General features: G+C 39.5%; 2 protein-coding genes across 7 annotated transcripts; both read left to right on the top strand.

The window, feature by feature from the left end:
* The first annotated feature begins 3123 nt into the window (after nt 1-3123).
* On the top strand, nt 3124-33414 carry GK5 (glycerol kinase 5). 4 transcript variants are annotated; one of them, XM_074912205.1, is made up of 16 exons: nt 3124-3284; nt 4306-4399; nt 7416-7491; nt 7902-7995; nt 8970-9101; nt 10650-10725; nt 11372-11433; nt 11522-11595; nt 11916-11976; nt 13123-13249; nt 16403-16507; nt 21244-21326; nt 24208-24323; nt 25622-25681; nt 28504-28637; nt 29885-33414. In XM_074912205.1, exons 1-16 carry the CDS (start codon nt 3150-3152, stop codon nt 30019-30021), a joined length of 1566 nt encoding a protein of 521 aa, XP_074768306.1. In that variant the 5' UTR covers nt 3124-3149; the 3' UTR covers nt 30022-33414. The 4 variants fall into 4 exon arrangements, with proteins under 4 accessions (XP_074768306.1, XP_074768305.1, XP_074768307.1 ...); XM_074912204.1 differs by having other exon boundaries at nt 21244-21329; nt 24220-24323; XM_074912206.1 differs by lacking the exon at nt 25622-25681 and having other exon boundaries at nt 21244-21329; nt 24220-24323.
* A 2912-nt stretch (nt 33415-36326) lies between these two features.
* On the top strand, nt 36327-98995 carry TFDP2 (transcription factor Dp-2). 3 transcript variants are annotated; one of them, XM_074911932.1, is made up of 13 exons: nt 36327-36450; nt 48373-48466; nt 55487-55553; nt 68062-68165; nt 71865-71986; nt 74441-74488; nt 75780-75942; nt 76494-76637; nt 78776-78844; nt 80301-80452; nt 84292-84458; nt 90893-90998; nt 91908-98995. In XM_074911932.1, the coding sequence occupies exons 2-13, from the start codon at nt 48452-48454 to the stop codon at nt 92089-92091; spliced, it is 1341 nt and encodes a 446-aa protein (XP_074768033.1). In that variant the 5' UTR covers nt 36327-36450; nt 48373-48451; the 3' UTR covers nt 92092-98995. The 3 variants fall into 3 exon arrangements, with proteins under 3 accessions (XP_074768033.1, XP_074768032.1, XP_074768034.1); XM_074911931.1 differs by having other exon boundaries at nt 76491-76637; XM_074911933.1 differs by lacking the exons at nt 36327-36450; nt 48373-48466; nt 68062-68165 and having other exon boundaries at nt 55490-55553; nt 76491-76637.
* The last annotated feature ends 11940 nt before the right edge of the window (nt 98996-110935 follow it).

Here is a 110935-nt window from a genome sequence, read left to right as displayed (position 1 = left end):
ACCCATGGAACAACAGAAATTAGTGGGCTCTTTCTTACTTAAATGCGAACTGACTAAGGACCCTAACATCAGTGCTTTCATAATGTTAAAACTTTTTTAAATGGTAGAGCTGAGGAAGTGGGTAAAATGGTAAACAAGAGTTTGAGGCAGTAGAACGGTAGATGCATCTTGACAAAATACAGCTAAAGAAGGGATGTGAAAGAAAAAAAACATGCCTTACAAGGTTGGGGTCTTGCTCTCCTAGATTCGAGAAGCTGGAATCCTATTAGCATGGCCAGTGGCAAGTTTGATTCATACTGGAAGCCTGGGGTGAGTGAAGAGTCTTCTGTGTATCAGTCACGCAACAGAAATGTACCTGAGAATACCTTTATTTACAAGAAAAAATAAGTTAGTGTTCCAAATACAGTTTACTTAATAATTTGGAAATTTTAATTAATAATCTTGATGTAGAAAATGTCAAGATGATGTTTTCTTTCGAGTAATTAGGTCTGCTGGATCTATAGCACTCTCATCTCCCAAGGCCTATTTTAACCTGGATAGCTGGGTCAAACCCCGCTTGCTTGGCATCCTCTAAAGTCTACTTGTTGCTGACTGAAGCATGCTGAGCGTTATGACATTGCTTACAAATATTCAATATCAGTTACTCATGGTGGGGTTTTGCCATCGCTGCGAGTGATGGAGGATCCTCTTGTCCCTGATGTTCTGCCATTTGGTTGGTTTTCCTTAATAACTCTTTCCTTTGCTACAGCATTGGACAGGTCCCTGGAGTGCCTCCACTCCTTCATTTGGTTTGATATTCCAGTGAAAGATAAGACCAGTCACGCTTTCCAGAGACCAAAGAAACTGAGGATTTCAGCAGAGAAGTTGCAGAAGTATGGGACATAGCTGCTGCGGTAATTGGTATGTGACCCCAGGTGTGTGAGTTCTCTGCCTTCTGAACAGGGAAAGTGTCACCTGCATGCTCTCACTCAAACGGGAGGACTAGGGAGGTACACAGGCTTGTTATCAGCGTTGCAGTGCAGTATAAGAGGAGGGTGTCCATACATCTTCATATTGAATGTTTGTTGTCTGTGCTAAGATGAACTTGGTGCTTTTACCCATGTTGGCGATAAGATTTTTCTCTGAGGGTGACAGAGGTTTTGGATAGACAAAAGAGTGCCTTTGTGGGAGTGATATTATTTGTGACCAAATAACATAAGCTAATGCCAGATAAGTCATGTATGAACAAGTTATGCATGTCTGAAAACCCGTTACCTCCTTTATTGCATTGCTTTTATCACAATGCAAGCAGAATAATAATATAAAATTAGTATTTCATCAGCTTCATAAATTGAGCAATTCTAATACATGATATGCGAGATTATGTAGGGACTGCAAGTGTACAAGTTGGTTCACGTTATCATTTTCTAACATACATATGGTGTTCCTTTTCCAGATACATCTAACTTCTTATTAACGTATTAAACAGGTTAAGATTTGCATAAAGAAATCGGCTTATGGTCATGTCTGTGCAATACAGTGAATCAGAGGAGTATGTATTTGTTACAGGTTGTAAAAGAAGAAAGTAACCTGCACCTCAGTTTTCTTTTTGAAACTTGCTTCATCTTGCAGTGAGACAGGCCCCACTTGTATTGATAATGTAAAAATATGAAGGATGTCTAGATGCTTTTTCCCAATTTTACTTAAGGCGTTTTAGCTTTTGAATGTTTGGAGCGGATTTAGGCTTTTATACCGGTTACACACACTGAATCTTATTTAGGAAACTTTCTTCAGGAGTTCTAAATAATTATTATTTACCAAAACTAATAAAATAATTAAATTAGTTTGAAGAAGTCTTAATCAGATATGAAGTACTTGATACTTTTCTCAGACATACATCTGTTAGCTGCATGTCAGGAGATTATAACTTGTCAAGTTAAAGAGAATATAAAGTGACTCTTTATTAAAAGAGCCGTTCCTTATGGAGGAGAGGTAAAGCAGCCATTCCTTGGCTTTCTCTTTCATGTGCCTTCCGTTCCCTGTGATCTGAACCTTTGTCCCAGTGACCTCTGTGGCTGCCCAGATGAGGTGGGGAGCCTCTCCTTATGTGGCTTTCAGTGTCGTTAGTATTCCTGGTTTAAAGATCCAATAACACCAGACTATTACCCCACCTGTAATATCTTTTTGTTGTTCATAGTGCCACTTTTTGTAGGAGGGGCCAAACAGAAGTGCAAGGGGAAAATATTTCCTATGTGTTTTTTGCATTTGCTTTTCCTGCTCTAATTAAATGAGGAGTTAAAACTAATTGACTAATTCTTCTAGTTAAATTTGGGTTAAAACTAAATTCTGCTGATAGTAGTTTGGGGTTGAGCATCCTGAATGTTACTGCTTAACTGACAGTATTTCTGGTTGTTGCTGTTTAAAAACCACCACCCCATTTCAGGGCAATAGGGGAACGTTTCTATCACTCTCTCTGTTCCAACAAACAGTAATTTCCAGTGTGGTTCCCTCTCTGGAGGAAGGTGACGGCACAAGGGAATTGCTGCAGACGAAGAGTGTATAATTAGATATGATTTGTTCAGTGATGCTCAGTACCTTCAGTGGCCAGTCCCCGGAGTGCCCACACCTCGTTGTTTACCAAACCCTGCTCCTAGCTGACGGCTCTCCATGTGGTGCAGCTGTAGGGGTTCGCTTAATCCGCGGCAATATTCCAGTGGTGCTCACTGAATTCTGGCTTTTAGAAACCCTTTGCTCTTGGGTGCTTCATTAGAAGCATTTACGTGCATTTGGTTAGTTTATATAGACACCGCACCGCCTCAGTCTGGGGTTTTGTTTTGGTGCTCCTGCGCTGTACGGGGGACCCCGGTGCCGCGGGCCTGGCCACGCTGAGAAGGCGCCGGGAAACCCGCCCCGCGCCGTGAGGCAGGGGGTGCCGCCGTCCCCGCCAGAGCGGCGGCAGGGCCCGGCCCGGCCCTCCCCGCCGCGGCCTGCGCAGGCCGCCCCCGGGCCCGCCCCGCCGGCGGGCGCCACCTGCCAGCCCGGCGGCACCGCCGCGGCCCGCCCCGCCCCGCCGCGCTCCCCGCGCCCATAGGCCGGCCGGGCGGCCGCCCCGCGGCGGGAGGGCGGTTGCCTGGCGGCGGCGGCGGCCGCAGTCCGCGCTGCCCCGCGCCATGCCGTGCGGGCAGCAGGAGAGCGGCGGCGCGGCCCCCGCGCGGTACGTGTTGGGGGTGGACGTGGGCAGCACGGTGGTGAAGTGCCACGTCTATGACCGGGCGGCCGCGGTCAGAGGCTCCAGCTGCAGGAAGGTGAATCGGGGGCGGGGGGGGAAGCGGCGGGGCGGCGCCCTCACCTCGCCCGCGGGCCGAGCGCGGCCCGAGGCGGCAGTTGCCTCCGGAGCCGCGGCCGCAGGGGCGCGCTGTGGCCCGGGCGGGTCTGGGCCGGGAGGCGGCCGGGCGGGGCGCGGGCAGCGCTACCGGGCGCGCAGCCGGCTTGAGCCGGGCCGGGCGGGGCCGGCTGCCCCAGCGCCCTCAGGCCACCTGCCTGGGGGGAAGGAGACCCCTGTCCCGGCGGGACTACCCGGGGACACCGTCGTTGCACTCGCCCCGTTACCACGCAGTTTGCTCCCACCTACCTTCCCCTGTTACTTTTGGTCTGGGCGCTTATCGCCTAATCCCTCCTCGAACAAAACGACTTTTGTTAGTAGGGCGTAGCTGGGACCTGTGCGTTTACACACGTCGCGTTGCGTAACACCGCTGTGTAAAAAAGTGTTAACTTCGGAACATAAATTTCAGGTTTCTTCTGGTTTGTATGGCCCGTGATTTTGGGACCAAGACGATCTCAAGATCTAGCTTTTTTTATTGATAGCTATTGCAACGGAAAGATTGAAGCGAGGAGAAGTATAAGAAATCTGATGGGTTTTCAGAGGTGGAAGGGGATGTTCCCGGCGGAGCTGACGCTCCCTCTCGCTGGAAGCCCACCGCGGGGCGATCCCTGGCCGCCTGTGCCGCGCTGCTGGTGAGCTGCTCACAGGCATTCACGTTTCTAGTTCAGCAGCGGAGCCAAAAGGCTCTCCGAGAAACCTGTTTCCAGTTTGGAGCCCCAAAAGGGGTTTACAGGCTTCTTTATTTGCTCTCAATGGGGGAGGGCTTCTAGAGATCACACACTCACGTTCAACCACGTTTTAAAAGTGACGAACACTGTTTTCCCCTCTTGCAGTAGGTTCAGAAAATTAAGAACAAAACCAAACATATTTGCACCAACTTTCACAAGAATGCTGGTTTCTGTGAACTAGGGATCAGAACAATCCTGTGTGTCTTTTGTGAACAGGTGGAATCGCTTTATCCTCATCCTGGCTGGGTTGAATTAGATCCTGAAGTGCTGTGGAGTCAGTTTGTTGGTGTGATAAAAGAAGCTGTACAAGGTAATGATTTACAATAAAGTTTGAGAAGTTCATTATTCATCAAAATTAGTAAAGTTAGTTATTTAGTAAGATTATTTATTTTTAAAAAGTACCGGAAATTACAGGTCAACAGGTCAACAACATGGTTTAAGACTTATTCAATCAGTATGTAAAATAGGACAATTCAGCTATATTCTTCTTTCAGTGAGGCCATATTAGGGTTGAAGTAGAACCAGAAGCAGTGTGCATACTCGATTTACATGTCAGTGATGGCACCTTGTTGCTCCAGCACTTTGTATCCTTCCCCAGCGTCTGTCTTTCTTTCCTTCAGATGCCTCTGTGTAGGAACAGAGAGTAGGCTTGTTTCCCTGTCCGATTCCCTATTATTCTGCTGCTGCTTTGTGTTTGTGAATGTCAGTGAGAGAATCAAAGCAGAATGCTGCATAGTTGTGCTTGCTCGATTACAGCCTGATATTCCTGTTTTTCCCATGAAAACTACAGACAGTTCTTACCATCTGATTTCTGTATTATTGTTCTTTTCTATTTGTACTTTAGCCTAAAATTTCCTAGTACTCAATGCACTAAGCACACACAACTCTCTTTTCTGCCAAACTTATGATATTTTTTTTCCCACTTTTCTGGATGCTGCTCTAACAGTGCACTTACTCTCTACTACTCCCACAGCTTTCCCATTATACCAGCTCTGGCATTCTATGATCCAGCATGGATCACCTCCTGCTGTGCCACGCTGATGCTGTGGGCCTGTCAGCTGCACCCCAGCTTGTTTTCTTGCAGTGCCCCAGCATCCTTGTCATGTGTGTGTTCATCATACTCTTTTATTCCGTGCCTAAAGTTCTTCTTGTTCAGCCCCTCTTGCAGTTTGGACTCCAAGTGTTGCTCTGCCTACAAGCCTGGCTAAAGGCAAAACTGTCTCTTCCTTTGGAAGGCAGCCTAGGGAACAGGGAAAGGAACCATTACCAGGTGTAAGCTGCAGCTGATTATTTGGGGCTCTTGGTTTGTTTTCTCAGCAGCCACAACTGTTCTGTCACAAGAATAGCAATGCCACCTCAGACCCTTAAGACCTTACTAGCTTCCTCCACTCCTATTCTGTGGGGCAAATCAGGAAGCAAGATTTTTCAGCTAGTGTTAAAATTGGAAGCTTTCCTTGTGGCCACACTGCATGCACTGTCATCAAGTCATTTTTAAGTGGTTGTGTAATGTACGTGAGCGTAAGCCCACGCTGCTGTCAAAAGAAGCAGTCCAGCCCTCCTTTTTACAGGGTGGTTACAAGTCCAGAGCAGTTTCCTGAGTCAGACCACTGTGACTGTTTATGCCAGCAGAGCTTCACCACTGGTGGTGCAGGCACAAGAGAGGGTGTGGTACCAGCAGCCTGTCTGGAAGCAGAAAGAAGGCGTAGGAGCACTTCAGTTTACAGGTCTTGAGAAGCTAAAAGCATGTGACTCCATGCACCAGTGGATGAGCTGATATAGTTCAGTACTACCTAAAGGTGGAAAGTACTTCTGGCTGCATGGTCTCACCTCTCTCTTTCACTCTGGCGCTGGAGGCAGCTTAGCTGAAAAATATCTGTGTTTGTCTTCCGTTTTGTTTTTCTTTTTAATGGAAGTTAGCTCTACTCACATAGGGGTCTAGAGAGCATGATAGTTGACATGGGAAGTGGTGGGAGCATGCAGGTTGTGGAGACAGGGAGGAGTAACACATGCCACTAATCAGTAGTGAGCTGCAGTAGTACTGGTATGGCTTTGCCTTCAGTTTAGACCCAGCTGCTACTGAAAAAGATATACTGCTGTTCTCAAGCCACCCTGTCCCAGGTCCTCCTCCCATACACTGCTGCTGGCAGCAGCACTCGTGCAGGTGGTTGGAGCAGGTGGCCTTGTGCAAGCCCTGGTACAGCCTTCAGCTGATGGAGGGTTTTGATACTACTGCCTGCATGAGTGCAAGGACTAGTGTAAGGGAGGGTGCAGAAACATGTAGAGGTTGGCAGACCAAGACATGCTCCTTCTCTGTGAAACACCTTCTCTGTAGTTGTCACTCAGAGGCTGTTGGTGTAGAGTCTGCAGTATATGCATTACTCAAATGGGTGACTTTGCATGTGAAAGTTAAGAACATGTATGAGCAGGATGTACTTAACCTTTGTTCAGGTAGCAGGATTGAGAGCCCTTCAGTGAACGATACTTTGGACAGAATAGGTAGTATCACTGAAATGGAATTTCTTAATGTATATTTTTTTCGCATAATTTTGCTTCTGGAAGTATGCATGGAGGCACTTGGGAAGCTGACCAGAGCTGCTTTGAAAATAGTTGTGGACATATTTAATTATTTACCATTACATATATTAGAAAAAAATGTTCTGTAACAGTTATTTGAAGGTAAGATTTAATAACAAAATTTGTGTATACTCAAATGTACGTCTTTATATTTCTGATTTTGAAGTATATTTTGTTGCATTTGGTGCATGGTTTAAGCAAATTTCTTCTTACAAATTTTGAAAGATTGCTTAAGGAGATGTGTCATCAAAGTGATGTAAAAATCATGGTGTGTTGACATTAATCTCTGCTGCCTACAGAATCAATCTAGTTTTGTTTATTTATGGAATTTATTTCTGTAGGTTTGGAAGGGTATGTCTTTTGTTTGTGCTTTCTGTCATGTTCATCCATGTGAAATGCACGTTTTAATTGATTATATAGACATGTGTAACCTGCTTGCCTGTCTGTGGGGTTGTTCAAGTAAAGTATCAGTGGGCCTTTTCAGAAGCCGGAAAGGGGCAGTGTGTCACAACTGCTTTTGTATAATACAAAGGTTTATTTACCTGCTTTGCAATCAGTTGTATGATTTAGGATTTTTCTAATATTTCACTGTTCTAGCCACTTAGTTGGGTAGTCTGTAGAGATTTATATTCTCTGAAATTATTAACTACTTAAGTTTTCCATAGACTGTATAGTTATATTAGAAAAGTTGTATTTTTGCTTGTTTCTTCAAATAAATGTTTTTTTGTGTGTGATTTGGTTTTGGTTTTTAGCTGCAGGACTTCACATGAGGCAAATTGCTGGTCTTGGTATCTCAACGCAGAGAGCAACTTTTATTACATGGCACAAGTATGTATATTGTGTATTGTTTAAAGTGAATTTGTATTCATTTGTATTCATAGACGAGATGGAAGTGGACTGTTGAAATGTTGAACTTAGTCATCACAGCCTGAAAGCCACAAATGTCAGTCACTCATGTTGTGTTTGCACAGCCACACCTTACAGCAGTTCAGAATGGTTTATAGTTTATGTCCTTTTTGTTTTTAATTGGTACTTTGAAAGAGATTAATATATACGTATTTTTTAGTTTTGATGAAAAGTCTCACACTCAGAATGTCCAGGTGCCTATTACTGATTTCTCAAATCAACCAGGAGGATATGAACTTATTTTAGGAATTGACCTGGTGAATGATATTGACTGTTTTGGGCAGTGTATGTTCTGCAGTTTTAAATGGGAATGTTCAAATACTGTTTTTCAGGAGGACAGGGAAACCTTTCCATAATTTCATAAGTTGGCAAGACTTAAGAAGTGCTGAACTTGTGAATTCCTGGAATAAATCCCTTCTGCTGAAGGTAAAACTGTGATAACTTACATACTGCTTGAACATATTAGAGCTGTTATTTTTATGAAGAATAAGGGCAATATATGAAATACTTGAAGGCATCTTGTTAACATGTTAATATAATGTGCTGTGGCCTAAAAAAATTTAACAGAGCAAGATTAGCATGGAAAATGCAGTACTGGTAGCCTGCAGGTAATTAATTATGGGAAAAAAAGTATCTGTAGGTCTAATGTACATTTTGTTACTTTTGAGTCTCTTTGTTGTATTAAAATGTTGCATGTTAATGCTGCTACATAATTGGGTGTAGGTGGTTCTTGGTCAGCACTGTTTTGGGGGTTTTGGGTGTTGCTGTGGTTTTTTTTAATGTACTCTTTGATCAGATTATCTATAGAAGGTACATTTTATTCTGCTCATGGCTTGCGGTTCATACCTTCAGAAGAGAAAGATTTGAAGTTACTTTCCCTGTAAGTGGAAACTAACTAGGACACTCACTGAGAAGTTAAATTCTTGGGTTTGACACTGATTTCTTTTGTGAATGAAAACTTGATTAATGATTAAATTTTGGTTAATCTATTAAAACATGATTAGCCTGTCTACTGTAGGATAACTTTCACTGGAATAACAGTACATAATGCTGCGAACCACGTCATGCATTGTGCTGGCGTAGGTGGCTTGTGTCCATAATGCAGAGCAGTTTCTATCAGTGTGCCAGCAGAAGTCAGTCAAATAGATGTGCTTAGTGCAGCTGCTCTTTCCTGTGGTGTGTGTTTGTGGGAAGGCTATCTGTTGAAACCCTATGGTAAGGATTCTCTAAAAGAATTGTAGCTTTCTGAATCTAATCTCATGTCAGCAGCTTTCATCTGTGTTGTCATCCTTTAAAGGTAATTGATCAGAAATCTTAAAGGGAGAGATTAAAAATTAAGTAATTGATCAGAAATCTTAAAGGGAGAGATTAAAAATTAAGTAACTTTTCTTTTGAAACAGGTAATCCATGTTATTTTTACAGTGCTTCATTTCTTGACTGGGAATGATCGATATTTGGCACCAAGTTTTCTTACTTTTTCAACACAACAGACTTCTATGAAGTTGTCATGGGTTTTTAAAAACATACATGAGGTAAGCTGGAAAGGGAAAAATAATAGCTTTCTTAAATCATAATAATGGCTGGTGTCTTTAGTCTGGTTCTAACCTCTGCGATTTTGTCTTGCTTGTTCTTTTCCTTAGAAGAACCAGAATGAAAGACTTTTATCTGCATTAATGTTCAGAGCTTGTCTACTTAAATATCTACTCATGTTTATACAACTTCTTTCTCTGATTATGGAAATGTGTAGTAGTAAAAAGTTTTCTTCATGCATAAGAAACAGAAATCATCTTATTTTACTTGATGTAATTATACAGTTAGTGATTGTACCTTGCTTGTACTCTAGTTTAGCATGACAATTGTATTTTTTTTCAGGCTTGCACTCTTTTCTTTCCACTCTGTGGAAAACTATTTCAGTGTTCACAGTTTCACAAATAATATCATACCGGACAACCAAACACTGCAATGTATTTTGTATTTTGTTGTAGTGTGAATTGGAAAATACACATCAAATAAGTTTTGCTGGAATAATATAACGGACTAGTGATCACTGAGATATCTGTTGCTGTATTCTTTGCTCTAATCCTTATCATTTTCCTTGTTTCTTCCTATTGTATTTATAACTTCAGTCATCTTATTTTCTATGTTAATTTTCAAGTTATTTTTGACGAAAATGCTTATCATCAGTCTTCTATCCTGTGTAAAGAAACCCCAAAATCTTTTGAGTTTTGTCTGGTGTTTTCTGTTACAAAACTAACTACTGAAAAGGTTAAATATAACTTTCTACTGGCATGTTTTGGATGGACCTGTTGAAAATGTAAGCTGTGAATTTGGAGGATTATAGAATTGAAGGTTATGCAGCTGCTGAGTTTTCAATGTGAGATGAACGTTCTCCCACATTTTGTCAAGTATCAGTGGATGCTTAAAATATGTGACTATCAAATCAAGAAGCTCAAAAATTCATGGCTCTTAATTACAGAGAATAATGTATTCAGTCATGTTTTGAGCAGATTAGTTTGTATGTTTTTATTACTTCTGTAGTTGTACATATTATCAGTTAGTAGAAATTAGATGAAACATGAATTTTCCATTTAAAAGGGGAAAAAGATCCCAAGATAAATAACATTTCGAACCCTTCACAGACACCATAAACCAGAAAACAATGGCTCTGTATTGTTGTCAAGCACATATTTGGAAATACACTTATTTCTTATGTTTCTATTTATTTTTTTAAGTGTTGTATGCAGGACCTTACTTTATTCACCACTCCATCACCACTGTTAAAATTGTGACTATAAAGTTTCCCTTCTTAAGGCTCTGATGCCACTGCAATAGAAGATAAATTGATTTTCTTAAGAGCAACTATAAGAAACTCTGCTTATTCTCTGTCAGGAACATGAACTGTAGGATAATACTACTTACATAACCAGCTTTCTAGAAAAAAAATTGGCAATCAGAGACTTATTTTCTGAGGACAGTATCATTATCCACAAAGAAAAAGAGAAAAGGAGTGAGGAAATCTGTTCCTCTGTTATACCCAGTTGTAAATACCTTTTTTTTTTTCTATGTATATTTGTTCCCAGGCTGAAGAAGCTGCCAAAAAAAATAACTGCTGCTTTGGAACAGTTGACACATGGTTACTGTATAGATTGACTAAAGGTGAATGTTACAGTTCCTCTTAGAATCCAATATGCTTTATTAATATTTAAGTAATAATGTTCATGACTGTCATTGATACATCCTAGAATTCAAATGGGTTTTTATAATTGAAAGATTTTGTAATATATTTAGTTTTTTAAAAAAATAACTTCTGAATCAATTATTCTTTGGGCCTGCCTGGAAGGGTAGTCAGAAAGAGAAATAATTATTCAGTGTAATCAACCTTTTTAAGTTATAAATAGGACTACCAGAACTAATGGCCTTGATTGAAGAAAACTACCTGTGAAAGCAAAAGAACAAAGAATTGTTACAAATGTGGGAGAATTAAAACTTTGCATCCTGAGGGCTAATGCCTGAGCGATTGGCTAGATTATGATAGACAGTGATGCAGTCAGTGTTGTACATGTCAAAAGTACTGGCTCTCTTCTAGCCAGTTTTATGAGTAAAATAAGGCAGTTGTTACATTCACATTATGGTGAGCAGCAGGTGACATTTGTGTGCTCATTGTGTCGCTATGGCTTTGCCTATAGACACTCAGTTTATGGGAGCCATTGAGATGTTTAAAGAAAAATTATGTTTAAAACAACTCTCAAATACTTAGATATCTAAAATCTTACTTCATTCTTTTTTTTTTTTTTTATGGTAGGCTCTGTGTATGCTACGGATTACTCAAATGCCAGTGCTACAGGCATTTTTGAACCCTTTACGGTATGTGCTTTTCTGAAAAAATGTTGTTGCTGTTTATTGTGCTTCTGAGAGAGTTGCTGATGTTTTTACTTTCTCTGTATTATTTCAGAAATGTTGGAATCCCACTTTGTGTAGTTTACTTTCTATTCCAATGTCTATTTATCCTTCGGTGAAAGACACAAGGTAACTATGAAGGCATATTCAGAAGAATATGATAACTGTTAAATTAATTGCTTTACAAAAATACTGTATTATCTGTGCAAGAAAAAAAAAAAGCTACACCAACAAAATTATTTTTATATGCATATGTACTTTTTCAATACTATATCCGAAACTTTCACTATCTGTATTTCTTGATGTGATAGTTTTAATGCTTTCATTAAAATAAATAGGTAGCATTACCTTTCACATATGTTGCAGACCCAGGATGCAATATCTAGATTTCATTTTAACAGAAAGGTCAATTTATTGTAGTGATGTTTCTCCGTAACATTTGTTTTAAGCTTCAACTTCGGATCAGCTGACTCTGAAATATTTGGAGCACCTATTCCAATAATGGCAATAGTGAGTGAAAATGTTTTCTTACTTAAATCTGTATATTTGTACCTATGTTCTTTTTATCTAGCTTTGATTTCACACTTGCTTAATAAGTATTCTTTATTCCTTCTCTATGACTTAAACTACAGTAGAATCGGTTGTTTAATTTTTCTTCAAAACAGTTTACAACATTAGGGGGAAAGGAGGAGAGAGGAATGGGAAGGGATTTCTAGAGGTTGGGGTTCATCAGGGTTAGATAACCAAATGATTAAGCACTGAATGTAGATCTTAATAGAACTGGGTTCTGCTCCAAGCTCTGGTAATGTGTGTCTCTGTGGCTTAAAATCAGTATGTGGAGTTGTGCAGTGGGGGTTCATTCTGGCTTGACTTCAATAAACTCCACAAACGTAAGAGTATTTCTTAATAGATCCACTTGTGGTACCTTTTATTGCTTTTTTTCACTAAAAATAGATGGTGAGTAACATGTTCCTGCTTCAATAGTTAGGATTTGGATAAGAAAAATCCATGATTTTTTGTAAAGTGATGACTTGTAGAAAAACATGCTCGAATTGAGCTAAACCGAAAAAATGTCACTGAGCTAACGTGAATTTCTCCTGCTATTTTTTAAGAATGGTAGACTCACTTTATCTGTAAATTTACTGTTTCACCAAAGCACGAACATAAGTCAATACATTTAATAACCACCACTGTTGAAAAATGGAGCATGGAAGAATTTGGTACAGGAGGGATAGCAGGGAAAAAGGAAGGTGAGACTTCAAAACTTCAACTTTCTATGTGGGAGGAAAGGAATTCAAGGCAAGCTACTCTGTTCTGTTCCATGCGATTGCAAATGCCCTATCTATCCTTGTCAAACTAAACCATAAAATATTTCTTTTGTTTCTGTAACACATTTTTCAGTGTAGTAATCAGTACTACAGACATTCATGTTGTGTCCAAACCTGGTGTAATCTGATTCTAGTGATAAATCTGACTGTTGGAATGTCCTGCAAATACTTAAGAAATTGTATATGAGTCCTCTCTTAATGCTGAATTCCTTTCTGAATGGTTATTTATATTCAAAACCATTGAAGTGTTTGCAGTGATGTTTTAAAATCCAGCAGCTTTGTAGATTGGTAGTTGGTAGCTAACATATTGTTTTTGTTGGTACTGCAGGTAGCTGATCAGCAGTCAGCGATGTTTGGAGAATGCTGCTTTCACCCAGGAGATGTTAAACTGACAATGGGAACAGGTGGTTTCTGGAATGTGAATACAGGAGGACATCTCTTTGCATCACAGAGTGGTAAGATCACGTAATTTTGGTTTTACAGTATTTAATGTGACTTGACAGTTGTAATGATGAGGGTACAAAAAGGGATAGAACCGGGCTACGCTTTTCGTTCTGTCTTTAGCTGTAGAAAAGCAGCTTGAAAGTGTTTTTAGAACAGAAGACTGGGGAAATTTTTAACTGAAATATAGATCTTGGTTATCCTGAAATATGCTTCTCAAGAAGAGATTTTAAGTAACATCACTAGTAATTATGTCTACTACCTGCATCCCTCCTTTTTTTTTTTTTTCCACCTGTTCTTTGTGATAGCAGTATTATACAGTAGAGGAATAGAGGAAAAGGAGATTGGTCCTCTGGCTTCTCATATCAAAATGTTCCAGTGGATCACTGTAAGTTCCTCCTCTTGAGCCCTTGCAATTTATGAAGTACATGCAGTGAGATAATGCAGGATTAACAATTACTGATTTTCTTTTAAAATACTAGAAACAGCTCCCCAGCGTGTTTCTAATGTTTAAAACTTTCTCATTCTGAATATCTGTGGTCCATCAAGCTTGTTAATTTGTCATAGATGGATTCTATTTGTCAAGAGATCAACAGAGAATACTGAAGTAAACTTGCCTGTGCAATCTCTGTATGTCATATTTTTAACAAGTTACTAATTTTGGGAAGCCTACAATTTGAAACAGGAGGGGTGTGGCTGGGGAGGAGGACAGCAGTGTGTTGAGGAGATTTGTACCAGCTGGTGTCTGGAAGGCCCCTGGCAAACACATGAGATGTGTCAGAACTGAATAGCACAGACACTGAATTCCCTATGAATGCAGGTGCTTTTTAGGCTGCTAAAATGATGTTATGATGATACTTTTATTTTGAAACTCATATATATGTAGTATGTGGAAATCTAATAGCAAAAACATGCTGTAAGTTTTTTTCTGTTCTGTTTTATTTCCAGAAAATATTTAGCTGTTGTGATCTGATAGAAGTTGAAATCTTTAAGGCAGTGGTGTGAAACTTCTGCTTTAGGATGTTATTTATGTTAAAATTATTTTTTCTGTGTTCTTTGGCTGCCATGTGGTATGGTTAGTAGTATAAGTTAAGTACCCAGATTTCTCAGTGCCCTGGGCATGAAATGTAATGTGTTCAATCTTTAAAGTTGACATATGTATTTAAGACTGCAAGATAAATCCCTGCAGCATCCTTGTGTGAGCTGTTCATTAGCTGCTGTTCTAGTTTCTGGTCTACATTTAGTTGCTATATGTAACAGTTTTAAAACAAACAAACAAAAAAGTTCCTTCAAGAACAGCAGTTCTCACATTTCAGTGATGGAAGCCAGTTTTATGGATTTAAAATCTCTCTGGCAGTCTGATAGTTCTTAGTGGCTCTGGTCATGCCAAGTGTCGTGTTGATCCATTCCCTAGAGGTAGATTGTCTTACACTACTAGAGACCCTGATGTGATCATCCTTAGGAAGGCCACCTGGTGGGCTTCTCTATCCCTAATTAGCTGTCCTTCCCTAGGACTTTTGGCTCAATTAATTGTTTGGTCTTGCTTCTTTGCAGCTTTACCTTTGGCAGAAAATAAAGATTGTAAGGGAGACCTGCACCAGTGATCTGGAGATATGTGTATAACTTTTGTCTTTCAAGAGCCAAATACAAACTTTAAATAGCTGCTGCAGATTGTTTTCCATTGTAAGCACCAGAGTGCCTCCAGCACTAACTAAGTTTCTGTAATTGCATCAGTACTACCATGCCACTCTTCTGGACACAGGCAAGCAAATTGGAGATGATTCTGTGAGGCACACTTGTATATCAGGAAACTCACCTTAGGAGAGCAGAGAGAATCCCTATATCCTTCTGAGGCTTTTCTGGTCCTTTAGTTATTGGGACTCACCTACCTTTGTTGCATGACCTGCATGCATCTCTGAGTCCTGAACAGCATCCCATAAAGTCTGGGTGGTTTCTTCACTCCAGTGGTTACCATACTTGGGTTGGGTGGAGTTTTTGTAGTGGCCCCTGAATGCTTAAGTTCTTACAAAGTGACCTGAAAAATCATTTGTCCAGCTGCAGTGCTGGAAAATCTCTGCTGTTCAGCTAGATAACGCAGTCATTTTGCACTGACAAAAACTCTGCAGGACTTTTGTGCTATATTTTTACTAATACAGTTATGAAACAAGAAAGTCTTTGTGTTTGTACTGACTGTTTTAAGTAGTGTGTCTTTGTTAAGGTTTCAACATACCCATGGGGGAGCAAAGGGGAGATAACTAGGTTTATCCTCATTATTGGCTGTTTATTTCTAATGTAATAATACCTTCAAGTAGTCAGCTCTTTGAAAGATGCTGTACTGTTTTCAAATAAACTGTGTTTGCCCTATGAATTTCTGCCTTTCTTCTGAGAGAAAAGGAAGAAAAAAAAATAATTTAATTTTGAGTCACTACAAAGCCAAAACTATTTGGTGAAAATCACAACATCCTGAAAATCCTGTCCTGTAAACCACAGAAGTGCTAATCTTTTGTAGTTATAGACAAAGCGTGTCACCAAATATTTGTAGTGAGTTTGAGTGTTTCTTTTGTTGTTTGTATTAGGCAAACATACAGGTAAAATACTGTAGTTAACTGGCAGTTGCTTTTGGTGGGGACAAGGATGAAACTTATTTTCTTTTTTGCTTTCTATGTGAGGAAGCATTGCATATTGAACAAGGAATAAAAGTATCAATTTCATCCTCTTCTATGAATAAGATCTATGTTCTAAGTTTGTATCGCTTTTTTTCGTGTATATGTCTGTGCTTCCCATCTGAAATTTGGGGAAGTAAATTCTGACTTTTTAGAAACCATTGGAGAAAATTAGGTGGATTTAAAACAAATAAGAAAACATTGATAAATTAAGTACATACATTCTTTTATATAAGAAAAGGTAAGTGCTGATAGCTCTTCTCTTTAGCTTAAAGAGGGTTTTTTTTTAATCTGATTTTTTAAAAATTCTTTGGTTTAAGAAACTGTTGTTCGAGTTTCTCAGTCCTATCACTATATTTTTTAAACAATATATTTAATCTCTGTCAGTGACATTGTTATTAGCCTTAATTCTGCAAAAAGATTGGGTTTATTGTGAGGGGTGCTTGTATATGGTTTTCTGGAAACAATTTAACTAGATGTTTTGTTTTATGGAAAATCATTAAGGTCTGTACCCACTGATTGGTTGGAAGATTGGGGAAGAAGTTGTTTACTTAACTGAAGGGTGTATGTCAGACATTGGCACTACCATAAAATGGGCTCAGGATATAAGTAAGTAGTCCTTTAATTTTATAGAGGGTAAAATATTACTACTTAAGAAACTGTTTTATGGGGTTATGGTTATGTTACTGGGCTTGGTTTTATTATCCGTAATTGAAGAAACTAGACTACGTGTTTTGGACCATGGAAAATGCAGAGTCTCGGTAGTAGGTTCTCTGCTGAGTGTGTTTACTGCAGGGAGTTTGGTTTGCACACTTATCTCCTTTTCAGACTCTGCCTTTCAGACCCGCCAACCTATGCAGACTTATTTTCCTGAAACGTTTTACTCCTCACTTGTTTTTGCTTGAGCATGACAAACCTCCTGATGCCTTCTTTTGTTTTTTTTAACCTGGTATCCAAACTTGAATAGCAGTGGTGTAAAGGACACTTGTCAAATTGACGTGTACTGGTTTAGGGTATTTGCAGTTGAATTTTTAGTTGGGGAGCAGCACAGAAATTGACTGCTGATTACACCTAGGTAGCATGATTGTAAATGCAGTGTTCCACAAACACTTGCTGTAATGTACAGCAAGAGAGATCTCAAAAACATCTCAGAAAATTAATAACAGGTTTGAGTTCTATGAAAACAGCATGAAGAACTTCATTTTTAAAAGTAACAGTGTTGTGTATGTTGCTTCACATAGAAGTGATGTGCCTTTTGGCTGTGACTATTATGTATCAAAAAGACTTGCATTCAAGTTTAATGAAAGACTAATAAAAATACTAGCTCAATAGTAGTTGATATTCAAAACCACTGTTTATAGACAACCATTCTGAGTGTTCTAATAAACAGAGCCTGGTTTTATGGGTGACTTCAGCTATCCAAACATTTGTTGGAAGAAACAATACAGCAGCTCACACATCACTAAGTTTCTGGAATGTGTAGAGGACTGCTTCCTCATACAAATGTTAGATGTGCCAACTAGGAATGAGGCACTGCTGGACTTGCTACTCTTAAACCAAGAAAACCTGCTTCATAGTGTCTTGGTTAGTGATAGCCTTGGCTGCAGTGGTCACAATATTGTGGAGTCTGGGATCCCGCTGAGCATGCTGACAGTACTAAAACAAAGGGGTTTTAGATTGTAGAAGAGCAAACTTCAGCTCACTCAGAGCTCAGCTGGGAGGGATCCTGTGGGAAGCTTCCATGGAGGATACAGGAGCTGGCAAGTGCTGGGAGTTTTTCCAAGAACACTCACCTGGAAGCACAGGAATGATTCATTCCATTTAAAGGTAAGGGAAGCAGGCAGAGCAAGAGACCTCCTTGGCTTAACTGCAGGCTTCTGAGTCTGCTCAAAACTGAGAAGCGTACTAGAGATGGAAAAGCAAATACCAGTTCAGAACTATAAGGGCATTGCCAGGGCATGCAGAGATTCAGTTAGAAGAGCAAAAGCTCGGCTTGAACTGAAATTGCCCAGAGATGTCAAAAACTATGAGAGGGGCTTCTTCAGGTATGTAAACAACAAGCAGAAACAGAAAGAAGATACTGGCCTGCTGTTAAACAGGAGCAGTAAATTAGTCACCAACAGTGCTGAAAAGGGAGAGGCTCTCGACACTTTCTTGACCTCTGTCCTTACCAGCACTGTTGGTCCACAGGCATTAGGAATAAAATCCAGGTCAACACAAACACAGACCCGCTGTCAGTGAAGGAGGATGTGAGGAAGGCCCTGATCTTATCCACCGGAGGGTGCTAAGAGAGCTGGCCAGTGTTGTGAGACTGCTCTCCATAATGTCTGAGAAGTTGTGGAGATTGGGGACATCACAGAAGACTGGAAGAAGGCTAATGTCACCTCCATCTACAAGGACTTAAAGGAGGATCCAGGAAATTAGAGGCCCATCAGTCTTACTTCAATCCCTGGGAAAGTTGTGGAATGAATCCTCATGGGGCTGTCACAAGTGACATGAAGCATGTGATTGGGAAAAGCCAGCACAGATCCACCAAGGGCAGATTGTGCCTGACAAACCTGATCTTGCTTGGTTGATGTGAGGCAAATGGTGCACATTGTCCACCTGGATTTTTCCAAGGCTTTCAATATGGCTCCCCACCGCCACCTCCTAGAGAAACTGATGCGTTAAGGTCTAGACAAGGAGTCTGTGTGGTGGGTGAGGAACTGGCTGACAGACTGCACCCAGAGGGTGGTGGTAAATAGCTCTTCAGGCAACCTGTCACAAGTTCCCCAGGGATTGAGATTGGACCCAACACTGTTTGATATCTTGATAAGTGAGCTGGATGGTGGGTTCAGGTGCACCCTGATGAAGTTTGCTGATGATACCAAACTGAGTGGGGAAGTGGACACTTTGGAAGGGAGAGCCAACCTGCAGGAAGACCTGAATAGGCTGGAAGCGTGGGCTAACAAGAACTGTGTGAAGTTCAACAAGGCCAAGTGTAAGGTCTTGCCCCTGGGAAAACATAATCCAGAGTGCAGCACAGGCTGGAATCTACTCAGCTGGGGAGCAGCTCTGTAGAAAGGGACCTGGGGGTCCTCATGGATAAGCAGCTCTATAGGAGTGATCAGTGTGCTGCAGTGGCAAAGCCAGCCAGCAGGATTCTGTGTTGTATTAACAAGGGCATCACCAGCAGAGAGAAGGAAGTCATTATCCCACTCAGTGTTTGTCAGGCCACAGCTGCAATACTGTATTCAGTTTTGGTCCTGGCTATACAAAAAAAGGTGTGGACAGGCTGGAGAGGGTCCAGAGAAGGGCTCCAAAGATGATCAAGGGACTGGGAAGCCTGCCATATGGGGAAAAGCGGAGAAAATTGGGTTTGTTCAGCCCTGAGAAGAGAAGGCTTAGGGGAGACCTTATGACCATGTTCCAGTATTTAAAGGGTGGCTACAAAGAAGATGGAGACTCCCTTTTTACAGGGAGTCACATCAAAAAGATGAGGTGTAATGGGTACAAGTTACTCCTGGGTAGATTCTGTTTGGACACAAGAGGAAAACTTTTCACAATGAGAACAATTAAGCTTTGGAATAATTCCCAGGGAAGTGATGGATTCCCCACCATTGGACACTTCTCAGATTCAGCTGGACAGGGTGGTGAGCTGTCCTGTGCTTTTGCCAAGAAAGGTTGGAGCTGATAATCCTTGAGGTCATTTCCAACCTGGTATTCTGTGATTCTGTGATAAACTATTTACTTGGTTTACTTAGAAATTTAGTACACCTTTACTAGGATGCAAAAAAGGAATGAGTTTCTCAAACTTTGGGTTATCTGGGAAAGTTTTTCCTGAAGTGTAGTTTACCACAAATTACCACATTTCTTCAAGTTGTCAACTTTTGGTGCATATGTGCATATACATGCTTAGATACGTGCTCTTGAGGGTTAAGTGTGACTGAAGATTGGTCCTCACATCTTCATCATTCAACATTTGATGAAGCCTAGAGAATAACAGCCACTAGTTTTTTGAGGAAATTACTTTATTCGATATGCAGTTCAGTGCTGCAGATACAGATATCAGTAGTACATGTATAAGCTTGCTACTTCAGATTCCATACTTAAAATGCATACTTAACCCATATGAAACTTCTCTGTACTTAAAATGGATATTACTGGTATTTGTAAAGCAAGAGTATAAAGGATTTTTTTGTTTGCCAGTAGTGAAATGGACATGACCTATAGGTGTTATCAACAGGGATGAAAATGAGACATATAATAGTGGTAAAAGTTTGGAAATAGGAATTTATGCAGCAAGATAAACTTAGTTTAATGGACTTCTTGTAGTGGAATCAGATCACTTCTAAGAATTTTGAAAAAGTAGTATGTGGAATTTCAAGATTAAGTCAATCTTGTTTTTTCTGGTTTCTGTCCTGGCATATAGAGGTAGTTTTATATAGTTTGGTAAGGGCAAATACAGCAAGAAGGAAAAGATGTGTTTTAGGCTTATTAGTCTGGGTACAGTAGAATTGAAAGCTTTCAAACAAATTTATGAAGGTTATAAAGGTAAAATTACAAGATGGGTTTTTCAAAGATAAATTGAGCTAGATTAACCTAATTTATTTATCTTTAATAGAATTTACTTTTTTAGACCTGTAGACTTCTGTGAAAATATGTTATGTGGCCACATAAAGACATTATATCAGGAACTAGATGATCTTTAAGGTCCCTTCCAACCCAAACCATTCTGTGATTAGTTAAAACTACAGAAGATGGGTGTTTGGTACAAGAATTGCATGTGGGTGAAGAACAAGCTAAAGAGGCGTGTCTATCGAGTTGTGAAATGAGGCATCTGGCTAGACAGAGAATAAAAGTAGTGTCTATCAGAGGAGGTGGTATTAGGACCTACCTTACATTTATGTGAGTCACTTGTAAAAGTATTAAGGCTGATAAAATATGGGTATTAAGACTTTCTCTGTAGTCATCTGGTGCTTGGGCTGACAATAGCAACATCTCTGGGGGTAAAAAACAAGGTTTATGTTTTGCAAATCTGGGATTTTAGCATAGTTAGGGTCCCAGTGTTAGCATTCTCAATTTCCGTTTATGTCTGTTGGGGAAGCTAATGACCTCTTATGGGATGTGAAGATTAAAATGTTATAACAAATACGAGATGATCCTTTTGAGTTTAGTCTTCATCTGAGTAGGTTGGGGGTTTTTTAATGTGACTGATGAACATAAAGTACAGGAGAAGTGATTGTTTCCATTACAACGTGTAGTTCAAGAATATTACAAAAGAAAATAGTCTAACTTTAGATTTTTGTTTCTTAGAAATATACTGAAGTAAATAATAAAAGCGTATGACTTATGGATCTTTACAGATCTTTTCACCAATGTAGATGAAACAGCAAAAATGGCACGGAGTATTGTTGATTCTCAAGGCGTTTGTTTTGTTCCAGGTTTTAAGGTAAAATTATTATTATTAACATAATTGGGAATATATTTTTAATAACCCAGTTAAAATTTAAACTTTTACATGTTTAAATGTAGTAATTTACATCTTATCATAGTATTTATTCTGTACTACTCAGGTTCTTATTGTCTGTCCCTCACCACAACGTATGAAGATCATTGTCAAATCAGAATGCTCAAACACCACCACCATCCCCCCCACCATGAGAAAATCCCTGCAAAATAGGAAAATTACTTCCATTTTGCAGATGAAGACATGGGGGACAGATAAGCGAAATGACTTGCCCACAGTAACTCAGCAGTGCCTGCACAGACGGAAACCAATCCCATAGATTTTCTGCCCATGCAGAGCTTTCATTGAGACAATACTTCTAAGCACTGTTTTAAAATAATTAATTTTATTCTGATTCTTTTCAGGATGTAGACTGCAATTCAACAGATTATTTAAATGTACTTTTATGAGTACATTTACATATGAGCAAGACTGTAAATCCTGGTGTTACAGAAAGCAAACGTAATAATATTTAGACACTTTTCCTTGGAATGATTAAACCAAGTACGGTAGACTTTTAAGTCTCAGTAATTCATTGGTTTGAAAGTATACCAGCATGTCTCTCTGGGCATTTCTAAAAGTTCTTTCCTTTTTTTTAATCTTCATTCATCTACCATACTCAGTTTGATCATTCCTGGGACTAGTGTGGGGTTTTTTTTCTAAAGAAGCTTAACATCTTTAACCTTACCTTTGTGTAAGTCCTGTATGTTAGCAGAACAAGGCAAAGAAAAATTTAATTTCTTCTATGGGTAGCCCAACTACCTTCTCTCAAACAGCCACCCTAATAATTAGATTTATTTTTAGGGATATAAAGCTTGATTATTCTAAGATGGTTCCATTTAGCATTTACTGTGAGTAATTGTGCTATGAATAAGCAAATGTTGAGCCATGCCAATTTCCAGTATTTGCGGACGAGAATCCTGAGGCAGACAAATGTTAGTCTGTATCTTTTTTTGAACTTTTAATTGTATTAATATTCAAGTTCTAGAGATGTTGGTAAAACTCTTTTTGTTTATTTGGCTTCTGATTTGCTTTGCTAGTTTTTCTCCCCCTTGCTTTCTTGACACTGTCTCCAGAATGAACCCCAGCTAGCTTCTTGGTAAACACTGATTCAGTCTCTTCTCCCCTAATTCTAATATTCCCAGTCCAAATTTAGAAGCTGAATTTAGAAACTGAATGGATTTCTCTTTGTGACACCTAGTACCCACTAATAGTGTCCACCAATGTGAATTTCTTTGCTTTTTAAAAGCCCTGCTATTCCAGTGGACCGTACTTAGCTAGTAGATGCACAGTTAGAGGATCCGTACCAATCTAGAAACTGACCGGGTTAAATAGTATGAAAAGGGACATGAACAGTTGAATGCTTCTGGGACTGTGATGTGTCTGTTTAGCTTCACTGGCTAGATGCTAACAAAATTGATTCTATTATAATGTTTCTTAGAATGATAGTGGTTAGGGACGGTTCTTATGAAGCTCATATGTTCATTTCCTACACAGAGTAAAAAGCTTCTCTACTTATCCCTAGTAAAGCAGTGAGTTTGTTTCTTACTGGATTCTGCTGCGCTGCAGTGCACTGAGGAGAGCATCACTGTGAAAGTGTATTTGAAATTGAGGGGATATATGCATTAATCATCCTTCCTTTTACTCATTCTGCTAGAAACAGGGGTTTCTAGGCTTAATTTGCTGCTAAGAAAAAACTTGGGACTCTTCGTTGGAGTGTATGCATATATATGCACTGCTACTTTTTTCTTTTTTTTAATGATTGAGTTTTTCAAGATAGTGACACTTATGTAGAATATGAGTATATGCTTTTTAGTTTATTATCTTGTATATGAACATCTATAGTCTTGGAAGCCATGAATCCTTATTATGCTACTGGGCTGGACAAGTGGTTCCATTTTTAGAATGGGAAGGGTACTAATATATGGGAAAAAATTAAATTTTTTTACTTTAATGCAGAAGTTTCTTCTATTTAGGAATTTTTGCAAAAATGCCAGTTTTATTTTTAGCTGTGTATATATCTGTATGGGGTTTGGGTTTTGTTTTTTTAATGTATGATAGCATTTTCTTTATAGATATGTGTGTGTGTATTTTATAAGCATGAAATTCAAACTTCTGGTAAGTGTTGTCATAACTGACATTTAACACAACTGGAAAGGATTCTTTCAATTTGAGAATTCCTGTCTACAGTGAAAATAAGATTCAACATTGTCTCACACCAGGTATGGACCAGCAAACTAATATTTTGTGATAAAATTCATCAGAGTATTGAAGGGGTGGAGAGGAAATTCATCAATCGATCCTCTAGTTCTCCTGCAAAAAAAAGCAACTTTAGTGGCCATTAGGATTTTAGTTGGACTGTGTTTATTGGTGTCGCTGAAAACAGACTGTAGTAAACTAATAAAAACTATTACCGTTCTTTTCAGTCTTGCTTTTAAAAATCAGTTCATCTTTCTTTTAGCAGTTCAGGAGTGTTAAAAAAAAAAAAAAAAAAGTGTGTGAAATCTTTCTATGCACAGCAATATCAGCGTGCCCTGTCCTAGACAGTGTATGCTCTATGTATTTTAAAGAGAAGTCATACAGATCAGTGTTACTTAATATGCCAAATTTGGAAGAAGCCACTTAACTGTCTTCCTGTTGAAAGAAGCTGTTTAAACTGTTCACTGAGTTAGCTAAAATAACACTATGTACCTCTTACATATTGTTTTCAATTTTCTTCTTTTGCTATGCTGCCTGTAATTGTCGTAAGTTATTTTTTTTCTTACTATTTGACTTCTTTCTCAAAAGCTTACAAATAAAATTCACTGAACTCATTGTGAAATCTTTTCTGCAGGTTTCTGTGAATGATCCATATTTATGTGCCTCTTTCATGGGGCTGAAACCTTCCACTACCAGAAACCATCTTGTACGAGCTATATTGGAATCTATAGCTTTCAGGTACTGTTTCCTTAATTATCTTGTTTATGTTTGCTTTTATTTTGATCAGCAGTGTTAAATAGATGCATGGACTTCTGCAGTTTGTAAAATATAAATCTTAGTAATCTGTTACTGTTACACTGAAAAGGAGTTTTAGCAGCTTCCCTTTTTTTCATTGACACTTTACAAATAAACTCATGTATATTTAGTAGTATGGAGCTTTTGTTATTAAGCAAACATACAGCAATTCTTAAATGATACTGTTTTCTGCATATTCTAGAAGTGTTTCCTGTTTAAAGTTTGTCCTTACTCTCCTGACAGTGTTTTGTCAAAAGCTGTAGCCCACTCCAGCTGTGTTTAAAGTACCCCTGAAGGTGAAAGTTTCGTATTAGCTCCTTGGCTAAAGTACGAAATGTTTGTGTTTTATAAAACATCGTAATAGGCATCTTAAACAATTTCTAGATCTAACTGTCAAGGTTAAAGATATTACTGCTAGTCACTGATGATAACACATCAGTAGCTCACAGGTGGGCTCTGCCTTGCAAACCCATCCTTCATGCCTCAAACTGAAGCTGAATATGGTTTGAGTGTGGTTCACGCTGTGCTGTGGCCAGTTAGGGAGCACTGACATGATTTCTTCCACCTCTGTTTGGGGATAATACCCTCCTGCAAAGAGGCAAAAAGGGTGTCTGGAGGAAGGTAACATTCTGAATAGCTGCAACTGTTTCTAATGCATTTTTTTCCTGTGTTGTAAGAGGAATGCAGGATGCAGTAATTCCTGAACTGAAGTATGGGTCTCTTAAAAAGAGGGATGTTGAAGAACCTGATCTCATTCAAATGCCTAACTAGAAAAGGGTAAAGACCCTTTGTGTTTAGATTTTCTACTATTAAATGAAATGCTTTCAGAACAAGTCACACAGTGTTCAGATGTCCCCTTTAAAGAACAGCTGGATAAACTCCGATTAACACTCAGCCTGCTTTCCTCACTCCAAACCACTTGTTACATCAACAATTGCATCTTGTCTGTAGAAACCCATCAGCAATTTCAGGTGGAAAAAATTTGTACCTTCTACAGTGACTTGCTATAGAATGGGCTGTGATTTAGCCATACTTGTGCCTTCACAATAATGTATAAGAAAGATCAGTTTCAGTCTCTTTTTTCCTTTTTTTTTTTTTTTTCCGGAAACTTGTTAGCTATTGCAGCAGTTCTGACACAACTGAGGCATTTTTTGCCTTGTATTTTATTTTCTGACTATGTAGATACTGGAAACACTTTATGGAATATATAATACTTAATTCAACTAAATATTTTTTTAAAGAAACAAACAGCTTTATGATATGATTGTGAAGAAGGTACGCATTCCTCTGCAAACTATTCGGTAAGTTCCATGTAACTTTTAGATTTGATATATGGGAGTTTGATTTTTAAATAGGTATGAACTTCATTACGCATTTTATCTTACTGTAAAAACTCGACTGCTGAGAAATATGTGATTACCAAGTTAAATGTTAATGTAACTTAAGTGACAGCAGAGTACACACAAGAGTTGGTTCAATTAAACTATTGGCATTGGTGGTTGTCAGTAAGTGAACATTGAATTGCTCTAATTTTTTTTTTTAAAAAGGCAAAATCACGTTTTCAGGTATCACTGGAGCGCATATAGCAATGCCTACCACGGAAGTCATTCTACCCTTTATTATTCTTTCATAGTGAAATGTTTCGTGCTGGTTCGCTCACAGACGGAATGTTTTTTTGAAGATGTCAGTTAAAACTGGATCTATTTGTGAAGGAAAGAGGGAAAATATTTTTACAATTCAATTAAGACATAGGTTTTGTTACAATCTTCGAAGAAGCAAATCACATTTAGTGAGGTAACAATCCCTGAAATATGCTTTTCACAACGTCTTGGAAAAATCTAGCTGAATTATGCATTGCTGGAAAAGGACATTGCACATTTGGGTAGGGACTTCATTTGAACACACCAGCTGTCAGATCTTCAAGCCCTCTCAAGCTGGGAAAGCTCTAAAATTTCTCATTCTGGCAGCCAGGGGTCATCATGATACCACAGTCAAGAACAGAAGGGTGAGTGTTCCCTGGCCCTCTTGCGGCTTTTTTCCCGATACCCATGCAAGGGAAGAAATAGAATGGCAGGCATGTAGACAGTTGAGAAATCGGACTTCTGAGTAGTGGAAGAAAAGTGGAAGTACGGAGCAGCGGAGGTAAAAGTTTGTCACCCATCACATACTGTGACAGAGTAGGCAAAGATGAAGGAACCACCAGGCCTGGGGTTTTAATGAAGAGGAAAAGATGAAAATTATTGTAATTTTTTATTCCTTGGGAAGCTTTTTTTACATAGAAAATTGCATTCGAAATTTGAGAAGTCGTATTAAGACTGCAAACTGAAAAATGGAAACTCTGCAAGTACTACTTAGAGAACATTAGAATTCTGATCCCATTTACACTGTAATATAAACTTGTATGATCATGTTCTGTTTTAGTAATATAAAATTCCAGTTCCATACAGTGACTGTAATAGTTAGCTACGATCAGTAGTAATTCACCTTGTGGATTAAGCATTAGAAGATAATGAGATACACTTCATGGATTTTTCAGTAGGGCTGTAAACTGCTCTCCCATCCTTTTGTCCACATACCTTTAGTATCTATCTATTACCTTTTGAATTTTAGTTGTAGTTTTTATTTCATAAATATGTTCAGTCCCTTTTCAGCTGTTGTCCTGTATTCCTTGTTTCTTCCCAGTCTCTGGCTCCTATAAGCTTATACATAATCATAGTTTTCATTAGTCCTCTACATTCATATTACTTCTTTTTTGTTTGTCTCGACACTGTCAAGGAAAGCATAGAGGGGGAACCCTCAGCTGTAGTCCTTACGTGTCATGTTTCAGCAGTCTGCGGCAGCCTTTACAAGGATGATCCTGGTGTTCCCTCCCGGAGTCCGGGAATCTCACCTATTTACTGTTCTGTGAAATAGCACATCCCCAGTCAAATGGCATGTGGGAACTTTGAGCTAGAAGATGTACTGTACAGACTGATTCTTCAAAGTATCTAGCAGCAAAATTTTGCTAAATGTAAAACTGAGTATTTGCAAATTTTGTTCCTCTTTTCCCCTTGTAATTTGTATCAAATGGTTATCTTATTGTTGCAGAAGGAAAATGCATGTCACTGGCATTAAGAAAGTGACTGCCAGTTAAAGTTTTTTATGCTGTAGTGTAGAGGTGGTAATCCTGCTTAACTGTTTGTACAAACAAACAAAACCCTGTAACATCACCAGTCAGGCAGTGGCTCCTGATTTTACTTTCAGAAACAACCAAAACATTTCTGAAAAAGTTTTGTTAGTCCTCACACAGTATAGATGATTTCAGCTGGCATGTTTGAATTGAAGATTTCTAAGCAACTGTTAAGTTTATTACCCAACACTTTCTATAGAAATAAATAGTAGATGTCTTTACTGTACCACATTTGATAGAACAACACCTCCATACCTGGCTGGTATTGGAGTCCCACACCATAAGGAACCATCTATCACAATTCAAAGATTGCTTTTTGTTATAGTTAATTTTTATTTGCAAGAGTGATTACTTTGCACTACTAGTAATTACTCAGGTAATTAAAGATCAGCATTTATAAGTTCTAGTTTTCTTCATTAAAAGGGTCTCCGACATGATGCAATTAGGAAATTATTAATAGATAGATGGAAGCTTCAATCTCATCTTCCTCATAAAAAGAAGTAACTGTGAAGGTATTTTAGTTAACTAGTACAAAGATCTGGTAGTAATGAAAAAGGTACTCTTCCAGATCTGCAAACAGTTTGCTTAATGTAATGATGTTGACTGTTGTCACGTGATGATAACTATGTGAATGTTATGCTATAAACCCTAACATTTCAACCAGGATGATGTATAGTTCCAGAAGACAGAGTTTTCAAAGCTTTTGATAACGTGTCTGTCCTGTGTCCCTGTCTACCATTCCTCCCCCATTTCACAAGCACTTTTATTTTTCTAGGCACCTTGTGCTGGCCTCTAAATTTGCCCATAAAATGGAAATGCATTTGTGCATGAGTGACAGGAACATTTACACATGGGTGTGAAACCCCAGAAGTTGTTTTTTGAAATGTTGGCAATAAGCATTTGAACTAAATGCATTCTTTTTGTTTTTCACTTCTTCTTCCCCTCTCCCTATAGAGCTGATGGAGGTGTCAGTAATAATAGTTTTGTCATGCAGATGACTTCAGATTTAATTAATAAGAAAATAGAAAAACCTGCAAATGCAGACATGTCTAGTCTTGGTGCAGCTTTTCTAGCAGGCCTTGCTTCAGGTATGTTTCAGGTTTTGTTTTTCCCTTCAAAATGCTTATTTGTAAATATGGATAAAAAAAAAAAAAGGAAAAAATCCCGGCATCCAAGGTAAGTAGTGTTTATGTTTCTCTGTACAGTGCTTTGTACCCATGTACTTGTATTTGATGGACCAAGGAAATGGATGACAATGTCATTTGGTCATAAAACAAATCATGGACGTTGTATTTCTAACACAGTGTCCCAGTTTGCTGAGCAGGTGTCTGCTTGTTTAGTTTTACATAAATGGTGACAGCGAGTGTAATGTGAAAGGTATCTGCATATATGTCTGTAAGATTCATTTACATTCAGAAGGATATACTACTGGGGAAGAAAGAGGTGAACCCTGTCTTTGCCGCCTCCCTTTCTTGGCCCAGCCTTTCTGCATCCTTTCCCATATTTGCACCGTCTGGAGCGGTGCTCGGTGGGGATGGGTCACGTGACAAGGAAGCTGCCACGCTTACGCACAGCCGAGTCATTCCTGCTGAAGCTGTGTCCTGTCATCTCTGAACCGAGTCTTTATTCTTTAAGGTTTTTAAAGAAATAAACACAGTGGAAGTACAAAATAAATTAACAAGAAAAAAAAAGTCCAATTCTACTCACACGGAGTTGCTTTATATAATTAACCAAACTTAAGACTACAAACTGTCAATGGTTTTGCTTAATACCCACCTACAAAATATATTTCCATTAACTTCATTAAATTGCTTTGATATATAACACAATTGGAATATAAAAACTATATGCTCAGGTAAGACTTATTCAGCAATTAAAACTAAGAAAGCTGCAACCCTTGACAGACGAGAATGTCTCAATAACATAAATCTGAATATGTAATACTGGCTGTTTTCTGCCATTTATGCGATATTTAAGACAGTAGGAAAGCAACTAGTGCTAGGTCTCAGTTTCTGTGACCCTTCTTCATTGAGAGGGGCCTGCAGCTGAAAGCACAGTGTGGATGAAACCTAAAGGAACTTCAGTGTACCAGAGCTGTTCCTTGGAAACCATCCCAGTTAAGCAGATGTGCTGTTGTCAGGATTCCAAACAAGTGGATGCTATTGGAAAGGAGTTTCACAATCTTAAAAATATGCTTCCCTCTGAGAAAGTTGTTGGTTGAGTAAAGAAAAGCTGGCATGATTTCTTACTGTGTTTCTGCTTTGGATCTCTTGGAAATAAATTAAAAACTCAGAAATAACATATTTACAGTTGAGAATGAACTTTCTGTTTATAGGATTTTGGACTGACAAAGAACAACTGAAGAAGCTAAGGCAAATTGAAGCAGTTTTTGAGCCTGAGAAGGACTTAGAAGAATACAGACCTGCTATGGATACCTGGCTACAAGCAACAAAACACTCCCTGCACTGGTAGAAATTGGAATTTTAATGAAGGAAGAACTAAAATATTTTCATTTGTGTTTATAAAATCTTGACATTAACAGGACAGTAAAAACCATAACTGAAATTTGTGATGGTATATATATAAAGTATACAGTTGTTCAGTTACCCCCATGCTGCTAGATTACTTACCATGCCAGAATGAACCTTCATGTCATCCCTGTGGCAGCTGTAGTCCAGCTGCAGCATTTGTGTCCCTTCAGTGACCTCCTTTGGGTGGCCCAGCTGCTTGAATCCTACTGTGTACTAGAGATGGGGAGGTTTTTTTCTATGATAGGTTTTCTACTGACGAACTCTCCTCCCTTCGTATCTTTAAAATCTTTGGTATGTTAATCATCAAGGAAGGGTAAAAAGCACATATACTTCTCTAGGCATTTCTGAGAAATGTAAAATGATTGTTGGGAGGGGAGTCATGATGAACTTGATTGTGTACAAAGATACTTTCTTATGAGTAGCCTGTTACCACCTTTTGGTCAACTTTCTATGGAAGCTTCGACCCAGCTATCTGATGACATTTTTATGCACTAAATTGAAATGAAATACAAAAGTAAATAGGCTTTTAGTACTCCATTAAAAAAAGAAAACCCCAGGATTTTTGTAGCTGATGGCTTCTATCTAGCCTGTAGCTCAGTTTTTAAAAAAATTTATAAAGACCAAAAGCTGTATTATCTGGCATGGCTAGTACAAATACATTAGAAGTAGTTACAGGTATGCTATCTAACTTGTAAAAATCTGTAACATTAGTATTTTCAACCCTGTTGTTAAATCCTATCATTACTAGTTAAAAGAGGGTCAAAAATCTATTTTTGAAGCTATGAATTACTTCTATATTTTTTAAAGAAATAAATTACAATTAATGCGCAGTTAATTATTATTATTATTATTATGTATTTGTTTATCATTAATCTGAAGTAATAATTTTCTCAGGAGTATGTGTAAATCAGTTTCAAAGATGCAAAATTATTAAACATCTTCATTTCAGAATAATAGCAAATTCAAGCTGTGGGTGATAGTGTTCCACAGACACTGGAGACAGGAAATATCTATAGGTTTAACATTATTGAAGAGGATCAAAGGACTGTCATTCACTTTTTCTCTTGCTGAAACATGGAAGATCAAGTCATACACCATTACCTCAGTTTCTTTCAGTCATCTACCATGAGCTGGAGCATTGACTCTAGCTGTGGTGTTCTTCAAACTAGATCTTATTTGCCTGTCACCCTTAGCTTAACATAGTGTTTTTCTTACTCTTCTGTTACTTTCTGTCCTTCAACCTGTGCTACATCTTGGCATATTTTTTTCCTCTGGCTATTCTTCAAATTGCAGATACCATTCTCTCCTGAACCTGCTTTAATAGGAATCCTGAAGTCCACAACAGTTCTGTTTCCTGATTTCTAGTAATATAGCAGACTATACAATCTATATGGTTGATAGCTGTGTAGATACTTCTTCTTTTTTGGACTATAAAATATGGCTGTGCAGATGCCAAGACACTAATATAAAGTCCATTGATGAGGTTTCCTACATGGCAGCTCTTGCTGTAAGGTAAGAACACGTAGTTACAGGATATGTGGAACATTTTCTTTGCTTCAGCACCCATGTTCAGCTTGTGATTTTTCTCTGTCATCTCAATCTCACTGCTAAAGAAAATGCTAATTGGCAAGAAGGTTCTACTAGGCCAAACAGAAGAGCTTTCAGTCTGGCATTTTGAGCAGAAGTTTGTGCCTTAGTCGCTGGTATTCTACACTCTGTTCTCACTGACGGAGTTTAGTTTCATCAAGTCTGCCTAGGGGTAATGTCCACCTATTTCCCTCTTGATGAAGGCTCCTTAACTTAAGTTCACTTAATAGTTTTGTGGGTTTTCTGGGCTTGATTAGGGTTCCTGCAGTGTTCCCAGATGGAACTCTTAATGGGAGCTGAGTCTGACTGTTCAAATCGCTTCACTGAAGGTAAGTCAGCTAGCCACGTGCCTTATACAGCACCTTTACACAGTGCTGGTTTTCATCCTGGCCGTAGCACAGCTAGAAAGGTAGAAGATACCCAAGACATTATATAATCCTCTTGTTCTAGGTAGTGCCCTACAGGATCTGTTCTGGGTAACTACTACTGTCACTGTTCAATCTGAAGGAGGAAATTTAACCTGTTTTCCTTTCACTAGCCTCAAATCTACAGGAGAGAAACTTCACTGCAAATTAAGGATGCAGAAAGGCCTTACTGTATTCACCACTTGAGCCCTTTAAATGATCTATGAAGTTGAGCGTTCTCTTGTGGAGAGGTTGAAAGTAGTGAGTAAGTCTCTGAAACAAACAGCGTGTCTTGTAAGTCTACCAGGATGGAGCAGCCTTTGGAGGTTAGAGCTTCTGCCACAGCTTGTGACACAGAGTTGTCCAAAGGCTAAACAGACTAGTAGACATCTTCAAGAAATTTGGTTATTGATCCCTAAGCCTCTTTTGCTTACAGGAAAAATTGATTGTATCTTTCCAGGAAATTTTTAATGTGCTGAAGTGGTACCTGTTCATTGATAATGCATTTGAAATGAGCTTTAAGCAATTAGACACACTTTTACAGGCACTTTGCTGTCTCAATTTCTGCTACACAGAAGTGTGTTAAGACTGTTGTAGAACCTCACTCATACTAACATTTATTTAAAATAACAGCTTTTACTGCTGCTCTTTTTACTTGTATTTAGATTTTTGACTCGGGGGTGGTTTTCATCAGTTTGAAAAGTATATGCAATTTTACATTTGCTGTCAGCTGGGTTTCACAGTAAAGGTATTACAGAAATTATAAATAGTAACTAGTTTGTAATTTTATCATTTTAAGGGATACATCATGTTGAAACTGAATGTTTTATTTGGGATTGGGTAGTAATGCGCCTCATCAGGCATGTGAAGATTGGAAATTCAGTTGAGATGTGTTAATGATCTCTGGGCATCCTGCCTTCACAGATATACATGGTGCTGATGGTAGATAGTTTCATTGCAGTTTGGCAGTGTTTTATCATTCATAATGCCATATAGTCCTGTTACATGCGTGAGGACTACATGGCATGAAAAATCCCTCTCATGTTGGGGAGGGATCTCACTACTATTGGATTAATTATTGCATGTCAAGAAAAAGGGCAGATAAAGTAGTCTTCAGATAGTTGAAAATATGGAGCAGATGTTGTATGAGTGTTCTTACATAACTAAGAAAAAAATCATCAGCTATGTTTAAAACCTCACTGTAACGAACCTTGCCAAGATTTTTGAGTACTGTTTTCTTTTAAGCAGTGTTTTCTTCTGTCCTGTAACAGCTAATTTTATGTAAAATTAATTCAGTCGCTCTCATCTATTTTTGACAAGAGCATTTATACTTGCTTTCCTGTCAGAAGAAATTAAAAAAGGAAAATACTGAGTTGCTGTTTCAGCCTGCTAGTGTCTTGGTATAATCTCCTTGGTATAAAATCCTTCAAGTAGTCCCACTACTGCCAGGATTAGGGCACGCACAGAGGCTCACCAGTTGAACAGCAGCCTTGTGGAAAAAGGTAACAACCGTTTGCCAGTCAGTGGGCCATGGAATGGGCCGAAGGTGGTGGTGTGCTCTTAATGGTCTAAGCCAAAAAGTACAGACAAAGTTGTAATCCCTTCTCCAAACAAACAGGTATGTCAGTACTGCAGGTTGCGTCAGGGAATACAGTAGTGCTCTGACCCAGAAGTGGGGCAGCATTTTAGGGAGTGGGGGCAAGTCCAGCAGGAGAGAAGGGAGGCGGGGATATAGGTTATCACAGCAAGGGTTGTGGGCTGGCAAGAAAGCAATGAAACTAGCAAATGTTGAGAAGTACTGCATTGTGAAAGGGGTAAGGTGGGGGATCTGAAAGGGATCTGACTAGCCAGAGGGAGCAAGATGCCGTTGTAAGGCTGGGAGACCACTGACCCATTCTGCAGGGAGACATGAGAACTTACTGCCAGGCAGGTTTTACTATAAATAGCCACTAAACCCATGCCTTATCATGGTTAAAAAACCACTTCCAGGACTTTTTTCAGTGTAGACCTCATTCTGGGATTTCTGTAAATTCTGAAAGACTACATACTGATTTAGAATGTTACAGCTGTAGCATACTTCTCATACAAACTGATTGTTGTTTCACCAGCTTCAAACTCAGTAGTCATCTCATTCTGCAGTTTGCTGTTGAAAGCAAATGCAGACTACAGCAGTGTCTTGTCTTCAGTTTCTTTACTTTCCTTAATGGTTAAAATGCCTATTTTTCATGTTCATAACCAGTTATAGTATCTGACTTCATCGGTTTTCTTGCAGAAAAGTAAATAAGACAATGAACTAAAAAGAGGTATTTGAAGCATAAGTGTCTTAATTGAAGCTGGTTTGAGTTCAAGTGTTTGTTTAGCTCAGGTAACTGACTCAACAGTGCAGTGAACCAGCCAGCCTGGTTTGCTTCTGTTTTGCTTCCTTTTCCAAGGCAGTATGTGCCCCGTGTGCTTCCGTCAGGGCACGCTTCAGTTGCCTTTATGTTAGCTGTTGTGATTGTTGTACCTGTTAGAGGGGTCTCCAAGAGAATGCACAATAGTTTGTGGGGTTTTTAAATGCTTTTGTGAAAGTATCTTGCACAACCCTGCAAATATTGATAAAGGTGTTGTTGCATGTAATGGAAGTATTTTTATAGAGCATGAAAAGAAACTAAAACCACAAAGTCAGCAAATTCCTGAGCACATGCTAGATTTTCGGTTGTGAACTATCCCACTGAAGAGAATATACAGTTCTTGCAAATGTTTTCCTTAGTCCTTTCTTTAAGAACTCTATGTTAAAGGCTGAACACCTGGTTTTTGATGCTTCTTCCCTTTTTGGTAAAGGAGATAGGATCAGATATGTCTTTGTAGAGTGTTTAATGTCTGTAAAGCAAGAAAAACGTTTGGTATACTCTGCATATGGTCTAGAGGTTTTTAAAACAAAGTGTTTCTGCATGCATGTAAACCTTGTTTGGCTCAGCTTGCTCAGTGGCATTAAGGTGAATTTGTGTTATAGAAATTTGAAAAATGGGTTACTGCATGCCTTGGATGTGTGCCTAGCCATACAGGAGAAAGACTTTAAAATGTTGCTTCGTTGCTTTAAATGGAACTAGTGCCGATTTTGGTTTTTTATTCTCTGCAGTGTCTTCTATTCATGTTCTCTGTAAGAATACTTCAGCTCGCTTTGTTGAAACCAGTTTTTAAGAAAAGGTAAGGAAATGTTGAAAGCAAGTTAAAGGGTTAAGGGAAGGCCCTACACCTCCGGCTAGGCAGCAGTTTCCCGGGGCTGGACCCCGTGCCACCTGCTCTGCCGGCCCGGGCGGCGGGCAGAGGGGCGAGGCGGAGGCGCCCCAACTGCTCCCCCGTAACAGCAGCTCTTTGTTTGCCCGGAGCGCCTTTGTTTCACAGGAAGGAAGTTACGGAGCTGTTGCAGGGCACGTTAAAAGAGGAAACCGTGACCGAGGCGTGCCCAGCCCCGTCCTGGCCGCCGCCGCTGCCCCTCGGCTCGTCCCTGCGGCCGGGCGCCCCGGTGTTCGGTCACCTGGAGCGGCGGAACCCGCGGCGGGGCTGAACGTTGCATCCCCGGGACACAACCGCGGCAGTTCCTCTCCGATAAGCGGAACGGAGCCCGGCACGGCTCGTGTCGGAGACACTGCGGCGCCCTTCACTGCGTATAAACACAAACGCGTCTCCCTCCTCCCGCCCCGCAGCGCCCTGCCCCCGGCGGGCAGCGCCTGCCCCCGGGCGCCGGGGAGGGCGGGCGCGGTCGGCTCGACCTGTCAGCGCCGGCCAACCCGCGCTGGCGGGCCGGCCCCGGCTCCCAGCCCGCGCCGGGCGGGGGCCCTGCCGCGAGGTGGCGGCGGCGGATCGCGGCGGCCACGCCCTTCCGCCCCGCCCCCCCGCGCCGTCGGCCCGCGGATTGGCGGGTGGCGTGTGTACACACACGGGATCGAGCCAATAGCGCGGGGGGGACGCCTGACTTCACGCGGCGCGGCGGCCAATGGGCGCACCCGGTTGCCAGACGCCGCCAAGCTTGTGCGGGGGAGAAGGACCCGGGCAGAGCGCGGCGCGGCGGCGCGAGGCGGCGAGTGGGGCCGGGCGCCGGGGGGGTGGGCACGGGCGGCGGCGGCTGAGCTGGGGGCGCTGCGAGCGCTCGCGCCGCCACGCACCGGGGCTCGCGGCCTGGCCCTGGTGGGCTCCCGTCCGCGGGGCCGCCTCGCGAGCGGCGGGTGCGCGGCGCCGGCCCGGCCGAGAGGCGTCGTCGGCGCGCGGGGCCGGGCGGAGCGGCTGGCGGCCTGCCGCGGCGCCTGCCAGCGGACCGGCGCCCTCTCGTCGCCTCAGCGCCGCTGCCTAGGCCCGTCCCGCGCTGCCGCCTTCCCTCGCCGCTGCCGGGCCTGCGGGTGAGCGGGGAGCCGGGGGCGGGCGGGGGACGCGAGGTGGGGGTGCCGTGAGGGAGGGGCAGCGCCTTTCTTCCTGGCGGGCCGGGGCGCCGCTTCCCGCGGCGTTTAACGGCGGCCGCCCCCCCCCCCTTCCCCCACCCCGCGCCGTCTGGCGGCTCGGTCCCGTCGCCTTCCCCCCCCCCCACCCCCGCCGCGGGGCGGGCGGGGCGGCGTTGGGCGCCTCCCGCACCCCCGGAGGGAGGCGAGCCGGTGTCTGACACCTGCGGGCGGCCGCGGGGCGGCGGCGTGCCCGGCTGGCGGGTGACAGCCGCCCTGCGCGCCGCCGGGTCACCCTCTCCTCCATTGTGGGGAGCGCGCAGAGCGCGGCGGGCCTGGCCCGGCGCCGCGGCGAGTGTGCGCGGCCGCGGGGCGGCCCTGGCGGGCGGCCGCGGTGGGCAGGGGGCTGGCGGCGTCACCGGCCCCCGCCTTGAGGAGTTACAGTTCGGAAAGGGACCAGTGAAGCCTGTGGCCCTGCAAAGTATAGCCTGAACTTGATAGCGTGGTGGTTCTGACTCACGGAGAGGGTTAGTCCGACAGCAACAACAACAAAACTTAACTGAATGCCTCTTCCTGCACCCTTTGAGCTGCAGGCCTTCCCTGACTTTGAGCCGTAAAGCGTTTAACGGCAGAGGTGAATCCAGATATAAATACCGACTTTCGGTATTGAGAATACAAACAATAGCAGGAAAACACAGAGTAAGCAAACTGCCTTGAAATATGGAAGAAAACCGCATCCGAGAGCGTGCTCCCTTATTGAGTAAAGGGATGATGCTGAGCTAGGTATCGGAGCTTGTTCCATTTTCCTCTGTAGAAGGACTCTGGTTTTCACTTCCTCTGTAAATTTTTGAATTGACAAAGTGAATAGTTTAAATTGATATGATTTAGCATACAGTAAACATTTTTAGAAACTATTACTTGGTCAGTTTTAATAATTCGGAAATTAGTTCAATTATATTCATTACTTCATTAATACTTTTAACAGCTGATAGATTTTTTTATTTTCCCTACTATTACTGATGTAGCTTAATTATGCTGACATAGCAGCAAAATGTCACAGGTTGTGTGATGTAGCAAATTGCAACTTGATCTATCTTTGATTAAAAAATAATTTTATGCTAGTATACGTTGATGCTATTAGAAGAGAAATGAATAAATTTCTCTCAGTTTCTTTACCCTTCCCAAATTAACTTTAGATCATTTGATTATATAATATCTTATACAGAAAATGTACAATTTGTATACAGGGGGCAAAGACTCATGACAGATGACCCATGTTGCAGAACAAATGCAGAACTGTATTTCACAGCCCATCTTTGTGCCAATTCTGTGTGCATGCAAAGATGTTTTGTCCATAGTAAAGTACTGAAATTCAGGAACTTGTGTTCAAAATACCATATAGGGTGCTAACTGCAGCACTTTGAAGAAACATGAAAGAGTAAGAAGTTTGCATTATAGAAAAGTCTAGGCAGGAGAGGTGGTCATAAGAGGAAGAAAAGGATATGGTCTTTGAAAACTTGCTGGTTGTGAAGTGAGTCTAGTGCCTTCAGAAGAGGAAGGAGTAATGGGTCAAACGATTTAGTTCTATACTAAGGAAAAAATCTGAAAATTATTATTAGCAAGATTTGTCTCATGGGTGAGTTTCAGTGATCTTATTTGACCGTCAAATTATTGGGCTTTTTTTTAACCACTTCCTGTTTGTACAGAAATCGCTATTGTAACACACAAAAAAAGAAACTGTTTGAGTTGTACTGATATAATTAACTTTACAGAAAACATCCACCACTGGTAGGAATGCCCTTTATTGCTGCAGAGGGTTCTGGCTGGCAACCTCACTTTACACAGTGATGAGGTACTGTTTTCAATACAGCATCTTGACAGCAGCCATACAGTGTAAAGGGGACAGGCCAAACCATTCAGCTGGACAAAAGACACGGTGCTGTTTTGCAAGGAATGTCAATATTACAGGACAATTCTTTGTCTTCATCTGCTGTTGTATATGTTGGATGCTACTGTAGGGGCCTCTTTTGCATCTGGACATCCTTCCTGGACAGTTGTAAGCACCCTCACAGTGAAGATCTTTCAGTGGGTTTGTCTAAAAGTGTTGTTACAAGTTTAGCAAAATAATAGGAACTAAAATTCTAACTTTCCACCCCCTTCAAGAAGTTATGTTATTTGGATTAAGTGTGCAGAACACTCTGCCTACAGGAAAGCTTAGTACAAATCTCTAAAAGCAATAGAACAGCGGTCTGATATGGTTAGAGGAAGGGAAGCTGCAGCCCATACTGTGTAGATAGTGATATTTAAACTTCTGTGTTCTAATGTGGAGCAGAATGACTTATTTAGTTACAACTAGTCTAATTCACTTCTTGGATTTGCAGTTATTCTGATGTGCTACCTTAAAATAGTGTTCTTGGGATTGTCTTTAATAAGCAACAAATTCTTAAATTGTTTGCTTTTTCTATGTGCTTTTTGGTGTAATTATTAAGAATTTCTCCTCTACCTTTCCAATTACTTTCACAGGACATGGCTACTAATGAATCAACAGTGAATCTTAAAATAGGGAAAAGAAACTGTCCCGTCTGGTGCAGGGAAATACACTTGTGGAGTTCTTGTGTGCAAAGCCAAGAAGCCACTGGAATCAGACAGGTTTATAATAAAACTTAAAGTATTCAGTGGAAAACAATCTAAATGTCTTGGTGTGGTAATAGTACATATACTGTGTTAAAGCCAATACTATAAATGCCCGTTATGGGATCTGAAAAATTAGGTGTATGCTAGGAAATACTGTAAAAAAATGCAGGTGTGGTAGCGAGTGACAGTTTTATGACTGCTTCCTGGTTTGATTCTTCATGTGGGTTTTGTAACATCCGGTACTAGAGTGAAATTAATTCCTTTTTTTTTCCCCCTGTTACTTGATTCATAGACCACAGCTCTTCTGCAAGAAGGTGAGGCAGTAGTAAGTAATCTTATAGTTTCATTAAAGGAATATTCGTGCTACTTTGTCAGGTTTCCTATGTGCAGTGATAGTTTCCAGTAAAGGTCTTCACAGACTTTTAAGTTTGGTATTATACTTTGGAATGTTACTAGCATAAAAATCAGTCTAAGCAAATCAGACTGTATGCCCGTGCTAGGTCAGTTAGCAAGAATACTCTGTTACATGCTCATAATGTGTATACTGATAAATCCTAATACCTGCATTAGTAGAATCTGTAACAAAAGCATAGCTTTCTAGAATATCATATTTTTAGTGAAATATAGAATAGTAATTAAATGAATGTGAAAGATATTTGGAAATAACTTCTCCTAGGTCTAGCTAGTCAAATAGTACTGTTGAAGAAACTCTTTGCCTTTCAGAACAGTTTGCAAAATCTGCAGCCTACTGAAGCCACTTCTGAGAATATTTGTCTTTACTGAAACCTACAGAATTTTTCAGATATTTGTAGCACTAACTTGATAAAATAATACTTTAGCGAGCTCACATTTAGTATTGGCTGTCACAGTAGAGGCTGAAACTAAGCTGGAAAATGATTAGCGATTGCTTTTGTTAGCATGCTTGCTTGTGAACTGCAGCAATTTAGGTGCTGGCACAATTTCATCCTTTTTGACTTGGTGATAACGTTTAAAAGAGAGGTAGAAGACAACTCGATATTGTTAACTTCCCAGGTCACTTAAGCATGAATTGCAGAGAGGGGTCCTTCAGAAGTATCTCTGAATCTTTGTCATGGCACTGTGATCTTTCTGGTGTACAGCCGTTAAGATATTTGATAGACATGAACAGCCAAGTTTTTCACAAAGCTTCTAAACATGCTGTGGGTTAACATAGCTTCTAGAAAAAAATCATTCTATAAAGGTGATGTTCCTTTTCTTTTGATTGGTTTCACATTATTTCAAACAGTGAGACATGCCCTGTCACATTTTACACAGTGGTAAGAGGAAGCAGTGATGGTAGTTCAGATCATGTTTATATTCCTATAGACAGCTGATTCTTTCCTAAGAGTGAATGGAGTGCTTGTGTCTTGAACATTAAATTTTTGTTAACTTTTATAGATTGAAGTCCATTTGTGAATGTAATTTTGATTATACAGCTTGCTTTATTTTTTTTTCCTGTGGAAGTTAGGGCATACTCCTCTGTTTGGCAAGTCAGGTTTCTCCTGTTTCACCAGGTTCCTGTTGCTGCCAGGTTTGTCTCAGTTTGGGTGAGAATAGCAAATGGTTCAGTTCCGTCTTACAACCTCTTTAGTTCTTTTGATCAACAGAGTCCCTTACTAACCTCTGTCAGGTGACTGTATCATCTGCCAGGGTACATGAAAAGGTTACTCTGATAGGAACTCATAATCCATTTCCCCATGGTAGGTACTAGCAGGTGTGTTCTGCATGAATAAGTGACCATTTTCATTCACTGTTTTGTTACTGGGAATTTCAGCCCAGGATGTAATTGGAAGAAATCAAGAAAAATAAGGTCGTGTGTTCAGAATGAAATTGCCAGGTTGCTACAGGTCCACACTGTCTTTAAGGCTATGAACTTTCAGTAAAGTCATATAGATGAAGTCTTCAACTTGGTAGCAGCTATTATATTTGTGGCAATTAAAGTTTTAAAGCAAATATATCAGTATTTGCTTATTAAGGCTTGTGAACGCCACTGCATTAACATATTAAACGTTACTTGTGGACTGCAGTGGTCATCCAAGTATCAAACCTTTTTCATATGAGCAGTAGTTGTAATTAGCAGAATAACTACAGCTGAACTGTAATAGAAATTACAGTGATAATACAACTGATAATTATGAATGAGATTAGGAACCACAAGTGAAAGCGTGGTTATGTCCCCAGAGTGAAATCAAAAACCTTTGTGTGCATGGGCTTTCCATTTATTGTAAGGAAGGAGTTAGTTAGGTAACATTTCCCTTCATTATAAACCTGACCTGAGACTTGAAAATCTTGAAAAGCATATTTCCGTTCTCTTAAATGTGCAATCCAATTGTCATAAGGTTCAGTTTATTTAAAATTCAACTTAAAATTGAAAATACATTTACACAGTTTTTTAAAATCAATAACTTTGTACATACAACTGATAAAATTTTAAGCTTTGTATTGATTCTGTATAACAGCAGGCTTCTGCTGGCTGTCAAAAGCAAATTATTCATCCTGCTTCTTGCTGTATAAAAAATTGGGAAAGCTATGATCTGAAGACAAAACATCCTGCTTCTTCCTAATGGATTTTTGAAGGATGCACACACTCCAGTGAACTGTACAGAAGTGTGGAGTAGTCTTCATACAAACAAACCATATCCAGCCTTTTGTCACATTTTAACCCATAAGTAAATTTTCAGGAGATCATAAATGCCCTTCCCCCCCCAAAACAGTCATGATGATATTCTGCAAACCAGACTGAACTGATTAGACAGTTTGCTAAATTTGAAGGGTTAGTCTGGTCCTGTGCACAGGCTGGGATGTTCATCTGAGCTGTCAATGAGTTGCAGCATATGAAGAATTTTCTTCTTCCCCATTTCAGCCCCATTGTTACTATTCTGACAGTATTAGAACTAAATTGGCTCACTGAGCCAGGTAGAAATGGGAGTTGTTGAGAGCACGTAGCATAGGGAAGGAATGGAAAGTGGAAGTAGGGAAAAGTGGCAGATCCCTTTTAGCAATGATAGCAGAGGTAGCATCTTACATAAGTGCAACTTGTTTCATGGAATTGAACCCTTCAGGTAATTTTGTGTGCTGTAATCAGTATTTGAGAGGTCATGCATCACCAGAAACATCCCTTTTTAGCTTTGTACTGAATTATAACTAAAAAAGTATGAAATTTTTTTAACCTTTACCCTTCAGAGAATACTGTCATAATTTTCAATCTATGCAAGAGTAGAGTTAATAATGGCTTTAAACTAGAACAAAGCTTCTAGCAAATTATAAGGAAAATGTAGGAAATAGTGACTAAGTCTCTTTTCATCATCAAGTTCTTTATCCCTATATAACTTGGGTGATCTTTAATTAAATGCAAATGTAAAATTATCTTCAGTTCACTGGATGTTAAGATCCTTCCAGCTGCAGGGTGTAAACAAAAGTGTATCTCAACAGGATGGTTAAACTTCCATGTATTTGTCAATGTACCAATAACTCTGGAGATTTTTAAATCTCAAAATTCATTACAAGACCAGATTAATATCTAGAGCATTCTCTAATTTATCATATAGTACGTGAGCTGGTGGTATCAAGAAGCTTGTTTGAAGTCTCAGTAGTCAAAAAGATGCTCTTTTCAGCTGAGCTTAGTTGAAAGAGGAGCTATCTCTTATCAGCAATCCACAAATACTTTACAGTCATTCATATAGATACTAATTTTTTTTCAAATGTCAATCCGTTGCTAAAATGAAATTTCTTAAGGCAAAAGTACATTTGTGAAAAGGCAGTGTGTTCTTTACTCTGAAATGTAGTTGTACCTGCCTCTTTTCACTGAAGCAGTAGGCTCTCAAAGTTTTGCTCTGTATGGTAGTCAACTATGGAAAAAACCCTGGGCTAGAAACCTAATTAGAGAACAAAAGATGAGCTTAAAGAATAGATTATCTATTTGAAAGAGCTGCAGCTAAATTTCTGTTAATTCCACGTGTATCTGTGCACATCTCTGCTGATAAAAGTTGTTCATAAAACTCAAACAGAAATTTTAGATTGCATTACTTTTTTAAGTGCTGCGTGAATGTTATCCAGTGTTCTGATGTCAAGCCCTACGTACTTTATCTGGAATGACAGTAAGCTGGTTTGGGGAATTAAAAGAGCCTTCAAAGGTTCAAGTACTCAGGAATTATTCTATATGTTTAATGTAACGTCCTACTTATTTGAACAATAACAGACATCCTTCACTTCATTGATTTTGAAATAAGCAGTGAGTGCTGCTACTGTTCTTAGACATACAGTTTACTGCTGGTACTGCCATGACTTTGGGCATGCCTAAGAAACTGAGTCCCTTGAGGGAAGCAGTATCTAGTTGCAGGTCAATGGGATTTGGGTCTCAGCACTGTCAGAACTGGACATGCAGCAGAACTTGAGGCTCAGAAGTGCAGTTAAGTGAATGGAGACTTTGGGCACTTCATCTAGGGAAGAGTTTGATTACAGCTTTGGATTTTACTCCTGTGTTGTGTGTTCTTGTCACTTGTACATCCACTCAGACCTGTTTTTATCCCTGGGATTCAAGATATTCCATAGCCTCCATCAACGGTCCTTTTGCTACTTGGGTTATAATACATAAAACAGCGAGAGTAAATATAACAAGTAGTGGGACTAACAGGGATGTAGCATTTGATATCAAACTCAAGAGTATTGAAAGGGAGCCACTTCATTTGTTCCTCGATAGATGCTGAATGAGGTTCTTAAAGGGACATTTCCCCGATACCCTTTCAGCAGACCACACTAAATATTGGTTGATGGTTACATAGCTTGACTACTACAGTTTATACTAATTGAACTTGCACGTAGGCCTTGCCTGTTTTTCCAGGTTCGTTGTACTGTGCAAACTTGAGTCATGACTACTGCTGTTGTCAGGAGGTGTCAGTTAATTTGTTCTGATGATACATTGGCATTTTGCTCAATCACTGCAACCTAGGGGAACCTGGTCAATTGTTCCTTCTGTTTTCTTGAGTGTCAGCTGGTTCCGCCAAAACTACAAGATGAAATCTTCACTTTCAGATTATGTTCAAGTGGTTATATCTTCTGTTTGCATCTTGGTTTAAAGCAGTCATGCTCATTTCAGTTTTGTGTGATGTAGTAGTGAAAACTTCTGTACTTTAGATTCATAAGTTGCAGTCTTTACATCACGAAAAAACAATTTGATTAAGTGATGAAACTTTTAAACTCACTACTCTTGTCAAGTTGTTTTGTTAAAAACTGTTCATATCATTTAGCAGTCAAGTCACAGATTTCCTTTGTTCAGTCTCAAATCACCTTGCCTGTTATCTAGTAGGGCCTTTTTTGAAGGCATACAGTTGTTCACCATAAAAGCTGGAAAAATTTAATACCTGCAAAACCATCATGCCCATCCTGGTGGGAGTTCTTTTCAAATATCTCCTAAGAGCTACTTTCTAATTTATTTAAAAAATAAAAATTACTGGGTGATAACTGAAGATGGTGAATTATTTCCCAGTCTGTGTGTTCGACTTGTTGAATACACCCCTTGGTTGGCTTTTTGAAGTTCTTCATTAAGTGACAAGCTGTATGTTATATGGACACGGATATTCCTGTCTTTTGCAGTTTGTAGGCCAAGTTTCTTTCTTGTACATGTAAATAAAGGATAAAACTAGACTAAGTCATCTGAAGAGGACTTAGGGTGGGAGGAAGTTGACAAATCAATGGAATCTTTTTAAATTTGATAACAAAGTTTTATTTCTCTTTCTTGCGGTATGAAGAAATTAATCTGACTAGTACATACAAGTATTTTTGCTAAAAGTGGTCCATTTTTATATCAATGGCTTCAAAAAGGAGCTAGGTATTGAAAGGTGGTTTTTAGGAACAAAATGGGGAAACACTTCCTGGGAGCAGGTGGATTTCTGATAAGTACTTTGTAACTTTGAAATTTTACTGGTCTGAAAACTGAGACACAGTGAAGCAACATATGTGTAACAGGTGGTCTAATCCATGTAGATGCTGTGCATAAATTAGTGGTTTAAAACTGAGCTTGTACTGATTAATAAGGAATCTTTTTGTTACTGCTGTCTTCTGAAATCAGCCTTGTAGGACTGCAGCTTGAAAGCTAGTACTATGGAGACGGCTGTGAAGAATAGAAACTAATTTCTAGTGGAAAGGCTGACATTATACAGGTTTCTTTTTCTTGAAACTGATGACACTTTCTTTCCTCTTGGCTGACCCAGTTACTTGGCATAATTTTCACTTTGCAATACTCTTGATGAAATAAATGGAAAAAACACTCTTTGGTGATGCTTTAAATCATTCTAGTATACTAAAATATCTCTACAGTTTTTTCTGTGTTCCATGAAGACTTTTTATTGTAACAATTTAGGTAACTGTCCAATAGTTGTCTTAATTCGTAGATGTTTAATACTGATGTAATACTTACATAAATGACGCTTCCTGTTGTGAAGTGGAAGTGCCTGCTGGGACTGGGGAGAATCTTTGTGTGGTGCTGGTCTATGTGAAGGTGTGAAACGTGAAGTACTGATAAGAATTTGAGAAAAGAAAACCAGGATAAGTTTGGTAAAGCTTAATTTTCAGAGGTAGAAAACAGACTGTTATGGTAATGGGCTTTATTCTTTTCTGCTATTAGGTTTTAGCCAGTATGTGTATCCTAAAGGGAAAATTTAAAAATTAGACTTTGGACCATAGAAAATAAACCGATGAAGGAATATAATATTTTCTGCAGATAACTCTGTTTTGTATTGTTTCTTGTACTAGGATACAGCTTCAGTATCACTGAAACTTCAGAATAGATCTGGCTTTTAACTTGTAACGAGAATAGGCACAGATAAACTCTTGTACTGTTTTGTTGTAACTAGAGCTTGATTATCTGGGCTTTTGTAAATCTAATGCCCAAACTGGCTTTCTAATGTCATTGGCATAACTGATTAGGCAACATATGTTCTAGGAGAAACAACTCAAAGTTGAGAAAAAGTCAGACTGTCAAAAGTCAGACAGTTCGTTTGGCTCACTGTACTGTATGATACTTGACCAAAAGGCAAAACTGTGGGAGTGGATTATGAAGCAAGGTTTAAATTATGAAGGAACAACCTTAGTTCAAATAAAGCAATCTTTGTGTCTCATGTGCTTTGGGCTCTAAACCTGCCTTTATGCAGCTTCATTTCAGTAGAAACCAGCTAAAGAACAAAAAGGTTGAGTTTTATGTTTCTGTGTGGTGCAAGCTGTCAAACAGCAATTGGGAATGAAGAGAATCTCCATTTTGAGGCCATCTGTGTGGGTTCTTTTGTCTGAACCTGACAAGAGGTCATAGCAGATGGTGGGGTCACAAAGTCTGGCTTCTCGAGCTTGACAAAATGTGTTCATAAACCTGGAAGAACACCAACTGTTCGTACTGGCTGAAGAGCATTGTGGCGAAGGACTGTAATAGTTTATGGACAATACCTTCTGGATCACTAAGCTTGACAGCAAATAACTTGTCAAAGATGAAACTAGTTTGCTTATGTGTAAATGGATTAAAGCTGCTTAGCAAATGTCTCCTTAACTATGTTTTATTTGAGTAAATTACTTGTAAATCCTCTTAAAGCAAGAGAGGGAGGTCAGACTGCATCATGAATTTTGGCCAGAGCTCTGGATGATGTATTCAGAGAGTTTGTGTGGAAGGAGGAGGAAGGTAAAAAAAAAAAAAATGCACGTAGATTATAATTTTCAGACACAATGCAAGGATTCGGTATTTGCTCTTTGCCATGAGCACTTCATGGCTTTTCTGTGGCTCTTTGGGTTTCAGGATTGCTACACAGATCCAGTAGCCCCTTTCCCCAGGGTGTGAATAGATTATCTATAGTGTTCTTTCTGAAGACAGAGAAAAACTTATTACTTTCTTGGATGTTTTATTGTGAAACTAAAACAAGTTTTCATGGGAGAATGTCTTAGTAGACAGAATTGTGTGGTGATCACATGCTGAAGTAACTGCTTAATTATGGCTGCCATAAATTGAGGCACTAAGGAAAATAAATACAACTCATTCAACAGGAAATGGAGAGCACCTCTAAGTTGAATAAAATGTTTTTCCATTAACTCTAATAACAGTTTAATTGATACGATGTCTGAATAAACCAGAAAAGAAATCTATAGAAACATCTGGAATTTAAAATTCTTCTGATTTGTTCAAAACCACTAATGCAGTGGTGGTTACCAGAGTTCCCCATTAGCTGCAGACACTACTGAAACAATTTTTGGCACTTTTCTAGAAGGGAGGTGAAGACGCTGGCCATTCTCAAAATTTGCATAGGTTAAAATACAGAGGAAATAGCATGGATTGCACCTTGCTTTTGTAGCTGGTGAGTTCTGCTGTAAATAGTTGTGACTCATATTTGTAACTAGTTCAGGAATCTTCCAGAAGATTTTGCTAAATTGATTCCACACTTGAAAGTGTGAACAGTTCACCCTCTCTTATACATCAAAGGAAATTCAGATGTCTTTTGTAGTCCATTTTTTAACAGCAAGTAATATTTATAAAGTACTTCTGAAGTACTTAAAGGCTTTGTCAAGTTAATTCTGTCTTTAAAATCGTTTGTGCTGCCAGCATTGATTTGTAACTGTTCTGTTTTCTGTAAGACTTCTGAAAACTTTGGTTTTAAAAAAGAAGTCATTTTATTTTGGGGTATACCAAAATGTTTGTCTTCTCCTGGAATTCTAATACTATCATTCTAGTTGAATAGGGTTAATAAAAAGACTGAAAATATTAAAAAGATTGTTTTGAATCAGAATTATTTTTCCTAAAAATGCTTAATGTTTGCTATGTATGTATGTTTCATAGTATTTCCTACTTTTTATCAAGATCTTTGGATGTCTGTAGCAATGGAATTAGAAACTTTCTCTGCTGTTGGATGCTAAAGACACAGTGGAGAGAATTAATTAACTTTCAGGTTTTAGTCAATCTGAATTAGATGCAAATGATTACATGGTTTTAGTTACAGGACTTTAGTAATGGTATGACATGCTTTGTTAGCACATTAACATAGTTAGTCCTCTATGTAAGTTGAGCCTTTATATATAAGATTACATCTCTGTCTATTCCCAGCAATGTACATTTCTAGTATCTGTGCAAAACCTGACTATTGTGGTGACTGATTTTATCAAAAAGTAAAGAAAAAAGTCTGTCCTCTGGAGATGCAGAGTTTCAGCTAAAGGGGTAAATGAAAATATATATTAACTAAGATATTTTATTAACTTTTTTTACAGGATGTTTGTTTTAAAGATTCTGTGAAGATGAAAAGGGATATCTTATGGTTTTACGGAATATAAAGCAACATTGTCTGACATGACGGCAAAAAATGTAAGTATAATTCTACAATGTGTATTACTTTTTATATTGGCGGGCTACCAGTCATTTCTGGCTTTCAGAATTTGAAGGTCTTTGTGATTGATTTCCGATATCAAACACTAAGACCTTCAAATTCAAAAGATCTTGTTCAATTTTTGTATGCCACAAATGTGTGCCCCATCATTTTCTGCAGTATTCTGATAAATTTAAACTGTTTAGAGCCTCTTTAAAGATGTGGCGTTTACTCAGCTATAGGTCAGGTTGATAACTGGGGCAATGCTTTATGCTGTTTTCTTATTGATCCTTAGGGGTCCCTCTCATCTTTAGATACTCTCTGATTATATGATGTCCTCTAACATTGCTTGAAGCTTAAGCACTTTGTTGAAGCATCTCACCCTTGCATCGGACTAAAATCCTACTTAATTCAAATCTCAAAACTCAAAAAAGAACAGACAGACGGCATATTTCTTTACTAATGTTGGTACACTCTTGGTTTCTAGAAGACTGAGGGCCTTCCTATTTCTTCATCTGCCCTGCTAACAAGCCTGTAGCATGGTGTCTAGGGGCTCCATATTTGACTCCCCTATCCTGAGTTCTGAGGAAGCTTATTAAATGTCTAACATCCAGCCCTTAAGTTTCTGCCTGATGAGCTGTGCTTCCTGAGGTACACAAATTGTATAGAGAACAGTTTGGATTAAGCTTGTGTCAGTGAGTTCAGTATGACTTTGGGCCCTGGGCAGTTTACCTGTTGACTGTCTTTGATAGGGCATCCTGCCATCTAATTAAGTCTGAACAGCTTTAGGAACCAATATGACTAAGATAGTACAATACAAGTGCAGGTAACCCTAGGATGGCTCTCTGCTCAGTAACTGCAAAAGCCTTTGTGTATATTTGATTAGATTGATGCCAAGGACATAGTTTGGTTACATGAATTCTCAAGCCTTGGAAATTTCTTTTTTTGTTGGCTTTATTAATAGTTTAATTTGTTGTGTAATTCCAGGTAAGGCTTTCAGATGTCTTATGTCTGACTGATTCAAGCTGACCAAGCCAGAAAATAAATTGATGTGTATATGCAAAGGCCTTTGACTTACTTATTTCATAGGCCATATTCAACTATAGTATAAATAGGTAATTCTACTGATGTATGTGGAACAGCTGCACAAATCCACATCATTTGTGGTTTTGACCTTTTGTTCAATGCAGTCAAAGGATAAATACCAATGCAAATAAAATCCATGGAGTGTTGTATGATAGCATCATAGAGTGACGTAGGTTGGAAGGGATCTCAGGTCGCCACCTACTTTGCGTAAAGCTCTTTGACACCTGAATTCAGAACCCAGTTGCTTTGTGCTTTGTTCAGGGCTGCTCAGGGCTTGGGTTTTGAAAACCTCTGAGGACAGACACACCATCCAGTCTGGGCAACCTACTCTTGTGCTGAATATAGAAATATGTTGTTTTTGTTTAACACAAGGCTATAGTTATTTTATAGAACAAATATTTTATTGGTATGTGTATGTTTTGGAATTTTGTATGTTAAGCTATGCAAACCTAGTTATTTAGCTAATGCTTATCGGTTTATTTTAAAAAAGACAGTTACTGTGGCACAGATGAAAGTAGAACTCAGTTTTCATGTTTAAGTATACACGTTCAATGGATTTGCAAAAAGTAAGAGTGTAAAAACAGGGGTGTCATATGCTTTCTGTCCTTATTTGTAGCACTTCTTCAGGATTTCTCAACCTTAGTTACTCAGAACTGCACACTCAGACTGACAGTGTCAGCTCTAGTGTTTTCTATTGATGTCAGAAGGCCCAAGAATGCTTCTGAATTTGCAGAGTTCCAGGGTTAAGCATATGTCTATGGCTTTTTGCAGTTTGAAATCTATTTCAAATGTAAGGTTAGTGTTTGTTACACTGTCCGAAATATTTTCATGATTTGCAGAGTGAGTTGAAGGAGAGAGCTGCTCTGCAGAAGTCTTTCCATCTTTTTTTTTCTTTCTATTGAAACATCAAGGAAAAGGTACTTTAAAGTACTAGAATTTGGACATCTTCTGGGAGGCTCTTAAAGGGCACGTATCTTTCATCAGGCATGTATTCATCAGGAAGCTCTCACCTCTGTGTTCTGAAATCACTACCCCTCAACTGGGACGCAGTAGTCTCAGGATGTTTGTGCTCCTAATGTATTGCAAGAACAAAGTGCAGTGAGCTTAGGCTAAAATGTCTTTGCATCTCACATGAATAAGCTGTGTTGAGTGAGCACCCTTGTCTCCATGGAAGCTTACTTGTCAAGCATACGGAAAAAAGTTTCCATAGGTTGAATGTGTATGTAAGATGAATATCATTCCCCATCACTGTTTTTGCTTGCTAACTTTCTGAGTACATGATGGGAGAATTTTCAAGACTGGGCTCACTGCTCACTCTCTAAATGCAGGACACTTTCTAGTATCTGCTTCTGGAACATTGCTTATGCGTAATTTGACCTTCCTTAGAAAACAAATCTGAGCAAAACAGCTATGAATAATAAAATGTTAAATAAAAGTTATGGATTCTCTCAGAGATTAGATGTTTACATGCATACATACGTACATATTGTACCCTGATGTAATTTAAATGGCTGTTTCGTTAATTGTTTATAGCAGGGATTCTCAAGCTTTCCTTCACCACATACCCCCTTTAAATACCTTTTGTGGCCACAGCCCACTAAGACTTAATTCAAGATTTAAAGCACTAGACTGCAATAATTATTTATTTCGATTTTCTCATGAAGGATCTTCAAATTGGGAGAGAAGAGGAAAGAAATTAATCTGTTAATCCACACACTCCTATTATAATATCTTTATTGCAATGATTCCATATGAATTTAAAATAATAGCATCAACATTCTTCTTGCCCAAATGGCCCATGTAAAGGTATTTTAATGTGCTAATTCCAAATTTGATGCCAATTTTTACATTAAAATTTGATAAATTTTTTACAATTATTCTCACATCCCCTCTTGTTTGTCTGTGTTCAGTCACTGTATATTTTTGTTTACGGGTCCAGGGCCACCACTTGGAGGAACAGACTTCAGCCCCATTGTGGCCCTAAAGAGGACAGTTGGGTTAAGAAAATGTCTTTTAAGATAAAAACCGCCAAGTTAAAGTGGGTCCCACCAGCCATACTAACACTGAATATCCTAGCGTGTCAGGGCAGGTTGAGAACCACTGGCTTATATCATAAAATGAATTTTTCTTTCCTGTTTTGTACTTTCATTCCCACCTGTCCTTCAGGTAAGAAGTCACCAAAACTTTATTGAGAAATGGGGAAAAAATGAGCACATACTCATGGTAAACTTATTTTTAGGACAGCGGATTATTTGAATAAGACTGTTAGTTTTGATTGTCTGATCTGAATTTATATCCATGTGCTTGTAAAGTTATTTGTCACTGCTTCTCAGGGGGTGGTTGTCTTGTCATAACTGAGGTTAGTTAAATGGCTGTAATAGTTCTCCTTTCACATGTCAATATGGAAAAAGACTAGTTAGTTTACCTGCTGAAGTTGGTCAGGAGGGCCTTAAACAAGCCTTAACACCTGTCTTACACAGGAAACTTCAAAAACAATATAAAGGACACTAGCTGTTCGGCACTGATAGTCCATGCAGGTTTCTTTCAGTTTACGGTGAGAGTGCCCTTTTTAGGTCCTGCCTGAGTTGTTTCTGTCAGTGATACTACTACAGTTTGTCTGCAGATGAGTCTGGTGGGGCTTATGGCCAGTTAATGGATTTACAACTTCTACATGCTGTAGTCTGGATTAATTCTAGGAGAGAGAGAACAAAAGCTTTTCAGGTTAATGGGAAAGTTAATTTCTGTAAGGAAAGGGAAGGATTGCAGGCAGAGACTTGCTACCTGAACTGCATGTCAAGCAGTGGAAAAGGCCGATAAGCTACAAGAGCAGCTTGTGACAGTTTGCCCCATCCAAGACTCTGATTGTGATCTTTTTTTTTTCCCCCTTGCCCCATTTGGAGACTTTTTAGTCACCTACTATGAAAGGTGGGAAAAAAAAAAAAACCTTGATGAAAATATTCAGTAGGATGCAAAGGCCTGCCAAGTCCTTGCTTCATCTTACTTAATGGCTGAATTCATCTTGCTGCAGATGGACAGAAATAGGAGTACAGGTCCTGCCGTACTCAGTAATCCAGACGCTCTGGGGCAGCGTTACAAAGCAGAAATTTGCAAGCCATACAGAAAGTAATAAATGATACCTATGTAAGCACTGCTGATTTCAGTTTAGGAGTGGTTAAATGACAAGACTCCCAGAAGCAGTGGGTGGTACGGTGTCCAGATAACAACATGGTCTGGAACCTCTCTGACATTGAAATGGAATACTATAAAGTTCTTGTTCTGCTGCAGTATTGTAATACTGCATCATTCTTTGCTTTTTTCTGAGGACTTAGGTATGATAATTCTTCTGTAAGAGAAACAAATTCCTTTAGATCTGCCACACTTCTCATTTAAGTTCTCATGAAATTCAAGTTTGTTTTCAAGCTCTTCTAAACTTAGATGCAAAGATTATAAAATTGAGAAGGGCTCCTGTTGATTGGATGCTCTTTATAAACATGTTACTAGGACCATCATCATGAAAATACATATTTCTATGCAAACTAAAATTCTGCTGTAGTTTTGTATCATCTGGATCACTGAAGTACAAGATAACACCGAAAAAAGAACTCAAGTAATCTGTTGCATCTCCTTAAATATTGAATTAGTTAAATAATCAAAATGTTTCAGAGACTTAAATGTAAATCTTTGAATATTCATAGCAGGTGAAGAGTCATCCTGGGCTGACAGTGCATATGTATATCTTCTTTAGTGTTTAATTGAAGCACCAATATGAATCAACAGGGAAATGTACAGTTGTAAATCTGGAGAGGAAGGTTCAATTGTGAACAAAGTGCAGTGCTGTCTTTGAAGATTGATATTCTTTTTTTTTTCTTGGAACGAGTTATGGCCCTTATATCTAACACTTGATACTTATCCCTGTGGCTCCCCTGTTCTCTGAATTTAAGTTTTCTCCTATTTGTATTGTATTTCTTGCAGAGGAAAAGTCCTAGGGAGAAGCTGATACTATCATTTTTGGTGCAAAGGCAGCAGTAGTATGATGGAAGATTGCTGGCTCTTCATTTCAGCTTTGCAGTTGTAATGCCCTTTCAGTGCTGTATGCTATGCAATTTACTAACCCCTCCAACTTCTATTTTAAACATCTCGAGAAGACATTTTCAGTGTGAGGAATCATGGTGACCTCTTACCACATGGGCTTTCCTTGCTGCCCAAGCACCCAGAGGGAAGAATACTAGAATGCTGCTGTTTTCCCTATGGACCTGCTACCAAAACGTGACAGGAGATGTTTTGCGTTTGTTTTCATGTCTTGCTACTCTTTCCCCTGCTCAAATCCAGGCATTCCTGATTTCATCCTCTCCGGCCCTGCTGCATTGCCTCTGCACCGCTGCCACCTGGTGGGAGACAAAAGGGAAACGGAGAGGAAAAAATGAGACAGACTTGCTGTTTCAAAAGCCACTTTGGGTGATATCATAGTCTGCAACAACCAAAGCACTTGGTTGCCCACTGGAAGTAGTATATGACTGTTCAGTTGGGTGTGACAGAAAAGAGCAAATCTGATACAGACAACGTTTGAGATAAAGGGATGAACTATACTGAGCATCTCAAGAGCTTGTTTACAGAAGCATGTAACTTAGGTCATTTAGGAAGTATTTTACAATCAGGGTAGTGCAGTAACAGTTAATGTTCAGATGCTGCTCCTGATGGTGAAAAAATCTTAAAGGAAGGAGTTTCAAAAGAGTCTGTCACAGTGCTTTGTGCAGATTTTCCCCTTCAAAACTTACTTGCGAATAGACGTTCTCTAGAGGAACTGAATGATCAAATGCTTGTAGTAAGTATTTTTTGTTCTTGTGTAGTTTATTTTGGTGATATGTTACTACTGTTTAATCTGCCTGCAATTAAACAATTCTCTTATTTGGTATTAAAATTCTACAAGCGGCCCTAGCGTATGTTCTATTACTACTACATACATCTGTAAAATAAAGGAAAAATTTGATCCTTGATTGTATGATTTGTGTTTCTTAACTTGGATACCTGAACCCTTTGTCCCAATTATTTACAGAAGTACTCACATTTTATATTTTAAAAAGAGAGTTTGTAGTATTTAGTTGAATTGTCTACTGTTCCAACAGAGTGCAATCCCTCAGCACTTATCACAGTTCTATCTTGGAGGCAAAACAAAATGCTTTGTTGAACAGAGGTTACTAAGGTGATGCAGACATAATGCTCTGAAACTGCAGAATGCCTTACCATTACCTGCTGTTGCTGGGCCTGTCCCTTGTTAGCTGAGGGACTTTCCATCTCTTCCCTCTGTCGTCCAGGAACAGTGATCTTGCGTTTTTCTATACAAACTCCACCTTTCTATGGTTTGTGTACGTGCCAAAATCTGAGATGCAGCATTCTGTATATGATTTAATTTCTCTATGTCTCTGGTAATTTACCCTCAAAGTACATCAGTTTATATCTGAAGACTAAGGAATGTATTTAAAATGCCTCCATAGTCACATCTGCTCAGGCCTGCACACTGTGCATCTTAGTAATGAGAATACTGGACAGCAGGCAGATCTCTGCTGTTATTGGTGACAGCTGCTATGTTTAACATGGAGAGCACAGTGACTTACACCATAATAGCCAGAATGTGCTGCTTGGGTCATGTGTAGTACAGTATCAGAACATTTAGGGGTTTTTTAGGTAGGAACTTAGTTAAAATTAGAGTTTGTCTTCATATATACACAGTAAATGTCTTGGATCCTTTGCCTTTAATTTCATGCTCTTGTTAGACTCTACTATCCATAGGATTATGTGTTTCAGAAATGCAGAACAGATGACTTTAATAATACTGTATTTTATACACACAGTACATTTTAACATGTAAATTAGTTGCATACTAGAAAACATAGAAAGATTTATCATATTTAAAGACTTCAAAATGTTTTGTTCAGGTTGGTGTGACTTCCACAAATGGAGACCTGAAAGGATTTATAGATCAGAACCAGAGTCCAACAAAAGGTAAGAGAGTTCTATTTGTATACATAGAAAAGAAGCATACATTAAGACTTATTTCTCTCTTATATTTACAAAATTAGTATTATTGCTGATTTCACTGCATATAGTTGGTTCAGTTCTGGGAGACTCGGAATTTATATGTTCAAAATGTATTTCATACATCCACACTGGTAGATGTTTTATTACTGGCATGCAAGTGTCAATAGCAAAGATTTGTAAGATCTTCAGGTTTTCAGAGGGGAAAAGAGAGTGTAGTAAAAATAATTAGAGAATAAAATAAGCCCTTTTTTTTTCTTTCCTTGATGGTGAATCATGTGCTGAATCTCCTCATTTCCACACCATCCTTAAAGTTCCCACACTGTTGTAGTCCAAATGGGAGAGAAAGTTAAGCATAACTTCATGGTCAGTGATATATTAGGGTACTTTTATAAGCATTCTGGGTGATTTACAATAATAATTATATTTTGTCCTATCCTGTTTCATCTTAGCATTTTTAGATTTATCAGTTCTGACTCTAAGGCAGGGTGTTGGCAGTCAGAACTGCTATAGGATTCCAGGAAAAGAAAACTGCAACCCCACTTACCAGTATTAGAAAACTTCAGGATTTACAGTTCAGGAAACTACTTTGATCAACCTTTCTAAGTAAATACTGTTTTGCTATTATCCACTGCAGTAAACAAATGCATGTACTAGCTGGAAGAATGATTTTTTGGTTCATCACAACAGTTTAGGTGTATCAGACTTCAGAGTCTGGAAACATGAGAAGGTCTAAACAGAAAATGGCTAGAGATACAGTATCTTCCTAGTTTTCTAAACTGTGCAGAACATGACAGACTGATTTTAGGCCTTTGATAATTTATTGTACACTGGTGAGATAATTGCCCTTCATGTTTCATTATTTTTTGATTATTGTGTCATGATACTAGGGAAAAAGACATAAGTCTTTTCAGCATTTTCAAATAATTTCTGTGAGACAAGCAGTTGATTTGTTCAGAGAATAACCAAATTGGTATATAGGACAGTACTGTTAGTAGTAATAACTCAGTCATCCTTATCCCGGTCTTTATTGTGGTTTTCTTTTCTGGGATGATAAATGCATTATTTACCTCCATTCTTGTGCACTTTCTAAAATGTTATGCTGTAATGACTTTTTTTTAACCTTGAGGTATAATTAAAAATCACCGACATCTCTGTTGAGATATAATATCTTGTTCACACTGGCTTATTCTTCTTGGAGAATCAAATATTCCATAAAAGCTGGAAAAACTTGCATACCGGTATCTAAGCTGTCTCGTACTTTCAGTCTGAAGTATCCTTTACTTACTTCTGGCATGTCCACTGTTGAACTCTGGAAATCGAGGAGAAAGGAAGAAACTCCAAACAGGCATTCAGATCTACTGTCTCTTAACAGGGCTTTGTGAACTTCCTAATGAATACAGTTTTTATTTGTTTATCCATTATTTAAGTTAATTTATTTGCTATAGTAAAAATAAAGGCAATTTATTGCTCCATATCTGGGCCTGTTCATAATGTGACTTCACAGTGTTCTTAGACTGAAGCATGGTGGATTTTATAATATGTTAAAGAGCAAAAGAGAGAGGCCAGTTGCTCAAATAAGGATCTTCTTGAAAGCATCAGATTTCAAGTGCTATAAGTTTTTATTTAGAAAAGTTGCATTTAATTTTTTTCTTTCCAAAAAGATAATTATTTGTGGTTTGTGTTTGTTGTCTGTATCTAGCACAAACATACTAATTTAGTACCAGTCTTGCATTAAAGGAACACTTCAGATTCCAGTCCTGAGCCATGAGCACATAGAAAAATCTTGCAAGTTTTATTTATCTTCTTGGGTTTTTTAATGAACTCTTGATCTTTTATTATACTATGAAATCTATTGTGTAATCCTCGTTTTACTTGGTTTAATTTTGAAGAATGCTAGACTGTTGTAAGTAAACCCACTGCTCTGCCACTTTGCTTAATAACAATAGACTGAAGCCTGGCTCTGAGGATGCTGTTTCAAACTGCAGGAGAATGTCTTGAAAGATTTCCCAAAATCAGCTGTTGCTCTTTCTGTACTCACATAGCTGCAGTCTCATTCTGTAACACAGCACCACTAGATATAATTATGTAGGGGAAATTTTTTGTCTTTTTCACACTAAAAATATGTAATCAAAACAGGTAATCACTTGACCCCTGTGCTCTAAAATTACTTTCTCTGCTTTTTTTCCATTCACAGGCTTGAATTTCAAAATCTCTTTTCTCCCCGAGTCTTTCCCTTGAACCATCTGAAGCAGTAGTAACTGTTGCTGCTGTTCCAGTGTGTTTGATCAGGCTTCATTTATCTTTCCCACCATGACCTGTAGTGTCCATGCACAACCTCTGCATATTTTCCAGGTTTATTTTGCTGCAGGAAAAGTTAATGGTCACAGACTGCTTAGGTATTGCAATCTAATCTGTAAGTCTTAAAGTACTGCCGTGTCACTTTTGCCAATTTTTAGATCTGAATTACTATTTCTAAATAGGTGGACAGGTTGTCTGGTTTATTTGGGGGTTCAGTTTTCTTATTACTTGCTTGTTTCCTGTGTTTGATAGTAAAAACTGTGGTCTTCTTGCTGTAGCTTTTTTGATTTAGGGTTTTTAGAATACTTTCACTATTTTTTTTGTTCCTTGTATAGATGATGTGTGGGGAAAAAAAAGCATTTCTAGGACCTGGTGTATCTAAATGCAATACGGATTTACTAAGGAATTGATGCTTTCAATGTGATAAATGCAAAATCAAGGCACATACATCCAAATTTGTAATCCTCATAAAAAAACTTACTGCTTAATTCTGAAGGGAACTAGATTTTTCTTTCTAGGTGTGCCTAGTAGAAATACCACAATGCTCAGCAGACCATTAACTCAGAATGCTGTTTGCTTTGTTTAGTGAACAATTCCCGTTCAGCAGACAATTTACTTTCCTATATTTATTACCTTTAACTCATGGGCAACAGGCTCTTTTGGCTAAAGGATTTCCACTTGGAGCTTGTTTCCTTTGCTTGAAATGAACACTCATTGTATCTGAGAGGGAATGCCACATGCAGATGGCTAACTAGTGGCCAGGTTACTTGCCTAATGCCAGGGACTGCTTGTTGCAAGGACGGTCATTGGGTAAAATATTTTAAGTAGTCCACACAGCACTGTCTGGGTATCTCCTTTCCGAAAGTCATTCTCAGTCTTTGACATAGTATATTCTTACTGTTACAGTTTGAATTGTTCAGCTATGGCAAGCTGGGCTGACTATGCTTCATTTCCTTATCAGAAACTACCTGGCGGGCTAGTGATTAAAACTATTTCTGTAGGAGACCAGCTTTTTAAATTCTCTCAGACAGGAAAAATTGGCCCTGGTTCTTATTCTTCAGTGAATGCTCTTGGGTTACTGAATGCAAAAGGTTGCTTCCTCACATGTTCTGGATAACAGATGTTTGTTGCTTTTCTTAGCCTTGGGGACAGATCTGTATGTGTGTATTAGGTGTTCTAGTGCTTTTGTCATGAATCGTGCCTGTTGGGAGAAACTCCTGGTGTGCTCCATGCTAACAAGACTTGACACACTCCTGAGGGTAGGCAGAACTTTGGTGCCTAACAAGTTTTTGACAACTAAGATACTCCATTACTTAGGCAAAATCCTGGTGTAAGTGGCAATTTGTCTTTGTGGAGTTGGGCTGTTCTGTTAAAATTAAGTATAACAGTTCAAACTATTTCTTAAACAGGTATAATTAGGTTTGTGAGTTGGATAATGATGGTTCAGTTATGGTTTTGGGGTGATTGTTTCAAGCTGTGGGTGAATTAAATCAGACATAGTGTAGAGTTCATGTTGAAAAGTTGCATGTGTAAGCAGGAGAATTTAAAATTTAATCTGGGAAACATTCGCAGTCAGGAAGTTAAACAGTTCCAGTTTTGTAATTCTGTTCATATATATTATAAGAATGGAAAATCAAATCCTTTCCCACTGATTCCAAGCAGAGGACATGTCTGTATTACCACTTGGCCACTTGCCCTGTAAAGCTGCCTCTCCTGCCCCCTGTGCATCCACAGAGATGCCCACGGCTTTGAGGGCTCCATTCTAGTTCAAGGAGTAGTGCCAAGGCTGCCTGGTCTGCTGAGCGTTAGAGTTGCATAGGTATGAAGCACTGTAATAAAATCAAGGTTTGCAATCAGATACTACTTGCAAAGTCATTTCAGTAGTCAAAGCAGCAAGCTGCTTCTCAGCTGTAAATTCAGTGAGATGTGGTGCTCTCAGGTGAGCACACTGAATTCAACACACTGGAAATGAGCACTGACAGGTGAAGGGACAGCGTGTCCTGAAGATTCTTTTGAACAAAACAAGATAACCAGAGAACTCCACAATGGAAAGCAAGTGCAGATGTAAAAGATTTATTTCTACTTGATCTGTGCAGTTCTGCAGAACGCGCAGAGGGTGGTGCCTGGGGCAGAGGAGGCACGGCTGCCCCCCGGGAGGGCAGAACGCGACTCTCCAGCTGCCCCCCGCTGCCGGTCCTGCTCCGGCAAAGCGCCCGTCCGGAGCTCCGGGCCGCGCCGGCTGCCGCCGGGGCCGCGTTCGTGGCCGCTTTGCGCCCTCGACACTGACCTGTCCTGCCCGGAGGCTCTGCAGCCTCAGCAAAATCTTCTTCAACTCCTTCGATGTCGCGGCGCTGCTGCCGTGACCGTACTGCAGCGCAGGGCTGGCGGGACTAGAACTGCCCGTTTAAATTTAGGAATCTCGGCGCGGATGACGCTGTTGGAGCCGCACGCGTGGGAAGGGGGAGGCGGCGGAGCGGCCCGGCCGCCCCCCGCCGTGCTCTGTCTTCCCGGGGTTAAACTCCACACGGGGCTCTTGGCGGCGGCGTTAGCGCCTCGCAGGGGCGGGGCGGTGCCGCCCCTGAGGAGGGGAGGCGAGCGCAGAAGCCGAGCTCCTGACGGAACTCGGGTGGCGGGAGCGGGGAGTGTTTACAGCGCCCCGGGGGACGTGCACTTAAAATGCCCGCACTGTGTGTGGTAGGGCAGAGGGCTGTGCTGCCGGCGCGGGAACCGCCACAGCCTGGAGAAGCTCATCGCGGGGGGAACGGCCCCTGCACCAGTACTGCCTCGGGCTCTGCAGAACGGGACCTGGGACTGCTGGTGGGGAGAAAGGTGACCATGAGCCAGCAGCCGGCCCTTGCCACCAGGAAGGCTAATGGTGACCCGGGCTGCATGTGGAGGAGTGTTGACAGCAGGTTGAGGGAGGTGACCCTTCACCTCCACTCAGCACCGGTGAGGCCACTCCTGGACCACTGGGCCCAGTTACGGGGCTCCCCAGTGACAGACACATAGTGCGAGAGTCTAGCCAAGGGCCATTAAGATCGTGAAGGGACTGGAACATCTCTCATGCAAGGAAAGACTGAGAGAGCAGGGACCATAGCCTGGAGAAGAGAAGGCTCAGGGCAGAACTTACCAATGTATACAGACACCTGAAGGGAGGGTGCCCAGAGGATGGAGCCACAGTCTTTTCAGTGGTCCCCAGTGACAGGACCAGAGGCCATAGGCACAGACTGACACACAGGAGGTTTTCTCTGAACATCAGGAAGCACTTTTTTTTTTTACTGTGAAGGTGACTGAGCACTGGCATCAGTTGCCCAGAGAGGTTCTGGGGTCTCCTTCCTTGGAGATACTCAGAAGCCATCTGGACATGGTCCTGGGCAGCCAGCTCTGTCTGGCCCTGCTTAAACAGGGGGGTGGGACAAGATGACCTCCAGAGGTCTCTCCTGACTTTCTGTGATTCTATCTGCAGATTCTTGTAACTTTGCTTGTTAAGTACGTATTTTACCAAGAATAGTTAGTTTAAGGTTGGGCAGGGAGCTTTAGATATGAGTTAATGTTTTAATGAACTTGAGAAGTTGGGGTTTGAGCAAAATTATTACAGTTAAAACAAAACCAGCGGCAAAATCAGTAGAAATTTTATGAACATAAAAAATGAATATATTTTACAGGTTAACCATTCTGTTTGCCTCCTAAACAAAATCTGTTGGCTGACCCAGTGTGTCTGTATCCAAGTGAAGACACTGGGTACTGATCCACTTTTGTCTACCAACTGAGTTGACAGTTATTAGTTTATTAATAAAGTGTTGAAGAAAGAAGTGACAGTTTTCACCTGGTTAAATATGAGTGAATATTTGATTCTCAAAATGTATAACATAGACTAACACAATAGTTTTTGTGAATCGGAGTGTTCTTAGTTAATACTTTTTTGTTACTGTATTCTTAAATTCTGTGAATTTACATGGTGTTCTCTATTTATTGCTGTGGAGGGAAAAGGAACTCTGGCTCTAGACTACCATTCTTGCAGCATGCTCCATGGGGGAGGATCCCTTAATCAGATCAAATTGCAATTCAGATTGCTTTAGATGCAAATCTTCACTTCTAATGCAAAATGAACTTTGTCTCAATATGTCTTTTTTAATGCAGTACCTAGTTTTTACTAACTCCTGATAGGACTGACATTTTAGAAATTTCTCAAGGCGCAGGAGTGCCATATGCCTATGCTACTGTAATGGAAGCAGTAAGGCAAGTGTCTCTCTTTTTTCTTTTTAAAAATTAATTTATTTACCACTTTCTGCATTTCCTTGTGATGTAACCTTTTGCTTGCTTTGATAGACATCTTCTCTGGCAAGAGAAGATGCAGTTAAGTTGGCTCTGGTCACCTCACAGCTGCTTTTAAACATTTTCTTTTACTTAGTGCCAGCATAGCTGTATTAGGTGACTGAGCAGTTCACTGCACCTGGGAACATACTCAGCTGAAAAATACCCATTGTTCCCCCTTGCCAAAGGAAAAGAAGGCAGGTTTACTGCATAGCCATAGCTGTGGCTGTGCTGGCTTGTGGGCAGGAATGAGCATTAGTTATGAATCCTACATAAAAAAACTTTAGTGGCAGCATGCTGAGTATCTCACCAGGGCCTTAGGGGGTTCCAGCTCAAGGCCTGAGGAGTGTTGGGAGTTCATTGTGTACTTGAAGAAATCTGCTAAAATGATCAGGACAACAGAGTTGGTTATCAGTAGGCCTACACTTGTTACTTTGAGATTCACACAACTGTTAACTCCTGTAAATTTGTCTTAAATTGAACAGTAAAAGACTGAAAATGTACAGGTCAGTGTGAGCCTGAAGTACACTGAAATGCTGTCTGCTCCATTTTGGTTTTTATTTTCTACAGATCTCTCGCATTTCATTATTTCTAGATATGTATGTGCTTCTACAGACTATGGAATTTTTAAAGTTAAGTTTGTAGTCTATTAAGTTTGTGCAATAAATAAATGAAGAAATGTACCAAGAAAATATATGCATACTAACAGCATGTTAATAATTCATGTTTTCTTGATGCATTTATAATACTGTATCCTGGTCTTGGACATCAGTTTATGATTTAGTGCAACAGAGGACCATGAGGTCACATCACATGTTATTGCAAAATATCTTAATGGACTTCTGGTATTTCACAACTGAACTGGGGATTTTTACCATTACGGTCAAGTCATAGGCTGTATTGTTTAAAATGGCTGTTCATTGATACACTTTAAAAAACGTGGATGTCTGTTTCAGAGCTCTGAATATGAAATCAAAACTACTAGCACTTCTCTGGTGTTTTGTCTAAAAATTCAAATACTTTTTTTGTTATGTACGCATTGTGTGTGACGCCAGCTGGTTGGTCTGTGCTTCCCATCAGCTACGGTTTCCTTCAAACTGGCTGTGACAGATTCTATAGATTCTCCAGTTGACATTGTTTCTGATTATCTTTACAACTAAGCTGCAGACCTAACAGATTTAGTTATACAGGAAAAAAATCACTACAACCTCTTTAGCTTCATACTTGTATAGGGGTCCATCTTTGTGTGAAGTTAAGCTATTTAGGATGCCACATTAACAATTTAAAGTCTTGTGGAATGGTTAGTTAGTGTATGCATGTGAGCATATGTGTACATAAACATGAGTAACTTCACTTTGTGACGGCTTGAAGCTGAAGATCGTTTAAATTGACTTTCTTTGTGCGTGCAAGTAAAAATATTTTGCAAATGCCAGGAAGAATAATAGTTATGTAGTGATAATGTTTTTCTAAACATGGAATAGTAACAGTGGTTTCTCTCCATGAGAAACAACCATAGTGGTGACTGAGGGATGGAAGAATAATTTATGTAGAAGCAAGGTGCTTTTGTTCTAAGAGAAACATATGTCCACTGGCAGATTGTTATTTTGAATGTGCATCAGTGACGAGCATGCTCAGTTTGTGATAGTTTTATATATATTGCTGTTAAAGCCTCTCTGTGAGAGTTTTAAGTGGGTTTCTTTCCCATGTGCTCTGTTTCCCATAGGTAGAATGGGAATAATAATGACACTGACCTTTGTGCTTTGAAAGTACTGCCAAGAAACATTATATAAGAATTGAGTATTATTATACAAATCATTCTAGTTTGATCCATCTCTGCTGACCTCTTTCATCCATGCAGTAAGATTACCGTGACTAGGAGGCTGATGGGTCTCATTGTGTTCAGCTTATCACTGTATGCACTGCTGTTTTTCAGTGGAACATAAATCAGTGTAATCTTTTTTTGTTCCCAAATGATGGGCGTTACTAAGACTTGCCATTTATTTGGAATTTGATAGTGTTTAAAGCCTTTGCAATTACTGTATGATCAAGTATATATAATTAGTTTGGTGATATTTCTGCTTTAAGTTGAATACAGAAATCTATTGAATATTTTTAGATGATCCACAAACAGTGGACATCTACTTCCTCCTACTTTTTCTATGCTGTTTTATAAATAAGACTTGAGAGTCTTAAAACAAGAGATTGTTCCTGTTGATGCCGTTTTGTGATACTACCTTGCCTTCAAAACTTAATTACCAGCTCTTCAGCAAACAGAGGTGCACTAATCTTGAAAATTTGGTGTAAAATACAGCTAGTCATCTTAGCAAGCAAGTGCCTGCTCTCCGGTGTTGGCAGATTCCAGTTTGTGGTGATGTTTTTATTGTGCTGGGACTGGGCCTGGCCAGCTTCAGGTCCTTCAGTAGCAGCTCTGTCCCATGGACCTGGGCTGCCGCTGCATGAGGGCCACAGGTGGGATGGGATGCTCTTGGAACTTGGATTTCTCTTTGGTTAGAGAAGAGTAGTGACGCTGGTGATACTGACTGCAAAATCTGTTTCTTCAGGTTAGGGTGCTGATGTGATCTGTTTGGAAATGCATTAACTTTTTGCAGCAACTAACTGAACCAATTATCATGTTGCCTGTGAAAAGAGATGGGAAGGTGGTATTTCCACCATTGAATTTGGAGCAGCTGAGGTCACATGAATATCTGGACTATGACACTATTTTGGAAAAGAAGAAAAGAGGAGGGAGGGCGTATTTTATTTGTAAGTGGTAAACCTTTTTGTTTACTATTTTTTTTCAACTGCTGACAGAATGACTTCTTTTTGTGAAAATTTTCATTGCTCTTCTGTCTATGGTGGATGAGAGAGACCTCACTCATAAAAAGAAACAGGTCCTTTTCCATCCTATCCGTGTTTAAAAGTCTACATATTCACATATTTATATTTACCTGTAAAGAAATTTAAAAGGAAGGGCAAAGGCAGGGAAATATTTCTTTAAAACTTGATTAACTCTTGAGATCATTTTGACACTGCTGCTGCCAAACAGGGCAGATTTTGTGTAAGGACTAGACGATTAAGATCTTTCTTACTCTGATGATAACTCTAGCCAGAAAGACTTTTAAACATATGGTATATGTAAGAGACTTTCTTTTTAAAATCAGGATCAAGTAATTTGAACAACCTTTTTAGTTACTAAAGTTACCCTAGTGGTGATCGTATACGTTTATCCAGGTAGCCTTGTAAATGGAGGAATGGTGCAGCAGTAGCTCTTAATTAGTGTTTTTTTTCCAGGGCTGCTACAGTAAGTCTGGTGGTTGTGTGTGGCTTTGGTCATGGGTATTGTATTTTTAAACTACAGCTTTCAGAGAGTCTGCATGTGTGCGCGACAGGGGAGTACATACATACATATGTTAAAAACTATAGCCAGTGCAAATAGATCACAATCTCCATGCGGCATGTTGAGAAAGAAACCAACTGTGTGTGCAGCGACTGCTGTGGGACAGCGGCCAGATGTGTACATCTGGCTGTACACCACCAGTGCTAACTGTACTGTACAGCAAGTCTGACATGGCTCAATCTTACAGTGTGAAACATGATGGCTCTTGCAGGCCAGGAAGTGTCTCTGGAGATGACTGTGATTTTACCTGGTGGTGAGAGAAGTGTAAGCCAAATGCTGACATTTCAGAATTTTACTGCATTTTGCCATGTGACCTTATGTTGTGGGCACCAGAGAAAGTTACTTGTCTCTTTTCTTATCAGGGAAAATAAATAAATAAGGAGAAATAGCATGAGAGCTGATATTGGAGAAAAAGGGGTCAAAAGTTTCAGCTGCAGCAGAAAAGAGGAAGATTTCTACAGCAGTCCTGGGAAGTGACAGGCACATCACTGATGACACCAGCCTGTAATGAGAGGAGACTAGGTTTTGATGAGAATATGCTAGCACAGTTTAGCAAATCCTAGGCAAAATCCTGCAGCAAAAATAAAACTGACAAGTAGCTGGCCAGTTTAGAGAACTATTTTGAGCTCAAAATGGGAACACAGTGTATGTAAATGATGAATTACTGTTGTCTTGTGCACTCTTCTGGCACTACTTCACAAAAGGTGTTTCATAATAGAGCAAGGATTTACTGTGGGGGTGGGGTTCCAGGGGTGTGGGTTTTGTAAGGTTAGTTAGGTGACTGAATAAATTATTCAATTTATTGAATAGAGAAGAAGCAAGCTTCTTCTGAAGATGTTCTCAGATACTGATCTGCCTTTTGGGAGATTAAGTAGTAGTGTTACTCCAGATGCCAAAGGAATTTACACAGAACATTAGAACATCATTGTCTCAAATTGTAAATATTTCTCACACCTCTCTTCATTTTTTATAAAGGTGAGACTTTGTGTATGTCTACATCTTTTCTACTTCTGCACTGTAGCTACAGAAGATCCTTTTTCAAGTATTATTTTTCTCTCAATTTTGTGGCTTCTGCTTTGTATTACAGAGAAGTTATATGTTGAATTTATGATTTTCCAGCTACCTACTGGCAGAACACACGTGTACTAAAAAAATATTTTTTAAAAAAGACCATGTTTCAGGACCAGGAGAGAAGAGGAAAGTGGGCAGTGGAGTAGAGCAAGTTATATGAGGAGACCAGGGAACAGAGATGTCAAACACCACTGAGTGAGCTTGGGACCATCTGGGCTAAGCTGAATGCTGACCAGCTTCTGTGGGAGGAGGGCGGGGCAGGGTGGTGCTGAGGGCTGGTTTCTGCGCTGTTCTGAAGGAACCTGTCACCTTGGATGCCTTCAGTTTCTGTCTGAGAAACACCAGAGAGTGTAAGTAGCTCTTCAGAAGCCAATCCTTGTCCTTATGGCTCATGAACCCAGGTAGACCCAAGCTGAGTCTGGGTTATGAGGCAGTGGCAGCTTTTCCTTGTATTTGATTCTGCTTCCAGACCCACCACTATCATTTCCCCATTTTGAATAAGGCTGTGTGTAAGAACGGGGGGAGGTATGTGATCATTCGGTTCCCAGCTCTCTTGCTTTGGAACTGTCAGAGACAGGAGCTGCTGCTGCCACAATGTCAATAGATACATGTGTTCACCGCTTTGAGTGGCTTGTGTACAACAGTTTGAACACTCATGAGCTAATGGTGGTGCTGCATGACAGTTTTGATTCAGACATTAAGTCTGAATAATCAAGATTACAGATATGATTTGGAATAGAGGAGGAGCAGCAGCACTTGCGAGGCTCTCAGCATAGAGCTGTGCTTCTTTGTGTGAAGGCAGGATGAGTTATCTCTGCAAGCTGTCCAGAATCACAAAGATGATAAATGTCTTGGGATGAGAACATGGTGCGTTAAAGATGGCATGGTTGGCTGGACATCCAGCTGCCTGCTCTGTTACTTTAGGTAGGTTGTAAAGGCATCATTTACTCCATCTCTGTAGTGATTGACAAGCTGTGATAGGCTTACTTCACTGATTTTTACAGAATACTTTATAGTCAGATGAGGAATGGTTAAGGATGTGAAGATACATGGATACATATTTGTATGCTGTCTTACATTAATTTTAACTTTTAATGCTGAGGTATGTCAGGCTGTGTGCTCTTTGTCTTAGGCAAGAAGAAATTGTTTCTGGAAAGAAAATACTAAAACATAATTTTAAAGGTAAAATAGTGAAGGTGTAGTTCTATGATGTGTCCTTTTGACATCTGCTAAACTGTCTAGAGGCTGTTACGTGAGGGTGTGTTTGCAGCATACAAGACAAAAAAGCTAACCTGATTCCAGAACATTAAAATGATGTGAGAATTTACCAAAGCATTATTTAGAGGTTACTAAGGAAGTAATTAAAAACTCTCTTTTTACTACTCTCTTTAGGTAATATTTCAGTAATCACATTGCCAGTTTCCAGCACCAACTCCCCAACTAAGATTTTGCCAAAAACCTTAGGACCAATCAATGTGAATGTTGGACCCCAAATGGTAAGTTATGCAACTCTGGTAATGCCAGCTTGTGTAACTAGCAGTGTGACTTCCTGTTGATGTAATATGGAAACATGAAAAACAAAGATGTGAACAGTGCTAGGAACTTGCTGCTTCCTGCCTCAGTGGCAGAGGCTGCTGAAGTGCCCCACTTGGGTGGAAGGGTGATGACATGCGGGTAAGCAAGCTTGGCACGCCAGAACTGCCTCTCCCAGCAACAACCTTGTACGTGGCCTTAGGGGATACCTGTCTTCCTGCCTTTGAACAGAAATTGAAACACCTTTACCAGTTGACATTTTAACTATTATTCAAAAGCGTATTAACAAAAAAAAAATTAAATCTTAAGAATGTTATTGATACTCTGAATATTTTGAGTCATGTTCTCACCGGTATATCTTCATCATTGCCAAGGACAAATGTCTTGAATGTGTTGCTAGAGATTTAACTTGTTGAAACTACTCTTCTTAAAACTGTGTTTTCCTGTCAATGATAACTGTATATGAGTGTATATTGCTGTTTCAGGGATTTTTGGATCCAGTTTTGAGACAAATTTTTTTGTTTATGGCAGCCAAAAAACTGAATGGGCAATGCAGTGAACTGTTTCTGGTAACTTGATGCCTAGTTGCCAAGTGCTTAGCCTGACTACAAGAACCATTCAATGTGTTCTATAAATAATCATGGTGGGTCTTTTTCACATCAGCAGTTACTGCTGTTCTTCAGTGGCTTTCATCCTAGTTGGACAGATGGGCCCTGGTATTACAGCCACCCCCTGAGCTGCATTCTCCATGTGTAGAGCTCTCCAGCTGATGTACTGGCCACAGGCTGCCTACCAGAGAAGTGTTCCTCCAGGCATCAGTGCTGATGCACGCATCGCTAGAGCATGTGTCCTGTAGCATTTCACTGGAATAGTTCAAAAGATGCATTTTGTGAGTGCAATAAATAATAGCCAAGAACAGGGGAGAGCAGTCAGTTAATGCAGTTCCTACTCTTATGAGTGACTTCTCAAGGCCCTGCTTTTGGTTACAGTTTAGGTTCTATAGCAGGTAGAAGTTGCAAAAGCTACTGCATGGTGAGACACACATTTTCATTTTTACTCTATTTAATTTTTAAAATTATCTTATTCTGCTGTTTTGCAAGGATAGATCTATATTCAGAAAACATTTTCTTATTAAATAGCCATTAACACAGGCCTCCTAAGACATCCAGCATATGGCTGTGTTGCATCCCAGACCATTTAAAAGAGATTGCTTGCAAGTTCTTAACAGTGGGAATGTTGGCACTCCTTCGGTATCTCACCTGTGTTAGGAACATCCTGCTGCCGTGAGGGGTTTTTGGCTTTATTTAACCACTGTGGCTGCTCCAAGTCCTTCAAAGCAGCAGACAGCCCCCAGGATCAGTGGAGTGGGCTGATGGCTAAATGGTGACCAGCGGCCTGAATCTCTTGGGGTATGGCTGTGCAAACCAAGAAGTTGGCACAATTTGCAGGCTGGATTCTTGTGTATGGGTGTTTGTTGCAATTTCTTTAGATGCAGTCTGTAGGCGTAAATTTAACAGCATACGTATTATTGATAAAATGTTAGTGCTTATTTACAGGGATTTAACACATCCTATGGATGCTCTGTTTGTCAAATTAGGGTGAGGTTTTCTTTTTCTGTTTTATGCTATGGACTGGATTTATGGGGTTACTTCAGGCACACTGGAAAAACGTTTGCTGTTAAGAGAAGATGGAATTAGTCCTCTAAAAATACTCAGCGTAGTGTTTTTTTGTGAAAGCAAGCATTCAGTAGTAAATTTAAATGGGACTCTGAAATAACACTGATTTGCATACTTGGTGACAGCTGTGTCCCTGCATCCAAGAACTCACCGTGGATTTTGTGGCTGGGCAAGGCCAGTCTGTGGGTGCCCGGCACAGCAGCCTGGCTGCCATCCCCTCCACCAGGTGGCATCGAGGGACAGAGAGAGACCAGACTGTCAGGCTCGGAAATACCCCAGCATGATTTTGCCACCTCGCTTTAGTATAGCAGTTGTCACAAGAAAATGATGAGATTGGATATAAAATACTCCTTTTATGACACATTTGAGCTGTGATTTACACGACATCAGGAGAGCCATGCGAAACCTAAGAGAGGGCGGAATGTGGTGAAATTTCAGTGTGCAAAATATTTAAAATCTTTTCTCTGTGGCATGTGTCTGCTGTATGCTGGCAGAACCATATGCTTACTGCAAATAAGCGTTATTTATAGTGTTGCAAGAAATTGATATTAAAAGTTACTGGGTAGGATTGATGTTTAATTGAAATACTGCATTACTGATTCTCACTTACGTACTGGTGTTACACCAGTGCTGAAACTAAGGCAGCTTTTTAAAACTTAATCATTCTATCACAAAGTGTTTCTGGCTTTAAGCCAATGTAGCAGTAAGTTGATAAAAGTTGCTATCTTTACTGTGCCTGCATGCAGTGTGTAAAGCAGCCAGCCAGGGATCTTTTGTTCTCCAGTATCAACCAGTAAATATCTTAACTTGTAGCTGTGCTTTGGTTTTTCTAAATTTCTGGTTTCGGTTGTTTCTGTCAAGCTATCCCCTTGCAAAAATAAGTAAGATAAATTTAAGTCTTTAAGATAAAAAAATACTTATATGTAATCACAGTGTGGTGTCAGGGTTGTGACAGGAGGGATGTAATGTAATGCTCAGTGAGCTGAGGAAATGAGAAACTCTTCAGATACCATTTTTTCTATTTGTTTAAACAATATTGATGGATATCAAACAAAGTATCTGCCGTATACTTACACAGGTGTTAGGTAAGTTAAGTAGTAAAAGAAAGTACAAAGTTTAATATGTCACTAGCAAATAAAGTAAAATAAAGTTTAGAAAAGCAAAATAAGGTATATGAGTAAAAAACATTGTCCAAGAAGCTTTGGCATGAATCTTACCATACTGGAATAAAAATAATTTAACATGTTTTATTTTAAAGACTAACTATACAGTTTCGTTTTTAAATACTACCTAAATTCTTCTGGTGACAGACTTTAAAGAATGAACTTAGATGTGATTTAAAAGTTGAGACCAGGTGTCTTAGTGTTAACAACCACTGTGGATACAATTTCATCAGGTTTGAATAAATGTAAATTCTATCTATACTGTGCAGACTTTACATTTAATTCCATAGGTACAGTGTTGTATTATTAGCTTGCTGAAATGCCTTGAGATGTTGTGAGTGCTAGAAACTGCAGGGAATAATTTGTCTGCAGCTCAGATCGTCTTTGGTACCAAAGACAGGCAATTGGAGGAGACAGATCCATTTGAAAGGAGGCTTTATTGATTACAATGATCAATATTTGGCTTGTTGCCTAGTTGTAGTCTTGAAGAAACAAGATGTATGTATGTAGGTACAGATCCTGTCTGCCATAGTAATTATTTCTGTTTGTATAGGTCTTGTTCATATAAATAATACAGTAATATGGTACAATTAGTAGAAAACAGCACTGTAATTACTTACATGTGTGAGGATCTTCTGATGACATCTCTTCTGTATATTTTGATTGCAACTTGCATCTGGTACAGAATTGTTAGTTTTTTCTTAGTACCATGCTTATTAAGAATTTTGGGTGGCAATATCTGTTTTTTCAAGAGCTGTGTTTTTATTTGTGGTAATCGCTCTTTTCTTAAGAGAGCTGTGTTTTTTATTTCCCAATTTCATAGATCATAAGCACATCACAAAGACTGACCAATTCAGGGAGTGTTCTGATTGGGAGTGCATATAACCCAGCTCCAACAATGGTCACACAGACACACATAACAGAAGCTTCTGGCTGGGTCCCAGGGTAAGATTTTTGTTTTATTTAAAGATGTTTGAGGATCTGTTCTGATTTCTTCCTTTATTTATACTGCTGTGTCTGTATGTTGGCTTACAGCTTCTAGTTCTTGCATAACTAAAAGGAGTATACTCTTCAACCTGTTGTGCACTTCTGATATCTGAAGCATGTAAATGTAGACATACAAGCACTGGTCACTTCACTGCCTGTTTTAATTTTGGTTTATGTCAGTGTCTATTTCTTTGTGAAAATGGAGAGTCACAAATTCGTGAGTCTTGTTAAAAGAAGCCTTTATTTTTTTCATAAGTTCATGGTATATCCAAGCAGCTTTGCTGTTGAGTGTATCAGCAGGAGCCAACAGGGGGGGAGACAGTCAAAAGCACTTCAAGAGACATTTAAGAATAAAGCTCTAATAGAAAATTTTTAACAACAATGTTGTATTTTTATTACTATTTTACAGTAGCAACAAGTTTTCATGGGATTCTGAGGTCCTCCATAGTAACACAGTTATCTCTTCTAAGGAAATCTGGTCTTTACAGGGTTTCACGATATTTTTTTTTTTTGTTAGTACCAGTACTGCTGAGCTTACTTGTCTCAAGACATGTAGTGCTTTGCCTCTGAAAGTTAAAAAGTAATTTATTTCCATATCTGGGTTAATTTTTCTAAACAGGTGATGAATGTCAGTAGTACCTTCACAGCTTTAGAGGTGGGAAGATGGGGCATCTAGGAAGCAGCAGAAATGAGAGTATAATGTTTGTACCTTGACTTTCTTCGTTCCATGCTGTAAGCAAGGACTGTCACAGGCTTGTACTTCCCAGTCATTATATTCCCACCATAGAGTCAATAAACTCCATGGCCAGCTGAGCCAACTCAAATGCCTTTTGAATCCACTTCATTCTCATTTTATTTGAAAAAGGGGTTGTCAAAGATTGCTTTGTTTCTGCAAATTTTGTGAAATGTGGTGGTCAGGCAGAAATTCTTTCAGTACATAGAGGAGGGAAAAGCTATAGTGTCTGTTCACAGCTTGCTAAACCAGGGAATCAGCGCCCATGATCTTCCTGAAGCCTCATCCAACCCAGGTGATGGAGATACCCAGAGGTCAGCCTAGTTGCAGTGCATTAACCACCACTGCCAAGGAGAAGCACCATCCTTCTGTTTGTATACCATCAAAATCTAGACACAGTATTTCCAATGAGCCTAACTATTGTTTCACAGATAAAAAGGAGCAAGATGTTCTCCTGATTGGACAGTCAATACTGATACATGCAGAAGTCCATACAACAGGTCATATTTTCATCTGCAGAACAGAGGTGAGGTCTGTGGTATTGCTGAACCTAGGCGGTGAGCCCTTGCCGAAGACAGTTCCTTAGGACTGCAATCCACACTCCTTGCTTTACCCACTGTTTACTCCTCTTTGCAGATTCCAAATTGTTCCCAAAATCAAATGAGACTAGAGCATATCGGTTCTCGGGGCTCTGTCCGGCAGCCTGGCTCGCGGACCAGGCGCGGCTCCCCACTCGGGGCGGCTCCAGGCTCAGCCCCCCACTCGGGGCGGCTCCAGGCTCAGCCCCGGGGTGCAGGTTGCGGGTCAGCACCATGGACAGCGGCTGGCCAAGCCGGCAGGCCCGCCCTGCTGCGCAGGAGGGCTGGTGGGTGCTGGGTGGCGCAGCCCAACACGTGCTGACTGCGTGGCACAGGTCTTCAAATCTGTCAGTTTTGTTCAGCGCGCTTCGTAACACTGTCAGGTTTTTAGCTGTGTAAGTATCTGCTGTGAGCCCTGGTTTTGAAACTTAAAGGTAACAACGCAAAGTAATTTATCGACAGTTCTCAAGAACATGCATTGTGCCAGCTGCAAGAATAAAAGACAACTTAGAAATACAACTTCTGAAGTCTGCTTGTTGTAGCTAATAAACAGAACAAGAAGGAAACCAGTGATTGGTGACTGCTACTCCTGTGCAAAATTCACATCACCTGCTTCTTCAGAGTATCTCTCTTCAGCTTCATATGCATCAGCTCTAATACATGTTTAGTGTTTTACCTTGTTTTTTGTTTAAAGATACCAAAACATTCAATGTCCTGAAAATATATGCACTGTTTAAAGGCATTTTTCTTCCACATGGAGGAATTCTAAATAGGAATTTTCCAAGGACTCCAGCTTCTCCTTTTTGATGGAACTTGGTTATCTAGCTCACATCAGCACTTCCTATAGTTTCAGATGAAGCGATTTCCCTAAAATCATGTGGTCAAAGCATGATAAAACTAGGAATAGAACTTGTCTGGCAGTGAGCTCAGACACCCTCTGAAGTCCTAACCACCTCATCTCAAATTTTGTCAAGCTGTGTGTGCATTATTTTCCCTTTTCAGTAAACTTGTAACAACAAACATTAGTACCTAGCTAGGCCCCAAATACATTGGTCTAAATATCTGTTATTTTTCATCTAAGTTTGAATTGTCTTTTCTTAGGGACAGAAAACGGACTCGAGAATTTATCGAATCAGATTTTTCAGAAAGGTGAGTATTACTGAACATGTATTTTATGTATATGGTCATATGTGTTTCACTTCTTCAGCTTTGCCCTTCAGAGAGATGGGTGTCCAGTTCCCACTTTCAGTGGTTTTCACTCCTCCATGTAAAAGGTATTTTGTATGTTATTCCTTGTAGTTATAATTAATTACTCTTTGCTTTATCATGCCTGATAAATACATTTGCTGTTACAGATGATACTGTATTTTCATATCTGTGAAAAACACAATGCATCTTCAGAAACGGGACTGTTCTAGTTTTCAGTGTGACAAATACTTGTAAACAGATGATCTCTTCTTTTACTTCTGACACCTTGAATGCATTCAGAGTGGGTTTGTTTATCTTTCAGGGGTTACTCAGGTTCTCAAGTTGAGTAATGGCATAAAGATTAGGAGTGTTGGGTTTTTTTTAATCTTCCAGTGTTCCTTTCCACTCTTCCTTTTCTTCTGCCCTTCTTCCCAATGTTCTCTTAAACATATTCAAAATTTTCAAAAGCACTCTTGTATTTTAATGTTTTCCTTAGCTTGTTACTGTTGACAGAACTAGGCCTTTTTCTGCAAAATAATAGATCTCCCTGAAACATATTATCAAACCAACTTGTAAAACTGTAATTAAAAAAACCACAACACAGCTGAGCTTTTTAAAGGCTTCTGTTGAAATACACATCCAAATCTAGCTTCTGTGATAAAACCAAATGCTCCTGTTTATTCTATTACCATTATCTAAGCTCTTGCTTTTCTGGAGGAAGAAAGTGTATGGAAAATAACCCTGAAGTTGCCACTTGTTAATTTGGCACCATAAAAACCAGTGAACTTACTCTCCACAAGAGATTCTTGTATCTCAGTCTTAACTATGACAGCACAGATACTAAACTTGGCCATTCAGAGAATTAAGCTGTCTTTTGCTGTACTGTAAATAGGAATGTCTGAGCATTTCTGTTTTAAGCACAAACATGAGAGTTCCCTGTAAATCTGACTTCCAGGCACATAAACACCCTGTGAGGTTTTCCCCCTTTTTTTGGCTGTTCTTTTGTGAAACTACCTGGACATGAATTACAAATCCATTTTTTTAAACATCTGCCCCAGCAGCATGTGTTCAAATACTATCAGTGTAGAAATCACGGAGAAAGGGGAAAGGGCTCCCAGTGTTCTGTTTTTCATTTAGGCAGTACATAATATCATGAGTCCTGATGCCTGTTGCAAAAGCTAGACCTTTTGCTGTGCAACTAAGTAGCTTACTAACATTCCGTGTATTAAAATAATTAACTTTCTTCTTCCAGTAAGCGAAGCAAAAAAGGAGATAAAAATGGGAAGGGTCTGAGGCATTTTTCAATGAAAGTATGTGAAAAAGTTCAACGTAAAGGAACTACTTCATACAACGAAGTTGCTGATGAGCTGGTATCAGAATTCACAAATTCTAACAGCCACCTAGCTACAGATTCGGTAAGCAAATATGTATTGAAATTTGTTATACCGTTACAAAATTGTCTGGTTTATCATGGAATTCTGTTCCTTCTGTTTCTGCACTGTCCTGCCGTACTCCGTACTCTTCTTCACTTATGTAACTGCTTCGAAGCCAAATACAAAGATTTACCCTCTGATATTTAAAAATGGAGAATTAAAATGAAGAATTGAACTCCCTCTAAATTGTAAACAAAATAGAGAAGTCTGCCAAAAGAATTATCTTTTAAAAATGGCTACTGTTTTACTCACCATATGTGGTCTTGTCAGGCTTTTCAACTCAACAGACTTGCCATGACGGGAATTTGCTACACAGAGGCTTCAAGCAGGTCTGAAGCTTCCATTTGCAAGCAAACACACTCCTGTGGTATTCAGGGAGTAGCACAGATGAAGGCATCATGTTTTAATACCACTCTGACTTGAACTGACATTTTGGCTTTTTATCTTCTACATATCTACAAAGGATGTGTTCAGTCTTTATTTCCTTTTTTAATTATTTTGTTGTAATTAATGCTGCATTGTTTTCTTAGCAGGCTTATGATCAGAAAAATATTAGACGGAGAGTTTATGATGCCCTTAATGTCCTGATGGCAATGAACATAATTTCAAAGGAGAAGAAGGAAATCAGATGGATCGGTCTTCCTACAAATTCAGCTCAGGAATGTCAGAATCTAGAGGTAAAGTGAGGTAGATGGGAAATTCTGTATAGCTCACAGGTTGTGATAATGGTGCTGCTCTACTTTAGAAGAGGGGTTTTTTTCTCAGTTTGAACTTTGGCTTTGATTCTTGCATGTTATGAAAATACAACTAATGATACTTGAATAAACTGAAAAGCCATGTTTATGTATGCTTAGTTCAGTTTTACTTAGAATACCTGACATGAAGCTTAAAAAAAAGCCCCGTTTACCTTACAAAAATGGACATTGATTAAATCAGGGATTACTTTCAAGATTAAAGTCTGTATTTGCCTGAATTACTAGAAGAAAGTAAAAAGAATTTATGGTGTGGTTATGCTTACAAGATGGTATACATTTGAAATGAGACCAGTTTTATATTAATGTTTGTACTTGGAAATGCTGTTCAAAGGAAATTAAATTGAAAAGTAATTCCTGCTAGGATGTCAAATACTAGTTATGAACTGCCAGGGAAGTTCTACTTATTAGTTATTTCCATTATTTTTCCAGCAGGCTAAGAGTTACCATGTTTTTGCAGGGATGCCAGAATTTATAAGCACAAATGTTGCTTGTCCTTCAGGCCAAATGCTCTATAAATAAAAAGCACAAGTTACTGGATTTACTGCAGGGTGCTTTAATGACTGACTGTAAATACATCTTAATATGTATTATATTTGTGATACTTGTGAAATTAAATATCTTAAAAGGTGGGTGGGGTGCCTCTTTAGTACAGAGCAATGTTTTTGTGCAGGTTCATTTACATCAATTGTCTTTCTAGGTGTGGTAAGAAAAAAGCTTTTACCATCCTTGTCCATTACAGCAACTTGGAAAATATATCCACTCAATGAGTATGCAGATGCTCAATCATTATACTCCAGGATTCTTTTTTTTTTTAAAAAATATGGATAAACCTACAATTTAAATGCATTAATGTGAAAGCATTATCTGCAGTATAGGTTATTGTTACAAATATGGAACTTGAATTTCATTGTGTCACCTACAACGATCATATTCTGTTCACTGTTTCAGGCTCTAATTACATATGCACAAAATGGAAGCCAGGCATATTTTCTTAAAATGTTGCTTCCTATGACATAATAGAAAAGAATAGAAAATAAAGCTGCATTTTCGTGGTGTGAAAATCAGAATTAATTTTGCTTTTAAAGCTGTATTACAGTCTAATTCCATAATAAGATTACCAGCACAAAAATGAGGAATCGGTACAAAAAAGCATGTTATGTAAAAACCATGTCTAAATTATATCTGTACTGTTCATGGGTTTTAAGAGTTTATATTTGTCCCAGCAGTGAAAGTCATCTACTCTGCTCTAAAGGAAGCATTTTAAACATTAAAGTGTGTGTGATCTGCAGTGTCAGCAGGCACCCAGTACTAGTGCAGAACCAAACACTGCTCACTTAGGTTGAAGATTGCTTTGCACCATGAACTGGCGTTAACAAAACTGTTGCAAGAAATGGATTCTGTGCTCATATAGAAAATGTTACCTCTACCCCCTTTTTGTTGCTGAAATCTTGTTAGTTTAATCAAGTCTCAAATGAGTAGTCTAAACAAAAAGTGGAGGTCACTGGAAAGATGAAGGTGATGATCCTGAGCCCCCCCTCCACACATTTCTGTATAGTAGCTTGCAGCTAGAGCGGTGGAAGGGATGTGCACACTTCCAGGAGTGGAGGGCAGGAGAAAAAAAAAAAAAAAATACAACCCAAAGCACCCCCTTAAGCAAGTGTTTAATTTGGTGCTAACGGGCACTCAGTGCCCAATACAAAAGAGGAATGGATGGGGAAATAACAGTCTCTTGTAATAATTGATTCTTTACTGAAGTTAAAATTGTTGACAAAGAAATAAATTAGTTTGTCCCATCTGTTTTATGGAGAAACTGATGTGGCTATGAGATTAGTCTGTTTGAAAAATAAGAAAAAATATGACAAATGGGTAAGACGGAAAAGACTTGTGTGATTTACTTACCATGTCATGGAATTCACCACCAGTTACAAAGAAAGTACGGATTTTTGTAATGGTGCTATGCTAGCACACTGACGTAGCTCTAAAGCCTATTCAGTTTGGCACAGTGGAACAGACAAGGTAACTAAGTAATTATCTTGATACATTTATGTTTATATTTTAAGATAGAAAAACAGAAGCGAATCGAAAGGATAAAACAGAAGCGAGCCCAACTACAAGAATTGCTGCTGCAGGTATATTTAACTTTATTTTTTTCTGTAAATTAAATTATCAAGTTCAAATCTTTGTCAACATTACTAGGAATGGGAACAATCCTGAATCCCCTTTGTTGTCTCCAAGTCCCCCGAGAGTTACCTTCTCTGAGTAGTTCTTTCTGGAAAATGTCTTTGATTCTAAGCTGTGAAATTAACAACTGAACTTGTGTAAATATGCACACAGTTGTTTTGGGAGAGATAGACATTTCTGGATCCTAAGAGTGGAAGGCTGTCAAATCCAGCTCTTACATTCTGACATGCACTCCAAGATTACTTGAGTTTTGGTTTTGATTGCAGAAATGTATTTCAGATGCATCTTTGCTTATAAAGTAACATTTTATAAATACAGTTATGAGCATTCTTAAATCTTTTGGTCTGTGCAGACTTTCAGTAATTGAAATACAATCAAACTTTTTAATGAGGTTACAGGCAATAAGCCTGTATTTTTTTTCCTGATGCAACTATATTGATACAATTTCCATGTCATTAGATGCGCACTAAAACTTCTAAGTATCTGATTCATCTCCTTTTGTCATCACCAAAAATTGTTTCACTGTTTAGGGCACAACTTTGATTCTATCTGTCCAACCTAATAAATTAGCAGCTTCTCGAAGAGTAACGTGAAGTTATCCTGGTGAAAACAAGGCAACTCAGGTCCTCTTAACTATTAGTCTGAACAGAGTTGCATTCCCTTACTATTTCCAACTGTCATTATTTCCTTGACTGTGTTCATTGACAAATGGTTTACCAGCCCTTTGGGGTTCTGTCTGTCCATCTTCCCATTAAGTGGAATAAGTAGTGCCTCAAAGTGGGTAAGTACACTTGACTTCCAATCCCACAAATAACATTTCCTAAAAACACACATTTTCATACATATGCAGTCAGATATAAGATTCAGTAGAGAGCGAGTGGTGTCACAAACATATGTTGTATAAAAACTTTCAGAGGAAAATTTCAAAACTAACTCTGGAGAGAGAAAAGAGGATGATGAATGAGAAGGGGAAGAGAATACGGATCATAGGAAGTGGGGGGATGCTCTAATTTCTGTTAACTTTTGTTTCGGTGTAACTAGTTCCTAGCCTGAGATGTACTTATGCGTATAAAATAACAGGAGACCTCTGACTCTAGTGCCTTTTTGAAAGGAATGGGGGGGAACCATGGGAACCATACTCCAGCAAGCTTTATTGCTCCTTTCTTGTTTCTTCTCCAGGGATTGTGAGGGGGCCATAGCCATTAGGATATGTGTGAAAAATTAGTGTTTCATTTCTGTTCCTGGTGAGCTTCACTAGTGCAAAGAGGAAGTCAGGCCACAGCTTCCTTTTTGACAGAAAAATACTGGAGGTATTGAGAGTTTGTAAATTAGAGCTGTGAAGTTCCACTTCCTAGAAACACTGATCTTTTACTGTCAGTGATTGTTTTTTCTTTCTTTCTACAGCAAATAGCTTTCAAAAACTTGGTACAAAGAAATCAGCAAAACGAACAACAAAATCAAGGCCCTCCAGCTTTGAACTCAACTATACAGCTGCCTTTCCTAATAGTCAACACTAGCAAAAGAACAGTTATAGACTGCAGCATATCAAGTGATAAGTGAGTGTTTATGGAATCCATTTTTAGAATTTTATTTTCTTTGGACTGGAATTTTTCTTTGAACAAATGAGAGAAATTTCTCTAGTTTACTAAAAGCAATTATGTATCTAAATTTTCTATTGTCCCTTCAGGGGGGTGTTTTGGTTTTGCTTTTTTTAATATTTAATGCAACCACAGTAATAATAGGAATGACTTTATCAACGTTGCTTTACTACCTCTAGTTAAAACAGGCTGACTTTCACTGTTGTAAAAGGCACTTCAGACTGGCATTTCAGAGCATTCACTGCACAGGAGAAATAACTGAGTGAAATTATATACTAGGGCAGAATTAGCCATGTGGTAGTGCTTCTGAATTCTTATTCCTAATATGCCATAAATGTATATAGTCAGAAACACAAAGTGATCCATGTAACACAAAAGTAACATCCTAGAGGAGATAATAACAACTTTGAAAGTGTCTTTTAATAGCAAAAAGTTTGCACCTAGCTCTTTGAAGGAAAAAAGGAAGTAAATTATATAGAAATTTGAAATACTGTCTTTGTAAGCAAAAGGCTATGGCTGCACTCCTACATTAATCTGAAAATCTTCCACTTACATACTTCTGGGTGCTTATGCTCTTCATTCTGTGAAGATATGGCTGGAAGTATGAGGTACTATTACATTAGCTGTTAATCAGATCACAACTAGTTTATTAGCTGAAAATAGCTGGCTTTGCTTTAATGCTGTAGATTACAGATTTCACCCTATGGTATACAAATCCTGTATTGAACTTCCAAGTCAATTAATGTGCAGCAAAAATAGACCGTGTCTAGTAACTTAAGGCAAAAAAGCAACCCTATTAAAAGTTGAGTTTTTGGAGAAAATTGGACGGAATTCCAATACATTCTGTGACAAAACTTTTGGAATACTCCTATTATCAGCACTGCAGTTCAGCAAGTTGGGAATTTTAGGATCAATATTGATTTAGCTTAACTATACCCTTATTTTATAGACATACTATACAGTTCTTGCTGCACTTGCTGCTGTGCTCTACATTTAGGTTTGAAGTTTTTGGAGATTAAGCTGGCATTTGGGATCTAAGAAGTGTAACATGCTTCTACAATCTCAAACTGTAAGAAAACACTAGTACTAAAAATGAGCACACCAAAATTATTGAGGTTGATATTCCAGTTTATATAACCCAGCTTCAATATTACTGTCAGCTGGAGATCATTAAGTGTACAACCCAAATTAAACAAGCTTTCCACTCTGGGTATTATTTGTGCAACTGATGAGCGGCAGCAGCAGTATGTAGATAAAGTGTCAGAAACTACTAGTGTTTAAATCACTGTTACGTTGATCTGCTAAACAAGGCAGTTGGAAAAAGTGGTCACTCAGTTTGGAGAATTCAAAATCTGTACTTTATTGGGGAGTATTTCTGCTGCCTAACCACATTACTGGTCAACTTGGATGCTTGTCCTTCAAGTGGTTTCAACCTTACTTAATAACCCTCTCTTGTAATGGGCTTCCATTTTCCATTCTTCTACCAAGTCACATTTATATAAAGCACTGGTTGGTTGGTATTTATGATACAACAGCAGGTGATGTTAGAAAGTCCAATGAACAGATAAGCTCACAGCATTAGCTACTCAAAATTCTCTTTACAGAGGATCTTCCAAAAGAAAATAATTGCTTGGAAAAGTGATACATGTAAGGGGGATTTAGCATCATGAGAAACATAGGCTTGTGTCTTCTAAATTTTCTCCTATGCAAAAATAGCCTTTATCTAGCCAAAACAGATTGTAATTTCTCACATGTGTAAAAAAGACGTTATTGGGCAAGTTTTGTTTAGTTTGAGAAGGCAGTTGGGTGCCAAGCAGCATACTAGGAATGACACTTCTGAAGTTGGAATAAAGAAAGCAGAGTCTTCAGATAGAAGGGAAGAAGTTAAAAATTGTTTTGAAAAGATGAGGCACCTGAACAGGAAAAATATATTTAGTGTATATGATGCTTTTATATAAATGCTGTAGGTCTTAGGAAAAGGAGAAAAAAAGGAACCAAAATACCTAGTTTTAAACAAGCATTCAGACACAACAGATATATCAGAAACTTGGAAAATTAGAACATCTTTATTCTGATAGGAAATACAGCTGATTTTGCCACTGGAGATACAGTGCTATACGTTAGAGAAAAGGTGTAGGAAGTAAGCTCTTGTACCCTTAGAGAGAGATTTGTCTGCAAGAGCAGAAAATCCAGATTAAATTCACTGTTGAACAAATTTGCACTAACCATGGGAAAGAGACAGGAACCATACCCAAACTGCACATACACAGTACTGGCCTCTGGACCTAGTCTTTAGCACTGAATAGTATGATGGCAGCCCAGTAGATCATTCTATGAGAGCAAAAGTTTCTCAGTAAGAGATGCTGGTAATTATTAGGAAAAACAGTAAGAAATACAATATAAAACTGTGTACGTATAGTACTTTTATATCTGGAATACTGTATGCTGTCTTATACTTGGAAAGAGTTTAGCATAACCAGGAGAGAGACACAGGAGGGCATCAGCAACGCCTGAAGCTATGAAAAGACTTTCAGAGAAGGAACAGATGGACTCTCTGGCCTAGAACAGAGAGGAGAGTGCATCCATGGGTGTCTACAAAATCATGGATGACATGAGGAATGTACATAGAGAACAACTGTACATGGTTGCTTCTTAAACATATAACTATAACTATAAACATAGTTATGTGACTTGCACCAGCCTAGGTAGCAGGAATGTAATTGTGCCAATTAAAGGTATGGTGACACATACTTTTTTCCCTTTTAAAGTGGTTATGTTTAAATAAATACAGCTGCATAAAGAATAGGTTTTACAAGTAATACCATATGAGTCACAAAAGAAATTATGTCTGTAAGTGACAATTCCACCTAGTACAAAGCATGTAGATTTCTAGATGAAAATTTTGTGTATAGGCACAAAAGATGTAACTTTTCCAAACTTACTGGATCAGGTATAAGAAAAAAACTATCAAGAAAATCCACGTTACACAAGCTTGGAGAGCTAATGGAAGACCTGCCACTGAGTTATCTTTTAAAAATCTTATCTCATGGATGGGTTGCTTTTCCAGGGATAAAGGTTTTGTCAGCAGAAACTGTGGTAGTGGGAACTAGCCTGATATTGTAACCCCTGGACCAGTGCTGTCCAAAGTTTTAATAGCCTGTGATCATAGCATAAAGTCAGCCTAGGTGCCCCTGCTTTTCTTTAAGCTATATTAAGTTTATATCACTATTTCCACTTCTATATGCAACGAAAAACATTTTGAGAGTCCTGCAGCAGAAATGGTAGGTTGTTAACATACAGGACTCTGAACAGTCTGCTTTACTAACTGCATCCAAATGCATCCAACAAAGCAAAGTTATACCAAGGTAAATAGGTCAGTTCACAGGAGGAGTGTTGCACATTAGACAAGAAAGTGAAATGTAAAAGAAGCAAAATTTGGTGACAGGGCTGCAGGTGACCTTTAAAAGTACTGGATTCAGTGGAAGTGAAGGTTCATGTTTAGTAAGGCCTCCCTCTCCCCTTTGAGTCTGTTTAATGAGGCAGAAAGTATTAGACTTTTTTCCTGCAGTGGTGAAGTTACTTGAATTGAGAAAGTGCCATTTTAAACCATGTAGGCATGCCAGTCACAGAAGCAGAAGAGAAAAATCATTTGCTGCACTTTTTTTTCCTTAAGAACCCTTTACAGATAATGGAAGAATCTAGACACCTACCTCAAGTGCATACCAAAAAAAAAAAAAAAGGGGGGGGGGGAAATAGGCTCTTTTCAAAACAGTCTCATTTTGACATTTTACGTGCAGATTTGAATACCTCTTTAATTTCGATAACACCTTTGAGATTCATGATGACAGTGAGGTGCTGAAGAGAATGGGAATGTCCTTTGGGCTTGAGGCAGGCAAATGCTCAGCTGAGGACCTAAGAACTGCAAAATCACTGGTGCCAAAAGCTTTAGAAGGCTACATCACAGGTAAGTTAGGTAAGACTTTTAAATATTGCTCCTGATCAAATTCATAACATTAGTTAACTGAAGCGAACTGAATTACATTAACCTACATAGCTATGTAACATTTGAAGTTGAAGTTATGTGGGAGCTCGTAGGGTTGGTACAGAATGAGATGTTTTACAGTGAATTTTGGAAGGTTCATAGTCGTTCTGCAAACTTAATTCACACTGATTTATAACAACAAACTTCTGAGTGAGCTGTCTTGTGAATAAATTGTTTCTTAAATAACTGAATTGACACCAAGAACGGGTTTTCATGGGTTAGTATTAATTTTGAATAACTCTCAATGTGTGGAGGAGCAAACTGGAAGAAGGCAGCTCTTCTCAGGTTGAGGAGGAAAAGGAAAGAAAAAGGGGCATCTTTAAGTGGTTGAGTGTAATCCATGTGTGACCCAGCTGCATTTGCACTTTACTTTCCTGAGGTAGGTAAGCTCTGCTAAGAATTGTCCAGATCTCTGTCTGTACAGAGATGCTCAGTGTACTCTAAATACACAGTAGGGTCTCCTGCGTCCAGTTATTTCCATGCTTACTTAACATGTAAACCAGGGATACTTGAATAAAACACATGGGCAGCAGGTACCATCTGAGAACTGAGTGGGTCTAAATAAAGCAAGAGGCTCCCAAGAGTTCCCAGGACAGGTGTCCCATGCAGAGGCTTTTACCTCCTCTAGTCACACAGTTTGAACAGGTCACACTTAAACAGACTCCAACCTAGATCTCCTTCAGTGTTGCATCTTTGGACTAGCGCTTCTAAAATTAGTAATCGCTTTCTTTAGTTACTGTCAGACTACAGTCTTCTTGATCTACCCAAAGTTAAACTTAGCCCAACATTTTCTCAAGTGTCTGGAGGGACTTCATCTGTAGAGGAAGTGTTACCCCATAAAGTACTGTATACAGACCTTCATTTTTGAGGAAAGACGGAACAAAGCTGTTGCACTGACTCCTCCACTAACTGGGCTTTGGTCTTATTTAAATTACAGTAGTATGAAACAGTGTCTGTCACACAGGGAGGTCAGAAACTTCAAACGTTTAACTTAAGTTTTTGAAAACTTTGAAAACTTTCCTGAAGTTGATTCCCTTCTGTTGACAACACACGGTCTTCATTTCAGGATCTTTTAAATGCAGGCTTTATATTAAAAATGCTATTTTGTTTTGCTAAGAAAAATACATTTAAGTAGTCAGGAAGCTGAACATGTATTTTTGTATTTGTGTTTTCACAATGCAGGAGTTAAGAATGAAACATTTTCTTAAAATTTGTGATGTCAAAACAGTGCCAGATATAAATTAGAATTCAGTTACATTCACTAAAATTAGTATATTTTAAATTACTTAACATTTCAAACTACATCAAATATGCCTATGTTTATCAATACTTGTTTTGTGTTTTTCTGCTCCCTTTGTCCTGTGGGTTTTAAAACCAAGATTTCATATTTTAATTTAAGTCAATTTTGAAATTACACACTGGTGCCAAAAAGAGAAGTTGAAAGAAATCTTGATTTGTACTTGCAGGTTCATTCAACTAAAAATTATTTCCCACATGATTTACCACCAACCGAAAAAGGGGGAAAGGAGCAGAACCCACATGTTTTAATAGTCTTGCTGTCTGCAAGACTTAATTACTCCCATATATCGAGGAGCAAACTAAAATTTCGATTTCATTTTAAACCTGCATTAATTATGTTAGAGAATAGGAGTTCTTTACATTTGCAAAAAACCCCTGTGTCATTACACTGTTTACCGAGTAAAACCAGCCTTTAAAGTTTAGCTATAGAACTACATGTCTAAACTGGTGATCAGTAGTTCATTTTAGTTTCTTTTGAAAAAAATTGAGTCACACCAGTGTACTGCTGGTGGGGTTTTTTATTGAAAGCATTAAAGGCAAAACAACCGTGATGTTCCTGTGCAAGTGAGAAACAAGTAGTACTCTGTTTTAAAGAACCTGAACAGGAAAAAAACAGATTCTAAGATTGCATATTCTTAAAGAATGTTGTGGTTAAGGTTTTTTCCTTAGTAGCAGACCAGCAGCCAGAAACCTATCTAGAATTTTAATCATAAGAAATGTATTGATTTTATTGTTTTACTCAGAATGCATTGGGGCAAGTAATGTGCTCTTCAGACACGGGTTCAACTGCTTGAGCCTCTGAAAAAATTAGTCCAGAAGTGTTACTGAAGGATGTACACTTATTTTAAAGGTTTCTTCTATCTGTTGCTTGATACTTAATTACACAACAGAAATCTACAGTTGAGAGTATGAATTGCACAGTAGAGGTTTTTAATGGCAGTAACTGACAAGGAAAAAATTTAAATGTTTTGCACACCACTTGAAAAGCCAGCATTTGCCTGATTATGTAGTTTCGGTTAAGTTTAACTTCCCATTTTACCCTGAGCAGTCTTTAGACACTGTTTCTTACACTGCACCGGTAGTGAAATGGCAGGCTAATCACTGATTTTTAGAATTCATAGTTACTTCCACAGCTCTCATGATGGCACTTTTAAGTACGCTGGTCTCAATTACTACTATACAAGAAAAGTAAATCGAGGTCTCTTACTTATTCACTGTGTAAATTTATTACGAACAAGATTAAAGTTCTCCCACACTAGCTGACTCCATGAACTGAACTGCAGTAGAAACGAGTCCTGTTCTAATGTGTCTTAAGTAGGTAAGTCATTTCCTGTACAATGTTAGTTTGACCTTAACCTGGCCATTACTGACTTCCAAATACTAATGATAGTTGGTACTGTAATGCTTGCTAATAGGACTGGAGAAACAGCTGGAAGAATCCAAGCAATGAAAAAAATTCACAATTGTCAAAAAAACTTGGACCATCTCAGCTTTAAAAAAAAAAAAAAAAAAAAAAGTAACTTCTCATTGCATTAAATATGCCAAACAATTTTCTTGGAACTGCTCAACTGATGCTGTGTGCACCAAAACTGTATTAGTGTGTTTTCTTTGCAGGAGGCTCTTATGTTTTAGCTATTCTTCAAGGGCTCTAATTTGATAGAAGTAGTGTCTTCTAGTTTTCTATAGGTTTCATGATGTTTTGGCAAAAAAGTGTTGGGTTCTTTTAATACATATTGTAAGTACTGCATTGGCATGATCCTTGGGTGTCTGACTGCCACTGAAATCAGTAGAACCTAAGGCATATTAATGCCATAAAGAAAAATATTACATACATCTTAAATGATATTTGTAACACATTTTTTGTTGTTCAATTGTCATAATTGATGCATATTTCTAACACTGACATGATCTGACCTTACTTTTTCTTGTTTCCCAAGAGGGAGCAAGAGTAGAGTATACAGCAGCTTAACCATTACTTACACTAAAAGTTAACATTGAAGTGTTGCTTTAACTAAATTGGTGATCCAGAAGTGGTGGACATACAACAGGCTGCACTGCAACCACAGCACTTGCCAGCTTCTTACTAGAGGAGGAGCAATGTTCTTTCTAATACAACACTTGCACCAGCTTAAGATGGCATCCTTGGGCCACAAGCCTAATTACACATTGCTGCCCATTTTTTCACTTTGACACAATTATTTCTTCTGCCCTCTTCATGAGCTGGTTCAGGGTACTAAACTGCAGGCTCTTTATCTGGTAGAGGAGTTTCTGGCAATCTGTCACATAGAACTGCCTAGCTAAGGATTCAAACCAGAACAGTTCAAGTGTAAAGGAGGGAGTGAGATTGCTGGGTGAACAGCAGCTCGTGTAGAACCACAGCCAGAGTAACACCCTGTGCCTTTTAAGCCATGTGTATACTACAGGCCATTAATGCAAAACCAAGTGCTTCCTTTGTCAGTTGAGTCCTCACTCCTAGAAAGGAGAGTACAGATTAAAAAAAGCAGGAAATAAAAACTCTGAGGCACTGAGTTGTTGTAATACTATCCCACTTCTATGTATCCCACTAAGGCAGCAGGCAGAGAAAGTGGTGCAGTTTAGGACCTCTAGATTAGACTTCTTTACTGTTCCTTGCATGAAGTGCTCTGTGATTTGCCTACATAACAAGCCTTGGCTGGAAAATGGGCTGGAGCTGGACCTGAGGAGATACGAGTTACCTGCTGAATGAATGAGCCTGTCCAGCTACCATTCGTAATCCCGTGCAGCTCTTTGGCTTTTGCAGCAACCACTAAAGCCTATTGCAGGTATTCCTTTAGAGCCTCCTCATGGAAAGGACACATTTCTACCAAGTCTATCTCCTACAAGATATGCCTAGTTCATAATAAGGATGCCACTCGTAGATTGGACAGTACCACCTTGGGAAGATTTTTCTAAGCTGCTTTCCCTGGTTTATAACTGTAGCTATTAGCATCTACTCTGCTAGAAGTGGTCAGTGTTCTCACTGTAGGCAGACTTCTATTTTGACAGTCCTTTCCTGACCAGAAATGGCTTCTTAAACTCCCCATCTTTCACAGATGACTTCTTTTCCTTGGCTCCTCAGAGCCCACTGAAAAACAGATTTAGAAATACAAGGCAATGAAAGTACAAGGCAGGGTATGCATCTGTGAATCTTTTTCTGCCTTACATGTAAAATCCATACTTTCCTTCACCTTGATCTTCAAAAAGAAAAGCTAACTAGCTATTATCCCAAAACGTTAATAAAATGCAAGATTACTAGCAGTGACTTGTTATTCTTCTGGAATATTAAGCATGTACACACAGGTATAGCCCTTCAAAAGACCAGGAAACAACCCTGTGATATATCTCTAATCCACTTTATTAATCTAAATACAATGCAGTCATTCCAAATGGTTCGGCCGCCTGAAAAGACAGGAGGAGACTGTCAGAACATGTTCTCTGTAACTGCATTTAGGGCAGTCTTAATGAAAGCCATCCAGCTAAGTCCATATTCAACTATTCTCATCTACTCATAGCTCACCCCAAAGCTGCCACTTACTGATGTTCACCATCATGTTCCAAAGGCTGTGCTGGCAGGACATCAGCCTTGCTCACCTTGCTTTGTAGCGTCATTTAAATACCGCACTGCTAACAAGTCTCCACAGCACAAAGCAGGGTAGCCTGCAGGTCCCGGTGGATGGGGAGCCAATTTATACGGCTGTGACAACCTGCCAGGAACAACCCCTGTGTGAGGCAGTGCAGTGGCACATCTCAAGCAGCCAAAGCTTAACAAGAAAACAGGACAAATAAGAAAGGGTATGTAACAAACACACATTTAGTTATTCCTCTTATTTGCTATTAGGGAGCAATTCTAGGTAAAATATGAATAGTACAGTCCCATTTTACTGCCATTGTGCTGTACAGGACAGAGGTTTGGTTAGGCATAGAAACCTGTAAGGACTGTAATTCCTGGTTTAATGCACCCAGCTGGAACCATATGCAAGTGCCACGAAAAAGAACTAGATGGTCCTGATAACTTGATTTTAACTTTGTGTTGAGATGGAATTTGGGTAGGTCAATAGAAACACCTTATCTAAGAAACAAAAACACCCCTGCTTCCCAAATCCTGTAAGAGTAATTGGGTCAATTAATTTTCTTTGCTGATTTTCTTGGCAGAAATGTGCATAACTGGAAACAACTGACAGGCATCACTTGTTAGGGAATCTGAAACCAAGTACTGTCAGGGTTGTAAGTAACCCATTCCTGTCCCTCAGAGGGCTTTTAACAAATTAACTCAAGGAATTCAGCATTATTGCAAGACCATTTTAATCCAAAAATTTCCTATCCCTAGGGAGGAGACTGACTTAACACATCACACATGCAGTGTACAGCAGGGTCTTTCCTGCATACTCTTTGCACAAGACCTTTGACATGGTCTGTTCCTGTCCACAGCTGATGGTTGCCATCTCTGTTCAGTGTCAGAATGGGTTAGGAGGATGCGTTACAGCAGCTACGAGAGCACCGAGATGAAACTGCCTTTGGCCATCAGAACACACATGACTGAAAGGCATCCTGCCTCGGTGGCTTCACTGCAGTATCTCCAGTCCTGACAAGTGCAGTACATTTATACCTTCACCAAGTGCAGCAGCAAAGGCACTTAGAGCTGTTGGGGCATTTCATAGGATCAGTCTGTAGCAGGAAGTTTCCGTGAAGGACTCCAAAACTCTTTTTCAGGTACCTCGGATTGATACGGCTACTAGCTGGGGTTGTCTGCAGTGTGAATTCTCTTCAGACAGAGGGAAAACCTTCATAGAAATAACCAGAGTTCTGAGTGCGAGGGATTGCAAGGCTTGAGTGCATCCACAAACAATGGGGTATATGTATATATAATTACATCTTGATTAAACAGGACACATCTACAGTATAAAATAAACAAGAGCTACTGGTACCTCCTCTTCTAAACTAAGGAATCCTAACTGCAAAAAGAATGCAAAGTTTAAGATTGTATAAGGCAGGAAAAAAATGTAAGTAACTAGCATAAATAAAATTATGCTTTCTTCTAGATATGTCTGCAGGATTTTCATGGATAAACCAAGGGTTACTTTCAAGTTCAGCACAAGCAGTTTCACATTTAGAGGTAGCAGGAGGCACTTCTGATGCTAAATCAAGGTAAATAAAATGGATTTTTATTCAAGGATAGTGGCATATGCTTGTGGTACTTTCAGTAACCTCCCTATTTCATACCATTTATATGCAGGAAATGAGTCTATTATGGTTGATTTTTGATTGTGGGAAAGTCTCTTAATTCTGTCATCCTTGATAATAATATTTGAAAGGTTAAATCAACATGCTTTGAATTTTGAACATACTAGCTATTTTGTATCTATGTTTCAAAAGAATAGAATCACTTCCAATCCCACTTACTGTAAGGATAGAGATTTCCTGATTAACCTTAAATTCCTGCCTGGGCATGGACTACAAATAGATAATTACATGTGGAAAAAAGGCTGATAATACTTATGAAGAATATAAAAGAATGTTTGGTGTCTAAATGCACTACTGCTTAAGCTCTCATGAAAGAAGTTTAGTCCACACAGTCTAATCATAATTTTAAATTAAAAACCAACAACTAAACAAAAAACAAAAATTACAAAAACCCAATCCAAAAAACACCTCAACAACCATACTTTGCTTGGAGGTTACCTGTACCTTAAAAAATGGAAGGAGGGGTTATCCTAGAACAGGGTCTTCCTCATGGCATTTAATAGCTTCATTTCATATTACAAACAGTTCTGTATGTTGACAAAACTGTGATGGATTTATTCTTCTTTAAGCTTTTTTAAGCTTGAGCAATTCTACTAGTTGGTTATGGAAAAAAAGCCACCCAATAATCTTTTTTATATAACTTTCCAATATTTTAGCAGTTTTCATAACTACTAGCTGTGTTAAAGGTAAAGCTTTGGGGTTTTTTTTTTTGTTAGTAGCATTTCTTTAACTAAAGGAAAGCAGAGGCCAAAAAGAAAGCTTCAAACTTCATGAGAAATCCTCTAAACTTCAACATTTCTGTTGTTTTGATAGTGAGAATCCAGGGTTGTGTTTGGATGCTGAAGTGGCTTTAGCAACTGGGCAGTTTCTTGCCCCTAGCAGTCAGCAGTCCAGCAGTGCAGCATCACGCTACTCCGAATCACGGGGAGAAACTCCATGCTCATTCAATGATGAAGATGAAGAGGATGAAGATGAGGAATCTTCCTCCCCAGAATAAGGACAGTAGAAAACGGAATATACAAAGTGCTGCTCATAAGTATTCTTAATTGGGAGCTCCTGTTCGGATTTTACTTTTCTTGCCTTGGTTTACACTGTGTTCAGTGAAGCAAAATGGAAGCTTCAAAACAAATTCATCCACAACTGAAATGAAAACTTTTTGTAACTGAACGCGGAGTGACATGCCGACACAGAGTGAAGTGGTTTTTATCAACTATAACCAAGGAAAAGAACAAAGTCCCTGGAGACTTAGCAAAGTAAACATCAAGTTCATATTTTCCATTTTGGGACATTCTGTCTCAAGTCTCTGTCTTCGCCTTATCTTTACCAGATGGAGAAGAAAACAGAGTCAGTCAACAAATGCCAATTCTTGCATTGTCTTTTGGCTGAACTACCTTTAGAAAATGGGGGAGAGAGAGCACATGCAAATGTGCTAAAACAGCTATTTAAAACTATCTTCTATGAAAATTGTTCTAGGGAAAAGGGACTGCTAGAATGTTTGCTTTTTTCTGTTCAACTTGCTGTATAGAAGATTCTTAAAGTAATATAAATTACAAGTGATTAAATGAATCTTGAAATAGTTTAAATCCATTTTAGATACTCTAAAAGTAACAATAGTATGTCTCCTTTGAAAGGTTCATATGTTCATTTATACTGCAGACCTAATTTATTATAAATAAGTGATTATTCTTAGCCATTATTAAACAGTCAGGATAAAAACAGCAGTATTCTCTGCACCAGCTTTTTTCAAGGAAAAAAAGTTTTAAAATTGTATTTCTAGATTATAGTGTATCCAGGATAGCTTCTCCTTTACTGTTCTAACTTTGTAATCCCTTTGATTTTATAGCAGGTGTTGGTTGTTTTTCAAAAAGGCCTCTAAGTTAAGGATCTCAGGCAGAATGTTTTCAAGGCAGTATTTTCAAATTCAGGGTGGGCAGGTCACATAATGTTTAAAGTCACAGGCTGAGGTTCTTAGGAAAAAAAGTAAATTTCAACAATATATTATTTCATGTTCTGCATTCTAGTCAGCTTGGATTATGATAGACTTTCTTAGAATGAATTTCTGTTGCACTTACCTTGATGCGCCTTTGAAGAAGAGTAGTATTGAGCCACTTCTTAAATAACTTGTGGCTAAAATAACACAATGTGACTCCTATTTGAACTGTTAAATTAGACTTGCAACAGGAGGTTCTGTGTGCTATAGTTAACATCACATCCAATTATAAAGACCTTTTTTTAAAAAACCTTGAAGAGAACAAAATACACTGTAGATATACTCTTCCTGTGATGTTCTAACATCCAGTGTTTTAACTAGTCTCAAAGTTAACTATTTTTACTTAGATAAATCCAATTTAAAATGGTGTCCTTTTTAGTTTTTATACTGTATGTAAATAGTTGACTTGTATATTTAGCTGTCAGAGCTCAACCGTGCTGGCTCTGTTACTTAGTTATGAGATTCGGCAGCTTGTCAAACCGTTACTTGCTTGAGCAGTGGCAGCAAACTGCATCCCTTGACTGCTGTGGCCATTGCTCTGGCACTGTGTCGGGTATGTCCACGAGATCTTTTAAGACAAACCTGCACTTAAGCCAGCAAGATCCAAAAGCACTAAGCCTGAGCTAGTAAGATAAAATGAGGCTCCAGCTAAACAGCTGCCTGGCTGTTGTGCAGGAGTTAGCACGTGACTAGCTCCATACAGGACAGGTCAGACTGCGAGGAGCATACAAGCACACCTGCATGCTTGCAATTAAAAATTTTAAAACTTATCAGAAACAGTTGGAACTCCTGCATTTGAGGTACAGTTAGGGCAGCACCACTATTTAAGCGTAGCTCTTGACTGAGCAAGTAGAGCTATCTAACTTAAACAAATGAGTTGCAAGTGCACAAATTAAAAGAATTCTTACGTGTCTCCCATGTTATTCACCCTCTGGGCAAGACTGTTAACACTGTCCTGTGCTCATGGTTCACAGGCAACAGCAAGGCTGAGGGATTTACACCACCTCACTTCAACCAAATCGGTAACACTACCTCTATAGGAAGAAAAGCTTTACAAATACAGAATAATATTCTTGCTGAGACAGTCAATGCACTTGACTGAAGTGGCTCACTATTGAAACAAGAGAAGGTAACAGACACACCAGGCATATCACTATGGAATTGTCAGCCTCATGAATGACACTTCATTTAAACAGATAATTGCTTTTATTCTTAAAAATCCATTGTTTTTTCAAAAACTATCCTGTCAGTTTTCGATGGAGAGGTATCTTATCAAAGATACCTGATATATGCAGGATCCTAAGGAACTCTTTAAGAGGGGAACATTTTCTAAATTTATTATTCCCCCCTCCCCAATACATTAGGGGCACATTTAACTTTACACTTTTTTCACATTTCCCACTCAAGATCTGTGTAAAAAAACCAAACAGCAAAACACTAAACAACTGCTGAAGAGGAGTGCTTTGAACTATAAGAACCTGACAAAAAAAGGCTTCCTGCCCAGAAATGGAATGTATTTTATTAGCAGTCAGTGTGCTTTCTGCTTTACAGGAGGCAGATCTTCACTGATACCTTCCTTCCATTGATGTCCAGGTCCTTCAAAGGAGGACTGCAGACTGCACAACTACTTGCTTTCTGGCAAATTTCAAGCTACCAACTTTAAAAAAAAAACATAGGAGCACATAACATCTATTTAGATAGTTGAACAAAGACTTTAATAGTTGTTTTTCCTGAACTATTTGAATACAAATGTTAAAACAAGTTAGAACACTTCGAAGACACTTCAAAAGGAAATTCTTTCCTTGGGATTCTTTGCCCCAAGTTCCAGTTGAGGATGAAGTTCAGCTAAAGCACTGCGGTCTTGTGGTTATGCTGAAGTCTGGGAACTAGGAGAATTTTGGGCCTTGTTCAGCCATAGTCACTCATGTCTGATCTCAGACAAGTTTCTCAATCATTCTTGTTGATCTTGGCTGACGTATTTAAAATTAAAAAAACCACCACAAAACCCGAAACAAAACAGGTAAATGCAGGACCTCACAAAATGCAGCTGTTGCATCTGAACTGAGCTCTGAGCGATTATGAGTAACAAGGGAGATGGAGAATATTAAGCAACCGCACAGCTCCCCCTAAGCCAACGTCTATAGTTGTGCTCAGTTGCTTCAGCATGCAGGCCCTCCCTCCCTCCCTCTGAGAGCCAACAGCAGATATTTTCCAGAATAAAATGGCCATTAGCAAGCCTGGTTTTCCCATTTTCTATTCAGTTACCATCATCCCCTCCTGTCTCATGCAATACCCTTGACATTGGCTGGTATGAAACATGCAGCAACTGGTACTAGATGGTATCTCTTATAAGACGAAGTTAACATTTAAATTTTCATGTGTGACATGTTTCTGTGTCTTGGAATTATTTCTTGGTTATACACTCAGAAGGCACTTAGCTGCAAGCAGTATAATGCTTTGTGTAAATGCTTTTTTATATATTGCAGTAAACAGCTTTATTTCTGGGCTTACTTTATAGTGCCTGAAAAATCTACATTTGGCTTAGAAAAACTTGTCAGCACCACAAACTACATGAAAAAATGAGTGGAAGACAAAATTTCTCTGTTATATGGAAAGCTGACACCTAACTTACAGCTTTTCATTACAAGAGTCTCTCAGGAACCGAAGTACTTTAAATAACCAGATACAATGAAGCTGGGGAAAGACTGAGCTTTTTTAATTTTTGATTTACAAAATTTTAGTAATAGTCATACTTTGAGGTGACCTCCTTCTGCTTAATTAATTTTAAAGAAAGAAATGCTGCAGCTGAGTTACTCCAAAGCCTAGTATATTTTACAGCTGAAGGTATCTCAACCTTCAGCACTGGGAAACGGTGCCTCTTGCAGCATTACTGATGAAGAAGGAAAAGGCTAAGGACTGTCGATCTGTTTACCGAGGTTTTGGTTTTTAAAATATGCCATTTCTTGAACTCTGACCTGAATCTAGAAGCAGTATGAAAATAAATCATTCATAATTTCTGGTTATCACATAACCAAATCCTGATAGCATGAAACTTCCTGAAACTCTCATTCCTTAGACTTAACCAAGTACCCAAATAAGACTATCATTTATCTTTTTAGCTGTTAGAATTTAGTCTGGTGAGTGTTTTTAAGAGGCTGTGAGCAACTGCTCTCCCCTGGACCCTCGTATCTTGCCAAAAAAATCCCTACAACCTACATTACTCCCAGCTGTCCATTCCCTCTGCTAAATATTACCATCGCTTCAAGTCACTGTAGGGCTGCTCATACAAATACTTCCCAGCTTGTTCGATCTCATCACCTGAGCTGGCATGCAGGGATCCCTAACCAGCCCGCTGGTACTGACAGGTAGGTGAGGACTGCATGTAAGAGCAGTCCAACAGCAACAACTGAAGGGGCTATTTATTGCAGCTGTATAGAGAGTGCATATTCATTCTACATCTTTAATACTCCTACCTTGTCTGGCCTACCACAGAGATCAACCAAAACAAAAATGTTTTTTCTCTTACATCTTTTGACAGTACCCAAGAATCCCAACATTCAGGATAGCCACCAAGCCCGCAGGACCCCAAAATCGGGCAGAAGAAACATCTGAGATCTAACCATCCAAATCTAGGACAAAGCCTCCTGCTCAGGAATAGTATAGAGCAAATGAATAACTGCATTTTTCCTTCTCCAATAAGAAAAGCAGGCTGACCTGGGTCAGATCAGTATTTGTAGTGGGGCCATGATAATTCCAAGCACACACAGGAACATCCCAGTAGCCCAGACTTGCATCTCTTTTTAGTATTGGATAGAGTAAGTGGCAATCACTTAATCTTCTGACTTTTCTAAATGTTATTCTTAAATACTTAACACTCTCCAGGCATAGACACTTTAGCTATATTACCACCATGGGATAGCAGGCTACAGCTATGTAAAATTTAAATCCAGTTGTAGACGTAAATCAAACTCATCTATGCAGTATATAGGAAACTTTTTCCAAGCCAGAATGAATCTTTAGCAGTGGCTTGGTTTTAGCTTATTATCCAGGCTGAGGGAAACAGAGAAATTAATCTCTGGCACGGTCTGGTTCTTGTGCCTTCCATAAGGCAGCAGTGGTACACCCATCACACCAGGGCAGGCAAAGAGGAAAAAAACCCACATATCCACAGCCCTTCCCATTGAAATTTTTAGGTCACATACAGTTATTCTGAGCAGCCACAGACGTTAAAACATTGACCAGAAAAGGTTAAGTCCACAAAATCAGTCTCCAGGTTTTTTTGGTGGGTGTGTTAAATTTCTAATGTAACTTTAACAATTAGTAGATTTGGTTGCACTAGTGCAGGGATTAAGTGGGTTTCCCAGAATTTCCCTAGGAAAACACCAGCTGAATCACAACCCATCACACGTTTCTGGCACATTCCTTTGTCTCTAAAGCCAGGTTATATATATGAGAAATACTTCAGAGAAGTATATGCAAATGTTATGCAACTGTATCTCACAAGCACCTACTGTGAAAAAATTCACCCTACTTTGAACAAACCCGTAAGAACCAGGATCCGAGTTCCTCGGGTCCTGACTGCAAACAAACCCCTGGGACCGAGGCACCAACCCTTGTCTCTGCACAGCCTACATCGTGTCAGGAGTAACTAGGCAGCAAGTACAGGCAGTTTTTACAACAGAACATGTCTGTGGGCACTTAGATGATGTGGCAATAGCTCAGTCCCCGGGCAGTGAGGCAATGCTGCCATACACCCCGACCAGGGTTGTGGAGCCGCTGCAACAAGCACTATGGGCTAAAAGGCAGGTCCACCCTTCCCCCCTTACAGTTGCACTTTTAACAGCTACTATATTCTACAGGGAAGTAAGTTGTAGAGACACTTCCTTGTTATGTTTAAAAATGCAGAAACCACTTGAAAGGCCATTAACTTTTAAATTAAATAAGACTTTTTAAGAACAAGGCCAGTCACGGACAAAGCTATTTTATACCTCTTTCAAAGCTCAACTCAAGGGTTTGTAAACATGGTGGGTGGGAAGAAAACAAGCACTGACAAATCCAATTTATGAGGAGGCTAACTATATGGGATTTGAAGTTTTAATTAATTTGTTAATCCACCCATTTTACTCTCCCCCTCCCCCAGCATATGTATTGGCATAAAGTGTCACACACTTTGGCAGAAATATTTCTCTCTTTTCGTGTACTAAATTCGTGTCTTCAGGAGAGTTCAAGTTGCCTGTTCATCTTTTAAATAATTTGCTGCACATTTTTGAATTCTCCATCAATTTCTTTCTTTCCAAATACCTTTAAATTATAAACTAAAGTTTTATTTTTGCAGAAAGACTGCTATTAAGCTATGCTGATTTTTTTGTCCTGATCAAATTGTGTTAATTTCTACTACCACACTGTACGTGGCTAGGAGTAGTGTAAAAAAAGAATGTGGTAGTATTATATGTGCTTTAAACACTGACAAAGATATAAAGAAAAATGCATATACAAAGTTTTACTTTCCTAATAGGAACACTGGTATTAGCAAATAGTATATTTGAACCAATAGGAAATATTACTTTGTAGTAGCAAACACTTTGTAAATAAAAACTTGTTATTTTTTTAATGGAAATTTTATAGAAGCTATTTCTGTATACTCAGTTGATCCCATGTTTACTGAAAATGCTGCAAGTGGGAACTGTACATTGCAAAAGGGGGGTGGGGAGCAGACAGGTCTAAGTGAAAACTACGTTCACTTTGGAGAAAAACATTCAGTTGTCTGTGAACAGGAACGCAAAGCTTAACTGTAGAAAAACTGAATAAAAGAATTTCAAGGCAACAGGATTGGGCTTGTTTTTGAGAAAAAAAATGTGGAAAAAAGTTGTTCAAGGCTAATGTTGACAATATGTGTACCTCATTTTAAAAAAAAAAAAAAAAAAAAAAAAAGGAAAACTCCTACTTTACAATTTAATGTCCAGGAAATGTTGTATCCTTTGGTGTTTTGAAAATAAATCTAAAACTCTACCAATTGTGGCCTCACTGGTTAGTTTACCATTCAGAGAAACTTAGTATGTCATTATCCAGGGAAAGATGCAGGACTTCTAGAATTTGGTACATTTTGACAAAGTAACTCAGAAAATGTTCAGGAATATTATTGTCCCTATCTCATCTAGACATGCACTCAGTGTATACCTAAGAGAGGCCTCAAACAGCTCATCAGTTTCCACATCAAATTGAATGCATGTTTCACACAGACTTTTTCATTCTGTTTTCTTACAAGTGTTAGGTTCTTCTACTTAATAGTCAAGTCTGCTAGGAGCTGCATTCACAGTGTTCTCCTCAGCACGCTGTATGCCAGTACTCTGTGTGCTGCCCTTGTGTCTCATGCTAAAGCCCCTACCCTGGGGACACCCTTCAAACCGTTACAGGTTCTGAACACGCATCCTCCCAACCCCCTTCCCCCTATTTTGGTAGCAAGAATACAAATGATGAGAATTTCAGGAGCATTAAATACAGTCCCTCTTCATCATCTGTGTTGGCTTTCCAGCCCACCAAGTCATTTCACAGTGCTTGTTTTTCCCCATGTGCAGAGAAGACCCATGACCCAGTATTTTTAATAAACCAGCAGAAAGCACAGGTTAAAAGACAATAGGAAGAAACTTCATTCTTGTGTAATAAATAAAAACTAGCACAGACCCCCTTTCACTGAAAATGCATTGGTGTGTATTTGGGAAGGCATTTTCAAGAATAGATTTGGCAGACTCCAGTTAGCCCCAAATAACTAGCTAAAAACTCTTGTTATGTGGTTTTTATGGGCAAGAAACTGAAGAAATGAAAGGGTACAGTCTTTATCTCAGTAATACACTGTTCATTAAATAAATAAATCTGTACCTTTTTTTCTGTCAGTGCTACATAAGTTACTACCAGAAGGACTCTGGAACATTAAACTAATGGTGAAGCTGGCTAGACTAAATACTCTCCTCTAAGGACAGGGTTTTGTTGTAAGCTACTTTATTTCTTCGTGCCACGTTTTCACCCTGGTGTCTCTCCTCCAAGAACCCAACATAAGAGACTGAGAAAATGTTAAAGCATAAAGCCCTTTTTGATTCCTCTAAGAAAGAAGTAATCAGCCTGGTTCTCCAAGAACAGAGAAATCTGCAAAGAGCTCTCTCAAATTACAGATGCTTTTGGTTTCAATTTCTTTGACTGTCCAATAAGAGCATCATACAAACTGTTTTATACGCTTCTTCACATAAATGAATGTTTTCTAAAAAAAAGGAATCAAACAGTAGTAACTGCTGCAAAAGCATTAAGGTGCTCTGTGCTAACAATAACAGAAACATCAAGACAACAACTAATTTTTTCCTCGGTTTAAAAAAGTCTTTACAATTGTGTTTTGCTGAATTACACACATTCTGTTAGAAAGCAAAAAAAAAAAAAAATCTAAAAACATTCAGGGAAACCAGAAAAAAAAAAAAAAAAACAACACAAAAAACCCCCAACACAACACCAACTTTGTGTAGGTTTATTATTCATTAAACTTTGTCTCAATCCCAAGTGTGGGATAGGAGATAAAGTTGAACAATACTTCATTGTGGACGTCCGCTGTCACGAGTAATGTCCCTGACTGCGTGTGACTCGTGTAGGTTGCTCCTGAACAGGGTTCAGCTCCACTGCAGTGCCCCTGTCCTTCATCGCCTGAAGAACAACCTAGCTTTGCTCCTGGGCTCCTACTTAATACCAATTCCCATTCCATTGCTCCTACTGTAGATCATTTAAAAGGCTCAAAAACCTAACGTCACTGGGATTGTCTCCTTGCTGAAACCTCTGTTCAAGGGTAACAAAACACAAGAAACTGTTCCTGTGTATTTCACAGGATACGCACGATTTCTGTCACAGTGAGTCTGTCATACTGAAAAAAAACACACGTTGTTGAAGGATTTGCATTCCTGCCTATTGGTTCTTACAGCTGCCACCTAAACAACCGACCGTAGGATTGATTTTGTTACATTTCGTGAATCCCTCAACAGTCGCCCAGAGAAATCACAGATCCACGAGCCGTATGAAACCTGTTGTCCCAGGCATCACCGAGCAGGAACTGACATAAAGGCCTGCAACAATGAGATGACAACATGAGGAAGAAGTACTGGCAAACAAGGATTTGTGTTCTTCCAGCATAAGGCAGCAAACAGTTAAAAACCAGCAAAATTATCTAAGCCCCATTGCTTTACAATACACCAAACCACGAAACCAATACTCTCCTTTGCTTCAAATGGCCTGTGCTAACTAACCCAAGTTTTCGTCATCTTGACATTAAAGTCCAGGTCATGCAGCAATGATAATATACAAATATTACAATCTATCACCAGTAATGGAACATTATTTTTCAAATGCTGGGTAACAAAAATCCCATTTAATACCATATTATGTAAAAAGCAGCAGACTACACTTTTACAGCAGCTGCTAGCATAAGCAAGATGGCTATTTTTAATAAATAAGCACCACAAGGACATAAATTTCTTGGCACATTTAGTTAGGAGTTAAAAAACATTTCAAATGAGTAAACCACACAGATGATGGGAAAACATCCGACCATTTACCTGTGTACAATTTAAGCCTCCAGCTTTCCAGAATGAAATTAAACAGCATTCAGAGCTCACAGTAGCAGGACCAAGTAGGCTGAGGGCTTGGACAAGAACAAGTTACTGCAAGGTAAGGAAGGATCCGGACTCATTGCAGGTAGCTCACACACTGTAATTGCCAGTACTGCACCCACAGAGAGCTGCTGTGCGGGAAGATTTTTTTTTTAAAGGGGGAAAAAAGTGGAGCTTCCACAGTTACCAGCATGTTTTAAGGCCACACCTCAGTTAAGCACCGGAAAAAGAGGTGCTTGCATGTTCATGTGTTTTAAGAGGCGGTTCTGGTGCTTTAAGTCTACTGCTGCAGAACGGCAGCTTATCACCAGAACAGCCATGTTACCGTCCCTTCCAACAAACCGTATCCCTTTCTTGAGGCTATACCCGCTTCTGCCTGGCGTGTGCCCGCTTCCGCGCCAGCGGAACACCCGCTCACCCCCTCACATCGCCCTTGAACAAGAGGGCGAGGGGGCCCCTGCAGAGCTGGGCCGGCCGCCGGGCGGGCTCCGCAGCGGGGGGACGCTGCCGGCGAGCCCCACGGAACAACCGAGCCCGAGCGGGCCTAAGGGGGGCAGCGCCGGGGCCGGGGCAGCGCCGGGGCCGGGGCAGCGCCGGGGCCGGGGCAGCGCACCCCGAGCACGCGGACGGGGTAACGCCGCCGGCCGCTGCCGTCCCGCTTCCCCGGCTGTCGGCGCGCTCGGTCCCCGAGGGCGAGGTGGCGCCGCCCCGCCGGCAGCGTCCCGCCGCTCCCCGCTCTGCAACACCCGCGCCAGCCCCGCGCAGGTGAGGGGCAAAGCCCCGCGGTCCCGGTCCCGTCCCGGTCCCGGTCCCTGCGCTGCCGGCGGCCGGTCCCGCCCCCGCGGAGGCCCCGCCCCGCGCCCCGGTAAGGCCCAGCGGCGCGGCTGCAGGGACGCTGCTTCACACTTCTCGAGGCCCGGTTTAACTTCGGCTGAAAATGGACACAGGTGAGGACGGCGGCGGCCACCGCCCCGCTGAGGCTCGCTGGGGAAGGCGCGGGCCGCCGCCGCCGCGCACATCCTGGATTTTGCAGAAAAGAAAAACAAAGCCTTATTTGCATCAGCACCCCCCCTAGCCAGGATTTAGCCTCGGAACCAGAAGGCAAACAAAAGCCAGATCAACCTTTTTATAAACGTTCTTGATTTTTGAGGCGTTTGACTCCCTCACCGGGCGGGGCCTGCCGGCCGCCCTCACCGACCCGCCGGGCGCCACCCCCGGGCACAGGCCTCGGCACAGGCCTCGGCACAGGCCTCCCTGAGAACTGCTTTAGGACCTCTATAGGAAATTCCAGACTTCGAAGCACGCTGTGAGTCAGCAGTGCACTGGAACTGGAGAGTCTATTTTTATTAAAAAATCATTAAGTCACCAAAATCCGGTAGTTCCGGATAGATGCTTTAATCTATTCTCCTGTTAGAGATTTCCACAGCAGTGCCTGGGACTTCTCCAACTGTTAGTCCTTGTTTGGACTCCCAGACAGGATTTATGAAATTCAGGGAGCCAGTTCCATGGCCTCTGACCAGGAGGAAGGAAGATTATTACTTCAAAATTCTGACCATACAAAGCAGACTAATACTGAATAATCATGACAGGGGGAATATATTCATCTGAAGTGTGTTAAATCTGTATGGTATTAATTGGAGAAAAAAAATGATTCAACTAAACACTTAGATCTAATGGAGGGCAGATCTCTGAAGGGAAAATCCTTAGTTGCTTTAAATACATTGGAGAGTTAAAAAATACAAACAGCTCTGGAGAATCTGCAGACGAAAACTTTAAGATGGAAAAAGATCCAGTACTTAACTAAACACCCTTTAAGGGAGACCTCTTTTTAAATTTATTTTTAATTATCATTATCTTGACACTAAAATAACATTTCCACATTACCATGACAAAGTAATTAAGTATTTTTAATAATAAATTAACCAAAATGCAGAAGAAGCTGCTCTACCTATTGCTAGTAAGATAACTTTGTATGAGATGTAAATGCATACAGCTGTTGGCTGTTAGCAGCCATTCTGATGCAAGCCCGAGATTTTTATTGTTATTACTTTAGAACCTTCTCACCTTTGATGTTGTCATCTCATTAGCATGACTAAAGTCAAGCTGGAAACATTCTAGGCTTACAAACTTGATAGGTTGGACGGGGCTGTGAGCAACCTGGTCTAGTGGAAGGTGTCCCTGCCCATGCCAGGGGCGTTGGAACTAGATGATCTTTAAGGTTCCTTCCAACCCAAACTGTTCTCGGATTCCATGATTCTGATTCATGTTCTGCCAAGCTCCTACCTACAGTTTTCTGACATCAGATATTAAGACTATTAAACTAAGATTGAATGTGATAGGTCTATTCTGTCTAGGGTCCATCACCAAATGACCCAGTTGACTATATCAGAGCATTTATCAGACCAGTATTTGTTGGCCCTTCAATAGCAAATGAGGGGCAGAAGCTTTTGCACTGGCAGAGACCTGATTAGGTTTGTACATTAACTGAGGACCCTTCCAGCCCGTGTAACTCTATGACTGTGCATGTTCCTGAGATGACTGGTACTGAGCCATCTATATATAGGAAATGTGTGATTGGCATGGTAACAAACGGGTTTATCACCAGAAATGCAACAATTCTGGGAAATAAAGCAGTACTGGTTGCCGAAAATTTTTCATAAATAACTGCAGAGTCCAAAGAATTCTAGCCAGACTCAGACATAGGTCTCATTAATTCATTTCAGAGATGAGTACCCCTATTTCAAACCTTTGGATCCATCAAGTGGTATATTTTATGCCTAATAAACCATTCAGTTAAAACAAATATACTGCACTAAGATAATTGCAGCCAAATATACCCTGCTCTGATTGCTAATGGATATAATCCCTCAAACTTGGAGTTTTGTTTCTATTCATCTAGTTAAACTGGTGTTAGAAAAAGACAGTATGAAAATATCAGTAGCAAGAAGGGGAAAAAAAAAAAAAAAAAAAAGTAACACTGCCCTTACCAGCGGTCAGACTCTTAAAAGATGTAAAACCGTAAGGTAAGTGGCCTGTGCACTGTTGTCGACGCTGCCCAGTGCGGTGAAGAAACACAAGGGCACAGAAACAGTGGGCCAGCAGACATGGCTAAGCAGGTGAGAGGGGTTTCGTGCACACGGGGTGCACACACACCAGGAAAGAATGCACACTGACGAGCTTTTGAAGGTGATACTGTCTATTGCCAGAATTCTTTTTTTCCTTCTCCATTTACACATTTTTGTAACTCCATAAAGAAGGTAAAATACCATCTAAATTGGATACCCAGGCATGTATTTCCCCCCTGTGCTGAAGCTATGAAACAGTGCTTCATAAGAGGAAGAACACGGCGCAGGCCAGCGCTGCCCTCTGCTCGGTGCTCGCAGGCACACTGCTGTTAAGTGCACAGCAGTGGCTGCTCCTGCCTGCAGAAACTACAAAGGCTTTTGCACTTACCTCCACAAGCTCCCACTGGTCGTTAATAAGCACAGCAACTGTTCAGTGAGTGGAAGAGCTAGTAAAGAATCTTAACTTTGCATGATTTTCACTGTACTATGTTCTTAAGAGGAGCTTGGTAAGCAGGAAAATACAGAATACATCTTCTGTGCTCCAGAACGAGTTAAGGAGCCTGGTGCCTGAGCTCCCCGCTGACAGGAACTATGTGAAACCTCTGACAAGCCAGGCAGGCTCTGGCCCAGCAGACAGCAGGAACATGCACTCAAGGAGCAAAGACATCTCACGATTCCAACAGCCATTCACGTCCTAGAGATGTCAGAGAGCTCTCCTGTCATGTTTTAAGTCATGGCTGCATTTCTGTTTGTCAGAGTGCATTTGCCAGTTGCACTGCTGAGTTTTTATATGCAAGTCAGCCTACAGCAGTTTCCAGTAATGGCATCTTATGCAATTTTTGACCTACTTTAACGCATCGGGGCACTTGGAAACACAAGATCCACTGCAGCTGCTTTCAGCTTGACTGTGTTACGCTGCAGCAGGAGGCAAGTCTTTAGACAAATACATCGATCCACTGAAATACAGGTGACAAAGAAAAACAGACTTTTAATTTTCAAGGTGTTTGTCAAACCATTAGGAGCATGCAGATCAATCATCACACCTATTATTTTCAGCTAGAGACTGTACACATTATTTCAAAAAGATCAAATGGTCAAAAATCAGTAAGCTGTTACTTACACACTGACCTGCGTGCTCTCTCTCAACCTGCCTAGGCTGCAGTTTCCTGAAGAACAATTCAAATCAGGGCTTGTGTGTGTTATCATAGAACACTACAGGGTTAGCGATGCAGAGATCTTCTCTTTGGCCCCACTAGACTGCTATGCTGAAGAAAACTGTCTTCTAGACATCCTCCTGAACTCTAGCAATAAATGGAAGACCTTTGAGGAACTAAAGGTCTTATCAAAGAGGATCTTTGATACTCTTGTATTTTCTATTCCACTACCAAATGTGAACAGCTGGGGAGCTAAACACAACTGCTAAAGGAAAGACAGCAAATAGAGTATTCCCACTATTAATTAGAATTGATCTTTGAACAGGAGGGGAAGTAGCAAGAAACAATGGGGATGACTATTCCTTTGTCTTCCTTCTCCCACATGAGAAACAGGACTCTGATAGAGTGATTTTAAAAGTGACATGACACATTCCACAGTGTGTACATTTCAATCTGATTCAGGCATCTGACCAGTTATTTGAGTGGGCCCACAGCCACTTGTCACTGTGAATTGTGTTCAAGATTTACAGAGCACTTTTTTTTTAAGACAATCCTGGGAAGGTTTGATTTTTCTGTCCTGCCCCAGTTCTGTTATTAAGACACCAGGAGAATTTTAAGTGTGGCTGAAGCAAGAATACACACCACCATCTGACTTGTACACCAGCATGTGTGTATTCTGTGCCAGTGCTCGCACTAACTCCCTACTCTGACCTGGTGGTTTTATCACCTCCTGTATCTTTTTTGGTCATTCTATACCCTGCATTAATGGAATAATGCTCTCTCATCTTAAAAATCTATAAAGACTTAAATAAGATTTTGATGATAAAATCTCATGTACTTGATACTGTAGAATCTTGATAACTGATTACTAATTTAACCCTAATAGCACTTCTCCCATGCAGAGAAAATAAGTCCAAACGACATCCAGTATTACTCACCGACAGCTATTTTACCTTGTTTCTTTAATAGTTACCACTCTTGCCCTGCCATTCCAGTATAATTTGTACCTTACTACTACAGTAATGATCTCTTCTTTTACTACTTTGCTGAAATGCCTCTGCTTTAAGTGAGGATATTACTACTACAGGTAAACCCCTAAAACTACAAGCATTTTGGTATACTCTTGATTTGGGTCAGTTAATTCTCTGTCACATTAAAGGGGGTTTTATGTAACGAAGCTTGTTCTTTACTGTGTTCTGCTTTTGTATTCTTTAGGATAATTAATAAAATTAAGAGGCGTTTCGGACTTTACCTGTAGGTTACTGCATCACCTCAAACCTTGATGCAAACCCTTCTATGCCTATCAGCCTCACTCGTATTTTTCATTTGAAAATTGTTTTAAGTGTCACAAGTCTAGATCTGTTCTGTTCTAGCTGGAATTTACACTGGGAAAATATATATTCTTTTTGTCCTGGAAGCTGTCTCCTGTATTTATTAAAACTATATATATTAAACTATATATCAAAACTGTATTTATTAAAACTATATATAGTTTTCCTATATTTAATCTTTTTTTAATATATAATTTTCTTAACTATGTGGTATATTACATGGAAAGGCTACTAAAGGGGCTAAATATTTGATCGTATAGCGCGCTCAAAAAAATCCCAAAAGCCAACAGATTATGTTTTACTTCATTAACTTTTCTCATACCCATAATGCTGTTGGTTTGCACATAATTTTCTTCAGACCTTCCTAACTATCTCTTAACAGCTTCAAGAAGCTTCCTTATATCCAAGAAGAAAGCTACTATACAATCCACAGAAGCATTACAAACCTTCCCTGTCCCGAGCCTGACACCCGCCCAGGTCCCAACCAGTCCATGTCACATCCTCCTTTTCTTAACAGCTATCACGTTACCTTTGGGGAAAAAAGTCTCCTCAGTGCACAAGCATACAAAGCTATCAACCTAGACTGAGAGAACCACCTATAGGAACATTTCTCCTCTTCCAAAACTTACATTCTCCTCACACACAACTTCCTTTCTCTTCCACAGCACAAGGGTTGTAAGCCTGAAGATGAGACTGCACTACAATGAACCTGCAAGTCGTGTCAATACGAGCGCAAACGCCTCCAGTTCAAGCTGTACAGCTGGCCTCAGGAGACAGTACTTGCTCTCGCCATGGAATGTGTATCCATGCCCCATCCACTGAAAAGACATATATATAAAACATCAAGTGAAGTAACCGAGACACTCCCAACCACCTTGGAGAAATTTAACTGAGTTCAGCCTTACTTTTTCAAAGGTGGATTTATCTTCTCATGTTTTCTTACAAAGTCAAGAATCAAATTCAGATCAAGAATCTCATTTCACTTTCTTTAGCAGCTAAACTTCTCTGTACTTTATTGGCTCACTCTGCTGGGCTTTAGTGACTTGAAATGCTGGGGGTGGGGGACCAGGGGAAAAGTCTCAGAAAGCTAACTTTACAGCTGTGGCTGAAGTTGGCCTTAAGTGAAAAGCTCAATGAAGCACTGAGCAGTTTGCTTAAGGATTTAATAGGGGAACAAGAGAACAAAATAATGAGCTGCTACTCTACCTGCCACCTCAAAAGAAGGCAGAGCCATTCATACAGCTTTTAAGACTAGATTAAGATTTGTAATCTTATCTGTGGCTCTGTGTTAAACTAACATTTAAACCACAGGCTGAAATTTACTACTGCTTGTAAGTAATGTTTAAATTAAACAATTTACAAACACAAACAAATTTAGAGGAACTTACAGAATTACACATGCTGTGCTAATTCTATGCTAACCTCTCCCTAAACTTAAAAGGCAAAAGAAGCAAAAAGAAGTCAAGAGTTAACCAAAAACCATTCCTTACTAAAACTCACCCAAGCTCTGATTCATTATGCTTATTCACAAGAAAACTTAAAATGTTCAGACAACTTGGTCCTAAGCAATTGCCATTAAAATATTTAAAGTGTTAAGTAAATGCATCTTCCCTATTAGGAGTGAAGTGGCAGTTTCCGAAGTTAGAATCTACAGCCACAACACGTTTAAGAGAGACCTTATTAGGGACAATAAACCCTGGAAGAAGTTAAACTGTAGGGCCTCTCTCGTGTCAGAAAAATATAAACAGCATTAATATGCTCACAAGTCACATAGTCTTTCATTACGTGGACACATTTTTATTCCATACCACTGTAAACCAAATTCAAAAGATTATAATCCCAACACATAATATACACAGCTAAGTATACTTTCTAAAACAAAATACAGGATTACATTTTTTGTTTGAAATACATTGATACCTATCAGCCCTTTTAAAGAATTGTTGCCAATTCAGTTAATGCAAAATCAAAATGAGGCACTGCTTCCACAGCTACATGCAATACTCACTGTTCAGAGTTGCACCACATAAAAAGATTTAAGTACATGCTAGTGAACATAACTTTGAAATTTCCTTTATTGGCTTCTTTAGGTGCTTGCCTGAGATTTAAAGAGACAAAAAAAAGTCTTACTTTTAGTCATGAAATTATTAGGGGTATTCAATCCAAACAAACAACACAGTGACATGCAAACTTCTGAGAACCCTCATGTTGCTGTTGCACTGATTTTACGTTAAGAATCAGTCACCAAATTAAGACTTCAAACTGCAATAACCTGAATTTTCGGCTTAGCTATGCTGGGGTTTTTTCCCCTCCCATTTAGACGGGAAGAAAAAAAACTGTAAAAGGTATCCTATGGAAGAACTCGCTCTGATTTTTTGTATTAAAATCCTTCTGCTAACAAGACAATGACAGTTACTGTATGTATTTTAACTGAAGGGCAACTAAGACTACTGTAAAATCAAGCCTCTATGATGGCATCTTTGTCTACAGCAACGGACTTCAGTCTGGTAACTGTTAAGGTAAAAAAGGAGTCACATTTTTTGTGTATAGCCCAACACCTGTAACCAAACAATCATCAAGACAAAGATTTGTGATGTGAAGCAGCTGCGGTTAAAAGTCACTTCAACTACTTATCCCCCCCAGCACCACTAATACAAGTAAAGCTTCCAATACAGAAGGGATATTCTTAAAAAGTAATCTGGAAGGAAACTCATGTATTCTTTTTTCTTACCTAAAAGATAAAAATAAGTAACAAACCAGAAGAACTCCTCAGTACTGATGTAGAGGGTACCGCTGAACTAAGTAATTCTGTTCCCCCAGTGTACAGCACGGGTACAAAGTACAGTGGTCTCAGACTTTCCAACAGCTTGTAGCAAAGGGAGACCAGTTCTGCCTGTGTAGGTGAAGTTTCTACTACTCTCAGCAGGTACAGAGCTAGATCTGACCTATGGGTAAAATTGAATAGTTGTTTCTGAACACATTTATGCCTTAAACATTCTATTAATACAATGCCAAAAATTAATCTGTTTTAAGGAGTTTTCATGGTAGATGGTATTAACAGAATTATTCTGCTGTAAGAGAAAAAGTACTAGTTTTCAGGTATACTGTCTACAAACATAGTAACGTAAATTCATTAAAAGGTTTCAGTAATTTGACAGTAGATCTAGCATGAATGCTGATGTGTTTTAACGAAGTTTTAACTAGCAAGGAGATGAATGTTTTATTAGCAGGGAAGTCAAAGCCCTCAATAACTGCAAAAAGATAAGATTGAAGCTTCAAGCATTCTGACATTTGGAAATCCATACTTAGAGCTGCCCACATACTCTCAGTATCTAAATCTAGTATTTTTCAGGTAAGCCTTAAATTATGCATTTAAGACATTTTTCTCCACCAGAGATCCATCTCATTTTGTAAGACCAAAGTGTACACTCAATGTTTAATATGCCAAACTTCATGTTCAGCTTCAAGCTCTGACTCACATCATTCAAAAGTTATGATGAATAAGCTTCACAGAGAGGTAGAAGGAATCCTGAAACAGGGAAAAATCCACGTTCAATGCCAGGTTCCTGAGAACACTGCATTTAAGACACTGTAGGAAATCAGGCAGCAGGGCTTGGTGCAGAGAATCTTTTTTTCCTTTTGAAATCTCCTACAGAGAGGCA

The sequence above is a fragment of the Athene noctua genome, chromosome 8 (genome assembly GCF_965140245.1).
Source record: "Athene noctua chromosome 8, bAthNoc1.hap1.1, whole genome shotgun sequence".
In the NCBI taxonomy this organism is placed as follows: Eukaryota; Metazoa; Chordata; class Aves; order Strigiformes; family Strigidae; genus Athene; species Athene noctua.
Note: the sequence above shows the minus strand (reverse complement) of the source record. Positions and strands in the feature narration are given on the sequence as shown.

Coding starts and splice junctions, on each gene's coding strand:
- GK5 (XM_074912205.1), top strand. CDS start 3,150: ATGCCGTGCGGGCAGCAGGAGAGCGGCGGCGCGGCCCCCGCGCGGTAC. Junction 4,400..7,415: donor GATAAAAGAAGCTGTACAAG/GTAATGATTTAC, acceptor TTTGGTTTTTAG/CTGCAGGACTTCACATGAGG. Junction 13,250..16,402: donor TCTCTTTGCATCACAGAGTG/GTAAGATCACGT, acceptor AAAATCATTAAG/GTCTGTACCCACTGATTGGT.
- TFDP2 (XM_074911931.1), top strand. Junction 75,943..76,490: donor GCCACCTAGCTACAGATTCG/GTAAGCAAATAT, acceptor TTGTTTTCTTAG/CAGGCTTATGATCAGAAAAA. Junction 90,999..91,907: donor ACTTCTGATGCTAAATCAAG/GTAAATAAAATG, acceptor TTGTTTTGATAG/TGAGAATCCAGGGTTGTGTT.